The sequence below is a fragment of the Vigna angularis genome, chromosome 8, assembly GCF_016808095.1.
Source record: "Vigna angularis cultivar LongXiaoDou No.4 chromosome 8, ASM1680809v1, whole genome shotgun sequence".
Lineage (NCBI taxonomy): Eukaryota > Viridiplantae > Streptophyta > Magnoliopsida > Fabales > Fabaceae > Vigna > Vigna angularis.
In genome coordinates, this window is record NC_068977.1 from 8,257,086 (window position 1) to 8,401,264 (window position 144,179).

Sequence of the window (144,179 nt, forward strand, 5' to 3'; positions counted from 1 at the left end):
AAGAAGACCACATGAAGAGAGGAAAACAAAAATCATAATTGCAGATATTCTTATGTTACCAATATTCTCTTACTCTTGTGTCATCTGGCTCTTTGAAAAAGAAATTTTTTTTTACAAGTTTTCTAGATAAACTTTGTATTGATCTAAATCTTCACTAAAAGCTTTTCAATCTTTACTTGTTTTTAAAAACACTGTTGTTTTAAGATAATCAAAAGTGATTTAAAATACTTGGCTGTTTAACTAAGGAGAGTTAAACGTTTATAATCAATTGGACTATCTTATACCAAGAGTGGTTATACTCATTCTAAACTATGAGTGATAAAATTCAATGTATCTTTTCAAAGATAATGAAACCCTTAAGAGTGCTTAAAGGAAAACTAAACCTAATTTAGTTAAAATAAATCGGTATAAAAACGTGTTTTTCATCTTTGTTTTTTTTGTTGTGTTTCTAAAAATTTTCGAAAACAACGTCCGGAACTTATTGTAAAAAACTTTTCAGACTCTATTCAAAACTCTTCCTCCTTTTTCTAGAGTTTGTATGTTATTTTAAAGTTCAATTAACTTATTTTTAATTAATGATATGTTGAGTTAACTTATTTTAAGTTCTCTTTACTTGTAACATGATTTATTTGTAATCAATAAATTTGATATGTTGTTAAAATTAAGAGAAAATGTAAGAAACTTTTTGTAATAATGTCAAGTTGTAGTAGAAAACCTTACGGACTAAATTTGACATGGTCCAAATAAATCAATATACAAGTACTTGACACAATATTATTTCCATTTGTTTAAAGAAATATGTTAGTTTTAGTTTTATTATTACTAGAATATATATATATATATATATATATATATATATATATATATATATATATATATATTTCTCAAAGGTTATTTTATATATTTTATAATTATTATTACTTTATTTAACATCAGTTAAATCACGATTAAATATTCCACTAATATTGTGTCTTAATCGAACTTGAATAGTTTTGATAGTTTTGCAAACAAGCTCACAAAAATTGAATTTTAAGGATACATTTTTGGTTTTTGGAGACGTTTTTGGTTTTTCTTGATAAGACCAATCAAATCGTATACTTTGCATGTGGCCTATGTATACGTGGATGCATCATTGATTAAACACATAAGACAGGAGTAGGTGGGTGCTTAAATTTTCACGTGGCCATTAAATACATTTATGTTTACTTGCTCAACCTAAAAGTTTTATGAAACTATTGAATTTATGATAAAAAAAATTAATTAGAAATTTAATTTTATATTTAACTTTTTACATATTTTTTTTATTTGAGTTTTAATATTTCTTAAATAGAATCAATTTGATCATTTATGTTTAAAAAATGTCAAATATCAAAATCTAAAATATGTTATATATTAGTTATATATTTTAGTTTTATATTTAACTCTTTGAAACAGGTTATATGTTAAAATATGAAAGGTATCATTTGTCAAATTTTAGAATATACCATGTGTCAAACATAAGTTTAAGATAAAAAAATCTAGATTTTGATAAGTGACCTTTTCAAATTACATCAAAGCTAATTTAATGAAATGGACCAAATTGACTTTATTCAAAATATATTGAAAGTCAATTCAGTAAAAAGATATAGATGATTGTTGTCTTCATTAAACATTTTTATATTTTTTAATACTTAAAATTTTTATATTTTATAATAACTAAGTATTTGATGTTTAATTTCTTTTCATTTGGATAAGATAAACAATTTGCTTACTTGTATTTACGGTTAAAAAATATGAGATTTTATGGTTATAGATATTGTAATTAATGCAAAATAATTAATAAATTTTATTATTTTAATTAAACATATGTTAAATAACGAAATTGTCATATTTTTTCATGACTTCCGTGTCAACAGTGAAAAAAACAAAATTCTCATTATCATGCAAATAACGACAACAATTTTTTATTATATAACACATTTTCAATAAAAAAAAATATAAAAAAATTCATATTATATATTATTTTATTTTGTTTTAATCACATAATATTACATTTCTTAACACATACAAATAAACAAACAAGACAAGGTAAAATAATCACTTAGTTAATAAAAAAATTAAATTACATAAGTTCAAATAAAAATATTTAAATTTATAAGAAACTTGAAAGTTAATTCAATAAAAAATCATTTATTTAAATGTTACATACATGCATGAATAAAATATTTGCAATGGGGTGGGTAACACATAATAACAAGTAGAAAACAAGTAGGAAAGAAAAGTTGAAGTACGATATCTTTTCAATTAGTGGAAAAAGGAAGAATTTGTGAAATTAAAGGATGTAACAGTAATTTTCTTATTTGATAATGATGTTTATATATTTGAAGTTGTATTTATTTATTTGGAGGGATATGTTTAACATGTTTATGGTAAAAATGCTTTGTTTAAGTTATAAATTTGAAAGATTATACTATGTATATATATTGTAAGTTTAAAGTTATATATATACATAGTATTATTATTAATTTTATGACACTATAAGAATATATTTCTTAGTGTTCTCTAGCTTAGAATATATTCCTAAGATTACATAATTTGAAAATGTATTTTGGATTCCATAAATCAAAATACTTTTTAGATTTTCATATTACATAATTCAAAATTGTATTTTGGATTTGGTAATTTGAAATACAAGACAAGAGACAAAAATGTATTTTGAATTATTTGAATACATTTTTTTATTTTTAAATTATGTAATTTAAAATGTATTTTCAAATTATGTAATTTAAAACACTCTCATGGAAAAGATAAGAAAAATTCAAGTTGTTGTTCATATATTGTTTCTTTTTATCTCAAGTTTAGATTTTTCTTTTTAAATATATTTTTTCTTTAGTGAGTTTAGATTTAATTACCTTATTGGAGCCTTGTCTTTTCTTCCTTTATTAGCATTGCTGGCATATTTTTCACCTTTATTTCTGTTTCTTTTCTTGATTTTGACGTGTAAATTCTTAACAAAATTTGCTTTCTCATTTGCAACAGTATACATCATGTCTTTCGAAGTGAGAATAAAACATAAATTGAGTAGGGTTAAAAAATTAAACCTATAAACAATCTGAAAAGGTGGTTGGGGGGGGGGGGGGGGGGGGGGGGGGGGAGTAGTAATATGAACTCCTCTTATATGAAGTAAACTTAATGAGGTATGTGTGTTTCCCACTCTTTCAGATCTTTTGAAATTAGGCAACTAAGAAGTTGGTATAAAGTTTTGTTAATCACTTCTACTTGACAATTTGTATAGGGTGACAAGTAATTACGAAAAGAAGTTTACTACCTGATAAATGTTTGGTATTAGTAAATTTCAATGATAATTTAGCACTTATCTTACTTTGATTGTGTGTAAAATCCATATTAACCACCCCAATTTCACTTGTTTAGAGAATCATACTAATTTAAAGAGTCATACTTGTATTTTGAAGAAAAGAAGAAGAAATTATACACTTTTGAAGGAATATGTCACAACATGATTGTAGTGTCATTTTAAGGGCATGAACCATGAAGAAAACCAAAGCAAGAAGGTTTCCTCAAACCTTGGCCTCATGCTTAAGCCATAAAGAGTCATTTATTATTAAGTAACATCAGGCAACTTCAATCTAGAATATCAATACTTAAGCCACAAAGGAAACCCAGTAAGGGAGGAAACCTCAATTCTGAAGCCATAGACCACCGCTTTAGCCGTGTTATCAGGATCTATAAATATCAACACCTTGGACAAATTTCAAAGAGAGAGGAAAAACAGAAAAAAGGGACTTCAGTTAAGACACTTTTAGGGTACTTTTAAAGAGAGACTCTTCACCAATATCCTCTCTAACTAATAGAATATCTTTAGAGGGTTACGAGATGTATCTTCTTCATTATTTATACTTCTTCCTATCGTTTACGAGGAGCTAAATCTCTCTTATGTTGGATCAAAGATGTAAATAGATTTGAACTTTCTTGTATTCGGTAAAACCTTCCATTTATGAATGATTTCTTTTGGTTTAAAGTTTGTTCATTGATTTATACTTGTTGTTGGATGAATTGATCACTCATCTTTTCTAACTGGCTTAAGATTGAGTGAAAGTTGTCTTAAGTTGTGTGGTCCAATGAATTTTTCTGTGGGCTTTTGGATATTAGACATGGATCTAGTGTGTGCAACTGAAATAGAGTAATCTTAATGCACAGGAGTCATATGCAGTCATTGACAAGTTTCAAACTAAGCAGTAGAAAATATACTAGGCTCTAGGTGCCAGACATGGACCTAGAGTTACATTCAAGAGAACTCCCAAAACTTGATCATCTGAAACTTCATACACAGAGTTAGAGTTAATGCAAGAGAGGGAAAATATGTGAAGTTGAGCTTCAACATGGTTCAATCATATAAAGTTACTTATGTAGTAGTTTAAATAGAGTTCCAAAGCTAAGTCTACAATGCTCTAACAAAATACAAACATGTTTTCTAGACCTAAATCATTTTACAACAGATCAAACTTATTAAAACATTTTAGTTTCTGCCAAATATTTGTGGATACGACACTTTTAGTACAACAACCCAATATACTTACTAAAATATTTTGGGTTTCAATATCAACGTGAACAAGTTTTTGGCGCTGTTACTGGAGATTTGAGTCAAGAAATCTTTGTTTAAACCAGATTAATTACTATACAAATTTGTAATTAAGTGTAGAAAAGCTAACCCATTCCTAATTCTTTCGTTTTTAATGTTTTGTTTTTACTATTTCATTGATTTTCACAAATGTTTCTACATAAATCTTTGTGCTTTAACGTTGCTCACCACTATTTTAGTCGTTGTGTATGCAAAGAAGAAGAAAAATACATGTTATGCTATTTGATCCAGAGGTAGAACAAACACTTAGAAAACACAACAACAAGAACATAAATAGAGAAAAATCTTGACACCACCGCTACAGCTGCAGACTGAAGCTGTAGAGTCATATTTTGATTTTGTGGTAAATTACTCTAATCAAATAGCTGCAAATAATAATCAAAAGAGATTACTAGGAGATTACACTCAACAAATAGGGACACACTACTTCTCAAGTATAGTAAGGCCAATAAAATGAGTGGAGATGAAACCTTCCTTACTTTCTCTCACCACAACAAATCAATTTGCTGGATTACACTAAGAAGATCGATTTAATCATTTGGCCACATTACGAATTATGTGGAACATTGGGGACAAATTCTTATGATGAGGAAGTTGTATACCTCAAGTTGTTTCCATTTTCAGTAACAGGAAGGGTCAAAATTTGGTTACAATATCACTCAAATCAAAGCTTGACCAATTGGGAAGATATGGAGAGGAAGTTTCTAGCTAGATTCTTTCCCATCCACATATATCAGTGTTAAGGCTGCCACATTAACTTTTCCCAAATACTAGATGAACACTTCTATGAAGCATGGGAAAGATACAAAGTCTTAATAAAAAATGTCCCAACCATGGATTCGATGAAGTAGGTAAACTCAACATGTTTTATAGTGGATTAAGACTACAAACCAGAATGTTTTAGACGCATCAACATGAGGTACCATGATGAAGAATAGTGTTGATGAGGCTACAACAATCGTTGAATCACTAGAACCTAATGATCACCAAGCACAATATGACCTATCTCGACCTTCGGCCCAGGTTGGCCGGTCTTGACCTTTGCCCTATGTACCGTATAGACGGACGACCACATAGTTACCTCACATCAAGCTAGCCGGACGACCCTAGAGAGCAAGAAGCAGCTAAACAATGATTGAACGTGGTAGAACCAAACGGTAAGACCGGACATTCAGGAACAAAAACGTCCGGCCTTAGTCAATCAACAGGTTTTCCTACAAAGATTAAGGTAAATAATGATTAGAGGTATTGGGCCGAGATTGGACCGTAATTAAGGTTTTACTAATCTTAAGCCCATGTCGAAAACTATAAATATAGGTAAAAGATAAGAGGTAGGTGATCGCATTTACTATGCATTTATTACCATCACGTTGAACTCCCGTACGGACAGTTAACTAACTTAAGCATTAGAGAACTTTTGGCAGGTACACCTCCGAACGGTGGAACAAAGAGAAGGACTAAGAGAGCAGCTACCGAGCGACATCTTAGGAGAAATTGTGTAGGTGGTTGAAGTGACTTGACCTCACATCCGAAACACCCTGGTTGGTTTGTCACGACTATTAGCCCGGGTCGGCTCGTCTCGACCTTAAGCCTGGGACGACCCCTCTTGACCTTTGGACTAAGTCGACCTGTCTCAAACTTCAATTAGGTTTTACACGTTTCGACCTTGCTTTTGGGGCGACCCAACTCGACCTTCAGCTCGGGCTGACCCATCTCGACCTTTGGCTTGAGCTTACCAGTCTAAAGCTACAACCTGAGTTGACCCTATTTGACCTTTCATCTGGCCTGACCCGACTCAACCTTTATTCTGACCCATCTTGACTCATGGACAAGGTCAGCCCATCTCGACCTTCGACCAGGAGATGTCCGTCTTGACCTTTAAACAAGGTTGAGTCGTCTCGTCCTTTGTCTTGGGTAGGCCGTTTGTACCTTCTGATCAGACCGACCTGACTCGATCTTCAACCTGGGACAAACCGACTCGACCTTCTACTTGTCTTGACCTTTGAACAAGGTCGACCAATCTCAACCTTTAGTCTGATCTGGGTTGTCTCGACCTTTAATCTGGATCAACCCATCTCAATCTTTAACCCAGACTGACCCTCTTTGACCTCATGTTTGTGTCAGCTCGAGTAGGCCTTCTGCTTGGAGTGATCTAGTTCGACCTTGTGTTTGATCTGTCTTACTTTTGATCTGGTTCAATTCATCTCGACCTTTAGCCTAACCTAACTAAAAATTTATATTTAAGATTTAATTTGAATATTTAGATTTTTTATATTTGAAAATTTAGACTCAATGGAGATTCAATAAAAATTTATAAAATGTAGATTATCCATACTTAATAAAATAAATTATAAATGAATTGAATTAAAAAAATGAATTTTTAATGGATTGACTTCGATAAAAATTAGATCAAAGTGGATTGTTCCCCATCTCTAATTCATTATTTTATTTATTTTTCTATTTTTATCATTATAATCTTTCCAACACAGCATTTCATTCCAGAGAAGGGACAGTATTGGATAATGTCCTATCACGTGATTGAATTTCAAAAAAGAGAGCGAACACGTGAGACCTCCAATTTAAACCAAAAACAAAACAAATCACAGCAGCCGATCCCCACTCTCACTCGCGTTGGTTATGTTCTTCCATTCCCGTTCTTCGTCCTGAGAAAATAAAAAAGAAAATTGAACTTTGCTAAGCAAACCATGGAAGCCATACTTGTGGATTGCGTGCAGAAGAGTCTTCGCCATTTCCTGCACTCCAACGCCATCTTCATCTCGCAGCGTCTTTGTGCTCAGTTTCCCTCCGAGGTGGTGTTTCGCTGCATTTTCTCTTCTTTTCAGGACTACGCTGAACTATTTTTCGTAGTTCTTGTTTGGTTTCTTAGAAAATTATTGTACAAAACCTAGACGGAAAAAAAAATTAGTTGCTAAAGCCTACGAACCTGATGAGCTTCAATTGTTTTTTTGACTCTTTTTTCTTATTTTGTTGCGTTTGCCTGTGCTTCGAGATCGATGGCTTCGGTTAGGGTTTCTTTAGCTGTTCAATTTGATTAGTTTGTGAAAGTTTTTTGTTTGATTCGATTCGTTTGTGGAAGTTTCTCAAAGAGTATTGTTGTCCTGAGAGATTTTGATTTGCTTTTATTTTAATTTTGTTGCGTTAATAGAGTGATTTAATTCAGGTTTGAAGTTTCCTTGAGTGTTTGATAGGTTTCTTTAGAGTGATAAACATGGGTGGTCTTTGTGGGTTCAAAATTTGGAGTGAGTTTGTGCCGTGTCACTGGAAGAGGGATACTTGTAGTTTGTAAGCCCTATAGACACTAGTTAAAAGAGTTTTTTTTTACTGGAAATATAGTTTTTTTTTTTCAGTAAAGAAGCTCTAAAAAGGTTTTCTAGTTTTTTTTTTATCGTAGCCTGGCTTTAGAAATTTTGGCACTGACTTTTATTCACGCTAGAGACTCCTAAAGTTTGGTATTAATTTAGAAGCTCAGTAAGGTCTACAATGTGTGACCTCTGTTGGTGATGCCTATTCAGCAAGTATGTCGTTCCTGCCATTCGGGAGTGGTGCCAATTGTGCCTTTGCTAGAATCATGGGAAGGTTCTAGAGACTATTATACTTCTCATGAATTCTACGTGCTTCTAGCATTTTCCTTTTGCTAGATTCACAGGAAGGTCGTAGAGACCATTATACTGGGCCCGCAAGGGAAGGGCTCAACAATTCTTCATGTTCTTATATCATTTTCCCATTAGCAATGCGTGAGTGTTTTGTCAACAGTTATGTCATATTGGTTTTGCAAGTATTGGTCATCTGTGAGACCAAGAAGGAGAGGCTAATTGGCTGCACCCTCAGACAGTCACAAGCGAGACTTGGTTAGTTGGCCAATAGATGTTGGTCGGGTGGTGTACATACAGCCTCTGAAGAGCTAAGCGTAAGAGCTGTACGCGACTACTTAGTTTGACTGTTTGACTTGCAATGGTTGCTTGTGTAACATGAAGGTTTTTTGCAGAATTTAAGCTTAAGTTTAGGGCTAGATAATGGTTTGATCTGTTGACAAGAAAAATCCCTTGTTACCCTGAACATAATGCAACCTGCTGTTAATTATCTTCATTTTCAGCAAATGTGAATCATGCAGATCTGTTGGAAAGAAGATGTCCATATTTAAGATTTGATATTATATGTTTTATTATTAACTTACACATGTTGGTGAAGTTTTTCTGAATTGATATGTATGATGTATAGTCATCTGTTGTACTTGTAGCTAAGGTACATGTGTTTTTGTATGTGTCTCTTAGGTTCTGTTCACTTGAATAGATTTGAGGGAGAGTGATTGAACGGATTTGAGAGGATTTGAAAATAATTTTTTTTATTGTTTATTTGAGTGGATTTGGAGGTAGGGGAGAGTGAATTTGGAAGTAAATTTTTTTAATCTGTCACATCAATCAAATCCTACACTAATTCTCACAAACGTTGCTTCCAAATTCACTCTTACTTACCTCCAAATTCACTCAAATAAACAACAAAAAAATTTATCTTCAAATCCACTGAATCACTCTCCCTCAAATCCATTCAAGTGAACAAAGGGTTAAAGAGGTAGAAATTAAGGTTAACTCAACCTTACAAAACTAGCTTAGTAAAGTGAGGTTGCACTCACCTATATGTTATAATTTGATCATATCTCTAGACGATGTGGGATTACGTCTTTTCATGTTGAAGACATCAAATGTGGGAATAGAGAGAGGATCTAATAGTGGGTGGCACAATAGGCCTAGTATCTCATTAGGGGATAAGTTGTTAATGGCCTTGATACTATCTTAAAAAAGTGAAATTTAAATCTAACTCAACTTCACAAAATCAACGTGGTTAGGTGAGGTTTGCATCTACTTATATATTATAATTTGATCATATCTCTAGATGATTTAATATCTCCAATGGTGCCTTTGATCCTTGTGTTGGAATATACCTAGTTAACATCTTTGTACCCTTATAACATTGTTAACTATTACTTGCTCATGAAGTTTGTTTGCACCCTTTATTTGGCAATTTATTAAGTTCACATCACTTGCTAAAGGACATTTTTTTAACTTTCTTCGTCAGTGTTTGGTAATTGTGTTTGTTTAATGCAGACAAATTTGCAATTGTTAGCTGGCTGTTATTTGCAGAGCAATCAAGCTTATTGTGCATACCATATCTTAAAGGGTATTTTTCCCCTTTATTTAGTTAGTTATTTACGTTTAAGTCAGTTTTGGAGCTATGTCCTATTATTTTTAAATATCATATCACCACCCTTTCTTTCGCCAATTTAATTGGCTTCTAATATAATGTTTCACTTCCTTTACTTGCTGTCATTTTGTAGCAGTGCTTCTTATTATTTATCTTGACACGTTATTTTTCCTATTTATTACTCGAAGGCTCCCAAATGGCTCAGTCACGGTACTTGTTTGCGATATCATGCTTTCATATGGATCTTCTTACTGAAGCTGAAGCAGCATTATGTCCTATCAACGACCCTAGTGCAGAGGTATAAAACACAGTTTAGAATGTATTTTAGATTAATGGTTATCTCCTAATTATTAAATTATAAAAATAAATAGGTGGCCATATTGTATTCGCCCAAGAATTTTAAATTTATTATCTTTCATATTCTGCATATAATGATCTTCTCTCATACCTTCTCATAGCAAGAAGCCTTCTGGTATTGGGGTCCATTAGATTTTTTATCGTTGTTATTCAACTGTGTACTATAAGTCTAGTTTGCTACTATTGATTCATTTTTCACATAAGTTGACATATCCCTTCTGTTTCAAGTTGCTTTTCACTATAGTTTGTTGGTGCATTTTCTGGGAGAAGGTTAATGATTTTGTTAATTACGTTTTTCTTACTATGTAGGTTCCAAATGGTGCAGCTGGTCATTATCTATTAGGGCTCATTTACAGGTTGCTGAACTGTCTTCATATCAATGTTGACTGCCCCTCCGCCCCAATATATATATATATATATATATATATATATATATATATATATATATATATATATTCTTTGATAATTATAAATTAAATAATCTAACTAATTTTGCAAAATCACATAACATATACTCAACAATGACACCAAATTAGTGTTGTTGTTCTTAACAATTTGAACTTTTCGTTGGTATGTACAAGAAGCTAAGAAGAGTTGTACTTATATGATCTTCCCTTGAACATAGTGATGAATAGCGGGCTATAGTGGTATACAGTGCAGAGCAAACAGTTGTGACCAAACAATGGCCCTAGCATTCTAGCTACACTTAATAATTTCACATAGGATTCTATAATATTTAGATAATCTCGCTTCTCCCTATTGGCGCATCCCTTTGTCAAATGGTTGCATGTTTACATCACAGCGTTGGTTTCCATTTTGGTGGTTGATTCCCATCAAGTATTTGGTATGTTCAGTGAATATTTGGTCCTCTGTGACTGGTTTCCATCGAATTGTCTTTAAATGCCTGTCTTGGCTTTAGTTCATACTATTTTCATATCTATATTCCCTTTAATAATTAGTCTACCTTTTCAGATGCACTGACAGAAGGAAAAGTGCCATACAACATTTCAAGCAGGCACTGTCAATGGATCCTCTAATGTGGGTTGCATATGAGGAGTTGTGTATATTAGGTAATGTGAGATGATAGCACTTGAATCCCAATGACAGAGCATACTTGATGAAGCAATTGGCACAACCTACTAGTTTAAATTGCTGCTTGCTTAATTTTAAAATGCATTTTTCCCATTTCCAAGAAATTATTTTTAACTTTAAAAAAATAAGAAAGCTAACACAGTCATTTTAAGCAGTATGGTATGGTAATGAGGTACTTATTGTTTATACATTTTGTTTTGGTAATGGAGCGCCAGACACACTTTATTGTCATGGTTTTCATGTGCTAGATGAAAAAACTCAACAGTAATGGGCCTTAAAAAAAATTCTTCCTTACTATACTGCTTATGACATAACAAATGCTGAATCTGTCAAGTGACTTAATGGAAAGATGACATGGCCAGAAACCAGTGCAAATTGATTACTAAATGACTGTTTTCTAGTGTAAATCTTATAAATGTTCTTTTCTTATTCTCTCATTCGTCATTATTATCATTACACTATTTTCTAGGTGCTGCTGAAGAAGCAAGTATAGTTTTTGGTGAAGCAGCTGCTTTTTGCATACAAAAGGAATACCCGGATTGTTCAACCTCTCCAAACTCTCATATGTCACCTGAAGATAGCAATGAAGTTGCTCCCAGATCTTGTATTCCGGAAGAAGGGAATCCAAGGCAACTCAAACAAATGCAAGGTCTCAAGGATATTGCTGCATATCATCATGGAGCATCTATATTAGGAGGAGCTACTTGTCAATCTATTAATAGTGGTTCATCTAACATGTCATTTTATAGCACCCCATCTCCAATGGTTGCACAGGTGACTCTAGTTTTATATTATGTATGCCTATTAATGTGTTTTAAAAATTGTGAAAAGCTATATATCCAGACATGGATAAAGCCATCTCTTTTTTCTTTAGTTTATAAATTGATAATGCAGGTTCATTGGTCAATTACATGTTATGTTATCGTTTTTTGCAGTTGTCAGGGGTTGCTCCACCCCCATTGTGTAGGAATGTCATGCCAAATTGTCAAAATCTTACTACACTTAGTGTTGACAGTTCTCCTAAGTCAATAGTCAATTCTCCTATTCAAGCCCCTCGAAGAAAGTTTGTGGGTGAAGGAAAGTTACGAAAGGTTGGTTCTATACTTCAACCTATAGTTGCATCATTGGTAGGTAAACATGCCAGCAGTCTCGGATTTTCTCTTTAATCTATAGTAAACCATGGCAGTATTGGGTAGATTATTTTTTCTTGTTTTGGCATTTGTTAGTGATCTAGATTTATTCAGATTGTTGACATCATAATTCAAGTTAGCATTTTTTTTTTATATCAGGAATGGCATTTTTTCTATTAGCATTGTTTGACATCAATTTTGTTTCTATCTGATAATGATGTTATGGGTATCTGAGTTTACCTTTTTAATTCAGGTTACCAATTACCATTGATTCTCATTTATATGGTTGCAACATTGCTACTCAATTTTCTGCATTGACTCAACTATAGTTATTTTGCATTATGTTCTTTGTGGATTTTTATTTGGTGCTATACATTTTAGATGAATAGTTGAATATATTTTCCATACTATTTTGTGTGAGTTCGATGGCATTTATTTTGTTGAGTAACTTATTTTGCATGATTGTAATATTATGCACACTCAGTTGACTTGACTTTTCAAAACTGTGTTAGAAGTCCCACATCGACTAGTGATAAAGCTAGTTTAGAGTATATAAGTGGGTGCAAACCTTATTTTACAAGCCGGTATTATAGGATTGAGTTAGGTTTAAAGTGTATTTAATCTAGTATGAAAGTCATTGTTAGAGTCTATGCTAGCGAAATTTGTTTATTTGGCATATTGTTCAACCCTCTATCTATTAGGCCACTATTGGACCACTCTTTAATGTTTAGTTCCACTCACAAGATGATATATCTCAATGTGAGGGGGTGTTGGAAGTCTCACATGGATTAGTGATAAGGCTAGTTTAGAGTATATAAGTGAGTGAACCTCACCTTACAAGTCAGTTTTGTGGGATTGAGTTAGGCTTAAAGTCTACCTCTTAACACAGACGATATGATAAATCTCTCATTTTTCATTACTCCTTTTTTTCCTAAACTAAATATATATTGTTACAGATTTCAGGTAGATTATTTTCTGATTCTGGTCCTCGACGTAGTTCAAGGCTCTCTAGTAGTGAAAGTGTAAACGCAAATGCTAATTCAGCTGTTGTATCTGGAAATGGAAATAATAATTCTTATAAGGGAGGTTCAAAGCTAAACCATGTGGCATTTCGTGCCATGGCAATTCGTAAAGGGCAGTCATGGGCCAACGAAAACATTGATGAAGGTGATGAATGTTTATATATCCCACTACTCTAGTCTATAAGCTTATTCTTTTATCTGGAAATGTTTCCATTAACAAATAGTTGAGTTGCAATCTTAGGGAAATCATTCCCTTGTACAAGTTGCATCTCAGCTGACAATGTTAGATTTCTTGTCGGTTTCTTCTGTGCCATAGACTTTCGAAGGACTTCAGAAGGAAAGTTCATATAATTTGATTTTCTTGCCATCTCCTTTGTCTAAAGTGCTGAGTCAGATAGAAATACTAATCCATTGCTAGGTATCAGCATAATATGTTGAACTACTATATTAACTTGAAGATTTGCATATCCATTTATGATTATGATTAATTCATTTATTTTCTTATGGTGCTTACTGCCTAAAAGTTTCCTTGTTTCAAATTCTAAATGATTTCCATTTTCTAATTTTAGGGATTCGTAGTGATGTTCCAGATTATTCCTTAAATAATACATCTACAAATTCTTGTTCATCTCCTGATGTTGAAGCCAAAACATATGAGCAAGAAGCAGCAACTTTTCATATTGGCAGGCAAGTAACAAGTGATTCTAAGATCATCACTGGCGCTTCAGAAATATTAACCCTTCTAAGAGTTCTTGGTGAAGGCTATAGACTTTCCTGTTTATATAGGAGCCAGGTAATTAATTAATTTTTTCTCGGGAAAATCCAGATATTTAGGTTATTGCAATTAGGGATTTAAAATTGGAAATAAAATGGGGAAAATACCTTGTCCCAAGTTACATTTGTTTCCTAAATATCTTTTTGTGGAAGAGCAGGATGCGCTGGATACCTATCTGAAACTTCCACAGAAGCATTACAACACTGGTTGGGTTCTTTCTCAGGTAATTTTGGTAGCCCGATGCATTTTGGTATTTATTTGGATTTGTCATGCTTATTTTGTTTTATTCCAATTTTTGTTCAGTGAACGTACAAATTTTGTTCTATATAGTACTTGATTATTTTGCACTTCATTGAAAGAATATCTTATCTGCCCTTAGTTACATTTCTCCACTTTCCTCGCTAATAAAAAGATTGTATTTTCTGTATATGAAGCCTTGTCTGAGGTCCTAGCCTCAAATCGAAATTAATCTCACTATCCACTTGTTAACTAATCTTTTACTACTTTGCGCCCTAATTCAATGAATATAAGATGTGAAGAAAATAAAATCTTTGTCAACTTTGGATGAGACTATAAATATAGAAATAAAAACAAAGAACTAGAAAAAAAGCCCAATCAAATTAAATTTCAGATCCTAAATTAAATCTCAGCACAAAAGTTTTGTTTGCTTGTGAGTTGTTCAGGCTTCAAGCCTGGAAGACCCTTGAGTCAGGGTTACTTTAAATGTAAAAGTTGTTACTAGGCTTCCTCCTGAAAGACGACAATAGATTAATCTTTTTGGATAGACAATAAGATAGTGGGTGGGAGAGACCAAGGGAAGTCAAGACTACGAACTAAAAAGCAAACAACAATTTGGTGTTGTTCATATATTTCAGAAACATGTCTGACATGGCACTTATTTGACACAGTTAGATGTCCACTATTTGTTTTGGAAGTGGCTTACTAAATGGAAAGTGTTGGGATGTTGATAAGTATCAGGATGCTGTAAACTTTGGACCGTAATATATGTAATGAAGTAAAAGTTACTTTCCTTGAATTTTCAATTTTATGTTAAGCACCGACAAAGTAATATCTTAACGGCCTCCTACTGGTCTGTCACCACATATATAACACTTACACCATGAAACAAAACTGCCTCGTAGAATTTGGCTTATCAGTGCTTCTTTGTACGGAAACAATCTTGTCTTCAAGGCTAAAATGAGAAAAACTATCCTTTCCAGCATAGTGGTTGAATTTGGTTTTATTAATTCAACTCGTTTGAAATCTCCTCCTTACGTGAGCATGTTTTAATGCAGGTTGGAAAAGCATACTTTGAGCTAGTTGATTACTTAGAAGCTGATTGTGCCTTTAGTCTTGCTCGTCAGATTACACCCTATAGTTTGGAAGGAATGGATATACACTCAACAGTCCTTTATGTGAGTTAAAATATATTTTCTTTGTTAAAAGCAAATCATTTTTCCATTTGCATTTTGATTTGGACGTTTGGTCCTTTCAACCAATAAAGTCTCTTGACAGGAAGAGATACTTAATCAATAATCTTTTGCTGCCCTTGCTCTGTGCTCCTATTCTAATGTTATACCTAGAATGTGTTTGAAGCTATGATTTCTCTGATGTTACATAGATAGTAAAACGATTCCTTTTTTAACGGTTGTCTTCTACAAAATTACAAAAGGAAACTTGGATGTGGGGCACCTGGAATATCCTTGTATTTCTTTAGCTTCTTCCTTCCGCATAAAGTTTAAATTTTTAAATGATTACTGGATGTTTGCCTGACAAAATGACTTATATCTGCTGCAGCATTTAAAGGAAGATATGAAGCTAAGTTACCTGGCTCAGGAATTGATTTCAACTGATCGCTTAGCTCCTCAATCTTGGTAGTGTTACATTGAACTTTATTTTAATTGTGTAACAATTCAGTTTTTCTACTCAATTATTCTTATGCCATTTTTATGCACTACTCTCTTCTTTCCAGATTGCTTAAAATTATATTTACCATGTGTGCTCGTGTGAGTGAGTGCGCATATGTGCACATGCTGTGAGCCAAACACTAGACATTTTTTGTGTATTTTGGTTTTCTAGAGCTATTTGCTTGTGAAGCTGATAGGTACCCAGAATTACTGAGAATTCCAAGATAGGTTCTTGGATGTTTTATTAGAAACAGAACTGTCCCACCAATGTGGTAAGAACAGATAACAACCAAGTACAACACTCAAGGTCTTCTGAGAGGGCCTGTCTCTCCTAACTTCCTTTTTCAAACAACTAAAAAAACTCCCTACAAAAACCTAACATAGACTATTTATAATAGTATGTTATACAATACAACTGCAGGAGGTTATAACTACCTACTTCCTTTATTTCTTCTAGCAGCGAAAATGGTTTGTAGGCATTATTGTTGCGCTGAACAGTGGGAGGTCCTCCTTTTTTATGTTACTCTAACCTTTTCTTCCACCATTTGACTCATCATCATTAACTCAGCAAGATTTCTGGCTTTATGCAACTTAACCTCAGCCTTGATTTCCTCCTTCAACCCATTCAAGAAGATGCCTACCAAATAATCCTGCTGAATCCCCTTCAAGAACCCAGCATATTATTCAAATTGATCAATATAATCTTCCACTAAACCTGTTTGTTTCTAGCCAATCAGAATTTCAAAGGGGATTTGAAGCATTGTTGGTTGAAACCTGCGTACAACAACCACCTTGAAGAATGCTTCCCACGTAGGGGATTTGGATTGCAGGTTTCCCACCACTGAAACCAAAATCCAATTTAAGGCTTTCCCTTCTAAAGCAACTATGGCTGCCTACATTCTTTCCTCCTCACTCACTTCTTTCAATCGGAAATATCTTTCCAGTCTATTAGTCCAACCATATGTCTTCTCTCCTACAAAAACAGGGATGTCCAGGTTTCTCCATTTTGAGGAAGACAATGTTGTACTTCTGTTAGGATATAGGGTGGTAAGGGTATAATGGGTAATGGGTTTAGGATAGAAGGAGGAGGAATTGTATAAATAGTACTCTATTATGTTGTTAGAGGGGATTATTGAAGATTATTTTGTAAATCTGGACATTGGCCAGAAGAGGGGGATTAGGCCTCCATTAGGGTTAAGAGGGGGATTAGGCCTCCATTAGGGTTAAGAGGGGGATTAGTCCTCCATTAACACTACCAGTGTACTTTGTTCTCAATATCAATACAGAAATCCATTCTTTCTTTGTTCTTTTGATTACTGTGAGCGTTGATAGTTAGGTTTCCAACCTAGGAACCTAACAAATTGGTCTGACCTGTCGGATTGAGAAGCAGAGCGCTGCCGTATCAACATGAGAATTGCCAGATCGAGAAGCTGCCAGATACTTTTGAGAAAGAACGGTGAGATGGAGGGGAGAAATGAGGGATGCTTGAACGTGGTGGAGAGCCGGCTAGACGCGGTGGAGATTGCAATAGACGGATTAAAGGTCGAAACCGCGACATTGAAACAAGATTTGGCGACCATCTGCCAAGATCTTCAAGAAGTGATGTGATTATATGGGGGACGACACCGCACTCAAGGGGAACAGTTTGGCGGCAGTCAGGCGCCTGTGACCGCCAATAAGAGTATGAGACGCGAGGACGAAATTGGGGGCGGAGAAGGTGAGCGGTTCAATGGGAGGAAGAGGGTGGAGTTGCCTGTGTTTGAAGGATTAGATCCATTGAACTGGATCAATTGGGCGGAGCGATTCTTCGAATTATATGGAGTAGCAGAAGAGGTGAAGGTATGATTGGCGTATGTGAGCATGGAGGGGAGCGCTGGCTACTGGGTCAAAGCTTGGAAGGAGAAAGCCAAGAATCGTTCATGGGATGGTTTGAAGGAAGCCTTGGTGATAAGGTTTGGAACCATTTTGAGCGGTTGATGGCATTAAGACAGACGGCGACGGTGGACGAGTATGTACAATACTTCAAGATATTGGTGGGTCGAACGAAGAGGGTGCCGGACGAGCAGCTATTAGGATATTTTCTTGCGGGATTGAAAGAGGACATCAGGAATCAAGTCCGACAGCATGACCCGTAGGAATGGATGGTGGCCATGCGGATCGTAAGGGATGTTGAGGAGTTCCAGAGAGTCGCCGAACGGTTCGAGGACAAGTGCTATAGCCCATGCCTATCGGTAGTTGCCGAGCAGTCCGAGGCGATAGAAGACCAGTCGTTTTGGGGACGAACGAGCAGTGAGGTGACACGGTCCAAAGCCGATCGATATAGTCCAGGCCGATTGGGAGTGGCCGAGCGGTCCGAGGACAATCACCATGGTAACAGGGTTCAACCAAACGGTATCAACAGGAGAAGACGAGCGATAACATGGGCCAATCACCCAGGTCGATCGGAAGCCGCCGAGAAGGTGGGGTCAATATGGAACACCCTGAGTCTGCCTTACTCAGAATTCAAAAAACGGAGAGAGGAGGGAAGGTGTGTCAGGTTTGGGGGACCGTTCGGTCAAGGCCATCAATGCCCAGAAAGGAATCTAGGGATGGTTATTTTGGGGGAGGATGAAGAGGTGGAGACTGAGGGAGCTGAGACATAATTAGACCGGAAGCAGATGGAGTTGTCCGCTTTCTCGGCTGGAGGCCTCACTCAGCCAAAAACGATGAAGCCGCACGGTTTGATAGAGGGCCGAACGAGTTTGATTAATTTCATAGGCAAGGGTCTGGTAGAGGAATTGGGCTTAGCCATGGAGGATACCCAACCGTACTAGGTGAGATTGGGGGATGAGCAGAGGAGGAAAACCAACACAAACTGAACGGTTGAAGGCAGGGGGAAGGAACCGAACGGTAGAAAAGCATGGGAAAGCAAGCCGAGCGGTATAAAGATAGGGAGAAGAGAACCGAACGGTAAAAGAAGTTATTTTCCAGGGAAGAAAAAGATGCTCCTCACCTTCAAGGAAATAATGAAGACATGAAAATGGTCCCATAAATTCGGTCTCTCAATTCGACCACCACCCAAGCCTCTTGGCCCCGAAGAGTACCGAACGGTAAGGAAATGGGAAGAAGAGTACCAAAGGGAATGGAGTACGAACGATAGGAGAATAAGAGTGAAGCACTGAACGGTGTTTATACTAATACCGAACGGTAGCTGCAAGGGGGGGATGGAGTGAAGGGCCGAAGATGAATTAAAAGGGCGGGGAAGTTTGTTAGGTTGCTAGGGGGAGAGAGAGATAACAAGATGATGAAGAGGAGCCAAGAGACCAAGCTTTTCGGTTCCAACCTTGAGGACAAGGTTGTTCTGCAACGGAGTGTAATGTTAGGATATAGGGTGGTAAGGGTATAATGGGTAATGGGTTTAGGATAGAAGGAGGAGGAATTGTATAAATAGTACTCTATTATGTTGTCAGGGGGGATTATTGAAGATTATTTTGTAAATCTGGACATTGGCTAGAAGAGGGGGATTAAGCCTCCGTTAGGGTTAAGAGGGGGATTAGGCCTCCATTAACACTATCAGTGTACTTTGTTCTCAATATCAATACAGAAATCCATTCTTTCTTTGTTCTTTTGATTACTGTGAGCGTTGATAGTTAGGTTTCCAACCCAGGAACCTAATAACTTCTCTCTTCCTCCCAACGTGACCCATTGCCTGCATTCATCACTGAAATAGTTTCACCCTTGTTTGTGCTGCAAGACACCGTTTCTACCAACACGGTGAACCCTCTAATCATGTCTTCCAAATGCTAGAATCGCTCATGATTTTGATTTCCCTGTCTCTCATGATCTTGCATGAATTCTTGCATCATCTTTTCCACAACATCTGATCTGGATTCCATTCTTGTATTCATCATGCTCCACACTTCTTCCACAGGACCAAGCTCTGAATACCAGTTGATTGGCACCCAGAATTACTGAGAATTCCAAGACAGATTCTTGGATGTTTTATTAGAAACAGAACTGTCCCACCAATGTGGTAAGAACATATAAAAACCAAGTACAGCACTCAAGGTCTTTCAAGAATACTTGTCTCTCCTAACTTCCTTTTTCAAACAACCAAAAAAACTCCCTACAAAAACCTAACATAGACTATTTATAATAGTCTGTTATACAATACAACTGCAGGAGGTTATAACTACCTACTTTCTTTATTTCTTCTAGCATAGACCTTGCCACTAAACCTATCAGAAGCTGATTAGAATATTACCGTACTGTTGCACCAAGGAATGTTATTTTGGCAAATTGAAAGTTCGAGAGTAGAAAGCCCACTCCCTGCTATATTTGGCTGTTCTGTTCTAATTATTGTCACTAATCCTGGTTTATCTTTTGTATTGAATACTATGGCAGGTGTGCCATGGGTAATTGCTACAGCCTGCAGAAAGATCATGAAACTGCACTGAGGAGCTTTCAACGAGCTGTTCAACTAAATCCCAGATTTGCATATGCTCACACCCTTTGTGGACATGAGTATGAACATTAGTCTTACATTTATGATTCACGTGTCCAAACATGGTTTAACAACTTTTCATGCTCTCGTGAGTCATGATTCACTGTTCTTTGCAGGTATGTCGCACTAGAAGATTTTGAAAATGGGATTAAGTCCTACCAGAGTGCACTCATGGTTGATTCAAGGCACTATAAGGCATGGTATGGACTTGGAATGCTATATCTTCGCCAAGAGAAGCTTGAGTTCTCTGAACATCATTTCCGTATGGCCTTCCAAATCAACCCACGATCTTCTGTTATACTGTCATACCTTGGAACTGCTTTGCATGCTTTAAAGGTTAATAATCTCTTGCCACTCTTGGTGTAGTAGTACAGACTACTATTGCATTTGTCTTATGTTCGCGTTTCTGTATCCGGTATTCTGAAATTATACTTATGTGGTCTGTCAGAGAAGCTGGGAAGCACTGGCCATAATGGAGAAAGCTATCTTAGCAGATAAGAAAAATCCACTTCCCATGTATCAAAAGGCCAGCATACTCATCAGCTTAGAAAAATTTGACGAGGCTTTGGATGTCCTAGAGGAGCTGAAAGAGTGTGCTCCTCGTGAAAGTAGTGTCTATGCTTTGATGGGCAATATCTATAGAAGGCGTAACATGCATGAAAGAGCAATGTTTCATTATGGTGTTGCTTTGGATTTGAAACCATCTGCAACAGATGCTGCTGTCATTAAGGTGAACTTGCCTTGTAACAGAGTTACAACAATCCTTTACTACTAAATGCGTTTACAATTTTTATAAATAACTTATCTTCTGCCCTCGGATTAGTTTGCTGAATGTTTAGTTAATTTGTAAAGTAAATGACCAATTTACTTCCTGAAATTGTATTTCACTATTATTTAGTCTATGAAACTAAGCAAAAGTCAAAATTAATCTTGTTTATCATTTTGGTTCTTAGTATGTTCAGGGACTAACATAAAAAAAAAAAAAAAAATTAATTTTAGAGACTTAAAATTTTAGAGACTAATATATAGGAGATACGATTTCAGGAAATAAGTGTTGACCATTTACTGTTAATTTGTATGATCATAGTTGTACATGGAACATACATTGGCTGTTGTCATTATTTATTCTTTTTGAAACAGGCTGCTGTTGAGAAGTTGCATATACCCGATGAGTTCGAAGACGGTTTGTAGCTCTACCTTTAAAGTGCGAGATACAAGATTGAAGCGGCATGAATGCTCAAGTATTCATCCAAACAGTCATCATTCCATCTAATTTTCGGAACTTTTAAACTGCATACAGTTTTGTAGGAAAGTCGAATAGGATTAGAGATATGATGTATCAGAAGTACCAAGAAGCTCCTATACTTGTACAAATAGTTGCATTAGGGAAGATAGGTGTACCATTAGTTTATCCATCCATTTTGTTTATAAATCAACTCTTTAGTCTCATCGCTGGTTTAAATTATTAGAAGCGTCAAATGTCTCATTTTGAATTCAATTTATGATGAGAAATGTTAATAACACGACACACTCTTTGGCTGGTTAAGATTTATTGAAAAATATAAAATTTATTCAATTATGCAGATCACATAAATAGCCTTTCGGCTCCACCTAGGGATAGTAAATATTCTAATTTACAGAAAAAAAAAAGTGTCACCTACAATCGAGGATATTATTTTCTTAATTATAATTATACAATTAATCAGGATATGTGCTCTGCTAATTTATGAAACAAATTCTATCTTGGCTTGTTATCCAAAACTCTTTCACAAGTTGGATTTTAGATGTCTAATACTTAATTTGCAGCCTAAGTTCTTAAGTTTTCATATTGGGCTTTTAACTGTGCCTTGATTAGAATGTGAAGTTTAGGGGCTTGACCTGTGTTTCAACATTACTATTTCACCATCCACATTTTACATGATAAAGTGATGGTGGATTTCTAAATGTTTGGTTTTATACAGACAATAGTATTGTGTGAAGATTCTGGTTTTAGCTCAATAGTAGAAGTACTGATCACGGATCTTCTTCATTAGTTTAAGTGCATTTTTATGGAAGTTTAAGTTAATTATGCTCTATAGACAGAAACTTATATTAACAATTATTATTAACTGAGTTGTTCAATTATAATAACAAAAATCTGATAGTTGAGTGATAGTTTACTGAGAGAGAAACTTCTAAGTTTCAATATCAATTCACAGAGACTTTTTTCTAAAATGTAGTTTGAAGTTCGTTAACACTTCAACCAAACTATGTTACTTCTATGCGTTGTTCTTTCTTATTTTTACATTTATCTTTTCATTGTTTCCTTTGGATATTTTTGTTGTTGCCGCTTATCATTTGATATTATCATAAAAATTCTTGGATATTTTGATACTATCCAGAGTTATAACAAAGGCCTTATATTCCTGTCCTCAAAAGACAGTTTCCAATTGGGTACAGAGTGAGTCTTCACCTCTTTATTAGAGGATTTCTTCCTATACCTTCATGTTTTCTTCCTGCACCTCTATATTAATAGTGAAATAACTAGTTCCCCTTATTAAACAATTGTGTACTCTGATGTTACTTTCAAATTTGTACTACAAATTTTACAATCCAAAATATAATTTATCTATAATTTATCTTCCATGTATTATGGATGGTCCAATCTAGAATATAAATTTAAATTACAAATTATATTCTAAATTTATATTATGAATTATATAATTTAGAATATAAATTTATATTACGAATTGTACAATTTAGAATATAATTTGTATTCCAAATTATATTCCAAATTTACATTATGAATTATATCATCTAGAATGTAAATTTGCATTACGAATAAACATATTAAAAAATATATCATTAACTTGTTATGTAAGAGTAATTCATGGACATACTTTTTAAAAACTTCATGTACAAACTTTCTTTAGGTTCATGTCACCAAATATCGTAATCTATATGATTAAATCTTCAAAAGAACATAAGAAATCTTCTTTCATATGAGTTCTACACTAATACCACAACTCTTGAAACCATATATCCTCACTATGCACTTATAAAGGACTATAACATATCCACAAAGAGCAATAGTACAAAGAGCAATAGTACAAAGGATCACAACACAAGGCAAACATATCTATAATGGGCTACACTATTGAAACATATCATACAATATCACATGCAATATAATTACACATGCATGCATCTCTAAATAGAACAATTGGTATGAATTGTCCCTCATCAAACATTTATCTACCGCTTGATGGACATTGTTGAACATCATTTTAATGCTTGAATTACACTAGTTGTATCACCCAACAAGTTCTAAAATTACTAATTTCACTAATTCATCAATACTTAAGTGACATTGAACATCCGTATAACACTTGAATGTATCATATAATAATGGGGTTAAATATGCTTTTAGTCCCTCAACTACCAAGCGTTTTTGGGTTTAGTTCCTCTTCCAAACTTTGCTTCATTTTCATCCTTCTCCTTAATGAAACTATAATATTTAGTCCTCGAAAACCAACAGTGTTAAATTTTCAGTGAGCTGACTAATGTTGTGTCACGTTTCATGCCATGTGTACATTTAGAAATTGAAATTCTGAAATTGAAAGTTTCCTCCCTTGACCACCCTCTTGTCCTCCTCCACCACCAACCGCAAACCGTGACAGAACCCAATGTAGCAACCCTAAATCGCGCTCCAGAGAAGAAACCCATCCCGCAAATCGCAGCGCTATTGCAAGCTTCGTCTTCCTAGAAACTCTTTGCACACCATGACATCTTCTCCTTTGCGCAACCATCATGAAGCCTTCATTCAACCCCAATTTGCAAACCCTAATAGTATAGGGACAATCTCCATATCGCTTCTCATAGCAACCTGCAAACAAATCAAATCCAGAAACTCAAACAACACCGTTGCAATCGCACAACCAAGACTCAGTGCGATGTATCAACCATATTCATCTTCCTCACCATAAGCCTCAAACCAAGTTCGTTCCTCCTCCTTCATCTCACCCAGAAAAGAAAACCAAACAACAGAGAAATCCACAATTCACGAAACCGAGAATTGCGCCACCACTAATCTCCATCGCGAAGCCCTTTGTCTTCCATCCTTTTTCACACCTTCAGGAGCCTCCAACCTGCAATCAGAAAACAACAACTATGTCGCGAAACCTTGCCTTCACCAGAATAATCACGCCACTGTTATTAGTTCACGCAAGCCTCAACTGGAACCAATGCCTCCATGTTCTTGCGTGACGACACAACCCCCTCAACAACTTTCTAGAAACCCTAATTTTTGGAAACCCTAAACCCTATGCTGAAGAAGTCTAATTCCTACAACAAAGAAAGGTTTCGTTTTTACTTTGTTTTAGTTTTATTTAATTATGATTAATCAACTTATTTGGTTATTATTGTTGTTTGCAGAAGTAGGCTTGTGATAGAGGAGGTGAAGGCAAAAGTGGTGGTGGAGGAGAAAAGAGTGGTGAAGGGAGGAAACTTTCAATTTCAGAATTTCAATTTCTAAGTGTACACATGGCATGAAACGTGACACACCGTTAGTTAGCTCATTGAAAATTTAACATTTAACGTCGTTGGTTTTCGATGACTAAATATTACAATTTCATTAAGGAGAAAAATGAAAATGAAGCAAAGTTTGGAAGAGGAACTAAACCCAAAAACACTTGATAGTTGAGGGACTAAAAACATATTTAACCCTATAAAAATGACTCACTTCTTAAGAATGGTTGGAAAAATATTCCATAACTTAAACAATAATATTCAAGAATGAAACATAAATATAATATATTAATATTTTAACTAAAAAAATTTTAAAAGCACTAATTTTTACTTACAACCATTTTTACCATCATCCATAAATCTCACTTGAATATATTCATTTTCTCAATAATGTATGCATAGATGTACAATCTATTTTCAATACCTCTAGTACTTTTTCACATATATAAACAAAATCTTATTGAATAAAATATAATTTATTCTCTTTACTTTAAGATAGTGTAATTTCTCTTTTCACTTTGATAATCCAATCAAGCCTTTTACATCAAATATCAAACTCTATACCAATAATATATTCTCTTAACAAAATACTTAAAGGTTAAATCATTCTCGAGGTCCCAATTTTTTGTTTGAAATCTTAAATCAACCTTATTTTTGTTCACAAGTGAGTCCTTACTTGTGAAAAAAGATGCAATTGGACCTCTACTGTTAAATTGACTGAACAATATTAAAGATACGTTTTAAACAACAAGGCGAAGTGAGGTTGTATAATACGTTGAGGTGGGGCACTGACATGGATTTTCATATTTTAAACATAAAAAAAATAGTAAAATTTAATTAAAATTATTTGTTCAAGTAAATTAGGGATGTTTTAATTGAAGTTCCATGGTAATAAATTAAGGTTTAGTGATACGATTTAGGGTTGTTTCATGCAAATTGGGGATTGATTGAGTAAAATTAGTTGTCGATAACATAAATTAGAGTTTTGTTGGAGGTATTTGTCGTCATCTTTCAGATGTTCTTGGTTGGAATTGTGAGGTGGTTGGAGACGAATCACGTCGAAGGTGAGTAAATGTTGTATTGTAGTTTTCAGTTTATTCTTCGATGGCTTTTGTCATGAGGGAGAAGGTTTCATACCTTATTACTTTAGGAAGTCAACATATGAAGAAATTTACTCATCAATTATCTATCCTATCAAGAATAACATGTGGGACATTACCATATATCCTAATGTGTTGCCTCCTGCAAAATGAATATTGTCATAAGAAGAAAAGAAGGTTAAAGCAGTGAGAGATGACAAAGGATGAAACAAGAATGATAAAAGGTGGCCTACAAAAAATATATATGTGGGCTATGTAGGGTAGCGGGTCACAACAGAAGTTGTTGCCCCAAAGGAACCCAACAACATGTTATGCACTCCGAGGAAGCACAATATCCTACCCCATCATCTGAAGCAGTTATACCATCAAGACATTAGGGTGAAGGTCAAGCCTAAGAGGGAACGAATTTCAAAAACATGATATTTTTTGAAGTTGAACGTTATCTTAATACTTTTGTAATGGTTGTCTGAACAATTATAATGGTTATCTGAATAATATGTACACTTTGATAAGGTTATTCTGTAATAATTCGGTATTGTACAAAACTTATGTGGTGGATCGAACCTTTTGTTATCTATGTTATCATTTTATTCTGTAATACCATTTTCATTATATGATTTTCATTACACTTATTATGCTATTCTGTAATATCATTTTCATTATACAATTCTCATTAAACCATTTTTATTAAACCATTTTCATTATACCATTTCATTATACCATTTCATTACACCATTTTCATTCAACCATTTTCATTCAACCATTCTCATTATACCATTCTCAATGTTTTTTTAATGTACAAACAATTATAAATTTCTGGAAGTCTTCAATTCATTGAACAACATTATATTCAAGAACACACCAACAATAGATAATGTCAATTGTCCATCCTACACAATGTCAAGTATACATCCTAATATCAAAGAAATTAAATTAATTAACTAAAATAAACAAGATAGCTACAACACATCATGGAGTTGTCATCAACATTGAAACTAAAATTATGTTAATGACACAGAACACAAACCACCCCTATCAACACCTTCATCCAATTTTGAAGAATCAACACAACTTTCTCCAAATTACGTATCATCTTCCTATAAACTTCCATTTCTTTCGTGTTCACGAAACTGTCATCATTTCCTTCGCACTTCACATAGGTACCCCTTTCATCAAACTCATCATCAGTGCATGCGCACCATTTGAAGTAGTTGCAACCAACTTCTTCACTTCCATTTTGTTAAAAAAAAATAAAATCAACAACCACAATGATTGGATATTCCTTTATGTAAAAAAAAATTAACAATAGCTTCTTTCGAAAAATAATAACACAAATACAATAGGTTCCATGTATTTTACCTTGTATTTAAGGCAACCCAAAATTATTTCCCTCGGTTTTTAATAGTTTTCACAGTTCTCAACATTGACTTCTCTTCACAATGACAAATGGGTGAAACATCCAAACTTCTCGATCCTCTACCACCATAAAAACATAGACTACGGTTTTGTTTTCGCCACCCATTACATGTGGAATACGGACATGAACGACATATCGACATACTTATTACTCTAGTAACAAACAAAAAAAGGAACATCAACAATGTCCAACGAAATAAATATCCATCAACAACATCAAAGAAGTAGATAAACGAGGATAAAAAAATTTGTAATACAAGAACAATCACCGACAACATCGTCAAAGAAGAAAAAGTACCAACCTAACCAACAATGTGGCATAAGAACAACGACAAACTCCTTAAGCGCTCTTTAATTAAGAATTCAACGAAATCCCAAAATTTTTATTTTGAAAATAACAAAATTGACCTAACTAACAACCTCACTTCACCGTATCGTTAAAAAAATCACGTCAACGTGTATTTAACATTTTTCAACCAATTTAATAAGAGAGATTCAATTGCATCAATTTTTAATGAATAAAGACTTAACTGAAAACAAAAATAAATCAAAGACTGACTTAATAAATACTTCAAATGATTTAACCTAACAAAAATATATATTAAATCTTAATAAAAAATTTCGTTAACTCAACTTAATCTTCACAGTTGTATTATGTCATAACAAAATACTCAAATTATATTTTAATATACAAAGTATTAAAATAAGAAAATTTAGAGAAATGGATTTTTAATGAAATAAAAACTAAACACTTATAAGTTTTTTTTTTCTTTCAGATTTTTTTTACCTTTTATACATTTAAAATTTATTTCCATTAAATGCTAAAATGCATAATATAATATCAGAATATTTTACTTTAAACTAAATTCGTAGTTTTTTCTTAAATCTCTAAAATAAGTATTAATATATTAGATTAAAATGAACTTTGAGGAAAGGAAAATAATGACTACAAATTTTTGGAGGAATTAAAATATTATATATGAAAAATCACTTGTTTCATAAAGGTCAAATTTAAATTTAAAAATGTAAAAAAAATCAAAATCCCATTTATAGAAAAAAATGAAAACATATATCATCCAAATAATAAAATGTCCTCCCTTGGTTTTGATTTTGATCTCGAAAATTCAATTTGCATTTACCGCCAGACGTTTTCGGGTATCATCACTCTGAACTCTGAAGAGAAGTGTCATGGAAGCAGAAGAACACTTTCAACTTCCTCGTCTATCTCACGGTCTCTCTCTCTCTCTTTCTCTCTCTCTCTCTCTATCTTCGAATTTCGATTGGAATGTTTTGCGTCACCAAGAAAATAGTCACAGTTTTTCTGCCTTTTATTTTTTTCCTCATAACTTTACGAGTTGAATCGTACCGAGGATAACCTTCGTGCTAGGGTTTCGTTCAACACGATTTCTGCTTTTTTGTTTTCTATTCTTGAATCTGAAGCCGTTTATTTATTTATTGAGCAGAAGTTGCAAATTCTCCGGTTCAAGGAATGGAAAGCGTGGTGGCAACGGTTAGCGGTTACCACGGCTCCGAGCGGTTCGATCTCATCAAGCTGATTTCACATGCCGGCGCCAATTACGTTGGCACAATGTCAAAATCGATAACGCATTTGGTTAGTTTTTGTTTTTGTTTTTTTTAGTTTGTTCGTGGGAGAGAATGAGAGAGCACGATTGAGAGGGGTAAAGAGAAAGCTTAACTGAGACAGAGAACTAAATTGAGAGAGGTACAGATAACTGAGAGAGAGAGAGAGAGAATGAGAAAGCTTAACTGAGAAGGAGCTTAATTGAGAGAGTTAGAGAAAATAATTGGGAGAGAAAGATAGCTTTGTTGGGAGAGATAGACAGAAAGATATATATTTAGAGGTTAGAGAGATTAATTCGATGGGGGATTTTGATAATGCATCTGGAGTGTTTGCATGTGAGTGAGAGAGTGAGAAACTTAATTCGATGGAGAATTTTGGTGCGGAATGTTGAATTTGGTAATTCAATCGAAGAGTTTTGTGTATTGATTGAGTGAATGAGACAGAGAGCTTAATTGGGTGGTGGATTTAGGTTATGTCCAGGTTTGTGACTTAGGAAGGCATGTTGTCTGTTTCTGTGTTGTGAAAGGGAAAGAGAATTGAGGGAGAATTTAGGCGGAAGAAGAGAGTTTCGGAATGAATGAACAGGTTGTTGCAAGCTATCTAGAACTGTTTTATGATTGATTGATTTTGTGATTGATCAGGTGTGCTGGAAATTTGAAGGAAAGAAATACGATATTGCGTTGAAGTTTAGAATACCTGTAGTAAACCACCAATGGATTGAGGATTGCATAAAGGAAGGGAGGCGTGTTCCAGAAGATTCTTATACCTTGCAGAGGTGAATTTCTTTTCTATTCTATCCTCATTAGGGAAGAATTATACCAGAGTGTAATGGATTTTTCAGGGTTATAGCTTTTTGAAAGAAAATAACTCATGATGATTGGTTGTTTTAGTCAGCATCCAATGTCATCATCATGCTCTTGGAATTAGAATGAGCGTTAAAAAAGCATGAACTGATCAATTTTATATGGCAGTTTTTGCTTTGGATTGTGTTATGGCGTACATTGAAAGTTAGTGTGATATGAAGTTATTCACATTCCTAAATCACATCCCCACAACTTAAACCTGAAGGAAAGTAACGTTGACATTTAACATTTAACATGGCATCAGTGCTATGCTACAACTTTATTGAAAGTTGGTTATTGATAGTTGATTTTCTATCTACCATATATGATGTTATATAATGGGCGTGTTTCTTGTGGACTCTGGAGTTTGCTTCTAGTTTCTTTACTTTGGGATCATCGGTTTTATTATATGCAGTTGATTAAAATCTTGGGTGCATTGTCTGGTTATATAGGACCTTATTTTTGGGTCTTCTCGTTTAATCTGACATTTGGGGAATATTTGTTCTTAAGTTCACTTATTATCATTATTATTTTCAGTGGACATGAAGTAGGGCGATTGTTACTGGAAGTTCCCGTCACTGTTCGGACCAGTAGGTTGACACAGAAAAAAATCGTCAGTGACAAGTTACATGATACAGGGACTGAAAGGCAAAAACCTAACTTCGGTTCTGGAATTTCAATAGCTTATGTTTTGGAAGATTCTTGTTTAATGAAAAAGGTAAATTAGGCTCTCGATTCTCTCTATTCACCTCTTGGACATTTTTAATCTTTATGATGTACATTCTGAGTGTTTTCAAGCAAGTTTTGATTCATAATTTTGTTGCCTGATTTTAGAATGGGTCACAACTTTCACACTGTGATATCTGGAGTCATTAACACCCATCTTAATAGTTGATATTAACTATAGACAAAAAATTTCATTTGCACATCTAGGTGTTCCATTTAAATCTATATGTATTTTTTATGGCATCCGGCAAGGTTTCTTATTGCACTTCTTTGTTATGCCTTGATAAATTAAAAACTAAAAAGGTACCACAATTGTTCTGTGACGGAGATGGGATTGTTTTCTTTTTAGATTTGAGTCGTCGTCAAAGTTTAGTGGTGGCTTTCTGATATCTTTTGCATCAAAGGATTATTTTAAAATTTGTAGCCAGTATTATTCATCTACAGACTTGAATAAATACGTCTACTTGCTTCATGCAACATATGTGGTTTGCCTTCTACGAAATGGTCAATTAAAGAAAAAGCATGCCATAGGTATGTATATCATAGATTACTTTTAGGATGAACGATAATTCAAAATATGTAGCAGGATAAACTAGCTGATTGTCTGAATGAACTTTTTTCTGCATCTCAATCATTTCTTCATTGTTGGTGCTTTATAAATTACTTGCATTACATTTGCTATCCCCGTGAATACGGCATTATTTGTTCTTTCGGAATGCCTGCTAATTTCTTCTGTTTTCTCTGCATTCCCTATTTTTTAAGCATGATGAATCAACTTCATATTCGTCTAGACTGTCAAAGAAAGGAAAAAGGAACATTTGTAACGGTAAGGGAGTGATTACTCTAGCTGGACCTTCTCGTAAAGGAAGAAGACTTACGAGAAATCTTGATGATGTGGTGTTGGCTCCTTCAATTTTGGATTTAAGCTCAGATGACCACCTTTTTAAAGCGGATAGACTACAAACAGACGCTAAAGCGACATCTAGCCTTTCTGGTGGTCTCAATAATAACACTATTCTACAAAATAGTGAAGGACCTAATGCTGGATTAAGTACTGAAAATAGAATTATCGATGGTGGTTCAGATGATATTGAACAGATCAAAGATTCAGTTCCTATATCAACGCTTAGAAATTCAACTTTGTTTGTAGAAGATGCCCTACGTGTGCCACAAACATCAATAGATTTATGTTCTAGTGATGAGGAAAAATTCACCGATGGTGATCAGGTTGATAATGGTGCTGGCTTACCTACTTCAACAGAGATGTCATGTGTTATATGTTTCACAGATTTCAGCACAACACGGGGGATTCTGCCATGTGGACATCGATTTTGTTTTCCATGCATCCAGAGTTGGGTTGATCATAGGGTATGCCTTTTCATTTATTTGCCATTTTTACGAATTAAAGCCTATTAATTGATGATCATGATCTCTGTAGCATGCCATTTTCTTTTGACTAGATTTCAAGTTGGTCTCTTTTCCTAATCCTAACTAAACTATAATTTAACTTTCATTCAATTTATGCTTTTCTTTATCATTTAGAATTTGAGGCTCCACCTCATTGTTTTGCTTTATTTTCTTAGTGAAACCCTTCGGTTCAATACAACAAATATTATTATATTTTATTTTCTAGTTCAATAAGAAAAAAAACTAAAGTCTTAGTACAATAAGTTTAATTTTGTCAGTTTTATTTGAATTTTTTTAATGGTTAGTACAACTGAGTATGTGTTTGGTCTTTAGTAATTGTTTCGTGTGAATATCAAAGGAAAAATTAATGTTAATATGAAATTAACTTCCTTTAATGTTAATTGCGTATTAATGTATTCGATTACCTCAACAATTAACGAAGTTCAAATAAAATTTACGAAATTATAGTTTTTGTACTAAGATTGTAATTTTTTTTATTGTACTAAAAATGTTGTAATGAACTAAATATTTACCCAAGTATATTTATCAATTTTGTCCAGGCTCTCTTACTAATGCACTCGTTTGAATTGATGGTGATTCCAAAATGTCCTATTTAAAGATTAAGATGGATTAAGTCAACCTCGTTAGATTTCTCTTAATATTATTTGGTTGTCTCTTTCATTTCTCATTTGTTTTTCAATATTTATAGACTTCAATGAGAAAAACATCAACTTGCCCTCTGTGCAAGGCAAGTTTTGTGATGATTAAGAAAGTCGAGCATGCAGCCACTACGGATCAAAAAGTATACTCCCAGACAATCCCATGTAACAATTCAGCCTCAGAAATTTTTATCCCCATGGATCAAGAATTACCGCATACTACCTTTGAGGTACGCTTATCCTTAAGCTATATTAGCTGTTATCTCTATTGGGTGTTTTTTTTCCCATATTAGTTGAAATCACATAACACACGGACGAGCCTTAACTCAGTGGTTAGATTGCTACCTAAGGTCATGGGTTCAAATTTTAAAAATAGTCTGTCTTCTTGTAGGGTTTAAAAACTATTCTAGATTATTAAAAAAAAAAATAGAGGAGAGGAAAGAAGTGGCCCAACATAGACACAGGAAAAAAATTGGAATGAGTGGTTGTTAGATTATTGATTGTACAGTAACAGTTGTGGCTTGTATACATTCCATACAATATTGACATCTTTAAAGATATTGACTGGTATTCACTGAAAGCCTGTCGTAGATTCTACTGGAACTTAATGTTTCTTATATGCTCTTTGCTTAATTTGGACGGCTCATAAATAAGTGGCAGTTTAATTGGTTGTTGCAACCATATAATGAGAGCGAGTAAGATTTATTTGGCCTAAAAAACAATATCACATGAGCTGGCAACTTTTGTTTTACTTGTTAAGTTGGAATGCTTTATGTGTGGACTCTACCCCACCCAACATTTTGATCATTTTAATAGAGAATTGTTTTATTAAGAATTATTATTTGTGTAACAAACCAACATTCTCACTGTCAGCCTTATGATATCCATGATTTTGTAATGTTGGGTTTCTCTCTGTTCTTTGTTAGACAGGCTATGACTTTCACCAATCCACCATGATCCATAAAATTTAATGTCCATGAGCATGGTTCTATATACTGTAATGCACACCACCTATAAGAAGCCAGAAGAAAATCTATATGCAATAACTTGATTTTATTCTGTGATTTTTATGATAATTTTCTCTAAAGAAAAATATTAGGAACACACTTTCTAACATACACTTTTTTAACACACTTTCTAATCACAAATTTAGACATTAGATCCTACATCTGATATACATATATATAGAGAGACTGATTTGTTTCCTGTTGTTACTGATATACTTATATATAGATTGGGTTGTTTCCTATATTGTCATTGAAAGTTTATAAGCATCTTGATATGATTGTCACTCCGTGGATTGTCTTTTGCTTATACAGTCTACACAGACGGGAGCTTGTGTAATTTGCCGTGGTCGGGAACCAGAGGATCTCCTTGAGAATTGTGATATTTGCCAAATTCAAAAAATTCATTCTTATTGCATGGACCCTCCTCTACGGCCATGGACATGCAATCATTGCAAGGAACTTCGGATGCTTTATCGCACTAATCACTATTAGTGTGCATCTTTCCAAGTCCCAAACATGTTTTCATTTTATGAGAGATGTTGTAATTTTGGGGAACTTATTCATGCTCACAATTTTCAGCTACATTGTAGTAAGTTACAATTTGTTAGTGACTTAATTCTCAACAAGTGAAAACTTGTAGGACAAAATCAATGACATGTCTTCATTCATAGATAATATAATAGTCTTTTTAAGCATGTGATTTAGGGTTTGATTATTGATATTTGTATATTAAAAAACAGTTATTGAGGAAGATCAATCTTTTAAATGAATATCTGTTCTTGGTAGATTAATTTTTAATTTTAAAATTAATTTTTTATATTATAATAACTCACATCTTAAAAATTATTCTTAAAAAACTAATGAAACTTTGCATAATTTATAAAATAATATTAATAAATGATTTTTTTTCATCTTTTGTTTTTATGCATGTTTGGGACAACTTAAACATCAAGGTTTTAGTTCTTTTTCCACAAAAGACTAGTTCTTAAAATAACTTGTGTTTTGGATGGTAGTTGTAATTATTTCTAATAGTTTTTTCTAAGATTCATATTTACTTTTTCTGATGTAAAAGTCATTTTCTTCTGCTTTTGAACAGAATGAACTATTTTAGAAGTGGGTTTTAATAAGATTATTCAAATAAAAAAATTAATTTTGATTATAATTTATATTATCATACACATGAATATGGTATTTGGTAACTTTTTTGTGTCAATCTTAATGGGATAATTTTATTCTTTACTAAACAAAAAAGTTATTTATTTAATAAATTAAGTAATTAAACAATGTCTCTTATTTAAAATCGTTAAATTATTTGTTTTTACAAATAACCATCACATGATATTTTGATAGTATTATAAAATTATATATATATATATATATATATATATATATATATATATATATATGTGTGTGTGTGTGTGTGTGAAATTCTATAATTTTTAATTAATTACTTATAAAATAAAAGTTATAAAAAACTATAAAATTATATATTTTTAAAAATATAATATTTTAATATAATAAAAGTAGAAATACACCTAAGAAGAGTTTGTATATTATATTTTGCTATACTTCTTATTAAAATACTATAATTTTTTTCAGTTGTTTCAAACAAATTAAATATTTGTAGATAATTTAATTTATATAGATAAATTTATTAATTTCATTCTGTTGCCCCTTTGGTAGTACAGTCTATCTTAGACTAATATTGATTTCTGGGTTACAATAATTATGTCCAATTGCAAATTAAACAAGAAAAATACATAAATGCCTATTGCGGTATGTATTACTATAAAAATATATGAAATATCATTATCAAAGAATATATAAGTATGTCTTAAAAAATGTTAAAATATTAATAATCTAAAACTGTGGATATTTTTTGTACATATTCAAATCAAGTAAAATATTTTAAAGAGGTAAAGGTGGGTTTTAAAATTATGATAAAGTGTAGAACTCAATTATCCTATATAATGTGAGTACTGTGTTGGATTGAGTTGGACGGCTCAGAAGAACAGAATTCATCAGTTGTGCATTATATGAATGCTTTGATGAAATTGAATTCAGAAGATTCATTGTATCATGTGTTGTGTGTGATCTTTTGTTTCACAATCCAACAGAAAGAAAATTCAAGGTTTCATGAACCTAATGTCTTGCTGGGTCCCTCTTCTCTACTCTCTGATATTAACATTAATGTCTTTCGTTTGCTTTCCTGTCCTGTTGAACAAACACAAATCATATTTCAGAAATGAGAATCAATCCTTCAAATTCAGAAAACAAAATATTAAATAAAAAATAGTTACTTCTTTCATTTAATATTTTCTATTCTAATTTTATAAGTTTAACAAATTCAGTTACTTTGTCAATTTATAATAAAATGTAAATTTTATAGCAATTGAATATTAAAATTAATTCAAATATAATTTTTTACTTCCACAGTTGCATTTTTTGTGACAAACATTAACCTTTGGATGGTTGAAATTTCATGTCACTTTTTCTTTTCCTTTCATAGCAATGTGAGAAAAGATTACCGTTCTGTATATTCTTTCTGTCAGTGTTTTTGTGTCGGATTTATGGCTGATTGTGTTTGGTTTCAATGTGCATCTTTTTTGTCGCTTTCAAGTTATTTGTGACCCTACAAAAAGCAGAATCTAAGATTATCCCTTGCTCCTTGCCTTTGCTATCATGCTTCTAATCTCTCTAATGATCTTCTTGGATTAGTTTTATCTTTTTCTTATATCTTTAGATTAATTTTCATTTCGTATTTTTTACTAATATTTTAATATGCCTTGATATATTGATATAAATAGTTAACGTTTAGAAATTAAATTATAATTCTTAACTATAATAGAACAATTTAATATATAAAAATAATAGCATTTTTAATGCATTTAATTGAAAACATTAATTAATCCATTAAAGATTTAAAAATATTTTAATGATTAAGTATTTTTTAATATATATTAAAATTAATAAAACAACCGAGGAAATAAATTAATTGTTAAATATGGTCCTATTCTATTTAAAGCAAGTTCTTAGACTTTTATATGAAAAATTAGGTTTGCTTGTATTGAAAATGTTTTTCATTCTATATCAACGTTCATGTTTTAAGCTGTACGTTTTGTTGTTTTCAATCATTCAACCAAAACTACAAGTGTTCTATCATACATCAAAGACCTCAAGTATTAATAGTGAAACTCCAATTTATTGTAAGATGATTAAATCAACATCTTATATAATCTAGGTTTGATATAATGGTTGATGTATTTGTGTGTTTTTGATTTGACACAATGTTTAAAATTGTTAAAAAAATTCATCATTTCACTATAATGAATAACCTTGGTTTTCACTTTATGTATAATAAAAGTTTAACATTAATAAACAATTATGATATAAACTATGTTAAGATAAAAGTGAAAAGAAAAAAAATAATGAAGAATGTCATTTTATTAGAGAAAATATAATAGCATGGGCTAGTAAGAAGGTAATTAAGGACAACTTAACAAAAGTGCATACAAACTATTGTCCTCAATTGGTATGGATCAAGAACTAGTTAAAGGACTCTACCACTATTATTACTCTATCTAAAAATTTCATATTGCATTCACATTCCAAACTTATTGAAATTATAAGGAATCATATGCTAAAAGAGATTCTAAACTTACATATGATTAATTAGTGACATAAAAAGTATTTACACAATTAAGTTTACTTTTAAAAAGATACGGGTATTAGAATAAAAAAAGGAAAAACTAAAATAAATAAAAAAAACTAGTGAAATTATGTGTCAGCCTTTTCTTTAATGGATGAGTCAAAATTTTTAGTACTTTAATAAAAACAAGCCCACTCACCCTTGTTTATGACAGAACAATGATGATGGATGCACACAAACAAGACTACACCCAAAATTAGATTATGATATATAATAAAGATTGACTGGAAAATAAATAAATTTTGAGTATGGATATACTCTAAAAAATAATTTATATAAGTCCTAAGTTTAAGAGAAAAAAGAATACATAGTGCTTGTGAAATGAAATATATAAAGATAAAATTGAAATATATGTATTGTATGATAGTGTGAAGAAATATTGTTAGAGAGACATAGAGATGTTATAATGAGACGTGAGAAGATGGTTTTTGAAGGAAAGAAATGTGGTAAGTCGTTTTTCATTGAGAAGCACGTTGGTGACCACTTTGATGTTTCATTTTCATATGCAAACAATTAATGCTTTTCAACCTTTTATCTTATCCTCTTTTGTCTTCTTTCGTCAACCCCACTTCAATACTTTCACGTGCACCCATTTCCCACATCACTTCTCTTCAACTTTATTCTTCACCTTCAATTCCTTCAATATATATATATATATATATATATATATATATATATATATATATATATATATATATATATATATATATATATATATATATATATATATATATATATATATATATATATATATATATATATATATAAAACCAAATCTAGTACCATTTCGTCGTTAAGAATACACACTTTAATAATGTTTCTTTTCTATATCCAAACCAAGAAAATTTTAAATATGCCTTTCTCTTTCAATGTTTCAAAACACTTTTTAATATTCAAATTTTCATAAATCTAATATATAATTATCAACTCTATTATTTTATCAAACTTTCCCCTTAGTTTGTATACACATTTTTCATAAATAAAATGTAACATCCAAATCAATGATTAAAGTGAAACAAATTAAAAACATGCTTTTATAGATTCTTTTTTTAGATATTAAAATTAATTATCATATTTAAAATATTATTCATTTTAAAACTTAATATTTTATCACAATTTTATAATTTTTAGTTTTAATTTTAAATTAAGGGACATTATTAAAAGATCGAAATATCATATATATATATATATATATATATATATATATATATATATATATATATATATATATATATATATATATATATATATATATATATATATATATATATATATATATATGATATATGTAACCGAGTTTCAAGTTTAAACATTAACGTGTTAAAAAGGAATACCTAATCACATGTTTGTTTTTAACGTTAAAGAAAAGTGGAGTTGTATCACTAAAAACATGATAATTTTTTTCTACGTTTTCTTTTAGAATTTGACGCATGCTCATTGAAGAATAACACAAATAAAATTACAAAAGTTTAAAAAATTATGTTTTAGATGTGATAACATGTTTTAAATTGATTATTTTAATATTAATAATTTAAAGTGTGAATATAATTTATATAATCGAATTTTATTATTTAAAATTATATTATTTCTCTAAATTTTTTCAGTTCTTTATTCTATTTACGAAGATTTAATTTCGTTTTATCTAAGTGAGGTCTTTAAATTTAGTCAATCAATTTCTGGAAAAGAGTAAGTTGATTTTTATTATTTTCTTTGATTTTTGTATTTTCAATGCATACGAGGGATTCTAGCTTATATGTGAGGCCTGAGTCTTCTATAAAACTCTCTGTTAATCAGTGGTTCTAATGGTATGCTCTAATCATGTTTTTATTATTTGTAAAAGCAGATAAAGTTTTATGTACTTGTGGAGCTATCTTAGGACTCCTAAAGCTTTTTAATCATCTTTCAGGTAAGGAAACGTGGATGCTTTAGTGCGTGTGAGTTGGACACTGTTGATTGAATTTGGTATGTTGAACATGTTTATTGTGCATAATTGTATGGTATGTTTGATTCCTTAAACTAAGTGTTGGTTGTTTTTGGACTGTGGTGATTGAGGAAGCCGAAGAATTGATCATTTGAGCAAGTTGGTGTTTATTCTAATATTAAAAATTGTTTATGAACTAAATACTAAGTCAGGAATACCGATTTCCATGGTTTCCCAAATCACATATTTGAAGTGGTTGTTTTCTAATATAGTGTTGAAGAGGATTGATGTGACGTTGAGCACTCGCTTAGTACTACAAATATGGAACCAATTTTGCTTTCACTAGTGCAATCAAGGGAAACGACAACGGTTATTTTCGCCTATAGGCAGCGGTTCCGCAACCGAGGTATATACGGGCGAGGTAAAAAGGTGGACAACTTTTGGCCTTGGTTGCAACCGAGGTAATATCTCCAACCGTTGAGTGCCCACTTTTTTTCGTTGCAACCATTTATGAATGGTCTGGCGCTCAACAGTGGCAGGACACCATTGAGCGCCACTTTTCACAACAGGTTTGGAACCATTTTATTTCCAGTTCGCTGAGCGACAAGTGTCGTTAGGAGAGCCAGTTTTACAAGAAAAATGACGTTGAGTGCTAGAGTTGCCAATGAGCGCAACCTTTGTGCAAGAGGTTTCTACACTGAGCGCCACTTTGAGCGTCGATTTATATGACTTTGGTTTGTTCCTTTGATATTTTTATATTGATACGTATCATTACTAATTGTGTTGATGAATATAATGGTTGCATGAATGTGTATGAAAACCTTTGATATGTTTTTGTGTGGTATGGTTGTTGAGAGTAATTCAATGAGAAATTTATGTTTTTATGATGTTTAATGTATGCTTGACATATGAGAATCCAAAAAGAAAAGTATTCTGATATACTACTAGCCATTAAACTCATATAGAGAGGAATGAGGTGGCAGGATATCTTTACCCTAGACTTTTGGTTTTAGGTATGAAAGATTAACCTCGTGAGTAGTAAGGTGATAGCCCATGTGTTTATGATTCTACAGTGCATAAATACCACTACGAGTGTACACCTACAATGAAATCCTATGTTAAAGCATGTATTTAGATAATTGAGTCCAAAGTCATTTGTATGTATGTTCATATGAGTTATGATATGTTATAAATGTTGAACTAATATATTATATACTTAAATCATTTTAGGAAGTTTATTTTTGATCACTAGCTTACACTTTCTTCTTTTCTTTCTATGATGTTTCTATTTTACAATAATTACTTCTTAGTATAAATAAAGAATGAGTTAGGTGTTGACATGCCTTTAATAGAAGTCAAATATGTTACTTGAATAATCGTTTAGGTTTTAGTTAGATATTTATATAGTAGTTTCTATATTTTGAAAAACTTTATAATATTTTTGTAATCTTGTACATATTCTATATCAGGATAGTTATTATATTGGATAAATATATTAATATTTGGTATGTTTTATATCTATATACTAATTTATGATGTTTTATTTAATACTTTTTTATTATTAAATGTAATGTTACAAGTTATGTGACACATCATAGTTATCCATAAAAAAAACAGTATCACAGAGTTAAAAGAGAAAAATACTTATAATAAATTATATTGTGATTTAATTTGGAAGTCACTATATTGTTACTATTTTGATACATCCAAATAATTACATTTATTATTTATGATGTGTTATTATTGTAGTTTTTAATAAATATTGAAATTTAATAATTTTTTATTGGTAATATTCATTTTACAAAAAATGTATTGCATTAGTTGCTAATGATGTATAAATATTTAATTAATTTTTATTAATGAATATGATTTTATAATAAATTATTATTAGAAGAGGAAAGAAGTTTGAAAATCAATGAATAAAAAAACAGTGTAAACTATTTACTGTGGTAGTAGAAAATATAAAAATAAAAGTTAGCTAATCATGTAGCCGTTACTTATAAATGTCTTGACTTCAGTTTCCCCACAAATACAATAAATTCGGTTTCTGGTCAAGCATATTTAATGCTGCCTTATATTTTGGTCTTAAAATCTTCAAAAGCTGAGATAACATTGATAATATCAATTATAACTAAAATCAACTATATTAAGCAAAGTTCATTTAAGTTTTATTTTATTTTTCTAGATAGTTTTTGTATTATATTGGTGTTCAATCAATTTTCGTACAGTCAGAAACATCCAATAAATCATTTAGAAATTGGTTGGTTGAACAATGTGGATGATCATTTTTAAACAATAACTATAATTAATAAAAATTAATTTAAAGTAAAATACTATTATTACCATTTGAATTGTGATTAGGTTGATTTAATTCGAAATCCATTTCAAAATTTATATATACAATTTTGAAGTAGTAAAATAGATTAGTTAAATTTATTCAGCATCGTTAAATTTATCAAATCTTTGTTGACATTAATACATAGGATTTTCTGCAGATAAGCTTTCAACACAACCGAACAAAACGAAGAATAAACAATATTACAAACAAATAATTACAGATTTAAAAAACTTATAACCTCAGCTTTATAGTTTTCTTTCAAGTGATTCTTAAATCAAAGTTATTAAAAATAATGTTTCATTTTAAATATAAAATTATTTTATAAATATCAATACTAAATAAGATTTAGAGAATTCAAATTTACTCTTTAAAATATAGAACATTTATAAAATAATCACACACATTGAGAAAGATAATGGATTTAGATAAAAAAATTTAAATGCTACTATATCAAATTAATCTAAACTATTAAAAAAATTTAAAAACTGCTCATGAATTAATATAAACTACAAATATACTCAATATTTAATTAAGATAAAAATAGAAAACAAATGTAAAAATATAAAATACCTTATAGGGTTAAGGACCAGCTTTCTTTTTTCTAAAATGTGTCCTATAATAAGGATTGGAAAAGTAACTTTTTATTATGATTTTAATTAAAAATGTATATTATTAACAAAAATGATCATCTAATAATAAATTATGGTATCAATTATTTTTCTGTCTGTCAATCTCTTCTACAGGGCTTGACCAAGATCCAATAGAAGCAAACTCTAATCCAACAGCAAAACCGGTGCAAATAATTTGATTTATGACAATTTCCTCGTATTCACAATATACAAAACTAAATATTCTGATTAAACTGTTATTAAACCCTTTAAGATTTAAAAAAAAAAAAGTAATTTTGATTCAACTTTTAATTTTGTGTACGTTTTTTTAATAGTGTAAACGGCAATAAAATTAGAAAACTGATCCTGGTAGTCAAAAAAATCTTGCAGCCAATACTTCATTTTAAAGTAAATATAATAATAATAATAATAATAAATAACCAAAGAGACAAGTAAAAAAATAATAAAAAATAATAAATTTATAATTTGTTGTTCATGTTTTTTTTTTATTTAAAATCATTAATAGTGAAACCGTAATAGACCTGATGAATAATTGTTTTTTTTGAAGAGGCAAAAATTTCTCTAATCAAGCACTTTGAAATTTAACAAAAAAAATAGCTTAAATTTTTGAAGGGATTGCTTCAACTAAAAAAAAAGGTATAAAATTTTGTTTCCCTAAATTAGACTGAATCTTCTTTTCTTTTCCCCTTTTCTTCTTGTGTAGTTTTCCATTCCTATATGAGAAAATGGCATGAGCAAAGCTCACACATGTTCTTCCCAACATTGAAGATAGAAAAAAGTTTAGCTTTTGGTGGATGTGAAAAAGAAAAGAGAGAGAGAGAGAGAGAGAAAAAAAAAAGAGAAAGAGTGTGTAAAAGAGAGAGAGAAAGAACATAAACATAGAGAAAAAACAAAGATCTAATCGAAAGTACATATGATGCATGAAAGAAAAATTGAAGGGAAAAGAACATTAAAGAAGAAGAAGTAAGAAATGTTTGAGTAATCAGAAAGCAAAAGTTTTGGACTTTGGAGAATCAGCGACTTTGAGAGTTTGTTCAATAAGTTTTCTGGCTTTTCTGCTTCTAATCTCCATTCTCATGCTTTCACTCTTCTCCACTTTATCATACTCACTCTTCTTCACAATCTTCAAACATCTCATCTTTGATTTCAAACTCACCATCAATCTTCCCAATCCCATTGCTTTCTTTCTTCTTCTTCTTCTTCTTCCTTCAACCTTCTTCTTCTTCTTCTTCACTCTGTTCATCATCAATCAATCACAGATAAACTCATTAGAACAACAACAACAAGAAAATAAACAAGAAGAAGAGAGGGTCACGTGAGAGAGAGCTACTCAAAAGGAAGAGGAACATAGAAACAAACCTTTTCAAGGACTGATTGTGAAAAGTTTTGACCTTTCTTATGTTATATACACTGCAAAAAAAAAAGCCTCTTTCTCTCTCCTTTTTTTTTTATTTATATGTTTTTTCTGAATAACAAGTGCATTCAATGAATTCTGCGTATATTCTGTGTCCATTTAAGAATTCTTGTTCTTAATTGTTTCAATATTCACATCAGTAAATAACAAAGGATAAGATCAAATTCATTGTACATTGAAAACTAAAAAACTTAATAATTATAATAATAATATCAATACTTTTGTAGGAATGAGATAAGTTTAAGTTTAATGTAGACTTTAGTGGGAGCAGTTTTGAAATTGTATAATGGTTAAATAATTTTTTAAAATTTTTGAACTGGTCTATATTAAAATTGATATTTTAAGAAAATTGTTATGGTTCATACTTAATATTTTAATGAAAAAAAAAATATTATTAGTAACTTTATTATTATTAAGTTATAGTAGTGGGAGTAGCATAATAATTATGAAGACAAAAAATTAATAAATTTAGAGATGTATAAATAATTTTGAAGAGATTTTAGAAACTTATATAATCAGATTTTGAATTATGTTTTTGTTTGTTTTAAAAATTGAAATTTTGTTATAATTTTATTTTTAAAAGAAGTTTTTAGAAAATAAAAGAAAAAAAAATTAAATTATATACTTGATTTCAAATTTTAAACGTTATAAACTATTAAATATTTATAGCTTCTATATTTTTGAAGCTAAACGATTTTGATTCATTACTTATGCATGCCTTCCAACTGCTAATAAAATATGTTATATGTTTATAAGTTATAATAATGTCAATTATTTATTTGCGTAAGATGTTAATAACACAATTTAATAATAAGTTTTAATATATATGTTATAACAACATATGCATTAACACTTATGCTAACCGTTAAATAAATTAGTAATGAGCATTAAAAGTTATTTAATTTTAGAAAACAAAAAAGAATCAAATGTACACTGTGGTCAAACTTTAGCATTCGAAAAATTATTCACACGAAATAGTAAATTTATGGTTTTAATATTCTTTAATAAAATATAAATAATAGATCTTATAATATAACAAGAAAAATATAATTTTCTGGCATTAATTTCTTTTAAAATGTTTCTATTTTTTTTTCAAAAAATTCTAAAACTAGAATAAGGTTAAATATTGTCCTCAAACTTTTAAAAGTTATGTTTCGTCCTAAACTTATTTATTTCATTCTGTACTTTATAAAAATTATGTAAAACATTATTTTCAGTAAATTATTTATCATTATTTTTCTTACGTTAAACCATATTTTAAACTAATATTTAAAATAAAATAACAATTTAAACACCAAATACTAAAATGATGTTAAATGTGTTAAAAAAAATTCATATAATTATATTCAATTGAATATATTTATTTATTTTTAAAATTTTAAAATTAAATTACACTAAATTTAAAATAGAAATAAATTTTAATTTTATAATTAAATTCAGTTACTAAAAATATATTTAATTCAAAAATATAGTTTGGATTTTAAAATTTAAAACTATTTATTTAATCTGAATTCTAAAATATAAAGAATATTCATATCATTCAATATGAAATCTTCTTATAGGAGCGATTCAATAAAATCTGAATATATTTGTTCTTCAGGAAGAAAACTTTTGTGGTAGTAGTAAACACTGTTTTTTAAACAGTCTTAAAACTATAAAGTAAAACAAAATTAGTTTATGTTAAAATTAGTTTAAGTAAGCTTTATAGTTAGTTGGCATGCAATTTAATTTTATGAAGCAAATAATTTTAATTTAACTTTTCTTGAAAGAGTTTCGGAGAAGTTCATTTAAGGAAGCTTATAAATATGATAAGATTATCTTCAAATAAGCTTTTTAACAAGGCTATTTTTTTTTTTTATAAATAGTTTTTGAAGATTATAAAAAATAAATGAGCTCTTTTACAAGTTAAAATTAATTTATGTATTAGTTAATTTGGAGAATTATCCTATATAGTTTCTCTAAACCTAAACGAAGAAATCATGTTGAGAAACAAGAGTCCACTAAAAGATAATCAATTTAGAGAAATTACTCATTCATAACATTATTAAGTACTTCATAAATTAATTTCAAGAAATATTTTTAATTTAAATAATTAATTTAAAAGTTCAAATATTAAGTACTACCAGGAAAACAATACAACATTTAATGTGCATTTTTGAGAGAACTTCTGCAAAAACTAATTTTAGATTACATTAATTCTCATGAGAATTTATTGTAGAGTGACATGATGTGTCTTTGAAAGTTTTTATCTTAAAAACATGTATTACTTTTTAATTCAGTACACAAACTATTTAAATTACTTCCATGAATTAATTGAAAATTTGTAAATTAAAATTAATTTCATTTTCTAATATAGAGCAATTCTTACAAACAAGTACCATACCAGTTGCTATTTGAGACTAAATTGTTTAAGCTAGAAATTGTGTGGGCCTAACAAGCCCCTATAAAAGCCCATTTATTCCATGAACGTGTACTTTCTGCAGTTCTCCACTTTTCTGCCTACACCCTATAAATTATAATATCCCCATTTTATTCTTTATTAAAAAAGAATTAAATATGTTTTTAATTGTTAAATTTTTTGACAGAATTCATTAATATTCGAAACTTTAATATATTTTGATCTTCAAATTTAGTTTTAAAAATAATAGATATAGTTTCTTTTAACTTAATTATATTGTGTTAAACACATGTCAAACAGTAAAAAAAATTTAAATGTTAGAAAAAAAATTTGTTTGAAACGTTAACAAAATTTAATAGGTTAAAAAAATATATTAATTTATTTTTAAAATTGAAAGAAATATTAAAGTTTCAAATAACAACAAATGTTCAAAAATTTAAAATATATTAAACTCTAAAAATATTAAAAACCCTAATTTCACATTCCCTTTCCTTCCTAGCATCACGAAATGTTCTGTATCTTCCTCTCTCTGCTTCAGTTTCTTCTTTTACATAAATTTGCTAAGATTGAAGGTGAAATCTCTCTACTCGACATTTTATGAGAGGTAAAGGATAAAAGAAAAAATGAAATTTGGAGAAATATAACAATAGAAAGAAGTTGTTTAGGTTATTTAAAAAAGAAAAAAAATAGAAATTCTTAATTTATTGGAATTATCTTACATAATAGAAAAAAAAGTTAAACATAAAAAATAAACAGAGAAAAAATTCTTTAAAAAACTGAGAATTATTATCTCGTTTTTTGTGTTTAGAATAAAATGAAATTGTGATTTGACACTTTATGACAAATGGAATAGACGCGTCTTTTTATTATCTATAATGTGAAAGTGTTCTCGTTTGCTTGACATTGTGTTTACTTGAAGATGATCTTTTCATTACTTATCATGTGAAAGTATTCTCGTTTGCTTGACATACGAAAATTGTGTTTATTTAGAGGATGAATTTAAAGGAGATAGAATATATAAAAGGAATGCACTCAATGATTCATCTATCACTTTATATAACACATTTTTCAGCATATTTAATAAGAATTTGGCTAAACTCTTGCATAAACAACTCATAAGTGAGATATGTCTATACTCATTTAGTCCAAGGGATTACCACACTTAGGTGTTGAAGTGATAAAAGAGAAAATACATCCTTTTTTTCTATGTCACTCCTTTTAAGAAAGTCTTCCATCACGATATATTTGTTCAAAATTTCTCTAATAAAATTGAAATTATAATTATTTGGTATCAAACTTTTACTTCCTTCACATTCTCTCACAATCATTCTCAATTCCTCTTCTATAAATCGTGTAGGATATTGTTTTCTTCTCTCCTTGTAAACCTATTTTGAAAAAACTTGCCTTCCTCATTGATCCTTGTTGCCTCCTTTACCCATTTCTCATTTATAAAGATTTTAAAACTAACACATAATCGTTCAATAGTATCATATATTGATGTCATTTTTTTATGTGTTAACTTGTATTTTATTGGGAATGAAATTGGTTACTGTCATAAAGACAGTAACCCCTTTCTGTTTCAGTTAGTTAGCTTTAATGTTTGTTAGGTTTTACTGTTTCCAATATATTTCATTAAATGAAAATCAGTTTAGTATTGTCATCTTCAAATTTTCCAATATGATGAATGATTGCATTAAACACACACAAATTTCTAAGATTAAATGATTTTTAAACACACATTTAAAAAAGTTTACATAAAAATACACATTCCAAGCAAAATGTGAACTTTTAAAAGCAAATATGATGTTAATTAGTTTTTAATCTCATTAAAGATATTATTTCGAAAATAAATAATAATATCCAAAATATGAATTACATTTATCACACAATTAAGAAAAAAAAAGTGAAATGTTACAATAATGCTATATTTTTAAACAAAATTATCAATTTATCTATGAATGAATCATATTTTTACTTATAGACGTTACACTTTCCATTTTCAACATTTCTAATAAAAAATCACTCCATGTGTCTATTGGACCAGGCAAGCACCAATGGACACAATCATTATATAGTGTCATATTCTCATTTGGCCAATAGCCATATCTATTGGGGTGACCATCTGGTCTCAATAACATTGCTTGTGTGGTGTCAAGTAACATGAACTTCAACCCTTTCTTTATTCCTTCTTTCTTGGCAATTCTGAACTCATCTAATTGAATCTTATGTAACTCTAAATCATAACCCTCTAACTTTGTTTCATTACTCCTAAATGGCTTAGTTCTCATACAATTTCCACCTTTATTCCACAATCCATTTTCAAAATGAGATGGTGAAAATGTTCTAAGAAATATGGTACCCTTGAAGTTTTCTAAACTAATGATGGATTTAAATGTTGTGTTATAAACCTTTCTATAGCCATAGTACAAGTTTGAGTGAGTCATATTATCTAGGTCACAATGTTGACATCCAACAACTCTTTGTTTCTCATAGAACACAAGGGGTCCCAAAAACCATTGTCCTCCATTGATAATAACATAGTCAAAATCTTTAACGTGGGTTGTCCATGTTTCATCAAACTCATCAATGTAAACATTGAAGAGAGCACTATTTGAATCCACTTTTTTAGCCCTAACTAGATGGGGTGTCCAATAATTAGCCATGGTGAAGTTGTAATTTGAGTACTTCCATTGCTTGAAGGAAAACACTTTCGTGTTGGAAACATCTATGGGCCACTCCACCTACAAAGGATGATGAAGAAGATAAGAGGATTACTCTTAAAATGTTTGGGAAAAAAATCTATTAAGAACTTATGGAAGGGAAAAAATAGTAAAAGAAAGTATGAATTTAAGTTAAAATTATAGTTCATATACAAGTTGTAAAAATAAAAATTTAAAACCATCACCCATCTTCTAACAAAATGATATTAACAAATTAACAATAAAGTACAAGTATGACATTTGCTTATTTTATTTTAAACTTGATAAAGAATATTTTAACATACAATAGCAAAAATATTTGGCAACAAGTTGTAGAAAAAACACAATTTCTTTTTCTATTAAAAAACTACAGTTAAAAGTGATTTTTGGATGAAAATATATCTCTATCCTACTCTTTTCTTCTTCTTCTTTTTTCAATTTAAAGTTAATTTAAGTTACTAACTATGTCAAAACATAAAGTATTCCAACAATTAGGGAACATTTCAATTTTAGAGGAGTTCTATCTATGTATAAGCTAATCTAACAAGTTGTAGTGAAATTATATTTTCTGAGCTCTTATCTGCAACACTATCTCTTACTTGGGGACTCTAAAAGTACATAAACAAAAATGAACATATGTATGTTTGAAGAGGTTATTTACATGAGTAAGTATATTTTTCCATAAATTACGTAAATGGAAACAAAAAATAAAAAAGTAAAGTAATAAGAAATTATGACATTTCAGTTCAAAATAATAATACTAAAATTGTTACGACTCAACGATTTTACTTTTTTTTATCTTTCCTATACTTTCCTTTTTCACAAATTTATCCCACCCATAAAAAACTATTAGAAGGAGTTTAAAGAGATAAATGACATAGAATATACTACATTAAGATGAATCAAACACCACAAAGCTTATGATTATGGAAGCAGAGTTTTAGAATCTGAGTCTTGAAAAAGTAGGAGAAACACTAACCCTTGAAAGGAGGCAAATCATAGACTGCATATGATTTCTGGCTAAGGAGTCTCCAACAAGAGCCATAGATTTTCCCCTCATAATTTCCAGGAACTGAAAGGGGTTGAAGATGGGAAGTTCACACTCATTTGGTTTCCATCTCCACTTCATGAACTCAGAATCTGGTCTCCCATGTTTCATGCAGTTTTGGTGTTCATGAATTGCCCAACATGTTGTGTTTGTGTAGTATGGTGCTTCAGGATTTGGCACCCATTCCCCACTGAAAATGTCACACTTCTTCAGAGATGTTGAGGGCAAGCTTTCTGGCTCCTTCAAATCACCAATTGCAACCTTAAATTTATTGATCTTCAACAGTGCTGTGGTCACAGTAAATATCAGAAACATTATGCATACTACTTTACTTATGTTTGATACTGTTTGTTTTTTGGTTCTGTTCCCACATTCAAGCTCCATATGTAGGAACTTCATGGAAAAGGAGAAAAAGAAGAGGAAGGGATAAAGGAAACTAATAGGGGAATCAGCTTTTGCAAATATATTCTGTGTAAAACCATGGTTGTTTTGTCCAAGTTGCTTCAGATTCTCTTCTTTTTAAACCTATCATTAATTAACCATAATATTTTATCATCTCATAATTTTCTGGTGGACTTGTCACATGTTTATATTCCTTTTCCTTTTCTAATAATGTGGAAAATTCAATTTACTAAACTAATATTTTTCTTACATTTTCTTATATTCAAATAAATTTAATATTCTTATATTATTTAGAGTCAAGGATAATTAATTTACATTTTTTTTCTCCAATTCCTTAAGAGATAAAATTGTAATAAAAATTGATTTGCTAACATGGATAGTACTTTAACCCTAATGATATTATATCAAAGATATTGGAGTAGAAAGAGTTAATAAATTCACCTGTGAGATGAAAGTTAGATGACTGTGAATTTGAACATTGGTATTAAAAGGAGTAATATATTATTAACCTCTAATCTTGATCATGTATAGATAAAACCACATCTAAAAACAAATGTTGGTGATATATTGCTTTCATAAAGAGTGATTTCTTTATGATAATTTATGTACGAACTGGTTGATTTGTTTGCTTCATCAAACTTTATGTAGGTACAAAATGAATGGACCATCCTAACTTTTTTTGACAGCTAAGATTGATAAATGATGTTGTAAAACGAAAGGACAAAAGGGGAATGGTGCTTTGCTGGAGTTTTCTTGTTGTGATAAGGTCCTTCATATATGAGGAATCCCTCACCAGCAAAAGCTGTCACATCGTTGTGTTTTGTCCCGTTCAACCTGCAGACACAAGATATCTCTTCAGATATGTTTTTCATGCATGTGAACTTATGATAAAGCATAACGAAATTATATATCAGCAAATAGTGAATATTTATTTCATGGTTTAACCTCATTAATTCAAATCAAATCAAAGTCTTTGCTTCATTATATATAAGTAAAATAAATATTAACACATTTTATTTTTAATATAGTAAAAAATTTACAATATAAGAATAAAAGTTTTAACTCTATTAATTTTATTTGATTTTGTAAGTGCAAAAGTTTAAAAAATCGAGTTTTAAATGGGTAGTGTGGTTTAAATAATAATATTCAAAATTATTTTAACATTAAAAGTTCAAAATGTAAATACATTTTTTTTCTTAAATCACATAATTTTTTTACTTTTTTTTTCTCTTTAAACTTTTTAACAATCTCTTCATCCATTTGAAGATCAGAGACTACCAAAGTTATCCTTAAGACGTTCTCTTAACTTTTATCTGATTGGTTTCTCAAATAGAGTAAATTAGTTTTTTGCTCATTTTCATAGTTTGTGCATTTTTCAGTGCATGTGAACTGTTCTAGTTTACATGTGAAGCCTGAGTCTTTTATAAGAGTCTCTACTAATCATTGGTCCTAATGGTGTATCTTGATCGTGTTTCTATTATTCATAGGAGCAGAAATGGTTTTTTGTGTGTTTGGAGTCGTTTTTAGGAGTTCTTGAGTGTTTGGTCAGTCTATCAAGTAAGAGAAGTTAATTAACTTGCTTTAGAATTTTAGATGCTTTAAGAATGTTAAATTGCATGTTTGATCTGTTTGAGGTTGATGGACATCTAATATTGTGATTGAATTGTCGAGTAATCTGAATGTGTTGCAATGGTTGTGTGTTGTTTGAAATTGTCTTAATTGGTGTTGAATTGAGAAACTTAGGATCTGACCATTTGAGCAAGTTGGTATGCACTATGAGATTGAAAACTATTTTTGAACTAAACACTAAGTAATGAATACCAATTTGATCATTTGGTTCCTGATTTCCCAAATCACAATTTTGAGTTTTTTGTTATTTGATATGACATTGAGCGATATTGGCATGGTGTTGAGCGCATACTTGGTTGTGCAAGTTTGAAAGTACTTTTGGTCCAGACTGTTGACCGCCCCTTTCCATTGTAGAATGGCCACTTTTGCGAACGTTTGGTGTTGAGCAGTGGCAAGGCACCGCTGAGCGCTACTTTTCACTTTAGGTTTGGAACAATTTTAATTCTAGGTAATTGAGTGATAGAATTACGTCGTTGAACAAGACGTTTTGTGAGAAGAATGACGGTAAACATTAGGACTACTATTGAGCGCCATGATTGCTACTAAGTGTCAAGATTGCCATTAAGCATCATGATTACTACTGAGCGTCACTTTTTGCGAAAAGTTTAGCGTTGGGTGCCAAGATTGTTGCTTAACGCTCTCTTATGTGAGAAGTCTTGCATTAAGCGCCACTTTGAGTGCCAATGTGTATTTTGTGATCTTCTGATCTTGTGATTTAGTTTGAGGTAGTTTTACCATGGTTTCTATGTATGATTATTATGGATTCTATTGTTTCATGGACTAATAACATGGTTGTGAACATGTATAGTGAATGTTTTAAAAGGAATTTCAAGGAGAAGTTTCTTGTAATAGTTTCAATAGTATATGTATTGATGTATAAATTTCGTATTGGAAGTTATATTGATGTTCTAATAACCATTCAATCTCAAGTAGAGAAGAGTAGGGTATGTGGTGACAGTAGCAAAAGGTCCTAGTGTAGGGGTTTTACTTTGGCCAAAGACGGGAACATACTAACTTTGTGTGTGATATAGGATGAAACCATTTGACAATGGTTCTGTAGAGTAGTAGAGGTCACCGCAAGTGCATAACTCGCTAGAGTCTTAAATAAATACATACATCTGGATGGTCAAGTCTATAATGAATGATTGCATGTCTTAGGATTTGTTGATGTGAATGTTATTTGTGTTAATATCTCTTTAAATGTTGTATGATTGCCTTTTTGGTACATTAGCTTACCCTTTCTTTTATGTTTGTTTACTTTTTTGTCCTTTTTTATAATGTTCACTTTAATGGTGTAAACATATGAAGATGTTACCGTTAATATGGTGCAGAGAGAGATGCAATAACATACTTAAGATTAGTTATGTTGTGTATAATCTTTTTTCATTTGAAAATTTATAGCTTTTGTTAGTGTGTATATAACTTCTAGACTTAGTACATATTTTATGTATAAATATTTGTATGTTTGTCTCATCTCCTGGTTGATTATCACTTATATAACTTTTATTTAGTAGTGTACATTATTAAATAGAATTTTACATTTAGTTTATTATTTATGTTTATTAAAGAAAAATACTAACTTTAATGTATAATTATATTTAAAGATACCTTTTTTTTATGTTTTGTTCTTTGTGTTATAAATTTAAGTAAAAATTATTGTTAGGATAAATTTCTGAATAATTTTAATGTAAATTTAAAAATAAGTTTTAAATCTGATTTAATTTTATAAAATGAGTTTGTTAGATGAGTTTTGCATTTATTATATTATAAAATTAATTTATTTTTAGTTGATTTCAGATTTTTAATATTTATAACACATTCTATTCATATGGAAATTATCAATGTATTGTTTTTCTGGTTGGCAGGTACTCATGTTCAAGTAATGTATTTTCATGCCGATGGAGTCTGCTTTCAAATTGGGGTAGGTTCACTAAGAATAATATTGCATTCTTGAATGTTAAAATTGCATATTTTAGAAAACGTTACAAATAAAATCTGACAATTAAAATAACCACTAAAATGACACATATTTGGTGACAATTTTTTAAAATACTGATAAATTTGCTAGAAAAGAAAAAAAAGCATTATTAACGATTAAAAACTGCCACAATTATTTAATATTTATCATATTTTGATAATTGAAAACCATCATAAAAATATATCATTATTTATAATCCTTCAATATCTATTAAAAGTTTTAAATTGTCACAATATTTTAAATTTTTTTGTCAATCTGTACAATTTCAATTATTATTTATTTTTCAATTATAACTAATAATTGAATTATTTATTTTCTTTAAACTATTTTATAAGATGATGATAATAATATTATTAATTTTATCATACTTTATATGTGATGGATAACTGGGACCAGACTTCATCTAGTCTAAGATGTAGTTGGCTAAAACAGGATGCCAAATATATTTAGTGAACAACATATAAATCATCCATGTTTAATGAGCACAACCCATCCACATGAATAGGCCAAATATATATCTCAAATCTAACTAGCGATGAAAGACATTCCTTGAGAGCTTTACTCCATTAACAACCTCACATTTCGCATAATGTTAGACTATACCACCAAAGAGCACCAATGTATATTTATATGGGTTTTCAAAATCTATCACAAGTAAAAAATATATTCAGAAATATAAACCATCTATTGAAAATGTAAGAGCAAACGACTTTCTTCGTATGATTCTACTGTATTAAAGATACATAAAAACATATATTTTTTTCTAATACAACTGTATATATGTTCGTAGTTATTCTGTTCTTTAGAGTTCTTGATCTGTCCTTTGTTTGATCTGCATGCTCTAGTACGTAGGTGTTGCGTAATCTTGTAGTGCAGTTACCATGATTTGTGAATTTTAGTTGTTCTAGTTTAAGCATAATGCAGACTTGAGGACTTAAATCTGTTTCAGAAGTTGAATGATAACCTGCACTTGTTGTGTCTGAAATAGATTCTACAGGATCCCAAAGTGGGTCTGACTTCAACCAATATGTCTTCTTGAGATTCAAATGGTAAAATACGTCAATTATCAGTTCTGGATTTTGAGTTCTGTAACTTCTCAAAAATGTCTTTTTTGAAGAGTAATTGAGATTCACTTGAAAATATTTACGGAATGTTCAGTTTTGAGTTTCTCCTTATGCTGTTTCTTTTAAAAATTGGTTCCATTTGTCAAGTTTGCATATCATTGGTCCTTTAATTTCTTGGTTTCCATTTGATTACGTGATCCTTGTGTGCATATTCTTTTCCTTTTAATTTCAGTTTTGCATTAATCTCAGTTCAGTAGCTTACCTTGCATTAGCATAGTGATTGATTTACTCCCTTTGCATGTAGATGATACGAAATTTAGGTTCTGTTTTTGTTTGCTCTGAATAAGCCATTATAAACATCATCCCGGATTCATATTTCTACCCTATTGCATTATTCCAAGTTAGATTACATGCATCAGTTGCATTTTATCATTTAAGGAGCCATGATTGCATTCCAAGTTAAAATCTGTTTCAAATTGACTAAACCCATTGCTTAATTCAGAAGCATCCATTCTAGATTGTTTTCCACCTTTGCATACACCATTCAGGAGGAAGAACAAAAGAGAATGGAAGAAGTGGAAATGGCAGAACATAAAGTAACAGAATCTTGTTCGAGCAACACCCGGGAGCCATCGATTTGCATAAAGAAGGCCGAGGAGGAAGAAGTTGAATCTTTAGAGAAAAAGCTTCCCGACTTGTTCGGTTATTATAAGGAATTTATGGCTGAAAAAGTGGAGATCAACCTGAGTAGCCAGTGGAGTGGTTCAGGAGACGACTTATTCGAAGACCTCGTCTCGTTTATGCTAACGACCTTCCGCTCTCGAAGCTGGTTGACGAGATCTACTATCGATTGAACCAGGAGGTTCTTAGCGGCACGATCATGCTGGCGGAGCCGGTAACGTACCGGAGTGTGAGGGCTATGATCTTGGATGAAGGAATGAGAATCAGTTATGGACTGTCTAAGGCCGGTGCTGATGTATTGGAGGACTCACCGAGTCGTGTCTTTGGTGTTGGGAGGTAATTAAATTTTTTTTCTTGATTTTTATTTTACATTAACTATTAATAGTATATGCAGGGTGCATTATGATATGATATCTAGGTTGCCGGACGAAGTCGATGCACATATTACTAATCAACGAATGTGCCGGAGAGGATCATGGTTAGGATTCAAGCGATATCTGATATCTGATATCTGGTAATATGCTCTACATTGTTAGTTTACGTTCGTAGTTAGTGTTTGATTGTTTTCACCTTTTATTTTTTTTTATAGAAATGATAGAACCTAAGAAACGTTTAAAGAACGCATCCATAAAGCTCAGTGAAATTATGGATATGGACTTGATAAGGCATTATTGGAAGTATCATGTTATTAGTGATGAGGCTCAAGGTGGAAAGGGTTCGACACATTCAAGAGAATGATGTTAACAAAGAGACTTAAATAAAGAAAGGAATTTGCAGAGAAAACATAATTGGTTCATGTTAATGCCCATATTATCAAATGCCTTACGCAGGCTTTGTAAAACTCTAGAAAACATAATTTCAGTTGCATTGTAATCGGGACCACCACTTAAATTGAGTATCAAATTATCTTTTCAACCCAATCTTAAAAATCATAAATAAAAGATATTTAGATTTGAAAGTATGAAATTAAAAGTTAGATAATTCGAAGAGCTATTGTTAGACCTCGTAAATATGCACCCAAAACCCTTATGTCAGACCTCGGAAAACGCAGACTGAAACCCCTTGTCAGTCATTTAAAACGCACCCAAACCCCTCTGCGCTGACGCTAGGTGTCAAGAAACGAGGATTTGAAATCAAATAGTGGAATGCAGGTGTCAGCAGGAGAGCGCACGCTCGTTTTACGTGGGAAGAAAAATGATTTTTTCTGAAACCTTCTTCCCACTCTCTCTGCATGCACCCTTAGTCTTCCAAAAATCTGATCTTTCATTTTCTCCTCCTTCTCACTAGAAATCCTATCTTCTTTCTAAGAAAACTCACCTTTCCTCTTCTCCGATCATCATTCAGGCACCGTAGGAGCATTACCGGCGTCCCAAGCTTCAACTTGAACCGAACAGTTTCGAATTCTGGAAACTGGTAAGTTTTTCTCCCCTTAGTCGTTCGTTCTTGTGCTACATGCAAACCACGTTTTGGTTTCATGCGAGGGTGTAGTCTAAGTTATCTTGGTTTCTTGCTGTTTGGTTTAGTTGGAAGAGTTAAGTGATCGTGAGGGTAGAAGTTGTAGTTGGACGAACCAAAAACCCACTTTTAGACCGTTCAATCACGTATCCAGGTAAGGGAAGCTTATTTAATTTAATTTGATTTGTTGCTGTTGAACTGCCTGAATGTTCGTTTAGTTGATTGAATGAGTTTGATGCATGATGGTTGAAATGATTGTATGGAATGAACGTTCGTTTATTGGATGAGATGAAATGAAATATGAATGAATTAGGTTATAATGTATGAAATTTATGAAACTTATATGATACGTGCTGTATGGGATATGAAAATTGATTATGATAGGAATTCTATAAAGTTCTGAAGTTATGAAGTTATAAGTTAAGAAAAATGAGTTGGAATGTAAAAGATTCTGTATATGAGATTTCACTATGATAAAGTACGTTCGTCACTGAATGGTCATTGACCGTTCGGTTTTCCTGGTAAACCTAGTTGAAACGGGATTCTTTCATTTGGAGAGAATCCTAGTGTAGGACGAACGCCTTCGTGTGGTAATACTATGCTTGAGCGTTCGGCCAAGTATAGTGGGGCCTGAATCTAATATGATAAACTTAATATATGTATATGTACTTGTATATTATTGTTGTTCATAAACACCACTTCAATAGTAACATAATATAATTATCAACCCTTTTATTAGAAGTTTATTAGTGCTCGGTCTTACACCTAGCGTTCGTAATGAGTAGTGCTCGGTCTTATACCAAGCGCTCGTACCCAATTCTCGTATAATCAATCTTGATGAAATAACGTTCGTCCCAATTTCAGTAACATATCCTTACCGTGTTCGGTCACTGACCGACATCCGGTTTCTGTATATGATTGATTTTAAACTATGGTTATTTAACGTTCTGATGTGTCCACGTTCATGGGATCCGGCTTAGAGCCTCTGTACTGAATTATTGTTGGAGTATGAGTTTGAACTCCCGAGGGTCAGTTCATCTAACTGATTCACGATGTATATAACTTCGTTACCTATTATATATATATTTTACCTGGATTATTCTTGGATCTAAAAGTAACTCTCTTGGTCTTATTCTATTCTGGAACGAGATATTTTATCGGTCTCGTTTCTGTCGTTCGTCCTCGTTATGAAGAGGGCGGAACGTTCGATATTTTATGTATTTTGAAAGGATGCTGAAAATGACACCTAAGGGAAAGGTTATAAAGGATGAAGAGTTATGAGATGAATATGAGATTATGGATTTGAACGAGCGTTCCGGGGAGGAACGACTCTTGGATGATATTGAAATTGGTAAAGTATGAATGTGGTAATGCTTGGCTGACGATTCATCCTGATGTTCCGTGAGTACTCGTCCTCACGTAGAGGGGGTACGTCATGTGTGGGAACGACAGGAGGTCCTAGTCCTTAGGGGTACTTTGGACGGAACGGACTAACCTTGGGTGGCAGCTAATGAGAATTCCAGTTACTACATCACCCGGGTGCACGAACGTCGTAGCTACACAGAATTCATACAGTCCGGACAGTCGGTCTAGTATCAGGGTTTTGATTGAATTGTTTATTGGAATGAAATTGAATGTGCTTGCATATGAAAATGTATGTTATTACTTGAATTAAATTACATAAGCTTACCCTGTGTTTTTCCTTGTGTTGTCTCATTTGTACGTCCGTCCTTGTCGTTACAATGATCATCCGTGTGGATGTGAGCAGAAGGAGACGCACTGCTGGAAGAGGCGTTGGAAGAGCAATATTTGGAGGAAGAAAACTTAGTCGAAGTCGAGGTGAAAACCGAACAATAGGACGTTCGGCTTGTAGTTGGTTATTTTGATTAGGTGGCCGTTCGTTCACCTTTTTCTTTAAGTTTTGAATGACCGTTCGGGGTTGGCTTTGTAAACCGTTCGGTCAAAATTTCGCTTATGTTGTACAGTTTTAGTTGAGAAGTTATGTAAGGCCGTTCGGCCATAACCGTACTCTCTTTTAAATGTTAAAACTGACCTGTGTTATTATTAATCGTAATTATTCTATTATATGGTTTTATTACTGTATTTTTGAGATGTTACAGCTATTTGTAAAGATATTTGCGAGACATATTCGGTTTTATAAAAATAATCTAGATTTTTCAACAAATATATATATATATATATATATATGATTGTAAAATTTTTATACCACAATATTATAATTATTATGACATTATTAATTATGAAATATATTAAAATATCTATACTATCATATAAAGATGATTCACCTTCACATTTTTTTCAATTTTATTCTTCAAGCGACTACTTTTTTTTTAATTTAACCGTTTTTTAATTTAATCATATTTTAATTAAATAGATGAAAACTATCTACAATCAAAATATAAAATTATTTATATTCATTTTTATAATTATAATTTTATTATTTTTCATTATCATAAAAAAAATGTAAATACACATATTCTACGTACATATATTTTTATTAGTTAATGGGATCAATTAATATTAGTCAAGATATCATTAGGTTTAGATGCAATCAATTCATCAATAATTGAATCAACAACCATGAGTTCATACACAATTATCATACTTGGATTGTTGAAAATGGTCCAAATTTTCCCACTAAATCCATCTAGAGTTTTTTCTCTTCTCAATTCCATCTAAATCAAACCATGACAATTCTGACTTCTCTTTTTCTTTCCATCTCAACTTCTCACCCAATAAAATAAACTCTTCAAAACACAAAAATACATTCATAATTGACTATTCTTGGAGGAACGTGATACCATTCCCACATGTAATCTTCAAAATTTTAAGGATAAATGATTCATAATTGATGTTTGGTTAACATTGCTGTCGTTCAATGGAACCAAAATAATTTATTGTCTAAAAATGACAAACGATTTTTTTTAGTTGTAATTGTATTAACTAGTTGTCTTGTGTCTCTCAAATGGACATATATAACAAACTATTTTTTTTAGTTATGGTAATCAACTTTGTGTGAGAAAAATTAGATGAATTAGACTAAAATAATTTCAATCTGAACTACATCAATAATATTAACCAATCTAATAATTTTTTTCTTCTTTAAATGAATTTGGACCCACATGGGTTGCAAGTTGATCAGGTCATTTTTTCACCAACATTTGTTACGGTTTGACAGAAAGCAGCCTTTTGATTCTTTTTTTTTCTCTTATAATAAACTTAAACCCTTTCCCAAGTCAATGGATTGTGATATTTTTCTATAAAATATAAATATTTTATTCTAGTTTCTGTATTTGCATTAGACTCGGTAGCTGAGCATGTGCAGTTGGGTGTATCTGAACATATTTAACCTTCTAATTTATATTATAAGAGAAAATTAGTTTTCAAGCTAGTACACTCCCTAGAATAAGAAAAATAAATTGAAAGAGAAGTATACATATATAATAAATTTTGTATTCTCTATATATATTTTACTATCAGTTAAGATATTAATTTCTGTTGTTTATATGATCAGATTAAATATTAAATTTATAATCATAGAGTATTTTTTAATTAATAGTTAGAATAAAACTTTTAAAAAATATATTTTGATAGATTTTTGGATAATATTTTAATACACATATGTATTATTTATTCACTGATTTATTATTTATTTATTAATTTAATACGCATATGTATATTTTTTACTGATTTATTATTTATTTATTATTGTCTTGATATATTTTAAATTTAATGAAAAAATATGTAAAAATGTTAATAGAAAACTGAATATAATTGTAACTTAAAACCAAAATTTATAACTATGTGAGTGAGTTTGGTAGGTGAGAGTACTATTCAAGCTTGCTGAAAACAAAGACTTATCTCTAAGATTTTTTTTAGTTTACTTGAGAATGTATTGTTTATGTGAGCGACGACTTGAGATGAATCTTGTGTTAATTTTAAAAGAAATGTGCGGAACGATTTGGAAGGATTTATGGGATGATTCACTTTTCAAAATGTGATGAAATTTGGAGAGATTTAGAAGGATCCAATTTAAAAGGTCTAAATTACCCTTCTAATTCGATATAATTTCAGTTGCAATTATCACATTAATATAATCGATTTTAGGCAAATATTTGTTGTTTTTTGTGCTACTGGGTTGGTGGTAGATGAAGAAGATAAGGTTGATGGCCATATGAAGATGAAGAAAAAAGTGATTGATAAAGAACACACGTGTTTAAAGCTGAAGAAGATGAAGAATATGAAACTGTATTTGGTTCCAAGAAATCCATATTCGGTTCTAGCTGTATAAAGAAGAAGAAGGGAACCTGTATTCGATTCCCATTTATTTGTATTCGGTTCCTCATTCTTCAGAAGAGAGGCTTATTCGATTCCCAAGGTCTATATTCGGTTCCCAGCGCTGTGGTCTCCATGTTCGATCTCCACGAACTCTCTCCTCACTCTGCACCACCGCCTCATGTGTGTCTGCTTCCCCTCCATCGCTAACCAATCTTGTGCCTTCCCCTCCACCACCGTTGTTGAGTCCATGCCACTTTTCTTTTGTCCTATTTGTCTCAACGCCAACTTCACCTTCTTCAGTCCCCCGACCGCAAGACAAGAGTAGTAGATGTCCAATCTTCCAAGTTCCTCATTGCCACTGCACGGATCGCGACCCTCTCCACGAGCAAGGCTGCTGCTGCGACGCGCTTCGATGCGGATCGCCGTGCTAGAGAGGCAGTTGTGGCCAGGAAGGGGCTAAGGAGGCCTTGGAGCATCTTGCGAGTTCCTCTTTTGGTTCAACTACTTGTTTATCCATCTGGTTTCTTGTTGTTGTGGTAGACACTAGACACTATCACCCCTTGTTGTTGCTAGGATGCATAATGAGAAATGAATAAAGAAGGTTGATAATCCATTATTATATTAATTAGTTGGACCAGTTAGCTAGTTAGTTTGATTGTAAATAAGGACTTAGATTTGGCGAGAGTTATTTTTTTAAATTTTTTCAAGTGAAAAGGAGAAGGAGTAATCCTTTGTGGAGGAGAAATTCCTTGAAGAGAATTCTATTTTCCATTTCTGTTATACTCCTCAATAAGTTCTATTCTTTTAATTTCTTTCTATCCATCTTTCATGTTATTTTTTCCCAATTTCTATTAATTAGTCTAATCTACTGAGTCCAAATTCAGGGAGAAAGAAGATGCATGAAGCATTACAAAAATTAACATGAGCATAATGTCCAACTTTAATCTTTAGAATCACCTATCTTAAAAATAAGGATCCTGATATTTTAACAACAAATTTTAACAACTTTTTAATAATGGGCCATGTGCCATTGTTTTATTGGTCTGCTTGAATTTGTTTTCAGAAAAATATTTGAAACGAACCAATCCTAAGTTGCCACGTTTGCGTTGTAAAAAAGTTGTTAAAAAAACATTTTCCTAAAAATAATGATGGTAGTGAAGGACTTGGTCAGGATCTTGATATTTAGAGTCACGTGTCTTGAAAATAATGATGTGTGTGAATTAATTGTTTTATTGGTTATTAATTTAAAATATACTAATAAAATGAAATAAAAAATTTATAAACTATAATTCATTCTTAAAATTTTAAAAAAAATCTTTGTTGTTTATTCTTTTATATTGTTTGAATTAAAATACAATTAATAATTTAGTAAATAATTTATTCATAAAAGCTAGTGTAGCATCATAGGAATTTATTAAATAATTTAGTAAATTAATTTATTAATAATTTAGTATATTATAGTTCTCAATATGAGTATCGTGTGCAACTTTCTCCATATCCTTCAAATCCTAATATAATGACTCAAATATGAGAGGGGTATAAGACTTACAACACATAATATGTCAAATATATTTGTATGTTATTATGTTCACACTTTTTTTATCTTATGTAATATTCTTACTTTGTTTAATCACTACAAAAATAATTAATTTTAGGAGGGGTTATTTTTTGGCGGTTTTGGAAACCCCGAATAATTCCCGGCGATTTATGCACAAACCGCCCCTAATTGTTTTTTAAATTTTATAATACTTACGAACCCATATCCCCTTCCCTGCGCCTTCGGTCATTCGTTCTAGTAACATCTGTTCTAGTTTCAGATACTTTCAAACCCTAAAACCTTCTCCCCGTCTTCATCAAAATTTCCCCCAAACCCTACCCTACCACAATCTTCTCCTGCTTGGCTTCTTCTTTGGCTTGGCTTCGTGTTCGTCTTCTCTTCTTGCTTGGCTTCGTGTTCGTTTTCTTCTGCGAGGTGGAGCGTTGAGGTGGAGACGTCGAGGTTGAGGCATCGAGGTGGAGGCGTCGAGGCATTTGTGGGTTGAGCGAGTTCGAGGTGCTCTGGCGCGCTCCCGCATTGACCGTCAAGGTAAGATTGTGTTCGATCTTGGCTCTCCGGTTTTGGCTCTCTCTTTCTTTGTTTGTTCGATCTACCGATGTTCGATCTTTTTGTGGTAACTCAAAACATTTTGTCTCTGGTTTGGTCTAACACTTTAATAACAATTTTTGAAACATTGAACTCCAAAATCTAATCTTGCCATGCCAAAATCTGATATCTTTGGATGCATCTCGGCATCTAAAAGAATGATACTTGCTTTGAGATTACGGTGAATGATCGTCAAATGTGAATCCTCGTGAAGATAAAGAAGACCTCTAGTTATGCCTGTTATGATTTTGTATCGCTTTTCCCAATCCAATTGTGCCCGCCCAACTTCATCTATAAACCAAAGCCAAGATACGATATTCTCAATGAGTTAGAATGTTTATAAATGAAGAATAGATGGTTCGGTTCCTTAATTTTGACTTGCCAAATATGAAGAAATCGAGGCTTTTGTTGGGAACAAATTCATACACCAATAGCCTTTCTCTTCTTTCCAAGCAATATCCTATCAGCTTAACTAAATTTCAACGCTGAAGTTTGGCCATTAACATCACCTCACTCTTAAACTCAATTTCTCCTTGGAGGGAGTTCTTGGACAAACTTTTGACTGCAACATCCTGACCATTGGAGAGCTTACCCTAAAAATTTAAAGTTTATGAATGTAAGTCAGGGTAACGACCTATCAGGTATACCACTATATTTTGTAGATGTGATGTACATCTTTTTGTGACACTGTTATATTTACCTTTTAAACAGGTCCAAATCCTCCTTCTCCTAGCCTATTTGCATCAGAAAAGTTGTTTGTAGCCGTCATGATTGTGGTAAGTCCAATTGCAATGTCTCTATTGATGTGATTTCATCATGATTTTCAGCTTGAACTGGGAATGAGTCGCAACAAATCAGTTCTCCAAATGGAATTCTGCTTCATTTTAGGAAAATATTCTTCTTATAGACACTTACTTGCTTATTTATGATAACAATAATAACTTTCTTTTGGGAACTTGGTAGAACTTATAATATAAAATTTATGATATCTCCTATTTATTGTAGCTGACATGTTAAAGTTAAGTGATACTTGGCATAAGTTTATTTAGACTATTTGTATTATGTGAATCAGAAATTCTACAACTAAATTATTTTGGGTAAGCTGATTTTCAAACATTTTAAAAAAGTTTCTACTCTTTCTCCAAATGCATTTTATTATATAAACACTTATTACTGCAAGTGTCCTTTTTTCATTTTACTATTTCCTGACAGTGATTGAACCATGCACTTTTTTTCCAACAGTAGAAGAAATTTCAAATTCTATTATCATTGTGGGTAGCAACCATAGTGTACTTCTTCAGTTTTACCCTATTAACTCCATTGCAGATAACAAAGGATTAAATCAACAAATATCATAATAAAAGAGAATGTGATGTTAGCTTACCTTCAATCTGTTTCCGTGACTTCCTCATTCTTAAACAGATGCACATAAGACTTACTAGTTAATTTTTCTATTTTTTCTTTATTTTCATTTCATTCTAATTTCTATATGTTAGTGTAAGGTTTTCTTAGTTTGTATTGTTCTATTATTTATTTTCTTTCTCGCTTTGGTGAACTATCAAGGTTTGAAGTCCCTTTCTGTTGTGTAAAGATTGTTGATTGTTGTAGTACATTTTCTAATTTTTTTGTCGACATATTATAATTAAACTTTTTGATTCTTCATTCTTGTTATCAATTATTGATGCTCTCCCTGATGCCATTCTCCAATGCATCTTGTCCCGAATCACCAATGCTTGTGACATACTATCCTAAAGGATGTCTTAACTGGTACACAATCAATCATCCAATGTTAAATAATGCTAAATTTCCTCCATATTTAACTAATGTCATTCAATCAACCTTGACTCTCTGATACATCAATTCATTAAAAGAGATGAAAGAAAAAGGCTATAAAACTGTTTCCATAGTAGTGAATTAATAGCTCACACATTATATATTAATTGGATGTACTCTTTCTTTTGCACAAACTTTTAAACCATTTGATACAATTTGAAGCAGTTGCTTTGACTTTGCCGAAACCACCCTTAGAACCTGAATTCTTGTTCTTGTCTATTTCCTTTTGAGATCTTGTCACATCATCTTCCATGGCACCAATACCACCAGCACCCCATTGATCTGTCCAACTTAGAGCTTTGCTTGCCATCTTTCCTTGATGCCATCACCATAAAACAACCTTAAACCTTTCTGATACGAAGATACAAAATCTCAACAAATCATTACTACAGTGCCTGTGGTGAAAACTTGAGACAGAAAAGCTTAAAGACAGGAGCAATACCCCCAAATGGAATGACCGAGATTTTGACGCAGAAGAATGATTGATGAAAGACTTGAAATTTAAAAGGTATAGAAGAAAGGACTGAAGGAAATGTTATATATATTGAAATGTGATGTTACATTGCTTTTCCTTTTCCTAATTTATCTTTATCTTTTCATAACAGGACTTGACAACTCACCTATCTGTTTGAGTACATGTTAAGAATTGTGAACGCCTTACAAGTGTGTCCCCACCAACACCGAAAGATCTTGTGGAACTTGAAGATCCAGTAGTGGAAGATGTTCTGCTACGATTACTTCCTTTCTTAACTAATTTAGTAACGTTGAAAGTTGAAAACTGAGATTGTGTCAAAGCCATTTTTGATGTCAAATGTACAACAGAAAGCAAAGATGTGATATCTAGAGGATCAACCCTTTTTCCTTTGAAGAATTTGACCATATTTGAAGAATGTTTGGAATGAAGATCGTCATGGAATTCTTTCTAAGGATGCACCATCATATTTTTAGTATTTCAATTTAATATTGAACATCTTTCTTTTTAATATATGAACAATTAATTGTATAAACATATTAATATGTAAAACAATGTTATTTATTTTATATATTTAGTTTTAATTCATATTATTTCATTGTTTGTTTGGTTAATAAAATAAATTTTATTATAATTTCATTTTATTACAATCAAAAACTAAAAAAAAACATATGGACAAATTTTCGGCGGTTTCAGAAAACTCATGCTAATACCAGCGGTTTTCACAAAACCCCGCTAATACCGACGGTTTTCGCAAAACCCCTGCTAATACCGACGGTTTTCACAAAACCCCCACTAATACCGACGGTTTTCACAAAACCCCCGCTAATACCGACGGTTTTCACAAAACTCCCGCTAATACCGACAGTTTTCACAAAACCCCCGCTAATACCAGCGGTTTTTCAAAACCCCGCTAATATCGGCGGATTTTCAAAAAACCGCCGGTAATTATTTAGCGACGCAGCCTTTCCCAACGGTTTTCCTAACCGCAGGTAACTTACTTTCCGGGAATTAAAACCGTCAGAAACGAAAAAATAACCCTCGCTAAAATTAGAGATTTTTGTAGTGAATTATTTGTTTTTTCAAAAATATTCAATTTTATTTCGATAATAAATAAAATCATACTACTAGGTAGTAAATTATATTACAACCAAATACTACATTTAAAAATAAATTCATTTACTAAATTATATTTTTTTTACATTTTAAAAATTAATTTTAATAATTATTTTTAATTTTTGACTCTTTATAAACAATTTTGTAATTAAATATAACATTAACAATTATTATTTTATATTACTTTAATAACTAGGGACATTTTGGTAATCTTTAATTTCTACTGATTAAACAAATTTTTAAAATTTTTCACATCAATCAAATCCTACACTAATTATCACAAATAAACAACAAAAAAATTATCCTTAAATCCATTCAATCACTCTCCCCCAAATCATCTCCTCCAAACTCCCTCAAGTAAACACAGCATAAATGTGCCTATTGTGTCTCTTTGAATGAAGAAAACTAAGTTAACTTGAGTGAAGTTCATTCAACTGTGTTATGTTTGACCCAAAGAATAGTCAATAACAACTGTGAAACATCACCTTGTAGTTGATAGCAATAGCTACCAACCTAAATGCTATGCTTCTATATATACATTGAAATCTTGTATGTAATCTTCCACTGGCTCTAACTGCCTATTGGATGCCAACCTTTCAAAGATTGTCCCCTGGTTTCGACCTCCAAAACGGATCACCACTGCATCCTTTAACCCCGTCCATGAAAGATTTCTGGTTTTCTATCTCCAAATTCTAAACAAATAACCAACACTCCCTTCCATGTTGATGTAGGCTAGGCGCAACTTTTCTTCCTCCCAGAACCCTTGTAATTCAAAAAATTTATCAGCCTTATTGATCCAATTCAACGAATCAACCCCTTCAAAATTTGGCAATTTCATCCTTTTCTTCCAGTTTAGATCCTCCCCGTTTCTCTCGCCCTTTTCATCCTTGTGTCGGTCCTCCTTTTTCCTATTGAGCGAACCTTGGCTTTCATTCGCATCTTCATCTTCTTGTCGGACTCGTTTTCCCATCATTTTTATCAGTTCTTGCAAATCCTTGTGGAGTGCTGCTGATTCCGCCGCCCTGGACATCTCCATGTTTTCCAGTTTCACCCTTCCCTCCATGAATTTCTTTTTTTTCCTCTTCCAATAATATCTGACTGGCTTCTCAGTCCTCCTTATCGATTCGGTAGTTTCCTCTTGACGATCCGACAGTTTCTTCCCTCACGCCTTTCCTCCGCTCTATCGATCTGGCAGGTTGGACCAATTGTTACGTACTTGAGTATGTAAACTAGCCAAATACAACCTTTCACACTCTTACACACATAGCAGCACAATAAACGAATGATAATGGATGAATGAATCTCTTTTATTGATGGTAATATCTGGATAAACAAAAGTAAACAATAATTGGGAGCATAACCTCCTTCAATTACTTTGGGAGCATAACCTCCCTCACAAGATGGTAGCCACCTATCAACAACTCAATCATCAAATGCATACCCTAAATCCTAGACTCTAGTTTTATTTATACTAATTAATTCGCTCCCTAAAAGTACTGAATATTAGTAAATAATCCTATTTACTATAATTATCTGATACGAATATATTTATCCCTATTTACTATATTTAACTTATACTGAATAATATACTAAGATATGGTTTTGTTACTCTAATTATTCTTTGTTGAATATCTTCTCAGAATATCTCTCTTATTACTCTAATTAATTTCCCGCCCATCCTAACGTTGCGACAGTTAGGATGCTTCCTTGCTACTTCCACCATTCGACCTGATCGCTCCTCCTCGTCTACCGCTTGTCCTTGTCGCTCCCCACCTTTTACCGCTCGTCCTTGTCGCTCCCCTCGTCTACTGTTTGGCCGGGTCACTCCCCCTCTTCTACCGCTCGTCTTGGTCGCTTCCCCTTGTCTACCGCTCGGCCTGGTCGCTCCCCCTTGTCTACCGTTCGACCAACTCGCTCCCCCTCTTCTACCACTCGTCCTAGTCGCTCCCCCTAGTCTACCGCTCATCCTAGTCGCTCCTTGTTGTTCACCGTTCGGTCAACTCGCTCCCCACCTTTTACCGCTCGGTCTGCTTCTCGCTCACTCCTATCTCTCCTTTCTATCGTTTGGTCCCCTTCTCCCTCACTCCTTTCTACAGTTCGATCCCCTTCTCTCTCTCTCCTATACCTCCTTTTCTTATACACTTTTCAGCCCCTAACATTAGGCACAAAACATAACTGCATCTCAAATTCACCTTGCAAGTTCCCAAAAGGAATTAAAAATGGTGATTCAACATACTAATTTTCACACAAGTCATTCTAATTTGATTGAATCTTTCTAGCAACATTAAAACATTGTTTTGGACTTGTCTCAACTGCCAAACATCACAAAATCATAGCAGAACGAAAAATGATTTGTAATAGCAAATTATGCAGAATTTTTGCTCAACCACACCACCAAAACTGAATTTTAAAGAACCAATGGACCAGGAAATGTTAAAAATGACTCTAGAATGTGTAAATACACATGACCAAGCTGGAAAATTCAAGCTAGGAGAATTATCATTCAAACTGGAGATTCAAGGAATTTAAGCACGGTGAAAAACTCATGAAAATAATTAAAACAGTGATGTGTGTTTCTAGTTTGGCAATCAAGCTATGCTAGATTCATTTCATTGCTTGTTATGGCTTGCCACACCTTTACACCTTCAAACAACACCAAACAGTGGTGAAAAATACACCAAAACAGGTGGTGAAAAATACACCAAAACAGGTGGTGAAAAATACACCAAAAAAGATTGCTCTAAGAATAAACCAACATAATTTACTTTGAACATGTACAACAATAAGCACTATTGAAAAAACATATAAAAGCTTTGAATAATGAGTTAGGCTTGGCTTAATTCATCATCGACTAGACTTAGTGTCTCACTGCCTTGATTTGGTGATAATTTGCACTTAAACATTACACTAACTACATCACAAATTGATTTAAAGCATATTAGAGTAGAATTGGACAGATTTGGAAAATTGCATCAATTGTAAGAATGCACATGACTTTGACAGACTGAAATTGAAATCTAAAAGCATAATTGATTCAAATGAAATAATTTCACCGATTAAAATGAAGGAATAAGCTAGATTAAATAGCCGAAACAGTGAAAAAACAAAGAAGACCGAACAAACTGGATGTAATAGTAACACGAAACACAAAACCAAAAGACAATATGTAACGCCCCGACAACTTACAGGGAATATTGACTGCCCCCACACATCAACACGAGGCTTTCCAATGTACTTTGTCCTCACTCGCACACTTTCCGGGAAAACTTCCCAGAAGGTCACTCATTAAATTACTCCAGGCTAAGCATGCTTAACCATGGAGTTCTTATGGGTTAGGCTACAGAAAAGCAAATGCATTTTGGTGATATAGGTAGCCAAATCAATTCCTTTAAGCTATCCTTCAACTGTATAGTCCCATACCTATACAGTCTCTGGATCCTCTCATTCCGATGTATGTTCGATTCGTCCATGTGCCCCTTCCACTGGAAGCCTGCCAGGAGCCGCTCCTTGTCAGTGCCCCTTGCACTTCGTGCTTCTTGCACCGACGATCACTCCCCGCCCTTGTCAGTGCCCGGGTGTCACATGCCCACTAGCTTCCGTCTGGTTCGTCCTCGAACCACACTGTACTGGGAGAGGCTAGGCTCTGATACCAAATGTAACACCCCGATTTTTTTCGAATTGTAATGATGGAATTTTTTTTTTCAAAACTCTTCTTATAAAACATTCATTTCGAACAATCAAACTTTATTTAATTAAAATGCAGAAGCAAAAACATAAATATAAATATTGTCTGTTTAAAACATAAATTTGAAATAATTCCTTTCACAATAAAGATACAAATTTTGAAATCTTTTAAATAGAATAAATCATCATCCTCGAAATATAAGAACCCAACTCTCACGTCAGCTACTTCAATCCAGTCTTATCTGCAATGTCATCTACTCCCGTACAAGTACGATCATCGCAGGTGGAAACCACAACCACAACATTTCAGGGTGAGTAACTAGAAATATTATAACATACAACAAAACATATTCGTTTGATATACAGAATAATATAATCATATAAACATATTACATCACATCATTATCATCACAGTCAAGTCATTCATGAACCAATGTCGTTTTCTTATACTGTGTCGTCATGACCTGTTATCACTAACAGGTACCTGTTCCCAACAGGGCAATTTGAGTCGTCTTCCATCGCAACTTTCGACCTATCTCCCCGACTTCTCAAGGACTAACAAGTAAAAACATTGGCACTACACGCACCAGTGCACTATACTCAGCACGAGCCGAAGTCTTTTGGGCAAGACATCCACCTTCCCGCGCAAAGGGAAGTGACACTCAAATCACTATCTCTAAACGAGAGTCCACCACATCACATTCTTAACGTAGCGTAGTACGAAAAACTCACACATAACCGACGACAGTACAAGAAAATAACATAGCTTCATATCCACATCGCATATCAATACCCATTCTCAATAACATGTATAGTTTCATCAATCATCAGGTTTAAACACAATTCTCAACACATTACATGCATAATCTCAATAATATACATTTCCCACCTAATTACAAGATTTATAACACAACCTCATTACCTTTCATACATAGTCTCAATACTATATATTAACTCACCGGTCACAAAGCTTATAACACAATCTCGTTTTATTCCGTACTTAATCTCAAAAATACACGTTAACTCATCAACTCAAGATTCTACTACACCAGAAGAAATACGACTTCAAATACAACATTAGCACATCTTATACTTCAAGTAAATAACCACATAAACATATAAAATTAAAACAACTTTGATAATGTACCACCACAACACATAAAATACTAAACTTTCATTATATACAAAACAATCCCGCATACTAAATTATGAAAATCGCTCGTGCTATATCTGAACTTATACATACTAACAAAACAACAAGCTACTTTGTTATTATATAATTTAATTTTTATAACAGTCAAAAGCTTAATCACCTGCCAAACTTATGAATTATAATATTTCTATGTATCATAAATAATATTAAATAAAACTATTCTAATATTTATATATTATAAAGTAATACTAAATAAAACTAAGTTAACTAACGTTTCAAATATTTAAACAATCCAAAACAAATTTTATTATTTTTCTAACCTAAAAGAAAATATACTAACAACTTGATAAAATATTAAGCAATTCCAGCAATACTGCCAATGCCTATATTTTTCAACACATAAATCAAACTTTCTTAGAATTAAATACCCCACGTGAACTTACTAAGTAACTCTCATTTTATTATACCTATATGTAAATTTATACTATATTAATATAATATAATAATTTGCGTACATTATTCCCTACACCCAAACCATTAAACTCTTCCCAATATTAAATGACCATGCAAAGTGAAAGTTTCATACCCCCTTTACTGTAAACACATTCAAACAACCCCACTATTTCCACTCTCACACCATAACAGCCCTCACACAAACTCTCCCTAACTTTCTTTCTTCCACTCAACCCTTACATCTCATTCATATCTCTTTTCGAAACCCAAACCCACCAAGAACCCCGAAAGAACTCTAAGAAAAACGGTGCATGCATAGGATGAACGTTACCCTCTTCTCACACACCCACAGAACCAACACTCAAACACCACCCACCAAAACCGAACGAGATTCCCATCCTTAACAAACGCATAAACATTCATAAATATCTATATACACAACTCTCTTGCAACTCAAACATCACGTACGTTATTATCAAAACCATCACCCAAACTACATGCATGTATAGATAAATCATCCTTGCATTCCTAGCCACCCCCAAAAGCTTTCCTTTTCAATGGTTAGTCTCTAAGCCCTCCATGCTCCCTTGTTTCGCTCACGGACTTGCAATAGAGATGATGTGTTCTTACACTCTCTCACAAACTCTCACCGTTTCTACTGTTGAATATAGGGTTAGGCTTGTTTCCTCCACTCTCCCGACTGCCGTGTGCTTTCTTATATTTTTTTAACTTAATCTATCACTCAACACTCTCTAACCCTAATCTCCAACGGCCCAGAATCGATCTCTGTATCCATAAAATATTTTCCGTTTTAATTATTCCCTTGCTTCTATCTTTAAATAGCCAAAAGATACATTAAAAACTAATTCTATCTTTGATTAGCGGAGACTACCTAAAACAGACGTTTTCTCTTTCCTAAACTTAAGCATCATATAATTATTATAAAAATTAAATTACTCTCTTCTCCCAACCCATACTAAACAAATAAAACTAAACCTAATTAATAACTTTTAAACTACTCCTAAATACTTTATCATCCAATACCATCCATAATTAAATATTTAATATAAAAAATTATAAAAATAAAAAATACTTTTTATTTTTCTCCACTCCAAAAATTTTCGTCCTCAAAAATTTAAAGTTACCTACACTTATATCCTTTAACCCAAAACCACCATCTCTAACAAAAAAAACCTTGGTAAATCATCCAGCACATAGCTACACTAATGGTTAAACAACATAAAACAGGGTCTCTAAGCTACAACCGATCAAATAATAATGACACAATCAGGCATTTTGATCAAACCACAAACCACTTAACTACTACCCTATCTATCCAAAATATTCCATATACCGCATACTTATATCAAACATCATGAACAGTTTTTAAAACATACACATTATCAACCAAAATTCTCTAACATCTTGCACACTTAGGTATCCTTAAAAATAAAAATAAAAACATAATCTGGATACATTATCTTAAGCACTGGGTAAATCCAACATTAATCGTATTAGCATAAAAATTTCAATTCAGAAAATTCAAACATGCCACCATAAGAAAATTCATATTCTTAATATAATAGTTCAATTGTTAAGTTAGCCTTTAAAATAAAGAGACACTAAACCAGATTTTTATCAAGTTAAAGTCATATATACCATGCCCATATAATCACTTCAATATTCAAACATACCACTCATTCTCGGTATGTTTTATCAATCATCATGAAACGATATGCTCAAAGTTCATGCCATTATGATCTAACTCCTTTCTAACATCAACTTTCATTTATTAGAACTAATCACAAAGTTGAATGTAACATGTCTACCATTTGTGTCATTGACTCTTTTTTTTTAATACGGATTAGTCAATTGAAATTTTAGAATGGACAAGGGAAGGAATACAGGTAAAAAAATAATAATATGTAACACAAACCTTTCCAACATCATTGCCTCCCAAAATCGACCATGATATGCTCTGCACATTGCTTTCATCTTTTAGAAGTAATGATTCTAACCTTGGATCTTCTTCCGGTGTTTTCCTGTCCAGTGAATGGACGGTTTGTTGGGTTGTAAATCAAAGACAGATTTGGTTAACATTTCATGTATTGTTCGGTTCGCGTGAAACAGAGAAACAAAAAAAAAACCTAGAACCTAAAGAAGAAAAAACACAAGAGAGAAATATCAGAGAGAAATGATCTGAATAATCTTTGAGATTGAATTAATTTCAAAACGTAAAGACGGGCTACAATATATAACCAATCCAAGCGACTGAAACAAACATAACAAAAAGACCGAGCGGTCATCGGCAGAAGAGGCCGAACAACACAGCCAAAGTCAGAACCAAAAGCACACGACCGAACGGTCACAATGAGACCGAGCAGTCAAAACCAAAAACGAGTAATAGAAGAGCCTAATCTACAAATCTCCACCTAGACTCGACTATTACAAGAAAGAACAAATCGAACGGTACACAATTACAGACTGAACAATATAGAACCAATCCTAGACAAACACTTCAGAAACTTCTCTTTAGCGAGCGGCTTAGTCAGCATATCTGCAGGGTTGTCTTCAGATGCAATTTTGCAGATTTGGACATCACCGGATTTCACAATGCTCCTGACAAAATGCAGCTTGACATCAATATGCTTTGTTCTAGAATGGTAAATCTAATGGTTGGCCAAATGTATGGCGGCGCTCTGACTGTCACAATGAACCCGGATAGACTTTTGATCAATACCCAATTCCTGAATCAAGCCTTTTAACCACAGTGCCTCCTTAACCCCTTCAGCAAGCACACAATATTCAGCTTCAGTGGTTGAAAGGGCAACAACTGATTGCAATGTAGACTTCCAGCTTACAGCAGTTTCGAACAATGTAAACACATATCCCGAACGAGATTTCCTTGTGTCCATGCACCCGACAAAGTCTGAATCAACAAAACCTTCAATATAACCTCCACCTTGAAAGTTATTTTGGAAGAGTAATCTAGTATCAAGAGACCCCCTTATGTATCTAAGCATCCACTTCAACGCTTCCTAGTGGATTTGTCTAGGATCAACCATAAACCGACTGAGAACACTTACTCCATGCGCCAAGTCAGGTCTTGTGCAGACCATGCCATACATGATGCTCCCAATCCCATTTGAAAACGGAACCGATTCCATCTTCCTTCTTTCATCCTTGGTCTTTAGGCATTGTTCTTTGGTGAGTTTCAAGTGTTGATCGATCGGTGTGCCAGTAGGTTTGGATTGAGACATCCGATACCTTGAAACCACCTTCTACAAGTAATTCTTTTGAGATAAAAAAGTTTCCCCCAATTTATCTCTCCTTATATCAATGCCCAAGATCCGCCTTGCTTCCCCTAGCTCCTTCATCTTGAAAGCACCACTCAATTTTGCTTTCAACTCATGAATCATGCACCCATCACTGCTGACAATGAGAACATCATCCACGTATAGTAGAAGATACAACATTTCACTGTCACGGTTCAGAGTATACACACAGTCATCATAATTGCACTGCTTGAAGTTCAACTTTATTAGGAAATCATCAAATTTCCTGTACCATTGCCTTGGACTTTGCTACAAGCCATATAAAGACTTCTGCAACAGGCACACCCGATCATCCAAAGCAAATCCCTCCGGTTGCTTCATATAAATGGTTTCCTCCAAATCTCCATGCAGAAACGCAGTTCTAACATCCAATTGTTACAAGTGCAAATTGCGATGGGTAACTATAGCCATTAGAACTCTGACCGAACAATGCTTTACTACAGGAGCAAAAATCTCATGATAATCTATACCTTCGATCTAGGTGAAGCCTTTGGCTACAAGCCTCGCTTTGTACCGTGCTTTCTCACCCCCTGGTATAACTTCCTTTTTCTTGAAGATCCATTTAGAACCTACGACCTTCTTACCCTTTTGCAGATCCACCAATCTCCAGGTGCTATTCTTCCTTAACCTCAAGCTCTTCCTCCATAGCACCCTACCAAAGATGTCGATCGCTGCTGTCAAGAGCCTCCTTGTAACTTCTCGGTTCATACGAGCTTTCAAGATCATCAGCAGCATTCATGGCGTAGCAAATTAAATTTGCCTCTCCAAACCGTTTGGTTGGCTTAGAGATCCTCCTTTCCCTATCACGAACAAGCTGATAATTTCTCAATTCAACACCAGCCCCTCTTGAGTGACTCACATCACCAGACATTCCATCTGTATCATCACCAATATTTGTGATAGACTCTCTTGGAACTCCACCCGTTCGGTTCTCAACTAATGACCGAACGACCTCATCTTGAACTTCACCCGTCCGGTCTTCCTCAGTCAATGATCGAACGACTCCATCAGTAGTATGCTCCATCTCAACAAGCGTCTTCTTCTCGCATTCAGGATTTTCAGCATGCATTGTCATTCTCGTTTCATCAAAAGTGACATCCCTACTCATGATCAGCTTTGAAGGTTTAGTGTCTAACCTCCATAGCATGTATCCCTTAACTCCTTCAGCATATCCAAGGAATACACTTTTCACCGCCCGGGCCTCCAACTTATCCCCTTTGACATGCACAAACGTTAAAGAACCGAACACCCTCAAGTTTGAGTAATCAGTCGGTTGTCCACTCCAAACTTCCATTGATGTTTTATGATTGAGAGTCGAAGACAGACTACTATTGATCAGGTATAGAGCCGTATTGGCCGCCTCTCCCCAGAAAGCTTTTGATAATCCCGATCCAAGCAACATGCACTGAACCCTCTCCAGAATTGTTCTATTCATCCTTTCCGCCAGACCGTTCTGTTGAGGAGTTCCCACCACACTCATGTGCCTCCTGATCCCTTTAACCTTGTAGAACTCATTAAATTCCTCTGAAACAAACTCTAGACCATTGTTAATCTCAAGCATTTCAACTTACACCCCTTTATTCTCGGTCTCTGTGTGCCACTCTTGGAACCTTTGAAACGTTTTAGACTTATTTTTCAGAACGTAGATCCACACTCTTCTTGAAAAATCATCAATTATACTTAGGAAATACGCTCCTCGACCATGAGTTTAAGTTCTTGCAGGCCCCCACAAGTCAGCATGAGCATACTCGAATGGCCGTTCGGTTAAGTGTTTCCCTTTTCCGAACAGTATTCTATGTGATTTCCCCAAGACACGGTGGTCACAGAAATCCAGCTTCTTTAGTTTATCTCCCAGAAGTAAACCTTGTTTTTCCAATTCTTCAAGGCCCTTCTCACTGATATGTCTCATCCTCAAGTGTCAAACCCAAGCGGTATTCTCTGACTTCTTACTTGCTATCGAGGCATGACCAATGACAGTCACATATCTCACATCCTGTTGCACAATTTCTCGGTTGTCAAACATCTTCAACCTTACCGACCCTAATCCTTGCACTCGACAAGCCTTATTATTACCGAGCAGCACATTTCCATGCTCCTTTTGCTCCAGACTCTCAAAGAAATCCTTCACCGGGCACATGTGATAGGTACAACCAGAATCCATGGCCCAGCTCCATTGAGAATCTTCAGATGAAACCACCAGAACACCAGCATATTCATATCCCTCGGACGCCTCTGCCACATCAGTAGTTTCCTGTGACAAAACGACTTTGTCCTTCTCTGGACAGAACTTCTTGATATGTCCAATCTTCTGGCACTTGAAACATCTCACCTGTTTCGTACCTTCTAGTTTTGACTTCTTCCAATTTCCAGCCTGCTTCTTCCATTTGCCTATCACTGCAACGAGCCCAGATGCCTCCACCTCGGTTGCCTTCGAATCTTGAAATTTTTGGAACTCCTTGGTTCGAATTGACGTCACAACCTCCTCTAAAGTAATCACTTGATCCTTACTACAGATCAAGGCATCCCTGAAATGCTCGAAGGTTCTTGGAAGCGCATTCAGAAGAATAACAACCTTATCTTCATCTTCCAACCTCACGTTAATATTTTCTAGATCATCAACAATCTTGTTGAATTCTACAAGTTGCCCCTCTATGGTTCTTGATTCTGTCATCTTGAACGAATAGAGTTGTTGCTTCAGACACAACCTATGTACAATGACTCCAACTTTGCCCATATTCCAACCGTAGTCTTCTCCTTCGCAACCTCCCTCAGCGCCTTATCACCAAGACACAATATGATTGCACTTCTTGCCCTATCAATCATTTTTTTCTTCTCTTCTTGCGTCAGAGTAGCACCCATGTTCAACTACCCCTTCAATGCATCATCACAGCCCTGTTGTATCAAGATAGCCTGCATCTTGATCTTCCACAAACCGAAGTCATTTGATCCATTGAATTTCTCTACTTCGAACTTGGTTGCCATTGTTTCTGGAATTTCTTGATTCACAGCCCCACGGTGGGCACCAATTGTTGGGTTCGCGTGAAACAGAGAAATAGAAAAAAATCCAGAAAGACTACAATATATAGCCTACAATATATAGAACCCAGAGAAGAAAAAACACAAGAGAGAAAAACAGAGAGAAATGATCTGAATAATCTTCGAGATTGAATTAATTTCAAAACGCAAAGATAGGCTACAATATATAGCCAATCCAAGCGACTGAAACAAACATAATAGAAAGACTGAGCGGTCATCAACAGAAGAGGTCGAACAACATAGCCAAAGTCAAAACCGAAAGCACACGACCGAACGGTCACAACAAGACCGAGCGGTCAAAACCAAAAACGAGTAATAGAAGAGCCTAGTCTATGTATAAATATGTAAACTTCATTCAGAAGTAATACACAGTATACAGAACCATTACGGAGTACCTTTTTGAGAGCTTTATCTATGTCTAATCTTTCTCTCCTCTTTGTTTTCTCTATTTCCCTCTTCCCCTGGAGCTTCTTTCTCTTCTTTCTTTTTTTGGAACCCTAGATGGTATCAAGAGCTTAACTGCAAAAGATCTTTGTGGAGTTGTGGGTGTGATAAGTCTGGAAGAGTGTGATACACTGTAGAAAGAACTGTTCTTTGGAAGTGATAAATCCTTAGAGGTCAATAAAGAGGTCCAAGAAGCTTCAAGATTTAATCAAGAAGAATATGACAGGCTCTGAAGGAATATAGGGGCCACTTCTAGTGTTTGATGGCAAGTTGTTTGATGATTGGCACATCAAGTAAGGCACGATTTCTTCTTTACCAGTGTGTGTCAGTCCAAAGATCTTTAACAAGATCTCAAACGCCTGACACTGCTAAATAAATCTGGGAGATAATGGTGAAGACATATGGGGATGGTGACAAGAACAAGAAAGTGAGATTGCATACATTGAGAAGATAGTTTAAAATTCTGACCATGGATAAAAGTGAATTTGTGGCAGAATATTTTGACAAGGTGCAGGAGCTGGTTAATGCTATGTGGGCATGTAAAGATGGAATTATAGATCAATATGTGGTGGATAAAATTTTGAGATCCCTAACCCCAAGATTTGATCATGTTGTTGTGGATATTGAAGAAACACGTGACTTGGAGACCTTGGAGATTGAAGAACTCCAGCATTCATTAGAGGAACATGAACAACCTATTAATGAGAGAAGACACTGCCAAGAACAAGTGCTTCAAGCTCAATCTCAATAAAAAGGTAAGAAAGGGTTCAAGAAGGGTGATAAAAATAGCACCAAGCACAAGGAATCACAGGAACTGCAGAGTGAAGATTCTAGTGATCCTGTAAAAGGCCAAAAGAAGAAATCTGATGAAGATAAGGAGTGGAAGTTTGATAAAAAGAAGGTAAGGTGCTATAATTGTAAAAATTTTGGCCATTTTCCCAAAGAATGTTGGAAAGGGGATGGAGCAAAGAACAAACCGAAAGAAAGAGTGCATCTTGCACAAGACGACACTTCAGATTCAGAGGTTGTAATGTTAATGGCCAACACAAATGAAGACCAGTCAAATGATGTAGTTTGGTACTTGGATTCTGGATGCTCAACACATATGACTAGGAAGAAGGAGTGGTTTGTCAAAATGAAGGAAACCGTGCAAGGGAGGATTAAGTTTGCTTATGATAAGAGTCTCACAACAGATGGATCTGGTAGAGTTGGTTTGAGAGTTAGTGATGGAAGAGAAGTTGTGATTGATGAAGTGTTGTATGTACTAGGGCTGAAAACAAATCTACTAAATCTAGGCCAACTGCTCCAAAAGGGATTAATGATGAAAATAGAGGATAATTGTCTCATTATTTTTTCTCAAAATGAAAGACTAATCATTCAAGCACATTTGTCTTAAAATGGGACATTTCGTGTGGTAATGAATGTTGTCAAACATCAATGCTTTGCTATTTCTGAAAACAAAACAAAGTGACTATGTCATTTGAGGTTTGGACATCTAAACTTTAGAGATTTATCTCAACTTAGTCAACAAGAGATGGTTAAAGGCTTGCCTATGGTTAAAATTCCTGAAGTAGTATGTAAAGAATGTGCTCAATGCAAGCAGACTAGGGGAAATTTTCAAAAATTCTTACCTCAAAGGATAACAAAGAAGTTGGGAATGGTTTCAAACTAAAACACTTAGAGGCAGCAGGTATTTTTTGCTATTTATTGATGATTTAACTAGTAAATGTTGGACATACTTGCTATCCAGAAAAAGTGAGGTACTACAAATTCTCATAAAATTCAAGAATTTGGTGGAAAGGCAGAGTGAGAAAAAGATTAAAATTATGAGGACAGATGGAAAAGGAGAGTATACCGCCATGGAGTTCAGAAATTTTTGTGAAGAAGAGGGTATAGAACATGAGATTACCCCTCCTTATACCCCACAACATAATGGTACTGCAGAGAGGAAGAACAAAACCATTTTAAATATGGTCAGATGTATGTTGAAAAGCAAGGGTCTCCCAAATTTGAGGTTGTGTTGACAACCACTTATAACCTGAACAGATCTCCAACTAAAAGGCAGAAAGGTATTACACCAGAGGAAGCATGGTTTGAGGTAAAACCATGTGTTACCCATTTGAAAATTTTTGATTCTCTGAGTTATAAGTATGTTCCAGATCAGTTAAGAAAAAAGTTAGATGATAAAGGGGTGCCTCTAATTTTGGTTATATATCATTCTACTAGGGCATAAACTGTATGATCCCACTATTGATAATCCCAAGCATAAAAGTTGTTTGAACTTCTCCATTACTTAGTCTTTTGTCATCAAACCCATAAATTCCTTGAAAAATTATCAACAAAAATAACAAAATAAAGTACAACATTAAAAGATATTATCTTTAATGTTGCATATGACATAAGTTATCTCATGGTTAGTGTTGTCAAAACGGGTCACTCAACTCGGCCCGGTCCAGCCTACCATTTTGCTACTTAGTGAGCCAAACCCAACCCAACTCATTTATTAGCGAGCCAAAAAATTCGAACTCGGTCCACTATGGGTTGGTGGGTTAAATGGGTTGGCATCACTGGCTCACTGGCTCACTTAGTTATATTTTTTAAAATAAAAAAATATAATTTTTTTGTAATTCAAATTTAAATAAATTTCACTATAAAATGATGTTAAACTCCAAAGAGAATTCAAAATAAAAAAAAGTAACATACAACTCAAATGTAATAAAAAAACAAACTTAAAAAACGAATAAATAAGTTTATAATATTGATAATTTTTGTTTCACTTATCCATTTATAACATTTGAGTCTTGAATGGATAAATTTATAATATTTTTCTCTCTTAAACATATTTTTCTTTATTCTCATTTACAATACAATAAAAAAATGTTAACAAATAATATTGAAACATAAAATAATTAATAATTAAATTAAACTAGGTGCATTGATGAGTCAACCCGACTCACCACGGGTTGAACCCAAGTGAGCCGAGTTTTAAATGGATTGGGTTGAAAATTGGTCCATATAAAAAAATCATTTTTTTTTTAAACTTAACCCGGTTCAAACCCGTGATGAACTGAGTTGACCCACGAATTCTATAACCTATTTTGACAGCACTACTCATGGTAAAAGCAAAGGTGGAACAAGTCAAAATCAAATCCTTGTGGTCTAGCTATTAAATTCTTAAGTTGAAAGAATTTCACTCTAGATATCAATTATAGATTTTGACATGATGGTAAGCACTTGATCCAAAAAATTGGTATCATAACCCAGGTCGCAAGTTTATATGTTTTGATTGTGCATGTTGTGTGTTTAGCAATTTTGTGAATCTCTTAGAATTTTGAGATATTTCAAAATCTTTCTTTTATGTTATATTAAAATGGCTTTTAGATCCTAGACCTCTTACCCCACCCTAACCTTCCTCTAAGATAAGCTATTGAGATGGTGGTAAGTGTTATTCAACAACAAAATATGATTATGGCTCAAAACCACCAAATGTATATGCAGTAGTGGGAGATTCCTAGGATGCTACAATGGTTGCTTTTTCTAGTTAGTTTTAGGAGTATATGAGACTGAATGAGTTTATGAAACACAACCCACCAAAGCTTAGTGGCAATGTAACCTGACCAAGCTAATTTGTAGTGTTGGAAGTCCCACATCGATTAGAGTTAAGACCAATTCATAGTTTATAAGTGGGTGCAAACCTCATCCTACAAGCCAGTTTTGTGGAGTTGAGTTAGGCTTAAAGTCCACTTCTAACATGGTATCAGAGTCATGGTTAGAGCCTATCCTAGCGATAATTTGTTGTTTGTTGGGCATATTGTTCCACCCACTATCGGGCCGCTATCGGACCACCCATTAAAAATGTCTAATCCCACGCTCGAGATGTATATACATCAGCGTGAGGAGGGTGTGTTGGAAGTCCCACATCGACTAGAGATAAGACCAATTTATAAGTGGGTGCAAACCTCACCCTACAAACCGGTTTTATGAGGTTGAGTTAGGCTTAAAGTCCACTTCTAACATGTAGCTCAGAGAAAAGATCTCTAAGGAAACCTCATGTCTCCAAGAGTAGAATTTGGTGTTTGTCACATATTTGTTATCTAGTAAAACAAAGTTTTGATGGATAGGAACAAAACAGACGATGGAAGCAAGAGTTGAAGTGGTCTATTGGGAGACTTTCAGAATGAGATTTTTGGAGAAGTATATTTTTTATAGTGCAAAATTTTCAAAATGAAAGCTAAAATAATATTTAAATATATGGAAGAAAAGTGTTTGAAGTTGTTTTAATAAAATAATAGGTTAAAAAAATACTAAATTATCCTATGTGTTCATCGTGTTATTTCATTTGTGATGAAAGTGTGTTTTACAAGAGTAAAAGATGTTTCGGATGGAAAGACTTTAGCAATGAGTGTAGAGGAAAGATAAGAAGAAAATGTTTTATATTTTGTACAGAATTTCTTTTTTGAATAATTGTTATAGATGTATGTATGTATTTGTTTTAAACTTCTTATGAAGTGAGAATACTTTTATTTTTGAAAAAAAAAATAGTTATATATGTGTATATATTAAAATGTTTTATGAATAGTTTATTAAGTCTCGAGAGAGTCATGAGAGAGAGAACAAAATATCAGTGGGTTTAAAGAGAAGGCAGAGAGAGAGAGAGAGAGAGAGAGAGAGAGAGAGAGAGAGAGAGAGAGAGAGAGAGAGAGAGAGAGAGAGAGAGAGAGAGAGAGAGAGAGAGAGAGAGAGAGAGAGAGAGAGAGAGAGAGAGAGAGAGAGAGAGAGAGAGAGAGAGAGAGAGAGAGAGAGAGAGAGAGAGAGAGAGAGAGAGAGAGAGAGAGAGAGAGAGAGAGAGAGAGAGAGAGAGAGAGAGAGAGAGAGAGAGAGAGAGAGAGAGAGAGAGAGAGAGAGAGAGAGAGAGAGAGAGAGAGAGAGAGAGAGAGAGAGAGAGAGAGAGAGAGAGAGAGAGAGAGAGAGAGAGAGAGAGAGAGAGAGAGAGAGAGAGAGAGAGAGAGAGAGAGAGAGAGAGAGAGAGAGAGAGAGAGAGAGAGAGAGAGAGAGAGAGAGAGAGAGAGAGAGAGAGAGAGAGAGAGAGAGAGAGAGAGAGAGAAGAGAGAGAGAGAGAGAGAGAGAGAGAGAGAGAGAGAGAGAGAGAGAGAGAGAGAGAGAGAGAGAGAGAGAGAGAGAGAGAGAGAGAGAGAGAGAGAGAGAGAGAGAGAGAGAGAGAGAGAGAGAGAGAGAGAGAGAGAGAGAGAGAGAGAGAGAGAGAGAGAGAGAGAGAGAGAGAGAGAGAGAGAGAGAGAGAGAGAGAGAGAGAGAGAGAGAGAGAGAGAGAGAGAGAGAGAGAGAGAGAGAGAGAGAGAGAGAGAGAGAGAGAGAGAGAGAGAGAGAGAGAGAGAGAGAGAGAGTAAAGTGATGTTTGGTTTTGTTTACAATCTAAGATAGTTAGTACTAATTCAGCTGTGAGATGTGACATTACATTGAACAACTAAGTCAATAAACTTAATGCACTATTTAGCGCAAATATATTCACCCTACCAAATATGAGTTCCTGAAATTGTGGAAGAAAATATTTCATACAATATATAACTCATTGAAAGAATGATGACAATGTAAAATAAAAAAGTTGTCTTTCTTTATCTTAAGATTGTCGATTTCTTTGTCATCATCTAATAACATTAATTATTTATAATTATATAAGTATAAGTGATTTGTTAATAAATTTAGACTACTAATAAAATATTATGAATTTAGTACTAAAAAACAAGTTTAGTCCATAAAAATATTAAAATCCTAAGAAGTTGAATATAAAAAATAAATCAAAGAAAAATCTGTTATAAGATCACACATTCCTTAAATTATGTCATGTAATATTTTTTATGTAATAAAGACATGGAAAAAACATATATAAAAACGGAAAAGCTTACGTAAGTATATGAATATATTTTCTCATGTAAAAAGAAATAATAAAATGAAAGTAATAAAAAAATGACATTAGAAAAATGATTAGAGAGAAACAATACAAAAGTGAATGTAGGAAAATTTTATAAATCAAATACTTATAAAATAGAAGTATTGATTCAAATTGACAATTGTTCACTTATATTTATTGCATTAACTTAAATTGTATATTTATTTTAAATTGTTGATGAAAAGTTATATGGAAGAATTATTGTTTAATGCTCATTTACTATTTGCCCTTACGTGTGATTAAAGATTTTCTATTTAATTAATTATATTAATGACAAAATCATGCAAACAATAAAAATATTGTAAATGTTGTGTAACCAAGTGTATACTAAACATATTACACTTGTTATAATACTTATAAATTTATGTACAGTGATTTATTTTTAATGATTTTCCTGATACTTAAAAATGTTACTAAATACTGTTTTTTTTGTAAATATAATTAAAAAAAATAAATACCAACAAGTTATTAATATGAATAATACTGTACTTAATTTTCTTAAACAAGATTTCGAATTTGAGCCTTGTAAATTATAGAAAGAAAAACACGGCTTATATTAAAAATATCCAACAATTTTTTTCTGTAAAGATTTGTAAATCACAAGACCTACCTGTTGTAAGAATATTAAAAGAAATCATTTATATTTTTAAAATAATTCCAAAAGTAAATTAAGTTTTCTAAAATCTTACCAAAATGTAAACATTCTCGAAAACCACTTATCAATTTTCCCCCAAATCCCACTGATTTGTTTCTCTTCAAGGATTATGACACCTGGTCTTTTTTTTTCCAAAAGAAAAACTATAAAAAAAATACCATTTTACTTTAATTAAAGGAGAAAAATTAGGGAATTTTAAAAACTATTAAATTTTGAAAACTCAAAAAGTAATTTCTTTATTCCTTAAAAAATAAAAAGCACATACATACTAAGAGTGTTATATTGGATAAAGTTTTCATTCTTTTCCTATATGTGGTATTACCAAATTCTACAAAACCAATGGGCTAACTAAACATTTGCAAGAATTAATTCCATTTTTAAACCATTTTGAAATTAATATTATTTGACCACTCTGCTGTTTATGGTTTACACGCAATACAAAAAATAATTAATTGTATATGGTGATAAAAATAATTTATGAGGTACAGGAACATGAGAAAATTTAATTTAAAATATTTAATGTAGGTTTTAAAAGCAAAGAGTGTCAATCAACAAAAATGATAAATTTAGTGTGATCTTCTTTTGGATTGAGAAAACCTAATTTTTGGTTCATCTCCTCAATCCCTTCTCTCTCTTTCAAAATGAAGTTTCTTCTCCAATTTCCTCTTCTCAAAGGGAACAACAACAATAGATCAAAACAAACAATGTCACAAAAAGTTACAATACTAGTAGTATTCTCATCCTTGTTCGTATTCCTTATCACCATAATTTCTTATTCTTTGCTGTGGAAGATCAATGAATTCAGGGGGCTGGGGCTATCTATTGATATTGATTATGGTTTGAAGAATGAGACAGAAAGTCTGCAGAATCAGACAGAAAGTCTGAAAAATGTGACAGAAAGTTTGAAAGATCAGACATGTTTGAGGAATGATACAGAAAATTTGAGGTATAGTTTGAGGAATGAGAGAGAAAACATGGCATCAAAACCTTTGAAGAAGTGTGACATTTTCAGTGGGGAATGGGTGCCAAATCCTGAAGCACCATACTACACAAACACAACATGTTGGGAAATTCATGAACACCAGAATTGCATGAAGTATGGAAGACCAGATTCTGAGTTCATGAAGTGGAGATGGAAGCCAAATGAGTGTGAACTTCCCATCTTCAACCCTTTTCACTTTCTAGAAATTATGAGAGGAAAATCAATGGCTTTTGTTGGAGACTCCATTGGCAGAAATCACATGCAGTCCATGATTTGCCTGTTATCTAGGGTTAGTCTCTTCTTCTATCTTTTCTCAATCTTCAACTTCGAAAATCATGTTATTACCATAATTATCTTTTCTTTATTTTGCTCCTTCATTTTCGATATCAATTATAGTTGTCCTTTTTTTCTTTGTCTTTGTTTATGTTTATATATAGTAATGCATCTCAACATGTCAACTCATGTTTTAATTCATATGTCACCAGTTCATGTTTTTTTTTCCACTGATAATATAATACATGTTAATATGAAGAATTGTCATATATAATTAAAATGATTAACTTTTATACTTTTAAATTTTTTTTTATTTTAATTAATGGTTTACAGACAGACTTTAGCCGGCAAGTGAACAAAATTTTCATGATAATATATAGTTTGATTTTTATAATGCATTAATTATAAAGGAAAGGTACTTGACAACCAATAAGTTTAATAGTTGTTGAATATTTGACTAAGGGACAAAGAAAGTAAGAAGAGTCTCTATTTTTTTTATAGTATTTTAATAAAATTCAATTCAACTTGTTATTGTAATATATATTATCTACAAAACTAAAAAATAGTGCTGCATGTATGAAATTTATTTTTTATCTGCTTCGATAGTTACTTGTTATTAAATCATACATGTTATGTGGTCACTAAATTTAGTTAGATGATTAGTCGTATAGTTATCAACATGTTATATTTTTAGCTTAAAACCAAAACTATAGATATGAATAGTTAATAGATACAACTATTATATATATATATATATATATATATATATATATATATATATATATATATATATATATATATATATATATATATATATATATATATATGTATGTATGTATGTGTGTGTATTCTTTAAAATAGATACATGTGACACTATTAAAAATGTTTTTTAAAGTGAATTCAAAAAGTTATCATTCCTAAATTAAATTTTAAAAGGTATTATTTTTAAATTAAACTATTGAACTAGGTATTAATAAAATAACAATAATAATTATATAATTTAAAAATAATATTAAATAAATATAATATCATAATTTCAAAACACTAAAACTATTTACCATGTATACGCTTGTATTTCAATTAGTTAAAATATGATAGAAACACAAGTCACTAGAAACATTATTAATTTTTTTTATTAAAGCTATGGAAAAAAATGCATACAATCGTAAAGTTAACTTTTTCTTATTATATTTATAATGTGATAATTATATAATAAGAGTATTTGTAATCTTTTAAGACAACTACTTTGTTGTTAGTGTAGTTTCCTAAAATCATTAAAGTTTCTTGTGTTTATCTATATTGTGTACTTTTGGTAACTATTTTTGGTGTTATATCTTAATTAGATAATTTTATCTTTTAATAAATACAAATAATTTTTTGTTTAATAAAATAAGTAGTTTATACCATTATATAAAAATGATATAACTTGACAATTTTACCTTTAATAAATAGAAAACATTTTTCTATTTAATAAAGTCAATAATTAAAGAATGTCTTTATTAAATGGAATATTACATAACTTTTCCAATCAAAAACAATCAACATTATTATTATTCTTATTATTTTAATAGTATCCTTACAAAATTATATATTTCTAAACTCTATTATTTTAATAATTTATATCCTTTTAAAAAAGTGTGTATTTTAAAACTGTTTTAGTTTGATGTAATAAAAATGTTGATGCACATATATCATACTAAAATAATGCGAATCAAAAAACAGCTGCAAAAGGAAATTTTATTATTAATCGTCATGCATTATATTTAGTTTATTTTTAAAATGTTTATAATAAATTCAGTAGTCAACCAAATATATGTTTAAACTTTTCCATTCTTAATTAGTTTTAGTCAGTTTTAGAACGGTTATGTTTTATGGTTAAAGATTAGTTTTAGCAACCAGTTAATAAATATGTTAACAATATGCATTTAGCTGGATTTTTTTTCTAATTATACCATTTTAGTTATTTACTCCAATTAAATCAATTTGGTTCTATGAATAAGCCAATGTATGATGTTAATTGGATCTGAATGTTATTTTAGTAATATTCCATTAGAATACAGTGCTGATGTAATGTGGACAACCAAAACCTCATGAGTATTCGAGCATCTAATTGCCACCCTTACAACCTTAAAAAACTAAAGTCATTTGTATGTATTATGATAATTCAAACAGTTCAGTTGGGATATTTAGAGAACCAAAATTACAATTATGCAACATTGTATTGTATTAAAAACAAAATAGAATTACTATTACATACAAATATTATATATATAGCTATATTTATATTTTACAAAATTGAACTTTTTTGTACTTTTCAGGCTGAGTGGCCCATAGATGTATCATACACAGATGAGTTTTCCTTCAAAAGATGGCAGTACTCGAACTACAACTTCACAATGGCTACTTTTTGGTCACCCTATCTAGTTAGAGCTGAACAAGTTGATTCAAAGGGTGATCTCATCAACATTTATCTTGATGAGTTTGATGAAAAATGGACGGCTCAAATTAAAGAGTTTGACTATGTTATTATCAATGGAGGACAGTGGTTCTTGAGGCCAATAGTGTTCTACGAGAACCAAAAAATTGTTGGATGTCAATATTGTTCATGGGAAAATGTCACGCATCTAACATGGCACAGTGGCTATGGGAAGGCTTTTAGGACTGCATATAAAGCCATAGTCAATTTAGGAAACTCCAAGGTTGTAACGATTCTTAGAACGTATGCTCCATCTCATTTTGAGAATGGGGTGTGGGATAAAGGTGGGAATTGCATAAGAACTAAGCCATTTAAGAGTAATGAAACAAGGTTAGAGGGCTACAATCTTGAGTTACACACCATACAATTGGAGGAGTTCAAACGTGCTGAGAAAAAAGCTATGAAGAGAGGTTTGAAATTCATGTTACTTGACACCACACAGGCTATGTTACTCAGGCCAGATGGTCATCCCGATAAATATGGTCACTGGCCTCAGGAGAATATGACAGTATCTAATGATTGTGTGCATTGGTGTTTGCCAGGACCTATTGACACAATGGCTGATTTTCTATTGGAAACGTTGAAAAGGGAAGGTGTCACATCTTTTCCTAAAAAAGATTTCATCTAAAGACAATTGTTAATTAGAATTATTTTTCAAACTACAATTGGCAAATCTTGTCTTGTAATTTGATGTATAAAGATGAATTGTTCTTAACAGGTTTTATAGACTCAATAGTGATTTTTTATTAGAAAAGTTGAAAATGGAAGTTCTTATATATCTTTCATATAAAACGATAAATGAAGCCTCTTTCTACCCGGAGAACTAACACCTTCCTTCCATTTTCAATATTTCTAATAGAAAAATCAATTCAGAGTCTATAGGCCTGGCAAGCACCAATGTCCAATTTATTTGTATTATATATGTTATTATCATAGTATTATTCAAGGAACCCTATTTATGTTAACCCAGATTCTATCCACTCACATAGAAGATAAGATCTATCAAAATCTGAGAAAAGAATTCTCACACCCGCTTGCATGATAAAACATAAAAACCATGCAGATGTACAATTTCTATGGGTAGATAATCATCCGCAATGTAAGTGGGTGAAATGAAGAGCAAGTTTCAATTACTAAAAACAATAATGACGACACACTTTCTTAGTGTTTTCAATATACTATCTTCTATTGATTAAACTTCATGTGAGCCTTATTATTTTCAAACTCAGACCCACCTAACGAGATAGAAATTGGAACTCACATACTTAGTGTGACAATGTGAATTTCACCTTATAAAAGATATTATGTCAGAAAGATCTTTTTGAGAAAATGGATTTAGACTTAATTTAACATGTAAAAGAAGGTTCATGTCAAATTATGAATTATAACTCAATAATAGCTTTTATCGATATGGAATCTTCAATGTATCTTGTCGCACCAGAAATCAAATATCTTAAATTTGATATTTGTGGCTAATGGCAGACTATATAATAGACTCAACAAATCTATTATGTTCTAGGTTTGCAACCAACAACCTATACTTTATAATGTGATCCTAATTCTAGTCTATCTGAAATCTACAACACGAATGTTAGAAGCATTTTCCTGAAATCTAACATTGACTCGCAAATTGAGAGGCAACTGAGATGAAATTCCAAATAAATACCCAAAACCAAAATGATGTAGTCGTTCAAGCATTTTGCCAAACACGTAGAATGCAAAGCTCCAGAATGACAGGTGGGCCTCAAGTAAAAACCCACTTGGAAAGAAAAGCTCCATTGCTATAACACCAAGCTGGAAGCCCAAGGATGGAGGAAACCCACCTAAGAATGAATCCTCATGGCTGACCAACATCCCTTGTTATTTATATGCTAACTTTGTAGTTCAGTCCTAGAGTTCTTAGACATATATTTGATAAGTGCTCAATGAATTAATTTTAAAAGGAATTTGACACTTATATTACTTTGATTTTGTTAAAATTTTGTAAAAAAAATCATTCCAGTTTAGCTTTTTTGCAGTTATTGATATCAAAATCAAAGTGAAAAAATAAAGAAAATGGATGAAATTTAAGTAATTATGAACAAAAGTGACGTCTGTGCAACTGAGCGAAAAAATTGAGGCTTAAGCTGCACAAGTAAACCCATTGCAAAAGGAAACCTCAAGTATTAAATTTGAAGTTAAGTCACGAAAACTCTTTTCTAAAGAAGTTATCTCAGGGTTGCGGCACCAAAGCATGAGGCTTGAACCACAAAAGAAAACTCACCTAAGAATGAAAACTCTGCATTTGGAGCCCCATGTGTGCTAAGCGTTGTCCTGGGCAATTTATAAAAACAGAGTTGCTTCCCAATATAGTGTTTGTAGAGAAGTGAGATTGAGAGGAAGGAAAGTCAACTATCTCAAAGACAATTTGAACCCAATATACGTCAAATGCAAAATGAGATATATAGTGTAGATCAAAAGATTAGGGTTGTCAATCGGGAGAAGGGTATCATGACTGTTGATTCAGAGGATAGAGTTATGTTATCTCATAAGAAAGTAGAGTTGGAAAATCAGAAAAAGAAACATAAGAAAATGTAAATCCATTTTGTTTGTATTCCCTTTACTTTCCACTTTTCGTTCTTTAGAATTATGTTTCAAAGTTGGCCATCATCTGTTTATTATTCTTTGCAGATTTGATGACCTTAAAGACAAAATTAGAAAGGTGGTTAAAGGGAGGGTTCCTCTTGATAAGGATGTAATAAAGGAAATTACTCAAGCATTAAGGTTGGGAAAATCTTTTAATTTTTTTTGTTTTTTATGTTTACTCGTAGTTGTAAGCACCTACCTCTTGAATTTGGACTGGGAACCTAACTCCATCCTGAAATGTATAAGGTGAGAATTGTCCAACCTTGTATAAGCTCTACATTGGCCATATGTACAGTTGATGTGAAATATCAAACACACTCCTTGTTGAATTTCTTAATTCAAGAAGTCAAGAAAGCAAATCAACCACACTAACAATTATACTTCTCTGAATATACTTCTCTTATTCAATGAACCAAGAATACAATTGTATAGTAATCCCTCCTAAGGAAGCTCGATCTCCCTCCACTGGACTAATGTTCCAGTCAACAACAATTATTAATCTCATTCCCCCTGCCCTTTTCCACTAATTATTATTTATACTCCCCTTTCCCTTTAACAAACTTCTAACAGAAACTTCCTCCTAATTTCTAACGGACATTTTCTCCTTCCCGTCTTTATTTCTCCTTACATATGCTTTTATTTCCTTACCAATACCCCCCTCCATCTCAGCAACCTTGTCCTCAAGGTTGAAATTCGGAAATTGTTGCTTGATGTACAGTTCCTCTTCCCAAGTTGCTCCTTCTACTCCACCCTCTTGCCATTGGATCAGAACTTGGGATACCTCATTTCCTTGTTGATTTTTTTCTCTCCTATGTAATACCTTTCAAGGTTTATATAATGGACCTTCCACCTGTAGTTCCTCTGGCAATTCCCCTTCCACCTTATTCTCCCTCGCAACTTTCTTCAATTGTGATACATGAAAAATCGGGTGTGTTATGGTGGTCACTGGCAGCTACAATTTAAAAGCCACTAGACCCACTTGTTTTTCAACCAAGAAAGGTCCGTAGTATCGAGCAGATAGCTTGGGATGCAGCCTAGCATTGACACTTGCCTATGGGGTTTTATCTTAAGGAAGACCCAATCCCCTTCTTTTATAATGGACTCCTTCCTCTTTCTATTCGCATACTGCACCATCCGCTCTTGTGCTCTAGTCAGGTGATGTTGCAGCTGATTGATAGCTTCATCCCGCGTCTGCAAGTCCTGTACCACCACTTCTACCAATGTTTCTCCTGGAATAAATCTGGTTAATGCTGGCGGGGGTCTGCCATAAATTGTTTCAAAAGGAGTGCATTTTTCCGCCCCCTGATAACTGGTATTATACCAGTATTCAGCCCATGGTAACACTGTGTTCCAAGCCTTAGGTTGTTTTGAACAGAAACACCGTAAATAGGTTTCCAGTACCTCAGTTTGGTCGTCCGTTTCTGGGTGGTATGTGGTGCTCATTCTTAATTTGGTGCCCTGAATTCTAAAAAGCTCCTTCCAAAATGTACCGATAAAAAGAGGATCCCTGTCGCTAACAATTGACATTGGTATCCCGTGCAGGCGCACCACTTCCCTCACGAAGATTTCTGCAATTACCTTTGTTGTATAAGGATGTTTTATGGGAATAAAGTGCCCATATTTGCTCAACCTATCCACCACCACCATTATCGTTTCAAGCCCCTGAGATTTTGGCAACTTAACCACAAAATCCATGCTTACTTCTTCCTAGATTGCCTTGGGAATAGGCAATGGCTGCAGAAGTTCCTGAGGAGATGATGCCATATATTTGTGTTGTTGGCAGACCAAACAGGAAGCTACATAGTCTGTCACCCTCTTCTTCATACCCTTCCAATGAAAAGCCTGGGCATGATGGAATTTTGTATACCCCCGAATGTCCCCCTATAGTAGAATCATGGAATTCTACTAAAATCTTTGGTATCCATTCAGACTTTTCTGAAAGCATGAGCCTTCCCTTAAAATGTAACATCTCGTTCTTCATTGTGTAAGCATGATGGGAATCGGGATCATTCTTTATCTCTTCAATTATCTTTTTCAGCCCTTCATCCTTCTCCACTTCCTCTATTATCTCTTGAAAATCAGGCCAATATGGTCTGGTTATCACTTGTAACGTCTTGTCCCCATCTTCCCCTTCTTCTCCTTTCCTAGACAATCCGTCTGCCACCCTGTTTGAAGCACCCGTCCTATAATATATATCAAACTCATATCCCATGAGTTTTGCTAACTAGTTTTGTTGGTTTTGAGTTATTGTGCGTTGCTCCAACAAATACTTCAAGCTTTTCTGATCTGTAAAAACACTGAAACGCTTCCCCAGTAGATACGAACACCAGTGTTGAATGGCCAACACCAGGGCCATCAACTCCTTCTCGTAAACTGACTTGCCCAATGAACCTTCTGATAACGCCTTGCTGTAATAAGCTATGGGCTTCTTATTTTGTGACAATACCGCTCATATTCTCTTCCCCGAAGCATCACATTCAACTTGGAAAGGCTGTGAAAAATCTGGCAGAGCAAGAACAAGAGGAGTGGTCATTGCCTTTTTAAGAGCTTGCATGGCTTCTTCTCCTGCAGTTGTCCACTCAAACTTCCTCTTCTTCAAAAGATCCGTGAAAGGTCGAACAATTTTCCCATAATTCCTTACAAATCTCCTGTAATATCCAATGAGCCCTAGAAACCCCCTTAACTCTTTAATGCAACGGAGTGCTGGGCATTCGGTCACTGCAGACACTTTATCTCCATCCATCTCTACCCCCTTTTCGGATATCATGTGTCCCAAATACCGAATGTGCCTCTTGCCATAATCACACTTTTTCTTGTTGGCAAACAGCTGATGTTATTCTAGCTCTTCCAGCACCTGCCTAAGGTGTTTCTCCTGATCCCCCCATGACTTATTGTACACCAAGATGTCATCAAAGAATACCAACACGCTCTTCCTCAAGAACGGTCTCAACAACGAATTCATCATGTCTTAAAAGGTGGTCGGAGCATTTGTGAGGCCAAAGGGCATTACTAAGAACTCATAATGTCCTAAATGAGTTCTAAAGGTTGTTTTGGGTATATCGGCCTCCTTCATCCTTATCTGGTGGTATCCAGATTTTAGATCCACCTTAGAAAAATAAACTGCACCGTATAATTCATCTAGAAGCTCTTCAATTACAGGAATTGGATATTTATTGGAGATAGTTGTTCTGTTTAAAGCTCTGTAATCTACACAAAAACGCCAGCTCCCATCTTTTTTTTTAACCAGAATTACTGGACTGGAAAATGGGATGTTACTGGGCCTAATAATACCAGGCCCAACATCTCCTGAACCTGCTTTTCTATTTCAACCTTCATTAAGTGAGGATACCTATATGGTCTCACGTTCACTGGCTCAGTACCTTCTTTAATGGTTATCTGATGGTCCACTTTTCTGACAGGAGGAAGTCCTTGTGGCATCTCAAACACCCTCTCGAACTCCCCCAAGATCTTTTCCAAATTTGCTTCCTGCAAGGGAGTTAAACCCTCTACTCCTAAGTTTTCTGTTGTTGTTTCAGATTGATGCAGACCCCACACCACTGTTAGCGTTTCAATCCCTGTTTCCTTCTGCAACGCCTCGGGATTGATGACCTTCATCATCAATCTGCTATCACCTCTTATCACTACCTCTCCTTCTGTCGTCCCATACTTCATGGTTATTTGCTTCCAGTCCACCCTAATTTCCCCCAACATGGCCAGCCACTCTACTCCCAGCATGACGTCGACTCCCCCTATTTCAAAGAGGTAAAAATTCTCTTTAATTTCCACTCCTTCCAGTATCAGTGAAACTCCCATGCAACGACCTCGCATTTCCTTTCTTTGGTCGTCCCTCAGGCAAACGCAATACGACGCCGTCTCCTCCTTCTCTAAACCCATCTCGTTCGCCAAACTTGTCGAGATGAAGTTATGACTCGCTCCGCTGTCAATGAGCAAATTACTCTTTGATCTCGAATCCACCCCGACAACTTCATCGTTTTGGATTAAGCGATTCCCCCAGCGGAATACACCGATAATTCCATGCATCGTTGTTCCGCCTCCTCTTCTGCCTCTGCCACTTCTTCGTCTTCGTCATCGGTCCCCATAATCATCACCTTGAAACTCCTCTCCGCACAACGATGTCCTGAGCTATAAGGACCCCCACAATGAAAACAGCGGCCCTCCTCTCGCCTCTTGAGATATTCCGGATATGGTAGAGTTCGCACTCCGCGACTCGGCCCGCCTCCGCCTGTATTTCTTTCTACCTTTGAATCGGTGGTTTCAATCGTCTCATCTTTCTTTGGACCGAGACCTCTGCCGCTACTCCCCTGCCTCTCCGATGACCCGCGATAAGTCTCCGTTCGCGCTACAGTGCCCGCGCTGGCCGCATATTTCCCCCACATCGATCCTCCTTTCATCGTTCCCCCACCGCCAGACGTCCTCGCCACTAATCCCGATTGCTCCACGTCCCGTGCCCTTTCCATCGCGGTTAACAGATCGCACAGATCGTAAGGTCTAACGAGATCCCTCAGTTCTTCTTGTAATCCAGCGAAGAAATATCCGAGAAGTTGTTCCTCCGTCACGCCAGCCGCCTAAGCCACCAGGACTTCGAATTCCTGTACATATTTTTCCACTGTTCCTCTTTGTCGCATTGTCGCCAATTTTTCGAAGATTGTTCCCCGATGTCTACATCCGAACCTCCTGACCATCACCTCCGTCAATGTCGCCCAAGTAGGATTCTTCACTTTCTTCCGCCAAAAACAAAACCAATAATTTGCTCCTCCCTCCATATAGATGTACACCAGCTTCATCTTCTCCCTTTCTGTCACATTTTGTAATTCAAAAATTTTCTCCACCCTAGCAATTCATTCCATCAGATCGATCCCTTCGAAAGCGGGTAATTCCACTCTCTTCATCCAACTCTTTTGAACATCGCGTTCTTCCTCCGATTCTTCTTCTGATTCATCCTCCTCCGTATCCCGACTTCCATTAACCGATTGACTTCCTTCAGAACTCCTCCCCTGGTTCCCTCTTCTCCCACAGTCGTGATTCACGTTTCGAGCCATTCCCCTCATCTCTGCTCGAATTTCCTCCAACGTCGCTTCCATGGCATCGAATATTCCCTCCAATGCACTCACCTTGTTCTCCATCTCGTCTCTCCTTCGATCTGGATCTGGCAGGTCGGACCAATAATGTTGGACTTCTTAATTCAAGAAGTCAAGAAAGCAAATCAACCACACCAACAGATTACACTTCTTTGAATATACTTCTCTTATTCAATGAACCAATAATACAATTGTATAGTAATCCCTCCTAAGGAAGCCCGATCTCCCTCCACTGGACTAATGTTCCAGTCAACAACAATTACTAATCTCATTTCTCCCGCCCTTTTTCACTAATTATTATTTATACTCCCCTCTCCCTTTAACAAACTTCTAACAGAAACTCCCTCCTAATTTCTAACGGACATTTTCTCCTTCCCGTCTTTATTTCTCCTTACATATACTTTTATCCCCTATCACTCCTCAGGTTCAAAACTTGTTGAACCAAGTTCACTTTGAGAGTTGAGGATGAGCCGAGATAAGATTTATGATATGTTGGAGTTGCAAGTATAAGTGAAAAAGTCTCACATTGGGTAAGATTGCAAACTATATCACAATTTACCTTGTATTGAATTTTCTTTCTGGTGCAGGGCTGTTGGAGGGGAATCTGATGATATTAATGCAAAGTACTGCGATGCTGAGAAGGAAGTCAATATGTTGCAAATAAAAATACAAGAAGTTAATGGTAACCTATCCAAACACCACAAGGATTTGGAATGTAAGTGCTGTCTATCATTCAAAGAAGTTGAGCATAAACATTTTAGTTTTTGAAGGAAATCAATGTTTGAGTTCTGCATGCTTATTGTTGCAATGGATTGCTATTCTGTCATGCCAATGCCAATAGATTGCTATTCTGCATATCAACATGATAATAATATGCAGTAAATATAAATAGCCTTCTATTTAGCATTTTGTATGCGTCTCTTGATATAGGTGATGGTGCCCACTTGATATTTTTTTATTTTTTTATGCTGCATCCTCTTTGCCCTAGTTTGGTTTCTTTCTTCCACCATGCTGAATAACTGAAGACACAGTTTTGTACTATTTATATTTAAATGATTTTCTTGCAGCAAGAAAGAGATTTATAGAATTGAAACTTCAGTCTTTGGATCAGCAATGTTCTGGACTTGATTCTTATCTCAAAGTTTTAGAGTCTTCCAAGGAAAAAAGAGATGTACAGAGAAGGTCGATTTGTGCCAGACCATAGTGTTCATGTTGTTTTTGTGATCATATCAAAGTTGTCTCTGGACTTGATGTTGTCACTGGTATGCTGGTTTCATATCAACTAATACTTTGTCTTATGATTGCTTGCATCAAATATAATATTGCTGATGGCATGAGGCAGATGTTTGATCCTTTTGAAAGGGTTGCCAGAGCTCATCATGTTTGCCCTTGCTGGGAGCGGCCTTTCTCTCCAGAAGAAGACAATTTTGTCAAGAAGGTTTTAACTTCAAATCCTGTTATTACATACTTACATTATCTATTGGCTTTGAGCAAGCACGTTATGCAGTTTTGAACTGCACTTTTTCAATGACAGCAAAGAGTGAAGGCAGCTAGTTCAGCTGAACATATGAAGATTAAGTCAGTGGTTCCTTAAGCATCAATATATGAGATTTAATGCCATTACACCCTGTAGTTTTTAAATTTTATTCAACCAAGCGCCCTTCTCTTATTGGAATTGAGTGCCCTTTGCTTACATTGCGTTAAAATACATCATTTGGCCTTGGTAAAGCAATACAAATTCCACGTCAGGTTGATTGGGGGCTTAACTGTGTAAACTGGTTAACTATCAGAAAAGCGTGCTATTGAACAAGGGGCAACCAAAAGCACCCAAGTGTATCAAACAAACCAAAGAGAATGAAAAATATAACTAAAAGGGAAAGAAACACACATCTTTGAAGAAGTTCAAAAAGTTGGTTTGCAAGCTAATATTTATCGTGCCTGAAATACAATTACAAATTACTATATGAAAGCATATTAAACAGTCTATTTCAAGCATTAATCAATAAGGATACACTTAATAACAAAATTATATACTTCTGTATTAAATTAAAACTTTAATGTGGTGCTGTCTTCATTAAAGTTAAAGGATCATGGAGGACAGGAAAGGGCAGGAAAATTTTCAGTTAATTGTGCTCAACTGATTGGTCAGCGCCAAAATGCAGAGAGATATTATCTTGTCCCCAAAGATGATATGTAAGAACAACAATATTACTGTTTTCATTTTGTTTTGAAAATAAATACAACTAACTGTAATATAATTCCATTTTAAATGTGAATTTTTTAGAGAGCTTGTTTCCTATAAAGTTTATTTTATCTGAGACAACTAAAATATGGAATTCGACCACTAAACTTAATTGTAGGTAATCTCATTCTTGAGTAACTAGAAAAGGCAGAACCAATTTGTTTAAATGCAGAAAGGCAGAACAAAAACCATCTATTATATAATTTAGACTATACTATAGCCAGGAAGTTTAAATGCAATTCTTTTATCTATCATATCTCTCAACCTTTGAGCGTCCTTAAATCTCTCAACACCAACAAGAATATTGGACATAAGAACATAATCCCCACCGTGTCCTCTCTCCATCTCTAGTACTTTCCTGATCACCCTCTGACCAATGTCAACATTATTATGAACACTACAAGCACCCAACAAAGTTCTCCACATTACAGCATTGGCAACCTCATGAGGTACCTGTGAAGCAACCTTTTCAGCTTCTTCTAACCTGCCAGCCCTCCCCAGCATATCTATCACACAACCGTAGTGCTTGATATCTGGCACTAGTTTACAATCCTTTACCATTTTAACAAAAAAATCGAGGCCTTCTTGAACCAATCCTCCATGACTACAGGCACTCAAAACACTAAGGAATGTCACACGATTCGGACTAAGCCCAGCCTTCTCCATGTTTTCAAAAGTCTCTAGAGCTTCCCTCCCCATTCCATTCATTGCAAAACCAGAGATAGCTGAAGTCCACGATACCAAATTCTTCCTCTGATCAGGTAACTCCTGCAAGAATCTATTCACACTTGCTATACATCCACACTTTGCATACAAATCAATTAATGCATTGGTAATGCGTATGTCAGAGGAATTGAACCCTCTCTTCTCTGCATATCCATGAGCTGATTGACATATCTTAATACACCCAATGTTTGCAATAGCAGGAAAAATGGTCAAAAGAGTAACTTGAGTAGGTTCTATACCATCAACTTGGATCATTTCCCTAAATAAAGTTAAAGCTTTCATGGGCTGATTCCTGCGTGTGTATCCATCAATAACAAGGGTCCATGACACTACACTCCGAGAAGGCATCTGATTAAACACAGAGAGTGCAAGTTCAACCTCACCCCATCTAATCAAACCAGTGATAAAAACATTCCAAGTAACTAAGCTTTTGCATAGCATTTGGTAGAACACTTGTGCGGCTTCAACTAAAAGACCCCAACTTGAGTACATTTGCAAAAGCCCAGTTTGCACATACATATGAAACTGAAACCCAACCTTGAAAACGAGGGCGTGGAGTTGAGTCCCAAAGCGGGTGCAGTTTGGATTGGCAGAAGCGTGGGAAAGAAAGGCAAAAGAGAAGGTGTCAAGGGAAGGGTATGTGAAGAAAGTGTGGGAGTGTTGGGTGTACCTAAAGAAGTGAAGAGCTAGTTGAGGGGAAGGGCCACGGGAGTAACAGCGGATGACATTGTTCAAGAGGAGTAAACAAGTGGAGGTGTCGTGAAAAGGGTAGTGAAAGAGGCCAGAAGTGATAATGTAACAGTGAACTTGTTGCAGAATTTGGGGTTGAGAAGGATGTTTGAGCAGAAGAGAGAGCAAGTGTTGTGGATGTTTAGGTTTGGGAGAGGACGAAGGAGCTGGGATTTCAAGACACGGAAAACGGTGAGAGATGGTGGTGCTGGATATGGTTGCCACTGTTACAAAACCTGTAAGGGAGAAAAGGTGTTTTGGTTTCAAGAGTGACATTTTACTAACCATGTTCCATGTTCCATAAAACCATGTTCCGATCCATCTCACATTATCTACTCCAAGAGATGAATATAATGATCACAATTATCCACACCTAAACCTGTACACATAAATACCAAGTCACCTACGTAATTTAACATTTTCATGTAACAGAATAAACATTAGAATTTCACAGAACCAATAACATTCCTTATATTGCATTATGTTCTCATAAATATGTGTATATCCTGCAAGGTCCATTAACAATTATCATATAGAGCCCACAATAAATCATACAACTCTTTACTTTCCATCCATATCTTGTACCAGTTTTTAACATACCACCCTGTTCAATCTTTGCTTCACTCATTTGCTTAACTACCTAACATATCATATTACAAACTTGTCCAAACGGAACCTTCCAACCTTCATTAAGCATGCACAGACCCAGTAATAACGATGCACAGAAGACTTATACTTTCATACTATCAGTCGTCTAGATTAAAGAGACCTACTCCAACCTTCAACCAGCGAGACAGCTGGCCCTGTTACTCTAGTTCTGGTTTTAATATTATTACATGCATAACAGACCAACACAATAGCAAAGATAACCAGATAACCCGAAAACCCACGTTTTCCAGGAATTCTTCGTTTCAAACCTGATACATTTAGACAGCAATTAGACAGACCACGTTCAGCATATATTCAGAACACCCACCATCAGTATATTCTCAAAAATTACCCTCCATCACACAATAACTCAAGTAACTCAATCCCACCACATTCCAAGTCTTCAAAACATCCAAAACCCTAACCATACTACTCAGAACAGCCCAATGCATGGCACGCAGGGTATTTAGGAACATACTAACTTCAAGCAGCAACTAAGCCCGACATTGTAATCATTAAACTCTCATCAGTATAATTCATACAGAGTACTAGTGCAATCAAACATGAATTTCATCAAACAAAACGTAACAAGAAAGTTGTTAATTAAACACACACAATGGCAACACAATAGGACTCTAAAATTTCATCAGAAACAGCCGTGAGCACATTAACATTGACTCTTCCACAATCACGACATCCAAATACATCAAACAGAAAGCTCAATTGAAGGATTTTCATTATGAATCACACATTTAACTAATAAATACAATTCAAGCAGAGTTAGCTCCCCATACTCAACTCATCCCACTAGCTAATCCATCCAGACTTAGCAGGTTCATGACAAATAGAGTACTATGTATATGGAAAATCAACTTTAGGCATGACCCAAGTCACACGATACTCATATTCCAAAAGACTATTGCAAGGTCAAAATTGTTGTTAAGTATGGAACCAACTACATAAACAATCAATTACATCTCCATTAACATTTGCAGCATGAAACACTAAAACAATCAAAGTTACTCAGAGTTACTCATCAGAAACTAGGCAAACTCACTCCCCACAGCCTCAAAAGTTTTTTCGAAAACCTGGTTCCAAAATATAACATCCCAAAATCGGGAGTCACAATTATACGATAGAATTTGAAATTTTCACAAACCGTTTATAAAGTTTCCCAAGAAAGATAACCAAATATTAATAATTGTACGACCATTGTATTAATACATAAATTAGTCTACAAAGTTAGCATTTACATAAACCTCAATTCGTTATTACATTATATATAAAGATTCACCAAAAACCCCTTTTAGCTTTAACTCCCCCTCTCACCAGCGTCCACAAGATAATTCTCTATACCTACATATACACCCGCTCCCACATAACACACACGTTATACGATCATATTCACACACAGACACAAACAAACAAATATGGGTGAGTAACACATGCATTAGAAGACCATCAAAAAGACACTCGGATTTAGTACCACATGTTCACCATCCCGTTTAAATTCAAACATAGTATCTCCCGAACATAATCATACAGCATCTATTAATGATGATAACAACCATCATCAACCAACCATAGACTTCACTGTATTCCCAAATCTCCCTAGACACATAACGTCCACCCATAATCCAAATAAGCTATATTTAGCTTAAAACAATACCAACTCCCCATGCACCTGCCAACAATTATTTTTCCAGTAATTATAGTATCACACAGCCAAGTACAGATCAAGGATACCCATAGTATTTCATTTTAACTAATCCAAACAGTTTGCAAGCAACCAATGATGAGGGACCAACAAAAATTCCAACAGTCTAGCAACCAGAACACTAAGAAAGGACATGTAATACACCAGATGACCCAATGCACTAACCCAGTTTGAACTAGCGTACCAGGGTCCCTATATCTCTTTTTCAATGCAACCAGAGTAAAGTTCAGAGTTGACTACCTTAATTATTTCAAATATAACTTTGCATTAACAACGAATATACAAACTACATTTGACCAAAACCCAGAGTGTCCAAACAAATCAGAGAGTAAATTCCCAGCAACCATATGAATAACTAGAATGCTTAAACACAGCATATACAACAGGCTAAAAACTGTAACATAAACAAAGCAACAACATCCAACATACTTCCATCAAGCATTTAACGTAAAGGCTCATTCCATGTTTAAGGTACAGACCGTACTCACACCTGAATTTGCAGTCCAACCCATATCTAAAAACGGTAACAATTACTCACATATAAACTACATATGACAGCCCTGTCATAAGCATAATCAATTTCCATCATATTATTATACGGGCAAACAAACCAGTTAATCAAACAGAGTCATAAGCAACAGGTCACGTAATTTATCTGGGCAGACTCAATTCAGCAGTGGTTAACATAAGCTTAGCATTGCAAGCATGCATCTGGACAAGGGTTTAATACAGGTAAGCAACATACATTATGGAGAATCCTGTTAGTAGTAGATTCTTCCCAACAGACTCTCACATGATAGCCCAGCCCAAGCCACAAAATCTATTCAGTTTCACTAACAGCCAACCCAATTCCATCACACACATTAGACTCTGCATCAAACTTACTGTAAGCACAATTTTGACAGGTGAAAATACATTCCATTTCCAGTTACAGTTATGCTTGTCATATATTCAGAACATGTAACACACAAGCCCACACTTAAAACTCAAATACCATATAACACACAACCTACGTATCAACCAATGTCAAATTGTTACAATGCAGCTAACCAAGGATGAAATAACAATCTTACCCACTTCCCAACCATTATCACACCCAAAACACAGCAACAAGTTCCCATCAGTTCATATAATTCTAAAATTATCACAATAACGTCTAAACCCCCTTTGGACATAAACAACCATTAAAAAATTGATATTCATCAGAACACAGTCAAGGTACTATAGCAGTTCAAATTTCAGTCCAATATCAGAAGGAATAGTAGAACACAGCATCCCGCTCACACATTCGAAACACCCAACAAGAACATGCCCATCATTTACACGCACTTAGAACAATAAAGAAAATACACATTTACATTTACTCCCCATACCTTTCATGACGTCTCAACCACAGCCACTACAACCTTTCAAACTTTGCATCCCCTGCTCCAACGTTCATCCCCTTGACTCTAAACGCCCCTTCTCGAACCACATTGCATTCATTCTCAGAGTACCACTCACTGACACTCAAACACAACCTTTCTCCCTCGAATTGCTCCCTAAAAAAAATAGCGCTCCTCCCCTCTCTTCTCTACCTCCCCCATGTTACAAGAGAGCAGTGAATGCTCATCATTCACGCCGAAATCCCCCCAATGCCCTAAGGTTTGAGGTATTTAGAGCAAAGAAGAAAAAAAACGTGTTCTCTATTGGTCAAAAGCTAGGTTAAAAAAAATCAACCAAATAAAAATAAACTCTCCTTTGTTCCCATTAGGGTTTGAAACCAACACACCTCACCGTCTCTTAACCACAAGCCTACTCTCACCACTAAGACAACTCATTTGTGTTGCTTACATACTCATTTAATATCTATTTAAAGGTTACTTTCCGTCTCCTAGTACAATTAAAAGACACACTTACTTGTACAATTAAAGCTTCTGTTAGATATATTATCTTTTATCTTTTAGTTGGTTTGTTATTATTTCTCATTTGTATTTTGGGCTTAGCCCATATTTCTTCTATTATAAATAGAGAACCCTATGTGTGTATTTTACACAAGAGGGATTAATTTAAATATAGTTTTTCACTATATTCAACATTTTTAAATATAGTTTTTCACTATATTCAACATGGTATCAGAGCAAGTTCTCTGATCCTCTTCTGGTGGTCTCTGCTCTCTGCCGGCGGCCGGCCGCCATGACCGCCGGCAGCCCCTAAAATTTTAGTGGGCAGTCCATTTTTCTTCTTAAATCTCTGCCACAGTCAGCACCAGTCCAGACCCAGTGTGCCACTGCTGTCGCCGCCACTTTCCGCTGTCGTCACTGCTAACTCCGGCCACCGTCGCCGCCGCTGCCGCCGCCGGCCACCGTCACAGATTCGACGGGTGACCTGCGGATCTGGACCGTCTCTTCGAGCGACGGCCAACCACGCCGGTTTCGAGAGCCACCTCTCAGTCACGCGCCGCCACGCAGCGCTTCTTTCCGACCAATCCGCCGCCGCCTTGTCGCCGGCCACCGTCACAGTTCCGTCCGGCGACCACTGGATCTGGTTCGCCTCTTCACGCGACGACCAACCCCACCGGTGTCGGCGTCTGATTCTTCCCCACGCTCCGCCACGCGCCGCTTCTATGTTCGCTGTGAACAGGCGCGTACAGCTCACGCGCCGCCCTCTGGCCACCGGAAAGTCTCCGCGACTCCTCCATAGCCGTCGTCTGGACCTCCTCTCTCTGTTCAGACCCTCAGAGCAGCCATTGCTGCCATCTTCGTTTTTCCAGCGCCGTTTTGCCGCTGTCTGGCGCCGTTTTTCCGCTGTCCAGGCGTCTTTTGCCACTATTCGGCACTGTTTGCCGCTGTTAGGCACTGTTTGCCGCTGTTCGGCGCCGTTTGCCGCTGTCCAGGCGCCGTTTGCCGCTGTCCAAGCGCCGTTTGCCGCTGTCCAGGCGCCGTATGCTTCCAACAACTGTAGGCCCCCATCACCTCATCAGTTAGTGATGGCAGTCCCTGTAGTTTTGTCGCTTCCAGCCACTACAGGCCCCATCAGTCAGTGATGGCAATTTAGTCCCTACAGTTTTATTGCAGTCAACCGCCGCTGCAGTCAACCGCCGCTGCAGTCGCTACTGGCTCAGACAGACACAACTATGTCAGTTCTTCTTGGGCTAGAGTTTAGCCCGATCTTCTTGTGATACACGGCTAAGTATCACCACTTGGGAGTTGTCCAGCAAAGAATTTTGGACCTCCAACGTATCTTTGGATCTTTGATGTCTTTGTTTCAGCATTATAGCTTAATATTTTGTTTTGTTTTAGTGGTCCAGCAACTGTGATATTCCACATTTCCGCCGTTCACACTGAGGGGGAGTACGTTTCCAAGACACTGCAAGTCAAGTCACATATATATGGGTGTAGTCCCTGCAGTTTTGTAGATTTCAACTACTACAGTTGATCCCGTCACCCATCCATCATTGATGAGAATTTAGTGTAGTCCCTGCAGTTTTGTAGCTCTTAGCTTTCAGCTACCACTGTTGATCCCGTCACTCATCCATCATTGATTGGGAATCAGTCCTTGCAGATTGTCATTGTCCACCACTGCTTTCCTTCATCCACTTTTGAAGTTGAAGTTTCACAAGCTGCTGTTAGTTCATCTATGTTTGCCTCACACTCTTGAAGACAAATCATCTAGTTTAACACTGAGTTCATCTATTCCAAGCTTAGTTCATACAATTTGTATGCTCCAGCTTGAGGGGGAGTGTTAGATATATTATCTTTTATCTTTTAGTTGGTTTGTTATTATTTCTCATTTGTATTTTGGGCTTAGCCCATATTTCTTCTATTATAAATAGAGAACCCTATGTGTGTATTTTACACAAGAGGGATTAATTTAAATATAGTTTTTCACTATATTCAACAGCTTCTATTAGTTAACCCACTTGATACTAGGATAACTATAATTTATTTTATAATACACAATATTCTCATAATTAACTTATAAATTATTTATATTAAAATTGCGAAAATTCTCAGGTCTTACAACTTGCATTGCACAATTTTTCAGTATGCAAGTGATACTACACAATACAAGTACCTTAGCCTATGTTAGTATGCTATTTTGGATTTAAGAAAGACAAGTCTACAACTAATTGGAGATTACTTCAACTACTTCAGTTTATTTCATGCTAGGAAATCTTTGACATTTAATCATCTCAAGAAAATTACCGTGGTTCCTCAACTCACTAGTTTCATCATGATCTCCAAAGGCACAAGCTTTAAGGGATAAAAAAAAATGTGTCAATTGAAGTCTTGAGACGTAACTGACTCTTCATAATTTAATCCAAGCTTTGCACTTCCAAAACATTCCTAATGTTACAATTTTGATTTAACAAGTATTGACAAACTCTCACTATAATATTGTGTGGTGGGTGGGGGGGATCCTTCCCTATGCGTTTTAAAAAAGCGCAACTTTTTCCATTATTAACTTTCCTCCAACTATTAAAACCTATAAAAAAAACACTGAACAAAATTAAAAGATGTTGACGACAATGAACTCATTGCCTATTATAATTCAAATTCAATTACATGTAACAATGAAAACATGTGAATCAGGGCATCCGCTTGATTTTTTCACTAAAAAGATAGCAAGGTAAGCAATATGCAAAATCTTTTATTGACGAATACTCTAACCATGAAGGAAATAAGCTAACCCAAGTGTATTGAAATCTTCTTAGATGATCATCTTTACCAAACTATGAATAATTTTCTAGATGCATATGATATGGATCTCATTTTAGATAAGTCCTTTGTACCTCATCAATTTGAATTGGTGGGTAGTGCCAAATTTGAGGATGTTTTCCTATATCACATTCTAAATAATTTTCAAGTCCTTATATGTAACTATAAGAACTTTAGAGAGTAGTTTTTCATTTTCTTCAATCCTACAATTCTCATGAAATTTCTCAAGTTTACTTGCCCTAGATACATTTTTTTCATCTTCGTCAAAATCATTCATCTTGAAAAACTAATGAGTTATTTTACTCTTTATTTTTCAAGTTTACCCAAAATTAAATCTCAAAACCAAAACTCAACATTTCAAGAAAATTAACAACTTCTAAGTGGTTAACTTTGTTTACCTTAAGGTAGATTCCTAATACAGCTCTTCTCCTACACAATTTCAAAGCCTAAAATAGCTCTATTTACATAATGAAGAGTTCAATCAACAATTAAAACATGATTTTATGATCTCTAATATACAGAGATTTACCTAAAGTGTACAAAAGTCACATGTAACAGGAAAATAAATTGCTTAAAAAATAAGGTAGAAGATAAACTTACTCATAAGAAGAAATAGATCCTTCCATAATATTCCTTAAATCCTCATTTTCACCGTGGTGAAATTTGATTTTTAAAAATACGAGAAATTGAAAGTGAAAATTCAAATAGAAAGAAATAGAGCTACGGAAGAATAAAAGAAAAAGAAATTAGAGAGCGGAAGTTACATGTGGTTTTACAAACTTTTCCAAACTTAGTATCAATATTATAATAATATATAAATATAGTTTTAAAAAATATATAGATTAGTATATAAATATAATTTAAAAAATATATATAAAATAAATTGAGAAACTTTTGGTGGAATCGTAACTCCCCTCTCTTAACCAACGTTTGTTTATACGTATAAGAGAACAAACATACGGTCCTTTTATCTTTTCAAATATTAACTAAGAATTTATTTTAAAAAAATAAAATCCCAGAAAAGAAATGGTATTCTAAAATAGTCATTATAAAAAATATACAGTTTTTCTTTTACAATATTAAATATAAAGACAAATCTTAATTATATAACAATCAAATAATATATGATAGACGTAAAATAATTATAAGAAATTATAAATGATCGAATATATATTTAAAAAAAAGTTACATAGCTATGTAGAAAAATTAATACAACTTTTTTAAATTATTTAATAAACTATAAATATTTTATTAATGTAGAACAGAATCCAGTATGGCGTTGAAAATGAGATATATATAAATACTTTTCATCATTATTTTCGATTAAAAGAAAATTTTCATACCAATATTTTTACCTATTCAATATTATAATTTTCTATCAAAATCAGTGCCAATTCATATAAGATCCAAAAAAATTTATTTTCTATCCATATAAAATACTAATTAATCTTGTTAATAAAATACTTTTATAAGTGTATTGTACGACCATCCTACCAATTATGGACAGGAAGGTCATGTAACGCCGTGCAATCCATGGGTAGGATTGTACACCCCTATTTTTGGAGTCAATCATCCCAACCAAAACATTGCAGAACAGAAACTACTGCACCTAAAACAGATTGGGTCGAATATTCTTGAGACAAAGTACCAACCTGGCTGGTACTACACAAAACTAAAGATGGTGCCAGTTTCCCAAATTCTAATTCCAGTATATCCACTTTATTCAACCTTTTTCATAGAAACAGCATTCACACACAATTAATCCATATTCCCATAAGCATACTTATATTTTATTAAGTTAGAATCTGGTTCATAACACACGTGTACTTCGTTATTTCGGACAATAGCTACCTATATAACATAAATTTGAACATATAATCAAATTAAACCATACATGTCAACATCCAGAACTCATCATCATACACTTCATATAATATATCACATTTAGAATCATAAACGTGACTCAAAAGCTCACGAATTGCACTACAAACAGCAGATATCATAGGTCTAACATCCATTTCAGCAGCCATTCATAATAGCACTTCATAACCATCCAACAACGAACAAAACCAGAATAATACCCAACTATTTGCACCGCAGAAACAACATTCACCATGAATTCAGACCAAAATAAAATTGAAGACAAGCAAAGTTACCTCCGCATACTACTCTGTACAACCTAATTCCCGAACCTCAAAGCATCAAATTGTATTGTTTCCAATTAACCTTTACTCCAGATAGTACAACATAAACACATCATTAGCATATCAATTGTCAATTTATAATTCACCAATGCAAGCATTTCACCAAACAACTCTTAAAGTACAGTCTGTTAATTGAATAAAGAGAATCTGTTAATTGAATAAAGAGAAAGGCAGCACAACCAAGTTCATTGGATTCGTCATATCCAGCCGTGAACACATTCTCATTGATTTCTTTCACAATTACATCATTCAAACCCTAAAACACCAAACTCGAACAAGACTTACCAATTCATATCACTCACACAACAAACATATACAATGCAAGTAAGGTTAGCTCCCCATACCTGGTTAGAAGCTCCTCCAAGTAAAACCCTTGAACCGAAGCCGTTCGCGCCTCCCGTGCTCACGATTCTGCTTCGCTTCCTTCCTCAACCCTCCCTTCACCAACCTCCAATATCGCACTCACAGAAATTCGCCCAAAAACCCGAAACCAATCACTCCCTTTTTCCTCTCTGATTTTTTTCCCTCGAATCATGTCTAGGTGGGTTCTTAAAGCTACCCTTCACTCCTACCAATCAGGCTCTCGACTCCCCTCTTGGTGGTTACCCGCGATTCGGGCAAGCGAAGGCAGCGGGGAGTGAGATCGTCGAACCGACGATTGTTGTTAAGGTTGTAAAGAGAAGCTTCGATGCAAGCTCTTCCTTCGTGAAAGGCTCACAATCGCAGACGAATGAGGCGAGGCGAGGCGAGGCGCGTGAAACCACTCTCCTCCGCCGCCACTTTCTTCATCTTAAATCCCTTCCCGCTTCAGAGACAGCAAAGTATAGATGTGGTGAAAATGCAAAACTTTTATCACTGTTTTTTATGCTAAAATAATAATTAATGTCATCATCTATCTATTAAAAAAAGAATATATTTTGTAGGATAATAAATAATATGAGTTGAGATTTTAATTTGGTTAATCTCATAAATATTTAAATTCAGATTAGTCTCCTAAAGACAATAATAAACACAAGTTTTTAAATTTGATTTAATAAAATGTTGTGAACTATTTTATCATTAACACAAAAATACTTTTAACTTATTATATTTAAAATATTTTACTAACAGAGATTAATTTATATATGTTATATGTGAATTTATTTTTAAATTTTTTATCAATATTTTCTTCCATAAAGTTAAAGAAAATCAATATAAAAGATACATATACAAAAATTTTCCTTTAATATCTTAAATAAAACTATATAATATAAAAAAATTAATGAAAAAACTACAAAATGAAAAACATACTTTAATAAAAATTCCATAACTCCAATCCCCTTTTAACCACGTTTTATGTTTGCTTTTTCAATTATATGTGTTTGTTTACTAATATATTTTTGAATTTTAATATAATAAAATATGAATAATTTGCTTCGCATGCTTAGTTTAATTGAAATATAAAGAAATCAAATATTTAACTATTATACTTATATGAAATCACTCTAATTATAGTCATTAATATTTATATGTATTTATATTCATTTTAATTAGTAAATTCAAATTTAATAATTTATACATATATTATAAATTTTAAACATGTTTACAATTTTTATCAAATTACCATGGTCGTAATTATTTGCTAACTAATGTTAGTCATGATTTTCGTAGTTAATATAAGTTTTTTTTTTCTAGACCAATATTATTTTCTAATATCAAGATGTTCATTGTAGTTGTTTTTCTATTAACGTTTGCAGTGACTTCTTTTTTTTTAATACTAACATAAGAGCATTTCACCAACACTGACCGATTGCATTTGTAATGTCAATAAAAACATTTTCCAACTAATACAGATTGAAATAACTTAAATTCATTATAAGCTTAAATAACTATGATAAACATCAATAAAAATAATCTCAATAAATATTAATCAATAAAATACGTTGTCAATGTTAACTAAAAGAAAAAAAATTAAAATTTGAAAAAAAAACATCTATGAATATTAATTAACTTAAAAGAAACTATTTATATTTTTGATATATCCGATGAAAATAAAAAATAATTTACTTAAATAAAGAAATTAGAAGTAATAAATATTGATTTCATTATTTAAATAAAAATGAAATAGTTAAAATTTAATGTTAGAATGTCTTAAAAATGTCGAGAACAAGTGAAAGATAGTAAAAAAATGTATAAAAGGAAATTACATTATAGAATAAAAAGGTACAAAGGAGGACTATCATTAATAGGGTGTTACTCCCTCCACCACCACAAATTGCTTTCTCCACCACCCCATTCCCCTTTTACCCTTTTCTTTATTTTTTCATTCCTATTTTACCCTTATTAAAATTTTAGGATTAATATTATTTAAAATCTCACGTGGACATTCATTCTCTTTATCATTCTTCCCTCTTTCTCTTTATTATTTTTTTGAGGTTGTCTCTTACGTTCCATTATCCTTGGGTTGTCTCTCATGTTCCACTTCTTCTTCTCTTTTATAGAATTGTGACGTGAGAGTGTGGTGGACTTTGTGTTTAGTAAGATTGAAAGTGGGGAAAGCAATTCATCTTCAGTCGTGAGTGTGATGGTGCTTCAAGGTGCTGGTTCAGAGGCGTGAGAGGTTCAGAGGCGTGAAGGTGCATAATAAAACCCTAAAATATAAACCATATAATCTTTAAACGGATGCGAGCATCCGTCAACGGATGTCAACATCCGTTTAAAGATTATATGGTTTATATTTTACTGTTTTTTTTATATTAATTTTGAAGATATTTAAATAATATAATTTATATTTTTTGATATATTATTTTTGAATATATTTTGATGTATTTTAATAATGTGTTTTTGAGGATCTTTATTGTTATTAGTATATATTTAGATTTTTTTGTTTTATTTTGCACGTTATATATAGTTAGGGTTTTTGTATAATATATATTTTTATATATGACTTTTTTTTTCTTTAATAATTTTATAATTATATAAAAAGTTATTTATTAGTTTAATTATATGAAATATATAATTTTATTATGTTATTATTTTTATATTTTTTTGATTAATTATTAATTATATTAATAAGATTTATTATAATTTTATAGGTGATTATTGTTTAAAATGGATGAATATCTTCATATGGATTCTCAAGTTGGTTCTAGTTTGATATCTCATTTCTCTTCATTCATTGGCAAAGTTGGAGAACATCCTCCTCCTGTATGTCAGGAACATCGACATGTTCCTCCTCCTCATTATCGTCATGAGGAGCCTCAAATGCCTCCTCGTGAACAGGACCCTCATAGGCCTGATATGCCTCCTCCTCAAACGCTCGGTCCTCGGCTATAGGGTCATCCTGAATTGGAGCTGCACGTCTTCTCCGAGCTGAAGCTGTAGGTCATCTCCTACCTTCACCCTGTGCAGAACTCTCTCCTCGAGAACTTTCTCCTCGAGAACTTTCTTCTCTAGAACTCTCTCCACGAGAACTAAAAGATGAACCTCGTGTTCTTACCATTTCTGACAAAAATATTTTTAATTAAATTAATAATTATTTCATTAATTAATACTATTTTTTTATTAATTTAATAATAATTATTTCATTAAATAAAATAATTTTAATTTAGATATAAATAAATAAATAACTAGAAAAAACATTAAATTTAAATACTCTATAAATTAATTAAAAATATAATAAATTAATAAAGTAAAAAAATAAAAATATAATAATTACGTAACAAATTAATTGAAAATAAAAAATTAAAATAAAAACTAATAATAAACTTAAAAGTTAAAAAAACTACATGCCATAAACGGATGTCGAGTATCCGTTTGGATCTGAAGTGGATGTCGACATCCGTTTCAAATCCAAACGGATACCCGACATCCGTTTTTGGCCTGGTTATCTTCTTCCTTTCTCCCAACACATGCACACAGCAAAAAACGCAGAGCACAGCACAGAACACAACACAGAGATATATGCATTGCATTTAAAAAAAATAAAAATATTATCACTAACCTTGTGGGAGAACGCACCGCCACATCTCACCGTCGCACCACCGTCGCACTGTCGCGCCGCACTGCCGCATTGTTGCACTGTCGCGTCGCGCACCGCCCCCACCGCCAAACCGCTGAAGGAGGAAGAAAACGGATATGGAGGAAAAATGGAAGATGAGAAACGAATGTGATGGAGTTTGGGTGAGAATCTGAGAGGGTTGGGAGGTGGGTGAGAAGGGGTAGAAAGATAGATTTTAGGGTTAAAGTAAATAATTAGGATTAAAAAGTAAAAAGGTTATTTTTGTAATTATAAAAGGTTAGTTTTGTAATTCAAAAAATATGTAATAGAATTGGGGAGGTGGAGGGAGAAAATATGGTGGTGGAGGGAGTAATAACAACAAATCATTTTTCTGTATTAATAACAAATCGCATATAAGGTAATGCATTTTACTAAAGGTAATGCATTTTACTAAAGGTCGATTATACCCTTTCATAAATAACTTATTACCTACCTACATGCACCAAGTAACTTTTCGTGCATCTTCACCCTTAGGATGTCTCCTACCTTTGAGATATCGAACAAATAGTTTCATTCGGGTCTTTCCACCTTTTCAACTTGCATACACGTCTATTTTTTCAGTGGAAGGTAACAAAAACACTTGTTGAAGTAACAATTTGTATCGCCGCTTCTTCTTTGTACTGGCTAGTTTAGAGAACACATCGACCCTCTAATTATCTCCTCTAAAGATATGCTCAAACTTTATCTCAACAAAATTGTTAATCATGTTCCAAACAAGGTGGTTGTACTAAAGTAGTATAGCGTCCTTTACTTGATCATCTCCATTTAGATGGTCCACTGTGAGTTGAAAATAAGTCTAGCATATTATCTTATTTGTGTCAACTTCGTTTGCAAACATAAGGTCTGTAAGCTCCCCAAATTATAGGATGTTACGGATTTACAAAAATCGATAAATTTTAAAATGTTATCAAAACGCAGAAACGTATTTTTCAAAAACTTTAATCTTTCAACATGTATAATTTATTCAAAACATAATTGTTCCAAAAGTTTTGTCCAATTACATTATTCTAAAAGTAATTACAATGAATATGAAAATAAAACAAGTACTATTACTTTGTTTCAAAAGTCTATGCCAAATTTTTTTTTTAAAGAAACCCAAGTTTCTCCCTCGTCATCTCACGAATCTATCATATCTCTAGAATATCTACAATATCATTTGCTCACGTATAACACATTATACGATCATCGTTATAATTTCATTCACAAACATGTATAGGGTAAGCTACCGATAAAACAATCATAATAACAAGATACATACATATTGATTATATCAACCATAATCAAACTCTCTCAACAAGAAACATATCTTTTGATTATATCAACCTTAATCAAACACACAACAAGATGTACCTTCTGATTATATCAATCATAATCAAACACCACATACATAGAAGTAATAACAATAAGATTCTTAATCCTCTAACAATTCAATCATAATGAATTACTCGATCCTCAGTCCTCGATCCTCAAACTTCCATCCTTGATTCTTGATCTCAACTCTTGATGTTATCACTAACATCTCATACATAGTCCTTTGGTCTATCAACTCATTAACACCTATGCTAACTACTTACTATAACCAGATTCGTAACACCACTATCAACATAGGATAACCTAGAGCATCTTCAATACCATGATCATCATTATAGGTACACCACCAACATGATTATCCCAATCATAAACCATACCATGAGCATCACCAAACTATGAACTCCGTTATGACAAGACTTAGTCATACTCTTGTACCTTACCTCACCGATTGTAGCCACTCCTATAGCCCCATTTGTAGCTTTCCCATATAGATACACTTGAGTCATCCTTCTTCTGACTTCAGACTTGTTCACCTATCACAAGGCAGAACATTTATCCTCCTCACCAAAGAAGATTCAACACTCGAACACCATTCTCTTTTCTACAACTATTTGCCAAAGAGAATGTCACTCTCTTTTCAATAATCAATGCCAAAGAGAGTCACCCCCTTTTCAACAACCAATGCCAAAGGGGACACTTATTCGTAGACAGAACTAGGATTTACTAGGTACATCAAGTAGACTAATCCCTCATGTCTCATGCTCATTAACCACACACATTCTTATGCATTCCATCTTCCACACATGCTCTAATCTCAACCACAAGTAAAAACTGACCCTAAACTTAACCACTAACATCAATCTTTGATTATCATCACGTTCCACAACTCCTCCATCTTGTTCCATGTTCATTCTTCATCAAATTTGCCATTTTTCATAAAAATACATTGTGATAATCAATTATCACTTAAGATAACCAATTATCTCAGTGAAATTTACCCATAAATATCACACAGGAAGGGATAATCGATTATCATATCAGATAATCGATTATTTTCGCAACCATACTCAACAACGACACGTAGATAATCGATTATCACTAATGATAATCGATTATTGCCGAATCGAAACACATCTTGGACATGATTTAAGCATTCAAACATACATACATCAATCCTAGATCATACTTAACACATCTTATATGCATTCAAGCATCACATACCCATGTAAACATACTCAAACACATATATTACATCACTTAAATCATCCAAATCCAACCATTGATATGTTACACCCCCAATAAACATAATTATACTACATATGATTTTTATCACACACCCTTACAACATATATTTGCATGGAAACTTCCAAACATCATAACTTTATTCTCGCTTAGCATCAAACTCTCTGTTGGGATAACCCAACAAAACATATATAATATATTCATAGGCAAATTCCATCACAAATGTTACCAAAAACCTATTCTCATGCACACACAAACTCTTACCCAACAATAGCAATAGATAATCATAATCATAATCATATAAAAATACATCAAACAAGTACTTTCATGCAATTAAATCAAGAATACATAGCATACAATAAACAATGGTAAGCTTCTCCATACCTTGGTCAATCCTAGGGCTTTATCTAACTTCAAAAATACCACAAGTCCTACCTTGTACTAAGGTTTTTTGTAGCTCTTCCTCGTTTCTCCTAGAAAAAGTCTTTTTTCTTCTTTAACTCTCTAATTTTCGTTTTTAGGAATTAGGGTACCAATGTGAAGACCCCTTTTACTCTTCTCCTTTTTATGTTCTTCTATTTTATCTATATCTTTTTAATTAAAATAATATCTCTCATTTAATCTATAAAATAACCAAGATTTCCTCTCTTATTCCCTCTTAACTACTTTTTAAAATATCAACAATCACTAAATCTTTCCAAAATCCGCTAAATCTTTTAATTTTAGATTTATTTTTATTGTTTCACTTTCTAAACCCCCTTATATTCATTCTACACCAATTAATAAAGGTAAAAGACCATTTTACCCTTTATCCCAAAAATACAAATTAAACAAAAGTTTACCTTAACTCTTTTTCTTTCTAAAATTTGGCTCACTCCTATTCAATCCTAAATCACCCTTCTACCCTCAGTCCAACACATCATATTGGTAACAACACACCACACAAATCATCCAAATAACAACATATGTTTCACTTAATCAATAATAACATTAAATAATAAACATAATAATTATAATTCTTGAAAACATCTAATCATCAAACACAAATTACCAAACAATAAAATTTAAGTCTCATAACCACATTATTCCCTAATTACCACATTTTCCTAGGGTCTTGTGTAAAGCTCATGAAAATGTTCATATTAATAGTAGTAATTTTCTTAAATATTATTATTGGTAGTAAAAATTTTATGGATAGTAAATATGATTAATAAGAAAATTTTGAAAAGTTAAACAAAAAAATTTATGATCATTTTAGAGGTATGGATTCATACTTTTGAGAATATATTTTCTTAAAAACAATAACAACAATGAAATTTGGAAACAAGAAATGGACAAAGGACTTTGGGTGGTGATTGAATGAGGAAGAAGACAAAATAACTTTAGTTGAATAAAATATTATTTTTAATAAAATATTATTTTTATTAAAATAATATTAAAAAAAACTCAAATAAGACCAAAATTTTGGCCTATAAATACCAAGCAGGGGAGGAGGTTTTTTGCACCAAGGAGTAGAGAAAATCTATGAGAAAGAAAGATTAGGAAGAATTTAGAGTTGGAAGGAGTTTAGAGGGAAGAGGAGCTAACCTTTCTATGATTTTATGTTAATGATTTAATATTGCTATATGACTATCCATGACTTGAATTTTTGTATGTAAATGTGTTGGTTGTATAATTTATGTGTTAGTATTGTTAATGAAAAACTATGTCGTTATTTTGAATTTGTGAATAAGAAATTTTCTTAAAAACTAGTTGAATAGAATATTATTTTTAATAAAATAATATTAAAAAAAACTCAAATAAGACCAAAATTTTGGCCTATAAATACCAAGCAGGGGAGGAGGTTTTTTGCACCAAGGAGTAGAGAAAATCTATGAGAAAGAAAGATTAGGAAGAATTTAGAGTTGGAAGGAGTTTAGAGGGAAGAGGAACTAACCTTTCTATGCTTTTATGTTAATGATTTAATATTGCTATATGACTATCCATGACTTGAATTTTTGTATGTAAATGTGTTGGTTGTATAATTTATGTGTTAGTATTGTTAATGAAAAACTATGTCGTTATTTTGAATTTGTGAATAAGAAATTTTGTTAAAAACTAGTTGAGGAATACTTTGGCTAGGAAAGACTTGGGTACTTAAGTTGTCCGTTGAGACACACCTCTCTTTCCTGGAAGTCTACTCGACAAATTTTTAACTTAATTCTTATTGAGCATATTATGTACCGCTAATTTATTTTGTAATATACTCAATTAATATGAAATCTGTGATGGATACATTTTATTGTGTTGAATATGTGAACTATAAAAAGGTTTGAATAAATACTCAATCAAATTCTGAAATTTAAATTTTTGACCATTCGGATTTGTAACTGGATATCTATACCTAGAGGAATTAATTCCGCATATTTGAAAGAATTGGAACCCACTTGAATATTGTCCTCGAGTTTTCTAAGTAAAATCTCAATCTATACCAAGTTAACCATTAGATAAACCTAAAATTTGGATATGTAGTTCCTAAGACATGTTGATTCATCTTGACTGTTCAAATTTTTTTATTAGGTCGTGTTTATTAAGGATCTCAAAATAACATAATTTTATGTTTGTGAATTATTGATGTAAAATTTCTATTTTTCACTTTATTAATTGTTAGATCGGACTGAAACTTTTACCCTAGACTCTAGGTAAAATTATGACGTAGGACATGTACTAGGAACAAACTTTTATGTAATGTCATAACAATTTAAATGGTTGATCTATAACCTTCGATTGGTAAAATTATATTGAGGTTTTACTCGTTATGGGTAAGATAAGATTATAATAAGAGTATGATATCTGGTAATAGGTGTGTGATATTTTATAAATTTTGGGTATTGACACGGAAATGGGTTGTTACCAATTTATGATTGGAGAATGAATATGATTGAGTTAGGTGGATGAGATAATATGATTTGTTGATTTTATGAAATGTTGGGATGGATATAAGGAATCATTAATTATGAAATGATGTTTACTACCGGGAGTAGTATATTTGGTTTGTACCATAAAACCTTGATATAAGTAGAGTGACTCATGAGGCTTATGAAAGCAGACAGAGAGTGGTCTGACCATAAGGCTTTGACATAAACAGATTACTCATAAGTCTTACAGAAGCAAGCAGAGAAAGGTCTAACCATAAGGCTTCAGAAATTAAAACATAGTATGCTTGGAAGGCTTAAGGAAACAGGCAGAGAGCGATCTGACCATAAGGCTTCGTGAGTAAGCATAGTAGGATCAAAATGATAACAGAAATATCATTTTTTTTCTTGACTTCTTTCAAAATCATCCTTCTCGTTTCCATAAACCTTACTTCATTAAAGATAGATAGTTTGTGGAAGGCTATCGTAAGATCAACTCCAAGGAGCTCGACTACCGTCCATGCTAACAAATCAGCATTATCAATCAACACTTGACATATAGCTTTCTCTCCTTTTTCATCCATCGTTATCCTTATTTTAAAGTTTCAGCCTTCTTGCAAAGGAAACATCATGGTTTCCCGAACGGACTTCATCTTCGTTTCCCTAACGACCTTCATCCCTGCATCATTGTCTATCTTGGAATCTAGATCATTTCCTTCTATATAGTTGTAATGACTGCTCGTATTCATTCGACATTGTAACATTGAATGGTGGGATGAGGAGCCATGAACTCGTAATATAACAATCATGAGTTGTCTTTTCATCGTCATAAATTATAATAATGTCTTCCAATAATAAGAAGTAACCTAGATGGAATTTGACATATAGATAATATATTTGTAACTATAAATTATCCTTGCATCTTTCTATATATTTTGTATTAATAAATATTTATTTTGATGATAAAAAATCATAATTTAAATCACAAACTTATAACTTTTTATTACGAAAAGCTACAGTCATGGATGAGATTTATTATACAACTAACAAACTTATACAATTTTATGATGTTTTTTCCTAAATTTAATTAATACAAAAACTTAAAAAAAAGAGTGTTATTAATACTTGAGAAATAGACGAAAAAAAACTCAAATAATCTTAAAGAAAACTTTAAAAAAAAATATTACCTTCATTTTAGTTATTCCATCTTTAAGCAATTAATAAATATTAAGATAATAAATAATTTCTTAAAAAGTTACTTTTTTTTAACAATTTGATATCTAAATATGTAAATACAAAACATACTAACTAAAATGAATAGTCTTATTAAATGATTATATAAACTATTCACAAATAGCACATCCATGCATTTAATGTGGCACAGTTCAAGAATATATGAGGATTGTTTCTCCAAAGAAAAGTAAATGAAAAGTTCAATCATAAATTTATATAAACCTAATCTAATAAATAAATAAACAAATAAGTAAAAACAAAGAATCACAACTCATACACAACTTTAAACCACTTTACAAACATTATATATATATATATATATATATATATATATATATATATATAGAAGAAGAAGAAAAGGCTTGAAGGACCCTATCCTATTTCCCTCCTCTTCTGTCCCTTTCTCTTTCTCTTCTACTCTCATTCTTCATCATGAAGTTCCAAGACACTGAGCATCATCCCACCATGACCCCAAAGCACATGATCCCAAAACTCACCTTGCTAGCAATCATGGTGATCCTAACACTTGCCATCACCCCTTTGTGGTACCCTTTTTGCAGTTACCATTCATCATCACTCTTGAAGATGAAGCACAAGTATAAAAACCACATTCATGATGATGATGATGATGATGCTATGGCACAGAACCTTCCCTCAACATATGTGGAGAAGTGTGACATTTTCACAGGGGAATGGGTGCCAAACCCTAAGGCACCCTATTACACAAACAAGACTTGCTGGGCCATTCATGAGCACCAGAACTGCATGAAGTATGGGAGACCTGACTCTGAGTTCATCAAGTGGAGATGGAAGCCAAGTGATTGTGAACTCCCCATTTTCAACCCTTTTCAGTTCTTGGAAATTGTTAAGGGAAAATCCATGGCCTTTGTTGGTGACTCTGTGGGAAGGAATCAGATGCAGTCCATGATTTGTCTCCTTTCTAGGGTAAGTACAAATACCACCACCACCCTCTTCCAATACCTGCAAAACTCTAAAATTCTGCTTCCACAATTATTTTTTTATATATTAATTAACATTAATTACAAAAATATCATTCATTAATTAACTTGTACACAAATTATTAAAAAAATATATATATATCACCAAGTTTCATGTTATCCGGTTAGAGGGTTGTCATAATCAGGGTTAATTTATGCATAATTAATGTTATACTTTTAGAATTTCAATCTCTGTATACACAGAATTATTTTCAAGGATTAAAATCATTGATATATTATGATATTTGTTGAGACTATACTTCCATTGATGTGATGTGATGGTTCAGCATTATACATGCTAACTATTTTTATTTGTTTTTTTTATATTTTATTTTATGTAGTGAATATAATAAATAAACTTTATCTGATAAAAAAATATCTTGTATACGAGTGAGTGAGTGAGCACATTTCTTCACATCCCATTATTGTTTATCATCAGTGTTGTTGTTTTCTCATTTGCTTTTTGTCTTTTTTTTTCTCTTTGATTTTTTTTTTGGAGTATTGCTTTGGAGTTACGTAATTAGGTATCTGATTACATTGCAAGCTTAAACCTTTTTCTTTAACCAAAGTTTAAAGCCAAAAATGCCTTCATTCAATTAAACTCTTCTCCTTTTTCTGCATATGGGATTTTCACTCTAGTGAAAATCACTCATTATTCTTCTATGTGAAGTATCAAAAAGGTTCATGTCCCATACAAAAATAATATATTTTTTCTTAACTATTAAGTATTTATTAAATATGTTGACAAAATTAAGGATTTTTTTTAATTGTATTTCTCTTATTTATGATCGTAGAATTAGACCACACCTAACAAAGATGAAATCTACTTAAAAAAGGAGAGAAAATAGAAATATTCAAACAATGTAATCTTTAATTTAAGTCCTGATTAGAATTATTCCTATACCTGTTTAATAATGAAAAGGGTTATTTCAATTTTGAATATTATTGTTTTAAAAAGGGTAATTAATTAAGAGACAGAAAATGATGATGAAGGATGCATGCCAAAAGGAATCGAATCTTTTGGTCTGAAAACTCTGCTCACATGAAACAGAGTGGAGTGTAGTCAGTATTTCTTCATTATATGAGTTCTTGCTTTTGTCTACTTTTGAGTTCCCACAGATTTTAATTTTAATTTCTTTTCATTTTTTATTTTTTTATATTTTGATGGCACACTTTACAATACAGATGTACACTTACCCAAAACACTCGTGAACTGACAGAACTATTTATTACTTTCTTCATTTCAAAATAATAACTTTTTATTTTTAAAATAATAGGCTTTCCTTTAACATTGCTCTTATGAATAAGGGTATTTTTACAATATTTTTTATAATATTTTAAAATTATTTATGTATCAATTTTGTGATTGGTTTATATTAATATTTATGATTATTATTATAAATGATAGAATAATTTTAAACTAATTAAATCACACGTATATAATATTAAAATATTATAAAAATATTCTCAAGTTATCATTATCTAAATTAAATAATTTGGATACGTAGTATATTAAAAGACTCAAGAATAGTGTATTAAAGTGATAAAATATTTGTTTTTAATTTCTTAATAGATTATTCTTCATTTATAGAAATGCATCACATGTATAATTCTTTTCCTGAAAGGAATAATCTCTTTTCAACCTTCCGTTTACAAAGAAAGGAACTATATCATATATTTTCATAATAAGAGATTATTAACAAGAGATTGTTAATTGTTCAGAGGATAAAAGTAAACATTTTCTTATTGAAAAATAAAGTAAGACACATACAAAAATATTTTAAGAATACACATTTTATTTGTTTATAAACTTAAATTTTCTTTTTCATTTTATTTGATTTCAATTTTTTATGTTATTTTAATAATTTTTTAATACAACAAAATCATTGTATTTTAAAGACAAACATAACAAATAAACAGCAACAAAAACTCAGTAAAAATTTCAGAGAATTCAAATTTTATTTTATTTTATTCACTTCCAATATGAGATGACATTATTGATTAATATAAGGTTTAATCATGTCACCTAATCCATCCCATAAGTTAATTAAGTTAGTAGAAATGGTTGAAACGTCACAATTAGAAGATGTAACATGAAGAAAGAAGAAACAAAATTCCACTGCATTAGTGCAGATTAATGTAGCTTTCGTAATCCTCTGCTACCTATTATTTCTCTTTTGGTATGTTCCACAAGTTGTCTGAAACATTGATTTTATCATTGTGAAAGTTCAACAAGTTACATAAATTTTTTAAATTAAGAACATATTTTTGTGTAATTTTTTTTTCTATTTCAAAAATAATATTCTATTAATGTTGCTATATAATTTCTTAACAAAAGTCTCGTTAATTTTACTAAGAATACTGATAATTGAGGTCTTTGGATTCTTAATTAGAGGTTTTGATTAAATATTCCTAGAAACATTATTATCATAAATATCACTATACCTGCCAGCAAGCTGTGTCATAAATTGTCTTTGACCTGTTAACCAATCTTGAATGGGACACATATTATATTAAGGTTTGGATTAGACCTTAGTCGGCGAGATTGTAAAATAAAAATTTAGTGATTTTTTATAATAAAATTATTGTTATATTATTATTATTTTTTAATAGTAGTTTTTGTGTGATAATAAATTATTAGTGAGTTTTGAAATGTTAACTAAAATGTCATGAAAAAGAAAAATTATAATTATATATTATTCAATAATCACTAAAAACAATCAATGTATTCCTTTTTAAATGACATATATTTGCAAAAAGAAAATTATTTATTCATTTCTCATTTTTAAAATTCAAAATAAAAGAGCAACATTAATTCACACAAGTAGTAGTGTAGAAGAGGGATATTTATTAATATTATTATATATGGTTAAAAAATAAAAAATGCACTTAACTAATTTTATCAATTATATTATTACGGTTGACTTGAGAAAAATAGAAATCTTCATAGTTATTTTATTAAAATTAAAATAAATTATTGCCATATTTTTATACACAAACAAAATATTAAAAGAGTAGTTGTTCCATGCTTTGCCAATAAAAGTGGGTTATAATTTGGGTGCAAGATTATCTATTAGTATTATTTATTCTTCATATTTCTCACTCTAGATAATTTAAATAAAATTTTAAAAAATTTATAATATTATTAATGAAAAAAAAGAAAACACTAGGTCACCTAAAAGGAAAGTAGTTGTTGACTAATATACCAAAGAAAAATACATATTGTTGTTTGAGAAATGGAACTAACAAACTCCTTTGGGCTTAAGTTGTTGTTTGTTTGTGAAAATTGAATAATTGCTTTTGGAATCCAAGATGAAAAACACATACTATGGGCCCTTTAATTATGTAAGTGGATAACTATGCTAAGAAATTTATAGACTCATTATTCATAAAAAAATAACACAATATTATTATTATTATTTGTGTATTATTGCCTAATTGTCTGTTGCAATAAATTGACATATTTATATGATATAGACAATAAAAAGGAATTATTCCTTTATTGTTTTAGTTCTTTTCACAAAATTATTTTATTTTAGAATGTTGAGAAAGCATATATTACTCTCTTCTTCTTTTTTTCTTTTTTTCAATTTTATGCTTTTTCTTTCTGCACTTCTCAATAGTTTGTTTGTAAGAGTGATTGTTTTAGGAAATAGCTATTAAACGGTATAAAAGAAAGAGTAATTAGATCTTATCACTAATTTCTTAAATTTCACAAAAAGATATTAACTTCTTTAATTTTTGCCTGCAATAGAAAATGTCAATTAATTCAAAATAGGAGTAAATAAAGGGATATTATAGATGTGCATTAACTTTCTCCTTTATTTATTTATTTAATCTCATTATTTATTATAATTATTACTCTCTTTTTTTCTTTTCAATCAAACCAAAATGTGGTAGGCCTTCAGCATTTTTCCTATATATTAATTATTATTATTAGCTGACAAATTCTCTTTTCATTATCAAATGAATATATATAATTAGCTATGGGCTGGATTATTCGATTTCGTTATACACATGCACCTTACTGGGACAGAATATTTTGGCTCCAATTGCAATGATTATGAATGTGATGTTACTTTCTAATTTTTGGGCTAAGTTTAGAAAATTAAGTCTCAGTACATAGTACATGCTACATATATTACATAGAAATAGACATGGCCACTCCAATTTTAGAAATTTCAGGTAAAAATTATTCATATCTTTGTTATACTCAAATGGAATATTATGACATGATTAACCAATTGAAAAATAGTTAAAGTAACAATATGTATAAAAGGTTTACATTTTCCTAGTGGATACTCTAATCGAAAGATTAATGAAAGGAACTCAACTCATATAGTAATTAAAAACTAATAAATATTATAAATTCATCCTTATATGAAACACACATAACATATTACATGTGTTGTACAAAGATAATTATTTAATATATATATTTGATATAAAAGAAAGTTGTAAAGTCAAATGCAAGATTTAATAGAACTCAAAACTTGTAACCACATATGAATTAATAAAAGTTTAAACCCACTAACAACATTGTCTCAAATTAGGAATGTAAATTAACTAAATTAACACTTCATGGATATATATTATATAGTTTTTTTGTGAGATCAAACAATAATAATTACATTACATTGTCTAAAGTAAAAGATGATAAACCCAGATAAATTTTTTGAAAACAATGTAAGCAAAGTTTTTTTCCATAATGTTATTTGCTATGACTAAATTATATTACATAACCAGACTTTAAAGGTTGTATTTTACATTTAAAATTAATATTAAAGTTTATCTTAACAAGATTTGTTATTGAATTATTTTGTCTGAATTTTTGTTTGAATTTTTTTTAAAATTATTTTGTAATATTTGAATTATAATATGGAGAAGTTGTTAAATTGAAGTTTTGTGAATGGTTATTCAGGTGGAATGGCCAATAGATGTATCATACACAAGTGATGAATACTTCAAGAGATGGAAGTATCCTAGTTACAACTTCACCATGGCCACATTTTGGACACCCCATCTAGTAAGATCCAAAGTGGCTGACCCAAATGGTCCAAGCAACACTGGCCTTTTCAACCTCTACCTTGATGAGTATGATGACAAATGGACCACACAAGTTCAAGAATTTGACTACATCATTCTTGATGGAGGGCATTGGTTCTACAGACCAATGGTGTTCTATGAGAGAAAAAAGGTTGTCGGGTGCCATTTTTGTGTCTTGGAAAATGTCCCCGACTTGACCATGTTCTATGGCTATAGAAGGGCTTTTAGGACTGCTTTTAAGGCCATCAATAGTTTGGAAGACTTCAAGGGCACAGTTTTTCTTAGGACATTTGCACCGTCACATTTTGAGAATGGGATATGGAATCAAGGTGGGAACTGTGTGAGAACTAAGCCATTTAGGAGTAATGAGACAAGGTTAGAGGGCACAAATTTGGAGCTCTATATGATCCAATTGGAGGAGTTTAAGAAAGCTCAGAAAGAAGGGAGAAAGAAGGGTTTGAAATTCAAGTTAATTGACACAACACAAGCAATGTTATTACGACCGGATGGACATCCTAGTAGATATGGACATTGGCCTAATGAGAATGTTACATTGTATAATGATTGTGTTCATTGGTGCTTGCCGGGACCCATAGACACATGGAGTGATTTCTTGCTACAAATGTTGAAGATGGAGGGAATGAGATCGGCCCTAAGCTAGATCTATAACCATCTTTACCTTTTTTTTTTTTTTTTAACTTGTCATTGCCAATATCTTTTTTATTTGTAATTTTTTGAAGATAAAATTTGTTATCCTGAATTCAATACACTCTTTTAAATCTATAGAAAGATATACATGTTCAAGGGTTATCATATTTTTTTTCATAAATATTATAAAGTCTTAATAGGTTTTTGTTTGGAAGTTTTCAATATTTTTTTCTCAGCTGTCATTTTATTTAAAAAGGAATCACTTATCTCTTTCATTAAATTAATATTAACACTTTTAAGTAAAATTAAAATTAAATTAAGGATATTTTTTTAGAAATAACATTAAATAAATCCTTAAAATATTAGGACAATAAAACCTATTCAACTATATATTATAAACTATTTTATACTTTTTTTATTTTTTAATTTAGTGTTTGGGGCCTACACCTCACAAGCAAATTAGGCAACACATAATTATTGTGCTTAGTATTGAAAGGTTGTTGTTTTAGCTAATTAATGTGATTTTGAATCCCATCCAAATCTCTTAGGCATTGTTCACTTGAAAAGGGATTTAAGGACAGTAATTGAAGGGATTTGAGAGGGTTTGAAGATAAATTTCTTTGTTGTTTATTTGAGTGAATTTGGAAGTAAACTAAAGTGTATTTGGAAGTAAAATTTGTGAGAATTAGTGTAGGATTTTATTGACGTGACATATTAAAAAAATTTACTTTCAAATCCACTCTCATTTACCTCCAAATTCACTCAAATAAACAATAAAAAACTTTATCTTCAAATCCTTTCAAATCCCTTCAATTACTCTTCCCCAAATCCATTCAAGTAAACAAAGCCTTAGGGTGATTCCAAGTTGTTGTGTTTGGCTTTCTCTAACAACCTCTTGTTGTTTTTGGAAGCTTCCGAAGGTTATAAAAATTGTTTTTTTGAATCATTTGTATGATAGTCCAAAATATAGTTGTGGGCTGGGTCTTTGATTCGTTAGACATGTGAACCAAACATTATTCATGAATATAGTTCAAACCTTTTCTAAACACTAATATAAGATGTTAACACAACTTGGTTTTCAAAAAATATTAACAAATATTCTCTTTTTCCATCACAATTATTAGTACATTACTATTGTTTGTCTCCTCTCACCTTTATATTTTTGTGCATTATTTGCTAGTTTTAATGTTCTTGTAACCTCGAATGCACATGTATAAACATGTTGAAGTATAAACTTGTGAAAACAAAATATAAGCTTTAGTTTGTCTTCTATAAATGTTTTAAAAAAAATACATTATTGAATTCAATTTAAGAAAATAAAAGGCATACACAATTATAATTCAAAAGAGACATTTTTTAAATGTTATTTCATGTGATTACTATTTATTAGATGATTTTTAAGTTTTATTTTTTGACTTCTGATCCAGATTTGACCTGTTCTGCGTGATATCACATTGAAATTGGAATGATATTTATGGTACTTAGTGATAATTATGTGATTCAAATTTGTAATTCTTCAATGCTCACTTGTCCATAGTGGAAAATAATTCAATGTATTAATATTCATTATTTAACTTATCCCTATTTTCAATGTCACGAAGTAAAAGTCTTAAGTAGTAATTGCTAAATAATTGAATTTTGAGTGAGCATTTAATCGTTTGTGTTAATAAAAAGAGTAATATATGAAAAACAAATAATTGATTTTTTTTAATTAAGATAATTCTACGTGTCAGTCACATATAAAGTATTATAATGGCGACTTGTTCACATAGAAAAGAAAAGGAAATAATGTTTTTATTTTATTTTCCTATTAAGCATAACAAAAAAAAAATTACATAAAAATAAAAAATGTAATTTTTCTTTTTCTTTTTCAATGTTGCGACCATTTGCAGTTTATGGTATGGAGTTTTAGGGCTTTTGTGCAGTCGTGCTGCATGCATATGTCCAAGGGCTGAAAACCAGTTCAAAAGGTCCAAAAATTTGTCCATTTGTTTTTCCACATCTTTTGCTTTCAATGCCTTTAATTTTGTAATAAAATAAAGAAAATTATTAAATTAAGTGTAAACTAACACAATATACATAATACGAATACAAAATTCACCAAATTTCTTCTTAATAGAGACAACGGACCAAGCTTTAATTAAAGGATCAATTAATCATTATTTATTGTGGATATGAACTTGTTACCAATACTTATAGCAACCATATATTTAAAGTATCTAAATTTCTAAGAATATCTGCATTGCAGTTATTTACATGAATCACTTAAAAATAAGGTGCATTAATAATACAACATGATCTTGAAGTATTTTATTTGATGCTTACTTATTATATAATATATTAATTTGCCTTGTTTAACTATTTTAATCAATAAAAAAGTGATTTTGGGGGGCTAAAAGCAGAATAAAAAAAGCCTTAAGTTTAATACCCACTTTAAAATTCTTACTATAATTGTATAGTTTTAAAATTTATGTAATTGATAAATTTAAGATAGGTAACTTATTTTAACAAATCATGTAAGTAGTCTTTGTTTTAATTAGTTTTTATTTTTTTAAAATTATAATTTTAGTTTAATAAGTGATATGCGAATATATAGGTTTTAGTTCTTAAATGTTTGATTTTTCTTCTTATATATTTATTATTTTATTTTGTACGAACTAAATCTCATATACGTAACATAAGATATCATAAAAAAAATAATTTAATTAATCAAAGTATAACAAATATCTAAAATTTAAGATTGTGTAAAATCAATTCTGTTTTTCCAAAACATGGGAGAGTAAAATCACATCAAAATTGAAAAAGACTAAAATTACAATTCAGCATTATTTTTTTTTTTCATGAGCATCAATATATAGTATGTTCACTTCTCCTACTTGATTTATGAAGGAAGTTTTCATTCATGTTGATGACATATATACTTGGACCTTAAACTATGACCCCTAATCTTAAACTATGATATTTTAATACAAAAATCACCCCACAAAGAATAAGGGTGAAATGGGAAAATAATATTGAAAGAGCATAAAGCTAAAAAAAACTTGAAATGAGTAATGACTACACCAAACTTTTTTGATGAAGCATGATGCATATTATTATAGCTCTCAACTAACATCCTGAAATGAAGTCCACGTGGAAACCCTAATGCCAAGAAACTATTGTATCTATGAAGATGATGGATAAGGTTGAACCCTAAATTTACACCCCACAATTGCATTTGTGGAGTTTAGCCATTTCATATTTGTTGTCTTGTCCATTTCTTAAACTCCCAAACATGACAACTAGCACTTTATGCTCTCAATTATGCCATTATCAATGAATCAATCATAGCTTTTTTTCTTATTCTTTTTCCTTTCCCATACTTAGGGACAATTTTACCCTTCATTAGTTGCTAATTAGTTTGAATATATATGTTTGTGTGTGAGAGAAAAATATATGAACAAAAATTAAGTTATACATGAATTGAGTGAGAAAAAAGTATATAAACAAAAATTAAGTTATACATGAATTGAGAATGAATTTTCTTAGAAAATAATTTCTGTAAAATAGTTAAGATATAAATTAGTTTTATTTAATAATAAATTTATTTATTGATTTATTTTTTCTCGAAGTGATTTCGTAAAAGTTAATAAAGACTTTAAGTTTTAATTGACAGGATTTCTGTGTCCATTTGACTAAAATAAATTAATCTAAATTAAAATTTTATAAATGGGAATAAAACAAGATAATAGTGTTAGTTAAGCTTATTTGGCTAATATATGACATGACATCGCATAGAGAATGTGTTACAAATTGATTCTTTGGGGACACTAAGGTTGATTTATGATTACCTCTCCCACTGTTATAGTTTATCTTTATTGAGCTTCACTTTTTTTTTTTTGTGAAAGAAAGTTTAATTAATTTCATCCCTCTTATATATTTTTATTGCAGTTCTTATGATTGATATAATTTTTAAAGTGATATTATAAAATGTAATAAAACTATTATACAATGGGAATATAACATTATTTTATTAATTATATCAACACAGATTACTTTAAAAAGTATATCATACGGTTACAACATTAGTCAATAAAGGGTATGACTTAATCTGAAAACGATGATAATGTAAGGATCAAAATTTTCACATAGAGATTAAATAAAATAGGTTATAATTTAACTTTGACATGTATGACAATATAAGTAACAAGTGAAGAGGAGAAAAACAATACTAATATTAATTTTAAGTAGATAAGTAATCATTACAATAAAAAAAAGTTAAATATGTCTTTAGTTTTAATATTAAATTAGAATTTGTTTCTTTTTTAATAATTTTATACATTATAATTTTTGAATTTTAAAAATGAATAAATATAATTATTTTAATTTAATTACGTTAAACTTTTTATATATCAAATATATTTCTAAAATAATATTAAAGTGAAAATATGTCATATACTAACATAAAATACATTTAAAACATAAAAAAAGTTAATTTAATTATATAAAAATTTATTCATTTTTAAGGTTTAAAAATTAAAATGTATAAAAATTTTAAATAAAAACAAATTTCAATTTACGTGAAAGTTTAAGGAAAATAAAATTAGAAGAAATAGTAAGCCAAAGTTGAAATAGAATTTTTAACATTTTTTATATATTTTTCTATAAATATGACATATATTGTTATTATTTTTAACTCGTTTGTATTAAAGTTAAGAATACAAAAGAGGCCAACTGCTAAAAAATAATAACATTTTTATAATGTTAATTCTACAATTCCTTATTATTTTGTAAACTCAGTAAAGAAGTAAATAAAACATCAAATACAGTATATACAAATAATTATTGATGTATAATGTGGGCCCATGTCGTTATTGATGGTCTTTTGATTTGTTAGTTTAGTGATACGACCACCCAAGTTCATTTTACCAAAGAAAAAAATAGGAAGATAACGATGGTACTTTTTGCATCTTCTTTTTTCAATTTATGGATTAAACTAGCTAATTAGGACACTTTAACCCATGATTATGTGTTCTTTGGTCAACAATTTTTTTTTTGTATGTATTTTTTAGTCAAAGGGAAGGTAATGCATCTCATCAAGGAAAGATGATGCTACTCTTAGTTAATTGTATATGGTAAGAATGTATTAAGGGGAAAATGTAGCTCATTATCATTTAAATATTTTTCAAAATATTAAAATTTAAAAAAATGTCTCAAAATTTATAACTTGTTAACTATTTCAGCCTTGTTATTGAAAAAACAAAAATAAAGCATGATATGTCTTTATTGTTAATAACCTACTATCATTAATTGTATTCTAAACTTAAAAAAAGTGAGTGGTTATGTTTAAGTGTTGAAATCCACTAAGTAGGTAAACTTAGGTATTGCAACTATCATAAAGAGATAAGTTTAGAGATTAAAGTGACATTAGATAATTAAATTTAGGCATTAAAATGAGAATAAATGGTTAAGTCTAAATATCAAGATGACACTAAGACGTTACATTCATAGTTTATTAAGAACATTAATGAATGTGGGATAACTTTTATTTCAACGGTTTTTTTTAAAATTATTTTTTTAAGATTTGAGTAAAATAAATTACATTTTAGAAAAATTTAAAAGTGACCAATTAAGCAGTGAACTAACGGATTCAACATGCAATGTATATATCCAAAGTATGATCATATTGGTCTTCTATTGAAGTGTTTAGGTTAATCTTTTAGCAATAGTTGTGGAAAAAAGTGCCTATATATATATATATATATATAAGGTGGCGTGTTATGAAAAGTGAATGAAATAACATGTGACATGTGTGAAAGAAACATAACGTGAAGTGTGAAAATGGGAAAAATTGAATCTACAACTACAATCAATAACTTCACTGCCAAGCGAAGGCAAGAGAGAAATTCAGATATGAACAACAATCATTTCAAGAGAAATCACCACCACATTATGGCTCAAATCAAAAGTGTTCAAGTAACCTATGATTGTTATGACAAGTTCAAAAAGTCATGAGAAATTTTTCCAAAACGTTTATCATAAGCTTTTGATGGCCTCAGATAGATCTATTAAACTCATATAATATTAAGGACATTTGAATTTAATTCATATAAAAAATTAAAATTAATTTTATAAAATTTTAAAATAATAAGTAGATGGGTTTTGTTTTCTTTAAGTGTTCATGGAACTTGAATTTACCTTCAATCAAAACATTAAGATAATAAAATTTATGAGTTTTTTTTCTTCGTTCAACTTTCTTATTTTTAATCAAGATTTATATTATGCTTATTTTTAATTGTTTTGAATATATATTTAAATTCAAAAATTGATAGCAATGTCTCTCTCAGGAAATTTTTTGCTAAGTTTTATCTTGTTGTCATTAAAATGTTTTAATTCCTACAATACGAAAAAAAAATTAGTTACTATATTTAAACATTTTTTATCTAAATGTTTTCAAACTACCATATGAAAAAAAGAAGAAAATAATGGTTGAGTGTTTATTAGTATGAATATAAATTTAAAATATATCATCCAATCAACTTAAAACTTAAAAAAAAATGTAAGAAATTTTTTTAGCGGTGTTTCAAAGGAGCTTAAATAAATGCTATTTTAACTACTTTTATTGTGCATATCAAAATTGAAAGATAAAAAAGGAAACTAAGATATTGAAAGATAAAGATATCGAGAATAGGATTAAGAAAAAGATGGTTACATAACAAATCAAAATAGAAAATCAAAATACAAAGAAATTAAAATAAAGTCAGTATATAAAGGACAAGAAGTAGATCGAAAAAATGTATTCGGTAGACAAAATTGAGAAGGTGGCCTACTAGACTTAGTAAATATAACTGACAAAATGTAAATAATTTTAAAATAATAATATCACAATTTAAGTTATTTTGTTTTATTTTGTTAAAGCTGTAAAAAAGGAAAGAGGAAAAATGAATATAAATAGGCTATTATATAAAAGAAAATGACAAAATTGTGATTACACTTCAAACCGTTTAAGAATGTTGCAAATAAGAAAAATAAAAAATTCAGTAATGATTATTGCAATTTGAGTTACTGTTTTCATAAATTTCTTTTACTAATTTTTGTTTTATTCTTGGTAATTTAGTTTTATACAATTTACATTCTTGCACTTTATATTTCTAGTTTGACCACTTCAATCAATTTCCATCTTTATCATTCTTCTTCGCTAATTAACATTTAATATACATTCACTATTTCATCTTTATATGAAAACACACACAAAAAAATGATTATTGAAAAATAATGCATTGAAATTCATATTAAAAGAAAATTCAGTGAATTAAATATATTTGTAAACTTAATCTCGTTAATCTTTAAATTTTTTATTAATTATAGAAACTTATATCAAAACACTTTAAGTTAGATTGAAAAACAACATTTTGCTAGAATTTACGTTAAATTAATTTGGTTCACTACAAACAAATTGATAAAATATCAAACCAAAATCATGAAGAAAAAAACAACAAAATAAAAATATCAAATTTAATTTTGAGAAAAAAAACTTTAAATTAAAGCAATAAAATGTAAATTAAGATATTGAAATAATAATGTTTTAGTCCTTTTATTGTAAAAAACAAAATTCCACCACTTTCTTTTCAATGTAAACAATAACTGAATAAAGGAAAGAATACGTTTTTAATCTTTGATATTTTTGAGTGAGTTTCCAACTCCATTTTCTAGAGCCTTTAAAAAAAATTAAACTCTAATTTTTTTTATCTGCATAACAAAATTATTAAGTTCATGCTAATTTGTTTAAATCATTGAACACATTCACTTTTTTTTATCGTACATGAGTTGACCTGTTTAATCACATGGTTCATCTTATTATTTACATAAAAATCGCTTATAAATATAGAAAAAATAATAATAAGTTGATATATACCTTGATATATAAAAGTAAGTGATTTCTATCATACACCTCTCTCTTTTTTTATTAAAGGAATTAAACATTTAAAATAAAAAATCTATTTAATCAAACAAATACAATGTGGGTTTACTTTTTTTTCACTATATTCTTTCTCGTTTACTTTTTATGCTGAGTTTGCAAGATAACTTATTATAAATAACTAAAAGCACGATATAAATAATTAAAAAAAGCAAATAGTAATCTCCTAACGCTTTCTTCAAGTGATTAGTTGCTTATGGGTGTATTAAAGTTAACTTTTTTTCCTCTCAAATCAATAATCTATTCTCTTTTATTTGTTGTTTTCCCTTTTGTTTCCTTTTTTTTATTCACCATTCAAAGCACGAGATTCTTTTCTAATTTAGACGAAAACTATAGAAAGCCAAATCCGAGAGAGAAGAAAAGAATAAGATAAAAGTTTATTACAACTATTACTCTAATTAAGATCATTAGTTTAATATAATGCGAATGAATTAAAATATAAAATACATTAACTATTATATATGCTTCGTCTTAGCCAAAAAATTGGTAATTTGCATAAACTAATTTCCTAAATGAGTTTTCAAATATAATATTTGATACTATTTAAAATTTGATTGCGATAGATTATTGGTGAAAAAAATGAATGCAAAATGTTTTACTTAATTAGTTTGTCATATCAAGTAATCTTTGAAAGAACTAACTGATCATTTCTCAAAAAAATGAAAAGCAAAAAAGATGAATTAAAGTGTTAATAGAAAATTAAAGAAAAGTATAAAAAGAAAGAAAGTTAAACACTGTTATTTGTCGGTAATGCATATTTTACTAGTAAAATTGTACTCAAATGTTAAAAAATGATTTCTTCTCAAATGTTAATTATTATTATTATTATAGTTATTGAATTAAATTATTTGGAGGCTAAAATTCAAGTTTGCCTCTGATTTGTTATGATAAAATAATTATACAGAAACTGATATCTTAACCACTTAATTAGCATTGGACAATGGTTGCGGTTGTCATGAATGATGAACCCTAGAAGAACCCCACCAATACAAAAGTTAGTTCAATGGTATTCCCACAAATGATTGTCAAATAGAATAGAGAGATTTTTCAATAAGTAACTTTCCTTTAAACACTCATGAAGTTATTTTATCAAAATAACCTATATTTTTTATCAATATAATAAATTACTAAGCATAAGCATAGGGATTTATTGATGACCAAAACAATCACAAGAAACCTAAAAAAAGTTTTTCTCTTTTTTTTTTCATGACGAACCAAAACAAACAAACAAACAAAACTATATTTCGAAAACCAAAAGCATATTTAATTTCTCACATCAATTATATCAAACATCATTATTGCTAGAAGTTTTGAATGTTGGTGCAACTTTCTAAATTGAATATAAATCCAACTCTTCGATGTATATCCTTGTCATCACCATAGTTAAATGTCTATTTTTTTTTATCATGCGTGTAGGGCTTAAAGATAGTTCAATAATTAATGATGGTAATCTAAAATATGAAGAAATGGGTACAGAGAATATATTATGAATTGAAAAATGACCTAACATATTGGGCATTTTGGATGTTGTAATGGCAACAATCGCTTGTAAAAGATGAGGATTTGCTAAAAGTTATTGCATTGTTGGTTTTTATATGTTTCACTCAGACATTTGTATTTTATTCCTTACCAACCACTTTCGTCCAAAATATGCCAACTTCAGGTATACATTCTGGCAAACCCACCGTTTCATTCATTTTTTTCTTATAACGATTAAAAAACATTGGACCACACAGCTCATGATGATATTATCTTTTTCGGTAATTTTATATTTCACTTCCTAAATGGTCATTTTACTTTATGATTTGTGATCTTTATTCTTTTATATTTATTTTTAAAAAAAATCTATAATTTGATTCTAATATTAGATGATTAGTTGAAGCATCAAATTTGTAGAAAATATAAACTAATAAAATCTGAATTTGTTGTTTATATAAGTGAATGATATTACCTCTAATTCAAAATCTTAAAACAAAATTGATTTCATTCTTATGAACTTTATATATATATATATATATATATATATATATATATATATATATATATATATATATATATATATATATATATTTTGTAAGATTTAGACTCATTTACATTTCTAATATTGAAACTATAGACAGTTTAAATATTTTTCTTCCATGTCCTTTTAGAACAAAACTCAATTAATTTTATAAAATTGAATTTAATTTTACATATATTTTATTTATTAAATTATTTTCTTTAATATCTTAAATATGTTTGAATCAATGTATAATTTGTTTGAGGGATAATAAACTCAGTCTTCTTATATAAGGTTTCATGTTTAAACACAGTGAATAATTGAAATATGAATGATATGAGTAATAATATTATGACACACTTTTATATTTATTTGACACAAAATACAAGAGTAAAATAATCATAAAAATATAAATTTTTGTATTTTTTTCAAGAAAGAAGAAAGTAAAAAATAAGAAATGATAATATCAAATGAATGTAAAAAATTTAAGTGTGTCAAAGAAACAATACTTTTAAAATAAATATTTAAAATTGATCTAAGCATAGATTAAAATGAGAGCAAGTTACAATTTAGTGGTATGTTTATTTTTATGCCGAAAGTATAGGACAGAAACACCTGTTGGAAAATCAATAATCTGTCGGCAATATTCCTGTCTCTTGAGCCACACCACTTTGTTCCAAACTCTACACATAAAGCTCTCATGAGCCTTTGGTGTGTCAACAATGTGTTCTAAGAGACTAAGTGGAATAAATAACAATTGAATCATCATCTTTTCAATGCTTCCTGCATCACCAGCAGTTTTTGAAACAATCAAAAGGGTTCAAAACAGAGTAATAGACTTAACAATGAAAATACAAAAAGAACACAAATCGCAAATTATTCCTTCATGCCAATGGTTTTTATAGAAATAGCATGAATGAAAAAATTAAACTCATCATCTTTTTGCTAGATTGTTCAAGAGTTATTGGTGCCATATCTGTCAATGATATTGCAGGAAAATTTCACTTTGTTATTTTACTTTATTATATGAATTAATTATAAATTCGTAACAGATATACGAATAAAAAATTTAGTGAACTTATTATACATGTTACTTCTTGGTTGGATGATATTGTAAATACCGTTTAGACTTGGAATAACGTGTGTAATGTTTTAGTCATTTTTTATATCTGGTCTCATATATTACACAATAATTTGTTTTGGATGTAGCATTAATGATTGGATGAATAATTTGTGATCCAGAGTACCAGAACCAAAGGTATAAAAATATTCCGTAACATATATAATGAAAATTAGATAAAAAATGTGCCGGGATTAAAAAATAATTAAAAGGAATAAAGGAGACAACTGATATTTTTAGTTGAACTTTGCTTCTGTCATTCAATCATGAACACTTCTCAGCTTTCTTTCCTTTTTCTTCTGTTTGGATAAAAACAGATTGCTTTTTCTTTTGATAAAAAACATGTACAACAAATTTATGCAGAGTAAACTTTACAATTTCATGCTTTGGAAACAGTCTGGTTCACCAACCACCATGAAAATCGATCAGAGGATCTACCTGCTTACTCAATCCCTACAAGCTTTATTTATATAAAATAATTAAAACAATGGACAAATAACCAATTTGAAAAAAAATAAAATTATATACATGTAAAAAATATATGCTGATATCTCAAATTTCCAACTTATTGTAAAATTTCAATTAGTACATGTTGGATATCTCTAATGACAAATTTATATTTATAAATAAATACAAATTTTTCCGAATTTTACGCCGTTGAGTTAAGTTTAATATTTACCTTATGACAAGCATCCAAAATCTATTTTAATAAAAAAAATTATTTGTTAAATTTATCATGCTCGTTCATGTTAAATAAATTATAAATATTTAATTTAACATTTAAGATGTATATATTTTAGTATAGAAAGTGTTAGAAATTTTATATTAACTAATAAATTTTTTTTATATAAGTTAGACTTAAAGTTAATTTTTTAAAGTTAATTTTTTGGAATTAAAAAACATAATTTATTAAGCTTGAGTTAATTTAAATTCACTTTTTTTAAACAAAAATATAATTTAATGTAAAAAAGTTGTTCTTAAGGCTTAATCATGAAATGATTTAATAAAATTTAGCAACATAGTATCATGGTTATAGCCGTTAAGTATTGAAGAGCTAAATGAAACTTTAATTTCTTTGAATGACTAATTGTAAGGTCCCATTGTTCTCTGTTTTTATAATAATGGTAATCTTTTCTTACCAGTTTTAGCTTGGGTTCTGTAACTTTCAGAGGAACTGACAAACGGTAGTAAACAATGAGAGCACAAGGGGCTATTATATTCTTGGATTCCCTTTGATTTATTTTATTTTTCATTTTTGTAGTTTTTGACATGTTTTATTAGTCAGACATAGTTGTTTATGAATTGGCTAGCATCCTCAAAGGTTCTTTGTCCTTGTGTGTACATTTTAAAAGATGTGCATTAGCAAGAACAAGGACTATTGTTTATGCAAATCTAGAAGCAGAACAAAGCCAGAGTGTTCTATGGCCACTAGTTTAAGAAAGAAGCAATTGAAAACTTGTACAATAAAGCATTCAAGGTGAGCATAGAAAAAAACAGTGGAACATCACTTTTTCATTTTTTCTCTTATTTTCTTGTTTGTTTTTTTTCCTCCATCTATCTATGTACACGTCAAATTATCATTAATGAATAATGACACTATAACTAGACTTAGACATATCACGAATTGGTGAAGTTGAATTAGATATAATAAGGCATTCCTTGAGAGAAAGTTCAGTTTAGAACTGAATTAAAACTTGAAAGGTTTATCCTAACCAAAGATTGGAAGAAAGTTCATATTTATATGAGCCATTCAGCGAAGGTTTTGATTCAGAATATAACTCAGCAATGACAATGAAGGCTCGGGGCAATGAGGTTTTCAATGGGAAGTACACAGCAAGAACCACAGCCAAAAGCTTTCTCCTGGTACCCTTCACTCTTCTTCTCATCATGCTCCCTCTTTCTCTCATGAGGAACTCTCACGAATCAACTCCTGAGGTGTCTTCTGCAACTGTCAGCAGCAGTTTGAACAACACAGAAATTAAACACTGTGACATCTTTTCTGGGAGATGGATGCATACTTCCAGACCACCTTACTACACCAATGAAACATGCCACTGGATTATTGACCAGCAAAATTGCATCAAGTTTGGGAGACCCGATAGAGAGTACCTGCATTGGAGGTGGAAGCCTGATGAATGTGAGCTTCCTCTCTTCAATGCAACTCAATTCTTGAATCTTCTCAGAGGAAAGAAAATGGTTTTTGTTGGAGACTCGGTGGGGAGAAACCAGATGCAGTCTTTGTTGTGCCTCCTAAGTCATGTAAGTGAGAAACTCCCACCTTTTTTCTAGCTTTTCCAAGAGAATAGAAGCTGAAAGTGTTTGTCATATAGTTCCATCCTTGCATTATACAACTCAATCTACCCTTTTGTCTCAATTTTTGAGAATCATCAACTAGTTGTGTTTCTGGTAGAAAACTTTGTTAATGAGTTTGCTGCATGATTATGTTTCAAGGTTTTGAATTATGGAATTCTGATTGCAAACTGTGTTCTAAAACCTTGGTTATGTTAGAAAGTTCTAAGCAATCATAAAACATGCTTATGATGCTAGTGTGATTTGTGGTTTAAACTTGTTTGAAATATGATTTTTCAGGTATCTGAACCTGAGGATGCTTCTCACAAATATTCTTCAGATGTCATGTACTTCAAACGGTATATCTATCACGAGTACAACTTCACCCTTGGAAATCTGTGGTCTCCATATTTTGTGAGATCCAGTGATGCTGACCCAAAAGGGCATTCCTTCAACAGCATAATGAGACTGTATGTGGATGAGGCAGATGAAGCATGGACCAGTGAGGTTGAGAAGTTTGACATTGTGATAATCTCATCAGGGCAATGGTTTTTCAGGCCTCTGCTGTTCTATGAAGAGGGTAAGCTTGTGGGATGCAACAAGTGTGGGATGGAGAATGTGACAGACCTGACACACCTCTTTGGATACAGGAAGGCATTCAGGACAGCATTTAGGGCACTGAATGATCTAGAAGGGTACAAGGGGGTGACATTTTTTAGGACATTCTCCCCAGCACACTTTGAGAATGGGGATTGGAACAAGGGAGGGAAGTGTGTGAGGACTAGGCCATTCAGCAAACAAGAAATGAAGCTTGATGGATACATTCTAGACATGTATATGACACAAGTGGAGGAGTTTGTAGAAGCACAAAGGGTAGCAAAAGAGAGGGGGTTGAATTTTGTGATGATGAACACAACTGAGATTATGCTTCTTAGGCCTGATGGACATCCCAACAACTATGGACATTCTCAGGACAAAAATGTGACACTGAATGACTGTGTTCACTGGTGTTTGCCAGGGCCAGTTGATACTTGGAATGAGTTTTTGCTGCATATGTTGGATGTAGAAAGTAAGGGATATTATAGTTCAAAGCTGGAGAGAGTTTTTTAAGAGCTTTGGATTTAGCATGTGGAAGATATTGTTAACCATGTGGAGATACTTTTTGTTGTTTTGTTTTTGGGTTCAGAGAAGTATATTGTATTTATGTTTTGTAGATCATATAGAATGTATATCCAAAAGGTATTTGTGGACACAAATTGTCTTCATTAGCTGTCATGCATTATGATAAAATGGGCAATATTCATTCATGCCCAAGAACTTCAAATGTATCACAATAATTGCAAGTAAGAAAGTAAGAAAGGCTCTTCTGACTTCACTACAAATATTTGAGTTGCTAATGCTATCATGCTGTTAAAAAGGAAAAAGTTTTTTAACCATTTTTTTTATAACATATTTTACTATTATTTATGTGATATACTAATAAAATAAAATAATAACACATAATTTATTGTTAAAAAATTATTAATATATCATCGTCTATCTGGTTTAGGTTTTTTCCTTTCTTTTTTTTGGTTAAAAATCATACAAATAAAGATCAAAGACACCTCATGCAAAAATTGTTGGTAAAAGAAGGTTCAACTTAGTAAACTTTAAAAATGAGTTTGAGGCTCAAAATTGTTTGAAATTTTCTTTTTCTATGATAGATAAGATAGGAGAAATTCATTAGTAAAATATGACTTTGTTTATTTAAAAAATCCGTATCACAAGTAAGATGTTTGATGTCTTTCCTTACACTTGAAATAAAGTGTCTTCTTAAAAGAAATAGCAATTCATTCGGAGGATCGCAATTTCTATATTACCAATTTTAATGATGAAAAATAATTAATTATTATAGTGATTAATTTATAAATTTATTTATTTAATAATCAAAACTTTAATAGGTAATTTTAAAAATCAGTTTATAAATCAATTATAATTTATTTATAATAATAATTATTTTAATAACTAATAACTTTTAATTTTATAAATTAATATGTAAATTGGTAATTATGATGATGAATCATTTTTTATCACTAAAATTGGTTATCAGTTATATTTTATTTTAGGATAAAATTTATTTGATTAAAGATAAATGTTTTAAATATATTTTATGATAATTAATTATTAAAGAGAGAAATTTACCAAAATTTTAATTAAAGCGTGCCTTTATCACATTAATTTATTTAACTATAAAAGTTAAAGTTTCCACCTTTAGAAGTGATATTGTTTAGAAAAATGCTGAAAAGATAATCTCAAAATGTATGTTATCAAAATAAAATAAATATAAAAAATAAGCATTTTTAACATAAATTTCTCATAACTAAGTTTCATTAAATTTCTCATAACCAAGTTTCGTTAAATTTCTCATAACTAAGTTCCTTTTACACCAAACACTACTTAAATATAAGTATGCTTTCATTTATTTTACTAATGTTATAAAAGTTATCTTTATGAAATTATAAAAGTTATCTTTTCAGTAGCTATCTGATTTTTTGGCAGGTAGATATGACACGGGTCAGGATAAGTGTGAGTTTTTCTGATATATATATATATATATATATATATATATATATATATATATATATATATATATATATAAATTCATATTTTCATTTTGGTTGAATAATGGCTATATCCACATTAATGATTATATTTATGAGAGTATTTATTAAATAATTTCTTTCATAAAATAAAAAATTTAAAGTAAAGGAAATATGATATTAACATAAGTTTAATAAAAAGAACATACATGTTCTTTGATGTTAGATAACAATAAAAAAATAAAAATATATAAATCTAATAACTAAATATCAACTAAACTAAAAGGAAATTAGTAACTCATTCTTATTAAATATCATTCATAGTTAAATTCATATTCAATATTCCGTCTAAGTAGTTGTTAATATCATACCTACTTTATAGCATGTTCATAAATACAAGTTAATTAACTTATGGTTTAAATGTTAATTCATATCTAATGTATCATAAGAATAAATATGAACTATGAACAATGTAATTAATAGACATCTCTAACATTTGTATGAAAGTTGACAATGATATGTCGGTGGGTTGGTTCTGCATTTTGCAGGGTGTCTTTATGGTGTGGGGTATCACTATTCA

At 32.1% G+C, this 144,179-nt stretch overlaps 8 protein-coding genes and 1 pseudogene across 8 annotated transcripts; 6 read left to right on the forward strand and 3 right to left on the reverse strand.

Moving 5' to 3' along the window:
• Window positions 1-7,212: 7,212 nt before the first annotated feature.
• On the forward strand, window positions 7,213-22,171 carry LOC108345979 (cell division cycle protein 27 homolog B). Its single transcript, XM_017584862.2, has 16 exons — window positions 7,213-7,449; window positions 9,763-9,835; window positions 10,048-10,157; window positions 10,526-10,572; window positions 11,189-11,286; window positions 11,778-12,082; window positions 12,244-12,399; window positions 13,395-13,605; window positions 14,030-14,253; window positions 14,393-14,458; window positions 15,531-15,650; window positions 16,033-16,109; window positions 20,526-20,645; window positions 20,742-20,961; window positions 21,074-21,355; window positions 21,766-22,171. The coding sequence occupies exons 1-16, from the start codon at window positions 7,345-7,347 to the stop codon at window positions 21,814-21,816; spliced, it is 2,265 nt and encodes a 754-aa protein (XP_017440351.2). The 5' UTR covers window positions 7,213-7,344; the 3' UTR covers window positions 21,817-22,171.
• A 6,589-nt stretch (window positions 22,172-28,760) lies between these two features.
• Window positions 28,761-34,562, forward strand: LOC108344829 (uncharacterized). The gene is made up of 7 exons (XM_017583340.2): window positions 28,761-28,878; window positions 29,111-29,259; window positions 29,871-30,004; window positions 30,609-30,789; window positions 31,560-32,165; window positions 32,914-33,093; window positions 34,183-34,562. The coding sequence occupies exons 1-7, from the start codon at window positions 28,836-28,838 to the stop codon at window positions 34,360-34,362; spliced, it is 1,473 nt and encodes a 490-aa protein (XP_017438829.1). The 5' UTR covers window positions 28,761-28,835; the 3' UTR covers window positions 34,363-34,562.
• Window positions 34,563-48,133: 13,571 nt separating this feature from the next.
• Window positions 48,134-50,510, reverse strand: LOC108344488 (protein trichome birefringence-like 19). Its single transcript, XM_017582922.2, has 2 exons — window positions 49,958-50,510; window positions 48,134-49,020 (listed from the first exon to the last, which is right to left on the reverse strand). Exons 1-2 carry the CDS (start codon window positions 50,423-50,425, stop codon window positions 48,232-48,234), a joined length of 1,257 nt encoding a protein of 418 aa, XP_017438411.1. The 5' UTR covers window positions 50,426-50,510; the 3' UTR covers window positions 48,134-48,231.
• Window positions 50,511-63,744: 13,234 nt separating this feature from the next.
• Window positions 63,745-64,446, reverse strand: LOC128193697 (cysteine-rich receptor-like protein kinase 10; annotated as a pseudogene).
• A 15,226-nt stretch (window positions 64,447-79,672) lies between these two features.
• Window positions 79,673-81,436, forward strand: LOC108344486 (uncharacterized). Its single transcript, XM_017582921.1, has 3 exons — window positions 79,673-79,930; window positions 80,015-80,460; window positions 81,148-81,436. Exons 1-3 carry the CDS (start codon window positions 79,673-79,675, stop codon window positions 81,434-81,436), a joined length of 993 nt encoding a protein of 330 aa, XP_017438410.1.
• A 4,946-nt stretch (window positions 81,437-86,382) lies between these two features.
• On the forward strand, window positions 86,383-98,216 carry LOC108344985 (protein trichome birefringence-like 19). Its single transcript, XM_017583530.2, has 2 exons — window positions 86,383-87,094; window positions 89,397-98,216. Exons 1-2 carry the CDS (start codon window positions 86,465-86,467, stop codon window positions 90,180-90,182), a joined length of 1,416 nt encoding a protein of 471 aa, XP_017439019.1. The 5' UTR covers window positions 86,383-86,464; the 3' UTR covers window positions 90,183-98,216.
• A 1,407-nt stretch (window positions 98,217-99,623) lies between these two features.
• Window positions 99,624-111,098, reverse strand: LOC108345873 (pentatricopeptide repeat-containing protein At1g09220, mitochondrial). The gene is made up of 2 exons (XM_017584700.2): window positions 110,589-111,098; window positions 99,624-101,354 (listed from the first exon to the last, which is right to left on the reverse strand). The coding sequence occupies exon 2, from the start codon at window positions 101,261-101,263 to the stop codon at window positions 99,725-99,727; it is 1,539 nt and encodes a 512-aa protein (XP_017440189.1). The 5' UTR covers window positions 101,264-101,354; window positions 110,589-111,098; the 3' UTR covers window positions 99,624-99,724.
• A 10,198-nt stretch (window positions 111,099-121,296) lies between these two features.
• Window positions 121,297-127,820, forward strand: LOC108344758 (protein trichome birefringence-like 19). Its single transcript, XM_017583244.2, has 2 exons — window positions 121,297-121,908; window positions 126,883-127,820. The coding sequence occupies exons 1-2, from the start codon at window positions 121,396-121,398 to the stop codon at window positions 127,666-127,668; spliced, it is 1,299 nt and encodes a 432-aa protein (XP_017438733.1). The 5' UTR covers window positions 121,297-121,395; the 3' UTR covers window positions 127,669-127,820.
• Window positions 127,821-140,001: 12,181 nt separating this feature from the next.
• Window positions 140,002-142,402, forward strand: LOC108344667 (protein trichome birefringence-like 19). The gene is made up of 2 exons (XM_017583110.2): window positions 140,002-140,990; window positions 141,321-142,402. Exons 1-2 carry the CDS (start codon window positions 140,517-140,519, stop codon window positions 142,128-142,130), a joined length of 1,284 nt encoding a protein of 427 aa, XP_017438599.1. The 5' UTR covers window positions 140,002-140,516; the 3' UTR covers window positions 142,131-142,402.
• The last annotated feature ends 1,777 nt before the right edge of the window (window positions 142,403-144,179 follow it).

Excerpts from the sequence above, each read along its gene's own strand:
- LOC108345979 (XM_017584862.2), top strand. The coding sequence starts at position 7,345 with ATGGAAGCCATACTTGTGGATTGCGTGCAGAAGAGTCTTCGCCATTTC. Across the intron at positions 9,836-10,047 it reads TGCATACCATATCTTAAAGG|GCTCCCAAATGGCTCAGTCA; the intron begins GTATTTTTCCCC and ends TATTACTCGAAG. Across the intron at positions 20,646-20,741 it reads CACACCCTTTGTGGACATGA|GTATGTCGCACTAGAAGATT; the intron begins GTATGAACATTA and ends TGTTCTTTGCAG.
- LOC108344829 (XM_017583340.2), top strand. The coding sequence starts at position 28,836 with ATGGAAGCAGAAGAACACTTTCAACTTCCTCGTCTATCTCACG. Across the intron at positions 30,005-30,608 it reads GATTCTTATACCTTGCAGAG|TGGACATGAAGTAGGGCGAT; the intron begins GTGAATTTCTTT and ends TATTATTTTCAG. Across the intron at positions 32,166-32,913 it reads AGAGTTGGGTTGATCATAGG|ACTTCAATGAGAAAAACATC; the intron begins GTATGCCTTTTC and ends CAATATTTATAG.
- LOC108344488 (XM_017582922.2), bottom strand. The coding sequence starts at position 50,425 with ATGAAGTTCCTACATATGGAGCTTGAATGTGGGAACAGAACCAAAAAA. Across the intron at positions 49,021-49,957 it reads TGATTTGCCTCCTTTCAAGG|GTGGAGTGGCCCATAGATGT; the intron begins GTTAGTGTTTCT and ends CATCCTTTGTAG.
- LOC108344486 (XM_017582921.1), top strand. The coding sequence starts at position 79,673 with ATGGATAAAAGTGAATTTGTGGCAGAATATTTTGACAAGGTGCAGGAG. Across the intron at positions 79,931-80,014 it reads GAAGACACTGCCAAGAACAA|GAACTGCAGAGTGAAGATTC; the intron begins GTGCTTCAAGCT and ends AAGGAATCACAG. Across the intron at positions 80,461-81,147 it reads GTTGTGATTGATGAAGTGTT|AGAGGAAGAACAAAACCATT; the intron begins GTATGTACTAGG and ends ATGGTACTGCAG.
- LOC108344985 (XM_017583530.2), top strand. The coding sequence starts at position 86,465 with ATGAAGTTTCTTCTCCAATTTCCTCTTCTCAAAGGGAACAACAACAAT. Across the intron at positions 87,095-89,396 it reads TGATTTGCCTGTTATCTAGG|GCTGAGTGGCCCATAGATGT; the intron begins GTTAGTCTCTTC and ends TGTACTTTTCAG.
- LOC108345873 (XM_017584700.2), bottom strand. The coding sequence starts at position 101,263 with ATGGTTAGTAAAATGTCACTCTTGAAACCAAAACACCTTTTCTCCCTT.
- LOC108344758 (XM_017583244.2), top strand. The coding sequence starts at position 121,396 with ATGAAGTTCCAAGACACTGAGCATCATCCCACCATGACCCCAAAGCAC. Across the intron at positions 121,909-126,882 it reads TGATTTGTCTCCTTTCTAGG|GTGGAATGGCCAATAGATGT; the intron begins GTAAGTACAAAT and ends ATGGTTATTCAG.
- LOC108344667 (XM_017583110.2), top strand. The coding sequence starts at position 140,517 with ATGACAATGAAGGCTCGGGGCAATGAGGTTTTCAATGGGAAGTACACA. Across the intron at positions 140,991-141,320 it reads TGTTGTGCCTCCTAAGTCAT|GTATCTGAACCTGAGGATGC; the intron begins GTAAGTGAGAAA and ends ATGATTTTTCAG.